Source organism: Oncorhynchus keta, chromosome 12, assembly GCF_023373465.1.
Source record: "Oncorhynchus keta strain PuntledgeMale-10-30-2019 chromosome 12, Oket_V2, whole genome shotgun sequence".
Taxonomy (NCBI): domain Eukaryota; kingdom Metazoa; phylum Chordata; class Actinopteri; order Salmoniformes; family Salmonidae; genus Oncorhynchus; species Oncorhynchus keta.
In genome coordinates, this window is record NC_068432.1 from 28944954 (window position 1) to 29089132 (window position 144179).

The window sequence follows — 144179 nt, forward strand, 5'->3', positions numbered from 1 at the left end:
CTCTTGTCTCAGCCTCCAGTATTCATGCTGCAGTAGTTTATGTGTCGGGGGACTAGGCTGTTATATCTGGAGTATTTCTCCTGTCTTATCTGGTGTCCTGTGTGAATTTAAGTATGCTCTCTCTAATTCTTTCTCTCTCTCGGAGGACCTGAGCCCTAGGACCATGCCTCAGGACTACCTCAGGACTACCTGTCCTGATGACTCCTTGCTGTCCCCAGTCCACCTGGCCGTGCTGCTGCTCCAGTTTAAACTGTTCTTCCTGCTGCCATGGAACCCTGACCTGTTCACCGGAAGTGCTACCTGTCCCAGACCTGCTGTTTTCAACTCTCTAGAGACAGCAGGAGCGGTAAAGATACTCTGAATGATCGGCTATGAAAAGCCAACTGACATTTACTCCTGAGGTGCTGACCTGTTGCACCCTCGACAACCACTGTGATTATTATTATTTGACCCTGCTGGTCATCTATGAACATTTGAACATCTTGGCCATGTTCTATTATAATTCCCACCTGGCACAGCCAGAAGAGGACTGGCCACCCCTCATAGCCTGGTTCCTCTCTAGGTTTCTTCCTAGGTTTTGGCCTTTCTACAGAGTTTTTCCTAGCCACTGTGCTTCTACACCTGCATTGCTTGCTGTTTGGGGTTTTAGGCTGGGTTTCTGCACAGCACCTTGATATATCAGCTGATGTAAGATATACATTTGATTTGATTTGATTTGGTGGGTTTGGCATCGAAAGAAGGATGTGAGAAGCAGAAAATAACCCAAAACCTACTGTAAAATATGGTGGTGGATCTTTTGGACCAGACTGTAGGTTGTGTCCTTCAGAGTTGTAATCAGTGAGGGGAAGGAAGGTTACTGTTGTGGTTTATTTAATTGGTAAATGCTCTTCCGCACCCGGCACAGCCAGAAGAGGACCCTCAGAGCCTGGTTCTTCCCTACGTGTCTTCCGAGGTTCCTGCCTTTCTAGGGAGTTTTTCCCTAGCCAATGTGTTTCTACATCTGCATTACTTGCTGTTTGGGGTTTTTAGGCTTGGTTTCTGTACAGCACTTTGTGACATCTGCTGATGTAATAAGGCCTTTATAAATACATTTGATTGATTTGATTGATATAATGTGAGGCCATTGATATTTCTGTTTTTATTTTCATTGTTTTTTTCCTGTGAAGCGCATTGCAATGCATTCATGTCTGAAATGTTCTATATAAATCAAGCTTATTTTTTATTTGATACTGATGGAATGCCACGATAGTGTGAAGAGTTCCCTTTTACTTATCACAAACTATGCTTTATAACTATTTAATGTATGATGAACATTCATGTTTTTGATGAATGAACTGTTTTACTGTTTTGAGTAGGATGTCTGCTCACGGTACAGTTGTTTGTATATCCTTTTCAAACCAATATTAAAGCATTATATGTCATCCCCCTGGGGTTATTTTCCCAGTATGTGACAGCAACATTGGCAGTGGGAGTTAGTGCTTTTCATGGCATTCTGGTGATAAGAGAAACTTATATTCCATTCACCTGTCCTTTACTTTCATGTGGCGTCAACCTTTCTTGTCAAATTGACTGACATGATTGAATTGTATGAATGCTTATTGTATGGAAAAAGGTGGCGACCGAATTTCAAGAATGTGGGAGGTATTGTTCATGGCATGAGATTATTGTGTGATAAATCTGTAGAGCGCCTTGCCAAAGTAGAGGGCCAAATGAAAATTGACGACAGACCATTAACACCATAGAATGTGCCCAAGGCTCCTATGGCCCCAATCAGGCAGTAGCTCCTAAACGATTAACACTATACTGCATGTGTGTGAAAAGCCTGTGAATAGACCTGTGCTCTGTTTCAATGAAAGGCCTTCGTTTGGCCGACAATCACAAACACAACATATTCCTAAACCATTTTCTTTCACCTTTTCACCGTCCCATTTTAATTTTAATTTAGTTGAACGTATTTTTAAAGATATCAATTAAAGTCTCGATCTATGGTTCGTCTTAAGCAGGGTGTATACATGTAATGAGAAAGGGAGCGAATGAGAGAGATAACAAGCATGTTTTTGTGTAAGGGAATGAAAACTATCCCCCTCTGCTTTATTGATTTCTATTCAAGAGGTGATCAGCATGGTGCCTGCCATGTTTTGATCTGCAGGCAGTGAAGGGCCAGTACCAGATGTCATGTTGAAATACATTGGATTGGCACCAAGTCACCAAAACCCCATTGCTCATGACAACCTCTCCCCTGGCTGGCTGCATGACTGGGGGGCCAGCTTAGCTTAGTTGTCCCTTGGCAGAGGCTGGTTCCAGTCAAAAAGGTTTCTGAATGTTACGCAACAATTGGTTTCTTCCAGAAAAGTCATTTTAATGTTGCTCTTATTTCTGCCCCTTTCCTGTCACTTAATATAGCATGGGTCTGGCTTGCCAATTGTTCACCTACCTGTTAATGTGCTTAATTGTGACTGCAGGGTTGTTTGGTTTCAAAGCCAAATGTACCCGTCAACAAGGGAAAATAAGTGGCTTTGGCTTTTTATATACAATCCAATTCTCTTTTCTTGTTGTTTTGGTTAGAGATGTACAGTGGATTTGGAAAGTATTCAGACAGCTTGACTTTTTCCACATTTTGTTACGTTACAGCCTTATTCTAAAAAAGATTAAATTGTTTTTTGTCCCCCATTAATCTACACGCAATACCCCATAATGACAACATAAAACAGGTTTTTAGAAATGTTAGCAAATTTCACATTTACATAAGTATTCAGACCCTTTACTCAGTACTTTGTTGAAGCACCTTCGGCAGCGATTACAGCCTCAAGTCTTATTGAGTATGACACTAAAAGCTTGTCACACCTGTATTTAGGGAGTGTCTCCCATTCTTCTCTGCAGATCCTCTTAAGCTCTGTCAGATTGGATGGGGAGAGTCGCTGCACAGCTATTTTCAGGTTTCCAGATATGTTCAAGTTCGGGCTCTGGCTGGGCCACTCAAGGACAGGACATTCAGAGACTTTTCCCGAAGCCACTCCTGCGTTGTTTTGGCTGTGTGCTTAGGGTTGTTGTCCTGTTGGAAGGTGAACTTTTGCCCCAGTCCGAGGTCCAGAGCGCTCTAGAGCAGGTTTTCATCATGGATCTCTCTGTAATTTGTTCCGTTCATCTTTCCCTCGATCCAGACTAGTCTCCCAGTGCCTGCTGCTGAAAACCATCCCTACAGCATGATGCTGCCACCACCATGCTTCATCGTAGGGATGATTCCAGGTTTCCTCCAGACGTGACTCTTGGCATTCAGGCCAAAGAGTACAATTTTGGTTTCATCAGACCAGATAATCTTGTTTCTCATGGTCTGAGTCCTTTAGGTGCCATTTGCCAAACTCCAAGCGGGCTGTCATGAGCCTTCTAGTGTCTTCCGTCTGGTCACTCTACCATAAAGGCGAGATTAGTGGAGTGCTAGTTGCTCAGTTTTGCCGGGCGGCCAGCTATAGGAAGAATCTTGGTGGTTCCAAACTTATTCCATTTAAGAATGACAGAGGCCACTGGGTTCTTGGGGACCTTCAATGATGCATACATGTGTTGATACCCTTCCCCATATCTGTACCTCGACACAATCCTGTCTTGGAGCTCTATGGACAATTACTTCAACCTCATGGCTTGGTTTTTGCTCTCTGACATGCACATGTGGGACCTTATATAGACAGATGTGTGCCTTACCAAATCATGTCCAATCAAGTTGTACAAACATCTCAAGGATGATCAATGGAAATAGGATGTACCTGAGCTCAATTTCGAGTCTTAAAGCAAAGGGTCTGAATACTTATGTAAATAAGGTATTTATGTTTTTATTTGTAATACATTTGCAAAAATATCTGAACCTGTTTTCGCTTTTTCATTATGGTGTATTTTGTCTAGATTGAATGTTATCAATTGCAGAATAAGGCTGTAACGTAACAAAATGTGGGAAAAGTAAAGGGGCCTGAATACTTTCAAATGCACTGTATATTTGATTTGGATGGCAATATACATGGAGGTCAATTTTTTTATTTTACTAGGCAAGTCAGTTAAGAACAAATTCTTATTTTCAATGACGGCCTAGTGGGTGAACTGCCTGTTCAGGGGCAGAACGACAGATTTGTACCTTGTCAGCACGGGGATTTGAACTTGCAACCTTTCGGTTACTAGTCCAACGCTCTAACCACTAGGATACCCTGCCGCCCCGTCAATAAAGACACCCACTGTGCATGCATTCAATAAATTCTGTAACATTTAAATTAATAGTATTCTGTTAATTTCAAATAGCATAAATTCATTCTAAACGGCATCTATCGACAGCAGCGTTTCTTGATGTATAAGTCAGTCTTTTGTAGAATAACATGCAGCACAGCAGCCTCACTTTCAATCTCTGCCTCTGCTGAATATTTTAATGAAACCGTTTTAAGTCTTGTTCATGGAACTCTGTGGAGATTAATTGGTTCTGTGAAAAGGGAGGAATGGCTCTTGCTGGAAACAAAGGCAAAACATTTTTTTAATTTATTTTTTACATATGACAGAAAGCTTGGCTCCTCAAATAGAATTCATGTAAGCAGCTTATTTGAAATGCTTCCAAATCACCTCAGCATCTGAGTGGAATTGTGCTGCTGACTTTTCTGTTCTTTAATGACAGTAAACAGGAGAGTTTATTTTGTCAGATTATGTCAGCATGCTGTGTGTTTCATGTCTGAATATGTTACATTTGTGCAATAAAACACTGGGCACAGTAATCCATACAACGTATGAAATCTCATCACACACTGGTCCTGTAGAAACTTGTGGGTTTTCAGATTTCCATAAACCATCAACACTGAAAGCAAAAAGAGATGCAAAAATCCGGGCTGGCTTCAATGGGACCAGGTCTGAGTAACCATGTCTGGCAAGGCAGTCCCAGTCAGCAGAGAACACACTTACAGTATTCCAACAGCCAATCCTACATAATAGGACAGCTTCAGTGCCCTTACATCAAGGTTATTATGGTTTTGTGATTTAATATTTGTTTTTTCAAATTAGTTTTGAAATGTATTTTAAATTCAGTTTAGTTTCAATTTGTTTTCAAAGTTGATTTACTAGTTTTTATTTAGTTTCAGTTTGATTAAAAACAAGTATTTTTTTTATATGATTTGTTTTCAGTTTTACAGAAAATATAGTATAATATTCTATGTGTGGGAGGCTATGAACCATTTATGTGTTGTTGGCCTATAGTTTGGGGATGTCACTTCTTGCCACCGGGGGACTGTAATACATAAGGTGATGGGCCAGGACCATAGACTTAGATAGACATAGCATCTCTGTATCTGTGTCATGATGGGGTGAGAGCATGGGTAGCACCGTGTCATGGAATATTATTTCTACAAACGCTTGAGATGCAGGTGCAGAATCCAGATCCAGTGCCATAGGGTACAGCTTTGGATAAATAGCCATTATTGCCTGCCAGACCTGGAGAGGTGACTCTGTAAACATGCACCCTTTACCTATACCAGTTATTTTCGCAGTTCACACTTAATCCACTGTCAGGTTGACCGTCCAGCTGCACAGTGACCTCAGACACAATCTTTGATGCGAGGAAGCTGTATTTATGAAGCACTGTGGTCGAGATGATTGCTGGATTCATTGTGCTGGCATCTTCCTTGGTTCCTGCTTCTCCGCGGCTGTACTCTCTGATTTGCTAAAGTACATACAAAAGACTGCTTCCCTCATCAGTGGCTCCATCTCTGTTGAGTGAAGTGCCAGAGACACACTTGGGTCCGTCAGACAAGCTGCTGCATCGGTTGGCTCGAAATTGGCTGCCAGAGGATTCAGTATGCATGTGAAGCCCTCATGCAGTGACTTCAGTAGGACCTGTGCCCACTGTTTTGCAGCAGTAGTTGACTGCAAGTGTGCCTCCAAGGTTGAGAAGGTACTGTACCACATCAGACAGCGACTGGCTGTCAGTTTGAAGTTGGTCGGTGTGGATTGTGAACGACTCCAGCAACTTCACAAGCTGTTTTAGTTTGTCCCAGTCACCCTATGCTCGCCTTCAGATTTCTTTTCTGTTAGTGTCGTGGATAATTGTTTCAGAAATATAATACTCTCAGAAGAACTTTGTGAATTCAATGTAGACTTTAATACAAGTTATTAAGAGCCGTGCTGGTCCGCGGAACAGCCGCCGCTTCTTAGCACTGGCTCTGCTTTTATACATACATAGTATTTGTGTACATCACATATGTAAATAAAGTTACTCCCCCTTAGTATCTGCTTTTGGTTACAACGATGGCAGAACTCTTTCCATGTTCTAAAAATAATGTATGTACTGCATGCTTATGTTTTACGTGTTAGTCATCAGTTATCTTGCCTACATCTTTCTTCCTGTATCCTGCTGACCATAGCACGTTCAGCTGTCATGAATGCACGTATGGTCTTGGTTAATGTATTCTTTCAAAAATAGAGTATGGTCTGGGTGTCATGTGGCCTGGATATCATCTTCTCTTAATGTGCATGTCCTTGCTACTTCAGCCTAGCAGCCAAACCTATCTACATGCAATGCTGAGCTTTCCTCAATGGTTCGCTCCAACATTAGCTAGTTATAGCTAGTGATAGTTTTGCACAAGCTAGAGCTATTTGAAACATCAGCATTTACTGGCAGCATTTACCCGCCAGATTCAGAAGCTGCAAAACCCATTCGATTTTTGCCCAATGTTGCGAAAATAAATCAAATTTATGATGTTTTTGTTTATTTTAGTTAGTTTTGCAGTCAAAAATAATAGTTTCAGTACAGTTTTAGTTTTTCAAATGTTTTTTGTTTGCTTTTTATTTATTTTAGTTTAAGTTTTTGTTTACTATAGTAACCTTGCCTTACATCCCACGTTAGTTGACTGTGAATTAAGCCTTATAAATTACATGTTGAAAATGGCAAAAGAAATTGAATGAAAAATCTGCATTAAATTGACCTTTGTAGACAATGATATTGACAACAGGAGCCTTGTCTAGAAACAGCCCCTGCATGGACACTGTGTACAGACAACATCCAGGGTCAGAGGTCACCTGAGTCCCACCTCCTGTAACAGCTGCTGCTGCTCCAGTCATAACGAGCTTCACCAGTGTCACCTGACTGACTGCTGTAGCTCTCACTGTCTGTCTGTGCACTGGGTTTCTAAGAAATCTGATGTGGATGGATTAACCCTCATTATTAAGAAATAACCCCTCGGAATGGGGTATAGAACTCTGCATCTCCAACCTAACTCTGCAGCTCCAACTACAAAATGAGTATAATAGACAGAAAAACTCCCTGGCTCATATTTTATACCTGGGCTTATTAACTTCCACCATGAAAAATAAATAAGATACCTGCACACTCTTCTTCTTCTCTGATATAATGGCGTTTGCACTCATTTAATGTGCATGCCGCCACCAAATGTACAGGTAGTGAACTGGAGAAATCCATTGCGCAAAGGAAAAATAAAACAACATCACACAAAAGACAAAAATAAATTAAAAATAAATAAATAAACATCCTAGTCCAATCCAAATCACACCCCTACAGAGACTCAGGATAATCTTCAGTCAGTATTCCCTGCAATGTTTCAGCTGTTAATTCTTGAATACCCCTAAACCTTGCAGCCGCAAATACAATCATGTCCAGCTTCTTGGACTTCTTGCTCATTTGGGCAGTACAATTAATCCCTTGCACAATAAATGCCACAAAATCCACCTTCTTCACTATCAATGTATATGTATCCTTCAACTGATGAACAACATTCTGAATCTCAACTGGCTGCTGAGCATCCACTTTCATAACTTCCTCAGCTCTACTCACTCCTTCAACAATTTGCTGTACAGCCGGATCCGTGCTACTTCAAACTCCTTCACCCTAGCAGGGCAGTCCGTGAATTCGGCAATGGGATTTCCACCACAATTGCAATACCTTAGATCATCACCTACTTCACCAAGATATTGCTTCCAAAGGCACACACATGATACATGAGTCATGACCATACCTTTTGCAATTTCGACACTGTAAAGGTTTATTCACAAATGCTCTCACTGCGTATCTTATGTATCCCAGCTTCATATGAGTAGGCAGATACTCTTCTTCAAACATCAGTAACACTGATTGACTTTCTCTTTCTATTCATCTACTACATGGTTTAGATGATGTGTTCCAATCACTCCTGGAATCTGTTTAGTCCGATAACTAGTCACAATGTCCAACGAGACTGCAGATATAACACCTTTTATCTGTGATCAAAACTCCTGATAATTTATGGAGACACAATGCCTTCTGCACTTTTGAGACCCAGGAAATCAAACAAAACCACTCCTGGTCACTCTGACTGACTCTACCTTTCCTAGTGCCTCCTTGACCATCTTTGTGACCTCAAATGGATCACCCAGAAATACATCATTGTTGATGAATCGCACTCCTACAAGAAACTGATGTTCGTTTCCAACTTTTGCTCTTTTTGCTCCATTTTCCATTGCCACTGTCTGCCATTCAATCTCACCGACTTCACTCAACCGCACACCATCAACCAGCACTTCGGCTTCCGCCATCTCTCCCATTTCCCTGCACGCTGTTGAATGCATTCTTTGTTTTTGTTGTAAAGGCTCATCGTACCCCTACAGGACTACAGTTGCTTCCAATTACCATAGACCACGCCCCTTTCCTCCACACCTGTTTCCACTTCCAAATCACCTCTCCTCTGCCCTTTTTACCTTAGCCTTCCGCCTTCGATTGTGCATGATATGCTGAAGTAAGTGACTTATATTGTAGGATTACTTATGTTGTATTCTTTATATCCATGCTATACTAATGCCACTTTTATGTTTAGTTCTGGCATCCTCCTTGGTTTGTAATAATGTTAAGCCCTTTCCCTGTAAGTCACCTGGCACTACGTTGTCATGTCTGCACCTTTATGTTGATGTGTTCCTCATGTTTCTCTTTTGTATCACCCTTCCAGACCACCACATCCAATCCTATCTCCAAGGCCTTACAAGCCACATCCTAAAGCATATCCTTCCTACCGGCCTTACAAGCCATACCTCTGTTCCAAACCCTCCCCATGTGCCTCTGTTCGTTCCTATGTAATGAATACATTCTGACTGATGCACCATGGTGGCAGAAACAGTCCTGAACCTACCTTACAGTCCAGTCCGTCCTAGTCCTTTACTTCTGTTTTATTGAGTGCATCGTTTTAACCAGGTCTTTGTTAGGCTTTAGTAACTCTCTTCTACAAAGGACACGGGCATAAACTAACTGCATGTGGTTACTGGTATTTGAACATCATAAGTATATGCTATTTACAATGGCAGTTTAATGAGTAAGTTGCCGTTATACGTCTAAGCCTTTGGGGAAAACTCTGCATTAATGTCTATGGAAAGTTTAGGATTAGGAACATGGTAACCAGAGGGTAGCCTGTTGTGAGCCAAGTTATTAGTGAAATCGCTGTGTCGCCTTGAGGGGGAGCTTACATGTATAGTTTAACAAATGTATTTCAAGGTCCAATGCAGCAGTTTTTATCTCAATATTAAATCATTTCTGGATAACAATTGAGTACATACTGTGATTGTTTTTATTGAAAACAATCAAAAATAAACAATAGTTTCCTATCGAAGATCAATCTCTAAAGAAATAATTTTAATAGGACTGTCTGGGAGTGGTCTGAGTGGGGAGGGGGAAACTTAAAACTAACTGTTATTGGCAAAGAGGTTTGGAATCCGCCTTATTTGTCTAACTAATTTACCAATAAAAATCATGAGCTGGCGCACACCCAGAGAAAAGTATTTGGTGTTGAGGTTGTCAGGACCCGGTTACAAACCCGGGTCTCCGGAGTGAGAAACAGTCACTTAACCAACTGAGCCACGAATAGTCGGCAGAACCCAGAAGATGAGACAGACACAGCAGTACTTGAGACGGTGTATTTAATGAAGTAAAAAATGAAGTTCCTCAGGAAAACATGTAACTCCACAACCTCAAAAGGAATCCTACAAGAACAAAGGTAATCCTCCAAGACAAAAAAGGTAAATCCACAAGGTGGAAGGTAAAGCACAAAAAGCCTCAAAAGATACAAAAAAAACAAAAAACAAACAAACAAGAACAAAAAACAGAATTCCACAAGAGAGTCCACCAGGATCAACAAGAGTTCTCAGAGTACTAGGGCTGGGTGCTAACATACAAACACAGAGCAAAGAACAGAGGAAAACAAAGGGTTTAAATACAATCAGGGGAAACGAGGCACAGGTGCAAATAATAATGGGGATCAAGGGAAAACAAAAGGTCAAAAGGCACAATGGGGGCATCTAGTGACCAAAAACCGGAACAACCCTGGCCAAATCCTGACAGAGGTGCTGACTAATGGGGAATAAACTTGAAGCTATAAAAACAAAGAGACACACACTCAGTATGTATAAACTCCCAGTCATTTATTGGGGAAACCACCAACATTTCTGCATAACTGTGCCTTCTTCAGGATCTTCAGAGTTTATACATAGAGTTTGTGACTCTCTTGGTTTTTATATCTAACTTATGGGCAGGCCAAAACTCCATCCTACCAAAACAGGCAGAAATTTCAGACGGTCTTTAAAAAAATATCTTACACTAAAAAGGCATGTTCACAGCTTCACAGTATTGTTCCAACCTCAGTATGGAAATGTGTATAAAACACAGGGAAATCTAGTTTTGACTGCACTGGGCCTTTGACAATATGTACATGTTTTTATGAGTTTACACAAGAAACACTGGACCAGAATTCGGGGGGCATTTGTAACTTGATAGAGTTTATAAGCCATGTGCTGTTATGATATATAACATTATTGTTGTCAATTATATGAATCGATAGACAGACAATCAGAAATATGTAATTACACTGTAGATACAGGGATACATCAATTTTTACTTGCTCAATCATTCCTTTCTCCCACTCTGCATCTGTGATCTCAGAAGCAACTGTTCCCTCAGTGAAGGCTTTGTTTTGCCCCCATCCAAGTGCTGAGCAGGTTTAAAGACCCAGTTTAAAGCTGCCACTGTAAAGGGCCAGCCGCCCACTCACAGTCTGTGTAACTCTGTGGGGTAATGAGGAAGGGAGAACCAACACTTAGTTGGGCAGAAAAGTATCGTAACAGTATGAACACTTCTAGTTTGGCAGAGCAGTATAAGAACAACAACAACAGTATGGCAGTATTAAATAAAGTTCCCAAAAGAGACAGGCCACTACTCAGGGCATGGTATGAAGAGAGCACCTGCAGCATCTGTGGTACAGAATATAGCAGATGTTTGAGTGGTTCTTTTCAGTAAATTAAATATGGAGAAGGTTAGGGGGCAGGTTGACTGTAACCCCAAACTCCTAGTCTGCCAGCATGGCTTGCTTCTGTTCCGCAGGACCTTCTCTCTCATAAGATATCTCATAAGGATAATCTTACTCAGACAAAATAGACTGATTATGTCTGTGTAGGCTTTGCAGCATACAACTAAATTGAGTTATGACATTGTGGTTCTGTAGCTCAGTTGGTAGAGCATGGCGCTTGTAACGCCAGGGTAGTGGGTTCGATTCCCGGGACCACCCATACGTAGAATGTATGCACACATGACTGTATGTCGCTTTGGATAAAAGCGTCTGCGAAATGGCATATATTATTATATTTTATATTATTAATAACATTTTAGCGATTTCAAACTGAAATTCAGTTGTCTTTCTCAGTCAACAGTCAGAATTGAGCCTTTATTAAGCTCTATTAAGTCCATTTAATTGTCCCCCTTACATATAAAAACACATCAGATAAATGGAAAATAATGGGGAGAGGGTGGGATTGATGGTTTAGATTGACAGTTTATAACCTGAGCAGCATGGTGAAAGTCACAGCTAAAGGGCCTATGAAATCATACCCGGTAAATGGATTTCTGTGAAGTCAGACATAGCATACCTCCGGCATGTGAGAAAACACATGATCACTTTCACAAAAAAGTAACATAAAAATGTGACCACTTTAAGAAAGATATGAATGTAGTATATTTCAACCATTCTTTCAATAAATCATCAGAACTACTGTTGTTTTCTGATAACAATGCACCGATATTCAGTATGGAACATTTCTATAAGGACTCTAAAGACAAGATTCATTTATTGGCTGTGAGTAGGAGAAGAAGCATTCTTGATCAGAATGAGAGATAAATAGATTCAAGGTCACTTATTGAACCTGCAGGCATCTGTCTCCTACTCACATGATTCCAAAGAGAAGGCTGAGCTATTCTTCCTATAGTTCTGCATATGCTAGGGTCAGGGGTTATGCATGCATTGCTCTATAGCAGCTTCATCATAAGCAATAGCCTTGTTCCTTCTGTCAATTTTCTTCAGTTAGAACACCACAAGGCCTCGTGTCAGTCAGGTCATGTCGACACTTGACAATTGACACGTATTCTGCTATCAGAATACGAAGATCGCATTGAAAAGACCGATCTGACTGACCACTTCAGGAGGTGGTCAGGGATGCATCATGTACAGATTTCTCCTCCGTAATCAGGATACCAAAAGCTCATACAGTGGCGGATGTCATCAGCACTCCTCCCAAAAGTCTCCAGAAAACCTGTGTTTTGTTATGCTAACCCGTTTGCAATCTCTTTAACATTGCTTGCTAGCTACAGAGGTTAGCTGGCTAGTAAGCAACAGTAGTTAGCAACTGCCATCAGTTGTTTTTGTGTTATTATCATATTTTGTAGAATGCATACTGGCATTTGAATATAGTGTGGGAAAAGGTCATCCGGACACACTGTGGACACGGTAGACACATTTAAATGTAGGTGTAGATGCCCGTTCGGAATTCCACGATCATATAGTTCTGAATACTAAAGCTGCATGAACCACCAAGTCTAGACAAGGCCTCAGTGAACATGATATTGAGTGGACAGACTGCATGTTTGCCAATGAGGACAGGGCAATAATTTCCCTCTCCAGCCTCTCCACAGGGAGGTGAGAACTGAGCAGCCAGCTTTGTTTACTGAGCTTGGAGACTTGCCCAGCCAGTTTGGCAAATGTATACCATGGTATTGAAACTAATGGAGGTCACATGATGGCTCCCCGCTGTGCCCCGCATGGGTTCCTGAATGACAGCTTCCTACTTTGAACCCAAATGGGAGTGCGCTGCTAGAAACAGGAGTGTTAATATATAGAAAGTACATGGAGACATAGTGTGGTAAAGCTGTGGGACTGCTTGTAAGGGAGGTCGCCACTAAATCATGAACTAATTGCTCGCACCTGTGCCTGCTTGTAAGACTGCCTTGGACTCTGGGAAACTGATATAAGGCAGAGAGTTTAGGTTGGTCTTGGCGGGGGAGCTGTGCTTTGATGAATGTTGGGCTTGTAGCCTTTGCAAGTATCCACATTGCATTCACCTTAACGGGGAGGTTGTCGTTCACTGCTGGGTAGGGTGGCAGGTGATGAAGACAGGTAGTGAGGGGCAATTTTGGAAACCAGATAAGCTAGTGGGGTTGCTAAGAGTGTGAGCCATCACCCGGCTTTTGGGATGAGACTGCGCTGCGCATTGTAGCGTGTCCTTGGACATTCAAATTAATTAGCTAGGCTTTATCAGTGTTTGTAAACAGAGCGTGCTGCGAATGTAGTGCGCTCCACTATTATACCTATGGTGATTAGCCTGAATCCGAGTATAGCCTAGTTGTTGTTCCTGTCCAGTTTGTAGCCTATTCAGTACACCATATTCACTGCCAGTCTGCCACTAGCCAAGTTGATCAACCCAGAGGTGGTGCACACACCCAGACCCCATGGGGGAGGGGGGGGCTGGATTGTGAGTAGGATATTATGCACCTGTGTGCAGTGAATTTACATGTGTGTACAATTGTGTTTCATTGGGCTAGGCTCAGTTTGGAGTGAAGTGGTAGTAGAACCTTGGATGTTCAGGTCTATTTAACAGTATACCTCACTAGTGTGTGGAGTGCCATGTTTAAGTGTGTTATCACATTTAATAGCCTGAGTGCTTTATACCTTCTTCAGATTGGGTTACAGAGACTGCAGATATTTAGTAGGTTGCCTAGTGTTGCAAGCACTCTGTCTTATGAAATTGTGTAGTTAATAAAGATCATTGTTTGCTATATCTATGTTGAGTTTTAATGTCCTATCCTTTGTCACCGGACCATACTGGTCAAACAAAGAGGGTGGCAGCATCACGCTGGTGGTCTAGCGAGAGTTATCACAATAACAACAGTTTAGAGATATTATGCAACGCTGAATCATCGATTTCATGGTGATTCCTATTTATGAAAAGATTGCTGGCAAGTCAATGTGTTGGAGTATACACAAAGCTGATGTATTAACCAAAACGAGGAGGATTGCAATGCTACTGAATCAGTTGGTGATTGATATTGAAATCCGAAGCTTTTGAGCACCAATATCATCAACCAGTTGCTTTTCTTTGCTCCGCTCATTGATCCAAGACCCTTTCATTTCTTTCAAATGTCATTTGAATTAGTCTTTAAAAAAAACATTTGCCTTGAATGTGCTATAGAAATGGGGGGACCCCTAAGATGATCATTCAGCAGGACTAATATATTAATGTATTGTCATCATAAAATTGAATACAACGAATCTGCACAATATATCTGTTTTTCTCTTCAAACTGTCACTGGAGGTTATCAGAACTGCCAGTTCAGTTCTCTTGGTGTTATTTCTATAAAATATGTATCATGTGGTTATAGTGAGTGAGGCATCATTGATGAGGAGAGCTCAGTTGCCTTGTACATTCATGTGATCTCTCAAGGATACCTGGGAAAAGGGCTGCTCAAAGGAAAGAAAGGTTGTTAGCTAGAGGAAAGGTTAGTATAGATTAGTATGGAGTGTTATTACGCGACATATAAAATACATTTATTGTTCACTTAATTCAAGCGGATCCTGCAGCCTCTCCTAACATAATCCTAATTGCAGGTGTAGTTGTTCGACAATTATCATTGTCTGAGTTGAGGGTGCCAAGTCCAGGGGTCTATTTTCTCTTCTTTCCAGAAGAGGAAGAACTTATCCCAGCCATAAAAGCTGGCAGAGCACGTGGGGACATTGCTTGCATCCGCTATGACAGGCTCATTGTCCACCCTGCCTCCAAAAAGCCTGGAAGGGATGAGAGAGTCAAGCTTGTGGGTTCGTAATGTCAACACCACAACACACAAACACTTACACACCAACTGGTTGTTGCTTTGTTTGTTCTTTTCCATATGTCTATCTCTGATAAGCTACCCAGGAAAGGGCTAAAAATAACATATTTTAACATATGTCGCATTAGAAATAGTGGTGGTCGGTGACGTTTAAGATGAGGGAGGACAATCTTCTTTTTTTTACAAGCATGGCCTTTTTTCTATTACACTATATTGGATGACTGTCATTCATATTCCATTCCCCCAACTCAATGTAACATCAATCGGTTTATGCTACTACATGATACATTTTATCCAATACCCATCATGAAGTTGCTACAACCTAGCCTATGAAATAAGGTTTACAACGGGCTAAACACTGTATGCAGGAAAAACACCTGGTTTGTTAGTTTTGATTAAAACGAAACCGCTATTAATGAAATACAAATACCAAGCGTGATTTGTGTGGATTCCGCGAGTGCTAGCTGGCAGTACTACAGACACCTGTCGTCTTCGTGGGTAAGACTCATTGTTATCTGCAACAACTGGTTGCAGTAAAGAGCCGACCAGGATACTAAGGAGATCCTGAGGGAAATCGACAAGTACCAACAGCTTTACTCTACGGAGGAACAACATACTCCATCATGGAAAGATCCGACTACCTCACAAAATAACTTTAACCTGACAAAAAAAATTAAAACAGATTAATCTACAGACACGGATGATTTACTTACCATTGAAGTAGAGGCTAGTGCTCTGGCTGGAATCCATGCAACACTCGAAAAGTTGTGTGAGGAGGTAGCAGGGCTGAGGGGGAGTTTGGAGTTTAGCCAGAGTGAAATTCTCACGCTCCAAGGAGAGAACAAGGCACACACAGCCAAGGTTAAAATCCACGATTCCAACATGGATTGTCTACTCAAGAAAACAGGGTGATGAAGGAGTAGCTACTAGACATATAAAGTTGTAGCATGTGTGAATTTTTTTTTTCTGGGATTCTTGAGAACGCATCCAATAATCCAGAGGGCGCGATCAGAGAATTCATGCAATCCGCCTTGAAACTTACTGTAGAGACTGTAAACAAGGTGGCTTTCCGCCGAGTACACAGACTTGGAGCGACAAGACCAAGGGTCACCGACCGATCATCGCAAAATTTGAACATTAACAACAAAAGGAGCTGATCAAAAGCAGGGGAAGGGAGCTTAAAGGGATCAAATTCGGTCTCAATGACCAATTTCCAAGGGAGATAAACAAACGTCCTAAGAGACTGTATTCGGTACAGAGACAACAGAGGGAGAAGGTTAAGCGTGCCTTTCTCATTGTGGACAAACTCTTTATAGATGGACAGCTATTCCAAGAGAGTTCCATAACACCATGGCTGCACTAAATTCTACCAGGACTTCAGGCTACAAAAAAAAGATGTTTGGGAACTGTAAAAATATCTGAACACTATGAAGTGGATATGAACACACACGTACTCAATTACATGCTCGCTTACTCGTACGGACTTATACATACACACACACACACCTAATCTCGCTCTCTTCTCTCACTCTCTCTTTCTCTCTTTTCTCTTCTCTCTCTCTCCCTCTTTCACCTCTCTCTCTATTGTTGAGAACTGTTTAATAATTTAATATGTTTCTTGTTTGTCTATCTTTTTCATATATTTTTCTCCAAGTTTATATATGTTTACAACAAGCAAGGGGAAGATATCAGAATAGGGGCATTGGGGAATAATAACATATTGTACGGAATACATTTGTACTGTAATGAAGGCATCTCTATAGTAATGCAAGATCTCTTTCATGATCATGTGAAACATCAATTGCTATGGAAATGCTGGGATGTGTTTTTCAATGATGTTAAAGGTAATTATGATGCAACTATGACGGTGATACAATATGGATTACAATTATCATCATGAATATTAAGGCTATACTACATGTTACACACATAGACACTCAACCATGCAAAGCAAATTTGCAGATTTATTTTTATTTGGACAGCAAACATTATAGTCTTACTCTTATACAGACATCGTACACTCTCACTAAATCACATCCAATATCATACACATCAACCTAATCAGATTTATTACACACATAATATCTTGTCTCAATTTTCTATCATCTGTGGCATTGGCTCACAGGCAAACAGGCAAGAGAATAAAACAAATATAGCTAGAACCTATTTCTTGAATTCTAAATATCAGACATTTGAAAGCTCTACTTTTGACTGTCATAATACCTCTGATGGCAGTAACTTTACAAGCACTAATTATGGTCAGTTTAGACTGAGAATAGTATCTAGTTATGGTAAGGGGTGAAATAAGTATAGCCAGTTATAATTGTAACGGTTTAACAGATTATAAAAAAAGAAGATCAGTGATTGTGGCTAAAAGAAAAGGAATATAACATATACTGTTTACAGGAAACTCACTCTACATCCTTAGGTGAAGTTGTGTGGAAAAAGGAATGGGGTGGTGAAAGAATTTTCTGTCATGGACAAAGGAACTCAAAAGGTGTGATGATATTAATTAACAAAAATGTTGATCTGAATGTGCAAACAATCAGGAATGATTCGCAAGGAAAGTGGATCTTTTTGAATATGAAAGTGGATGAAAAAGAGATTTGGCTCATTAATCTAAATGGTCCAAATCAGGATTTATCCATACTTATGGTAGGAGACTATAACACAGTGTTAAGTACCTCAATAGACTGTAAAGGAAATCACAAATATTATGGACCCTTTAGAAATAGTTGATATTTGAAGACTAAGAAACCCCGACCTAGTGAGATATACATGGAGAAGACTTAATCAAGCTCGTCATCTTGACTACTTTCTTGTCTCTTTCTCTCTTGAATCAAAGGTTAAATTTTTTTTTTTATAGGAGACAGAGTACGATCGGATCATCATCTAATTGGGCTTCACATAACTGTTATAGAATTTCCATGTGGTCGGGGATATTGGAAATTTAATAAAAGTTTACTGGAGGACAACTTATTTTTTAACTAAAACAAAATAATTTACAACTGAATTTTTCCAGTATAATATAGGTTCAGCAAATCCCCTTATTGTTTGAGATATGTTTAAATGTACCTTCAGAGGTCAATCAATTCAATTCAATATTCATCAATGAATGAACTAATAGTGAACTAATAGTACAGGTAGATAGCAATAAAATGATACTACAGAGATACAACATAAGTTAGAGGCAAAACAAAAAGAACTTGAGGAACTTATTCAAGAACAATCTAATGTAATATATTACAAAGATAAAGCAAACTGGATGGAATATGGAGAAAAATGCACCAAATTCTTCCTGAATCTCCAATACAGGAACGCTAACAAAAATAATGATTCTCCAAATGATATTTTATTTTAAGAGGAAGGTAAATATTGTAGGCAGATGTTCTCTTTTCTGTGTGGTGACTTGAGGAGAGTTACAAACTTCACACACCAGTCAGTTATACTTAAACTATATTTTTAATAATAATAAGAGCTTTGCAATAGCCTTTTGACTTTCAATGATGTGCTATCGTTAATAAACCATTGAAAGTACCAACAGAAAAGTACAAATATGTTTTATAGCCAAGATACACCCCTCTAAACTTATATGGCGAACAACAGATACATAGAATGGCACAAGGTTAAGATTTGTATGAAATATATCTATAAAATATAGCAGACAGCAACTGCTGTGTCAACAGTTTCCATTGTAAAGACCAGTGTCTGGCCCTCCTACTCCAAACTGGAACCTGTCTCACCCTTGTACGGCATAGCACAAAAACATTACCTCATGTTATCTGGAATGCTCTTTAGGCTTTATTACCCAAAGACATCGTAAATCTCCTCTGTCAGTGCTATCTCATAGAGGCCCATCCTCAGTGGAACACATACACACAATAGTTAACATAATACTATATTCTGTCGAATAAAACAACCATTATAATGCAATACAAGCATTATGACATAATCTTGCAATTTTCCACGACATCTATCTCATCCTCTCCCACTGAATGAAGATTACGGTAAGGAATTCTTTCCAAATAATATAAAAAATGGAAAATTAACAAATGTCCAGAAATATCAGTGAGAAGGCCAAATTGCAGAGGAAAAGGCATTTCATAAAGTAAGACTGGATTTTATTTATAAATGCCTGGATTTTTTCAATTTCAGTGTATAGGGGGGCCTCCCGGGTGGCGCAGTGGTTAAGGGTGTGGTTCTATGTGCCACCAGAGACTCTGGGTTCACGCCCAGGCTCTGTCGTAACCGGCCACAACCGGGAGGTCCGTGGGTCGACGCACAATTGGCCTAGCGTCGTCCGGGTTAGGGAGAGCTTGGCCGGTAGGGATATCCTTGTCTCATCGCGCACCAGCGACTCCTGTGGCAGGCCGGGCGCAGTGTGCGCTAACCAAGTGCACGGTGTTTCCTCCGACACATTGGTGCGGCTGGCTTCTGGGTTGGATGCACGCTGTGTTAAGAAGCAGTTGGGTTGTGTATCGGAGGACGCATGACTTTCAACCTTCGTCTCTTCCGAGCCCGTACGGGAGTTGTAGCGATGAGAGTAGTAAAAAAAACAAAAAAACAATTGGATATCACGAAATTGGGGAGAAAAAAAGAGTCAAATTCATAAAATAATAACAATAATATATAGGTGTAAAATAGTAAACTTCTCAGAGAGTTTTGAATTGTTTTGAATCTATTCGTTATGGCAGTTTACCTATTAAAATCAGATCCAATAACAACATTAGAAATCCAAGGCTTAAAAACAAAGGTTTTTTTATGCCAATGACTCAAGTGTTATATTAAGCCCAAGCTAGTCTAATTGAAGATCTAGACAACTTTTCTGTATTCTCTGGACTTAAACACAATATTACATAAAAAATACAACTTTTTTTTGATTTGTTAAAAAAGTTTGAAATATCCAATAAATGTCGTTCCACTTCATGATTGTGTCCAACTTGTTGTTGATTCTTCACAAAAAAATACAGTTTTATATCTTTATGTTTGAAGCCTGAAATGTAGCAAAAGGTCGCAAAGTTCAAGGGGGCCGAATACTTTCGCAAGGCACTGTAAAAACTACTGTAAATACAAAAACATGTAAACAAATAAAATGTTTACAATGCAGGTGCACAGGTCGAGAGAAAATTTTGAGTAATCGAGGTGACAGACAGTAACACATTCAATACCTCCTTGCACACTCTTGCCTGCATCTACAGTTGAAGTCGGATGTTTACATCCCCTCAGCCAATACATTTAAACTCAGTTTTTCACAATTCCAGACATTTAATCCTCGTGAAAAATCCCTGTCTTAGGTCAGTTAGGATCACCACATTCATTTTAAGAATGTGAAATGTCAGATTGATAGTAGAGAGAATGATTTATTTCCGCTTTTATTTCTTCCATCACATTCCCAGTGGGTCAGAAGTTTACATACACTCCATTAGTATTTGGTAGCTTTGCCTTAAAATTGTTTAACTTGGGTCAAACATTTTGGGTAGCCTTCCACAAGCTTCCCACAATAAGTTGGGTGAATTTTGGCCCATTCCTCCTGACAGAGCTGGTGTAACTGAGTCAGGTTTGTAGGCCTCCTTGCTCGCACGTGCATTTTCAGTTCAGCCAAACACATTTTCTATGGGATTGAGGTCAGGGATTTGTGATGGCTACTCCAATACCTTGATTTTGTTGTCCTTAAGCCATTTTGCCACAACTTTGGAAGTATGCTTGGGGTCATTGTCCATTTGGAAGACCCATTTGCGACCAAGCTTTAACTTCCTGACTTATGTCTTGAGATGTTGCTTCAATATATCCACATAATTTTCCTTCCTCATGATGCCATCTATTTTCTGAAGTGCACCAGTCCCTCCTGCAGCAAAGCACCCCCACAACATGATGCTGCCACCCCCGTGCTTCGCATTTGGATGGTGTTCTTCGGCTTGCAAGCCTCCCCTTTTTCCTCCAAACATAACGATGGTCATTATGGCCAAACAGTTCTATTTTTGTTTCATCAGACCAGAGGACATTTCTCCAAAAAGTATGATACTTGTCCCCATGTGCAGTTGCAAACCGTAGTCTGGCTTTTCTATGGCGGTTTTGGAGCAGTGGTTTATTCTTGGCAGAGCGACCTTTCAGGTTATGTCGATATAGGACTTGTTTTACTGTGGATATAGATACTTTTGAATCTGTTTCCTCCAGAATCTTCACAAGGTCCTTTGCTGTTGTTCTGGAATTGATTTGCACTTTTCGCACCAAAGTACGTTCATCTCTACGTGCTCTCTTCTCACCTTTTACTTAGCTTGTGGAATTCAGTGCACAACACATCAGCTGTCAGTGACCAGGCGGAAAAACATTTCTAAGCCAAACCTTCATATCATAACCGCTAACCGCTAAACACAGCCTACATCGTTGTCACCATATTAGCTAACATTAGTAACGTCATAGTCGACATAGCTACTAGTACTTATGCCTTAGTAAACCCGCTACAATCTTGCAGTACAGTGTATGGTCAGCAAGCAGTTTAGCAGTTACACCGGCGGGCCCCGGTGGCAATAAATAAAACCAAACGCTAACCTTGACTTGGAAGAGTTCCAGTGTTGGATAGCCATAGCCAGCTAGCAACATAGCATCCCTCTCTGAGGCAGATGTTTGAGTAGTCTAAAGTAACTAGGTGCATTTGCTAGCTAAGTCAAAGTGAAAATAAGAAAATACAACTAAATATAGCGATCTCTCTCTCTCTCTCTCTCTCTCTTGCTTACCCTTCATTTTTAAAGAAGTTATTTTGTTTTAAAGCTGTTTTTCAACTATAGTATTTATCTCTTTGCTAGCTAGCTGAAGCTTATGCTTTCAGTACTAAATACATTTTCTTTGATTGGGTGGACAACATGCCATTTCATGCTGCAAGAGCCCTGATAGGTTGGAGGACGTCATCCGTAAGTTGTCATAATTACTGTGTAAGTCTATGGAATGGGGTGAGAACCAGGAGCCTCCTAGGTTTTGTATTGAAGTCAATGTACCCATAGGAGGATGGAAACTAGATGTCCTTCGGCTACACCCCGAAGTGCTGTTGAGGCTACTGTAGACCTTCATTGCAAAACAGTGTGTTTTAATCAATTATTTGGTGACGTGAATATATTTAGTATAGTTTTATTTAAAATTCACTGAAGAGCATGGTACTCCCCTTCCTCCTCTCAGGAGCCTCCACTGCTTAGAGATGAGGTTAATGAAATCAATAACTTGCTAACGTCAGATAACATTCATATACAGTGCCTTCAGAAGGTATTCACAACCCTTGACTTTTTCCACATTTGTTTTGTTACAGCATTAATTTAAAATGGATTAAATCTAGATTTTGTCACTGGTTTACACACAATAACCCATAATGTCAAAGTGGAATTATGTTTTTAGAAATGTTTTCTAATGAATTAAAAATGAAAAGCTGAAATGTCTTGAGTCAATAAGTATTCAACACCTTTCTTATGGAAAGCCTACATGCACTGTACACAAGTATAAATGCAACATGCAACAATTTATAAGATTTGAATGACTGTCTCATCAAATTTGCAGATGCCACAATAGTAGTAGGCCTGATTACAAAAAACGACGAGACAGCCTACTGGAAGGAAGTGAGGGCCCTGGGAGTGTGGTGTCAGGAAAATAACCTCTCACTCATTGTCAACAAAACAAAGGAGATGATCGTGGTCTTCAGGAAACAGCAGAGGGAGCACCCCCCTATCCACATCAACGGGACCACAGTGGAGAATGTGGAAAGCTTCAAGTTCCTTGGCGTTCACATCACTGACAAACTGGAATGGTCCCCCCACGCATACAGTGTATTCAACATCAGGAGGCTGAAAAAAATTGTTTTGGCACCTAAAACCCTCACAAACTTTTACAGATGGACAATTGAGAGCATCCTGTCAGGCTGTATCACCGCCTGGCACGGCAACTGCACTGCCCACAACCGCAGGGCTCTCCAGAGGGTGGTGCGGTCTGCCCAATGCATCACCGGGGGCAAACTGCCTGCCCTCCAGGACACCTACAGCACCCAATGTCACAGGAAGGCCAAAAAGATCATCAAGGACAACAACCACCCAAGCCACTGCCTGTTCACTACGCTATCATGGGACGGAGAGACAGCTTCTATCTCAAGGCCATCAGACTGTTAAATAGCCATCACTAGCACCTTAAGAGGCTGCTGGCCTATATACATAGACTTGAAATCACTGGCCACTTTAATAATGGAACACTAGTCACTTTAATAATGTTTACATATTTTGCATTACTCATCTCATATGTACAGTGCCTTGCGAAAGTATTCGGCCCCCTTGAACTTTGCGACCTTTTGCCACATTTCAGGGTTCAAACATAAAGATATAAAACTGTATTTTTTTGTGAAGAATCAACAACAAGTGGGACACAATCATGAAGTGGAACGACATTTATTGGATATTTCTAACTTTTTTAACAAATCAAAAACTGAAAAATTGGGCGTGCAAAATTATTCAGCCCCTTTACTTTCAGTGCAGCAAACTCTCTCCAGAAGTTCAGTGAGGATCTCTGAATGATCCAATTTTGACCTAAATGACTAATGATGATAAATACAATCCACCTGTGTGTAATCAAGTCTCCGTATAAATGCACCTGCACTGTGATAGTCTCAGAGGTCCGTTAAAAGCACAGAGAGCATCATGAAGAACAAGGAACACACCAGGCAGGTCCGAGATACTGTTGTGAAGAAGTTTAAAGCCGGATTTGGATACAAAAAGATTTCCCAAGCTTTAAACATCCCAAGGAGCACTGCATGCCAATTGCACGCTCCCTCAAAACTTGTGACATCTGTGGCATTGTGTTGTGTGACAAAACTGCACATTTTAGACTGGCCTTTTATTGTCCCTAGCACAAGGTGCACCTGTGTAATGATCATGCATATCAAGAAGCTGATTAAACAGCCACACCTGTCAGGTGGATGGATTATCTTTGCAAATGAGAAATGTTCACTAACGGATGTAAACAAATTTGTACACAACATTTTAGAGAAATACGCTTTTTGTGTGTATGGAAAATTACTGGGATCTTTTATTTCAGCTAATAACACATGGGACCAACACTTTGCATGTTGCATTTATATTTATGTTCAGTATAAGTTGAGGAGTAAAAATGAAGTTAAAAAGTCACATAATAAGTTACAAGTTACCTCATCTCTGGACACCACATATACAATTATCTGTAAGGTATCTCAATCGAGCAGTAAATTTCAAACACAAATTCAACCATAAAGACCAGGGAGGTTTTCGTTAGTTGCTAACCAGTCAATGTTCAGGTCACCGAAAAATTAGACCTCTTAACATCGCACACTCTTAACATCACATACACAAGCATTTTACACACATTATCTAGATACTGACTGTTAGCACTTGACAGCCTATATAAACACACTAAAATCATAGGCTAAAGATGAGGCAGGTAGACTTGCAACACTTGAACACTTGACATGAGATCATCTCTAAGTATTATAGGGATATGGCTCTGAACATATACAGCAACAGTGATGAGTTGTGTTGGATTTTCCCCAAACATAACGTTTGTATTCAGGACATAAAGTTAATTTCTTTGCTACATTCTTTGCAGTTTTACTTTAGTGACTTATTGCAAACAGGATGCATGTTTTGGAATATTTTCATTCTGAAACAGGCTTCCTTCTTTTCACTCTGTCATTTACGTTAGTATAGTAGAGTAACTACAATGTTGTTGATCCATCCTCAGTTTTCTCCTATCACTGTCATTAAACTCTGTAACTGTTTTAATGTCACCATTGGACTCATTGTGAAATCCCTGAGCGGTTTCCTTTCTCTCTGGCATCTGAGTAAGGAAGGACACCTGTATCTTTGTAGTCACTGGGTGTATTGATACACCTTCCAAAGTGTAACTAATAACATCATGCTCAAAAGGATATTCAATGTCTGCTTTTTTATTTTTACCCATCTACAAATAAGTGCGCTTCTTTGTGAGGCATTAGAAAACATTAACTGTCCTAACTGTCCTCTCATGTCGCAAGGGGGCAGTGTTGCAATCTACTGCAAAGATCGCCTGCAGAGTTCTGTCCTACTATCCAGGTCTGTACCCAAACATTTTGAACTTCTACTTTTCAAAATCCACCTCTCTAAAAACAAGTCTCTCACAGTTGCCGCCTGCTATAGACCACCTCTGCCCCCAGCTGTGCTCTGGACACCATATGTGAACTGATTGCCCCCCATCTATCTTCAGAGCTCGTGCTGCTAGGCGACCTAAACTGGAACATGCTTAACACCCCAGCCATCCTACAATCTAAGCTTGATGCCCTCAATCTCACACAAATTATCAATGAACCTACCAGGTACCACCCCAAAGCCGTAAACACGGGCACCCTCTTAGATATCATCCTGACCAACTTGCCATCTAAATACACCTCTGCTGTTTTCAACCAAGATCTCAGCAATCACTGCCTCATTGCCTGCATCCGTAATGGGTCAGCAGTCAAACGACCTCCACTCATCACTGTCAAACGCTCCCTGAAACACTTCAGCGAGCAGGTCTTTCTAATCGACCTGGCCGGGGTATCCTGGAAGGATATTGATCTCATCCCGTCAGTAGAAGATACCTGGTTATTCTTTTCAAATGCCTTCCTCACCATCTTAAATAAGCATGCCCCATTCAAGAAATTTAGAACCAGGAACAAATATAGCCCTTGGTTCTCTCCAGACCTGACTGCCCTTAACCAACACAAAAACATCCTATGGCGCTCTGCATTAGCATCGAACAGCCCCTGTGTTATGCAACTTTTCAGGGAAGCTAGAAACCAATATACACAGGAAGTTAGAAAAGCCAAGGTTAGCTTTTTCAAGCAGAAATTTGCTTCCTGCAACACAAACTCAAAACAGTTCTGGGACACTGTAAAGTCCATGGAGAATAAGAACACCTCCTCCCAGCTGCCCACTGCACTGAAGATAGGAAACACTGTCACCACAGATAAATCCACTATAATTGAGAATTTCAATAATCATTTTTCTACGGCTGGCCATGCTTTCCACCTGGCTACCCCTACCCCGGTCAACAGCACTGCACCCCCCACAGCAACTCGCCCAAGCCGTCCCCATTTCTCCTTCTCCCAAATCCAGTCAGCTGATGTTCTGAAAGAGCTGCACAATCTGGACCACTACAAATCAGCCGGGCTTGACAATCTGGACCCTTTCTTTCTAAAATGATCTGCCGAAATTGTTCCCACCCCCTGTTCAACCTCTCTTTCATGTTGTCTGAGATTCCCAAAGATTGGAAAGCAGCTGCAGTCATCCCCCTCTTCAAAGGGGGGGACACTCTTGACCCAAACTGCTACAGACCTGTATCTATCATACCCTGCCTTTCTAAGGTCTTCGAAAGCCAAGTCAACAATCAGATTATCGAGTATTTCGAATCGACAGCCTTGGTTTCTCAAATGATTGCCTCGCCTGGTTCACCAACTACTTCTCTGATAGAGTTCAGTGTGTCAAATCGGAGGGCCTGTTGTCCGGGACTCTTGCAGTCTCTATGGGGGTGCCACAGGGTTCAATTCTTGGACCGACTCTCTTCTCTGTATACATCAATGATGTCGCTCTTGCTGATGGTGAGTCTCTGATCCACCTCTATGCAGACGACACCATTCTGTATACTTCTGGCCCTTCTTTGGACACTGTGTTAACAACCCTCCAGGTGAGCTTCAATGCCTCCAATTGCTCTTAAATATAAGTAAAACTAAATGCATGCTCTTCAACCGATCGCTGCCTGCACCTGCCCGCCTGTCCAACATCACTACCCTGGACGGCTCTGACTTAGAATATGTGGACAACTACAAATACCTAGGTGTCTGGTTAGACTGTAAACTCTCCTTCCAGACTCAGATCAAACATATCCAATCCAGAGTTAAATCTAGAATTGGCTTCCTATTTCGCACAAAAGCATCCTTCACGCATGCTGCCAAACATACCCTTGTAAAACTGACCATCCTACCAATCCTCGACTTCGGCAATGTCATTTACAAAATAGCCTCCAATACCCTACTCAATAAATTGGATGCAGTCTTGTCAGGATTTGGCCAGGGTTGTTCCGGTTTTTGGTCACTAGAGGCCCCCATTGTGCCTTTTGACCTTTTGTTTTCCCTTGATCCCCATTATTATTTGCACCTGTGCCTCGTTTCCCCTGATTGTATTTAAACCCTTTTTGTTTTCCTCAGTTCTGTGCTCTGTGTTTGTATGTTAGCACCCAGCCCTAGTACTCTGTGTACGCTTGTTGATCCCGGTGGACTCTCTTGAGGAATTCTGTTTTTTTGTTCTTGTTTGTTTGTTTTTTTGAGTATCTTTTGAGGCTTTTTGTGCTATTCCTTCCACCTTGTGGATTTACCTTTTTGTCTTGGAGGATTACCTTTGTTCTTATGGAATTCCTTTTGAGGTTGTGGAGTTACATGTTTTCCTGAAGAACTTCACTTTTTACTTCATTAAATACACCGTCTCAAGTACTGCTGTGTCTGCCTCATCTTCTGGGTTCTGCCGACTATTCGTGGCTCAGTTGGTTAAGTGACTGTTTCTCACTCCGGAGACCCGGGTTCGTAACTGGGTCCTGACAAGTCTATCACAGAATCTCAATTCAACGGCTCAGACAGTCAGTCCTTCACTGCAGCCGAGGTGAGTAAAACATTTTAAACGTGTTAACCCTCGCAAGGCCCAGACGGCATCCCCAGCCGCGCCTTCAGAGCATGCGCAAACCAGCTGGCAGGTGTGTTTACGGACATATTCAATCAATCCCTATACCATTCTGCTGTTCCCACATGCTTCAAGAGGGCCACCATTGTTCCTGTTCCCAAGAAAGCTAAGGTAACTGAGCTTAACGACTACCGCCTTGTAGCACTCACTTCCGTCATCATGAAGTGCTTTGAGAGACTAGTCAAGGACCATATCACCTCCACCCTACCTGACACCCTAGACCCACTCCAATTTGCTTACCGCCCAAATAGGTCCACAGACGATGCAATCTCAACCACACTGCACACTGCCCTAACCCATCTGGACAAGAGGAATACATATGTGAGAATGCTGTTCATCGGCTCCAGCTCGGCATTCAACACCATAGTACCCTCCAAGCTCGTCATCAAGCTCGAGACCCTGGGTCTCGACCCCGCCCTGTGCAACTAGGTACTGGACTTCCTGACGGGCCGCCCCCAGGTGGTGAGGGTAGGCAACAACATCTCCACCCTGCTGATCCTCAACACTGGGGCCCCACAAGGGTGCGTTCTGAGCCCTCTCCTGTACTCCCTGTTCACCCACGACTGCGTGGCCACGCACGCCTCCAACTCAATCATCAAGTTTGCGGACGACACAACACTGGGAGGCTTGATTACCAACAACGACGAGACGGCCTACAGTTAGGAGGTGAGGGCCCTCGGAGTGTGGTGTCAGGAAAATAACCTCACACTCAACGTCAACAAAACTAAGGAGATGATTGTGGACTTCAGGAAACAGCAGAGGGAACACCCCCCTATCCACATCTATGGAACAGTAGTGGAGAGGGTAGTAAGTTTTAAGTTCCTCGGCATACACATCACAGACAAACTGAATTGGTCCACTCACACAGACAGCATCGTGAAGAAGGCGCAGCAGCACCTCTTCAACCTCAGGAGGCTGAAGAAATTCGGCTTGTCACCAAAAGCACTCACAAACTTCTACAGATGCACAATTGAGAGCATCCTGGTGGGCTGTATCACCGCCTGGTACGGCAACTGCTCCGCCCACAACCGTAAGGCTCTCCAGAGGGTAGTGAGGTCTGCACAACGCATCACCGGGGGCAAACTACCTGCCCTCCAGGACACCTACACCACCCGATGTTACAGGAAGGCCATAAAGATCATCAAGGACAACAACCACCCGAGCCACTGCCTGTTCACCCCGCTATCATCCAGAAGGCGATTTCAGTACAGGTGCATCAAAGCTGGGACCGAGAGACTGAAAAACAGCTTCTATCTCAAGGCCATCAGACTGTTAAACAGCCAACACTAACATTGAGTGGCTGCTGCCAACACACTGACACTGACTCAACTCCAGCCACTTTAATAATGGGAATTGATGGGAAATGATGTAAAATATATCACTAGCCACTTTAAACAATGCTACCTAATATAATGTTTACATACCCTACATTATTCATCTCATATGCATACGTATATACTGTACTCTATATCATCTACTGCATCCTTATGTAATACATGTATCACTAGCCACTTTAACTATGCCACTTTGTTTACATACTCATCCCATATGTATATACTGTACTCGATACCATCTACTGTAGAGCCTATGCTGCTCTGTACCATCACTCATTCATATATCTTTATGTAAATTCTTTATCCCTTACACTGTGTATAAGACAGTAGTTTTGGAATTGTTAGTTAGATTACTTGTTGGTTATTACTGCATTGTCGGAACTAGAAGCACAAGCATTTCGCTACACTCGCATTAACATCTGCTAACCATGTGTATGTGACAAATAAAATTAGATTTGATTTGATTCGATTTGACAGTGCCATCCGTTTTGTCACCAAAGCCCCATATACTAGCCACTATTGCGACCTGTACGCTCTCGTTGGCTGGCCCTCGCTTCATACTCGTCGCCAAACCCACTGGCTCCAGGTCTTCTACAAGACCCTGCTAGGTAAAGTCCCCCCTTATCTCAGCTCACGCTCCAGCAGGTATATCTCTCTGGTCACCCCCAAAACCAATTCTTCCTTTGGCCGCCTCTCCTTCCAGTTCTCTGCTGCCAATGACTGGAACGAACTACAAAAATCTCTGAAACTGGAAACACTTATCTCCCTCACTAGCTTTAAGCACCACCTGTCAGAGCAGCTCACAGATTACTGCACCTGTAGATAGCCCATCTATAATTTAGCCCAAACAACTACCTCTTTTCCTACTTTATTTATTTATTTAGATCCTTTGCACCCCATTATTTCTATCTCTACTTTTCACATTCTTCCACTGCAAATCAACCATTCCAGTGTTTTACTTGCTATATTGTTTTTACTTTGCCACCATGGCCTTTTTTTGCCTTTACCTCCCTTATCTCACCTCACTTATTTTTCTACTGTATTATTGACTGTATGTTTGTTTTACGGCCTGCATATTCACCAGACATGTCACCCATTGAGCATTTTGGGATGCTCTGGATCGACAGCGTGTTCCAGTTCCCACTATCTAGCAACTTTGCAAAGTGATTGAAGAGGAGTGGGACAACATTCCACAGGCCACAATCAACAGCCTGATCAACTCTATGCGAACGACATGTCGCGTTGCATGAGGCAAGTGGTGGTCACACCAGAAACTGACTGGTTTGCTGATCCGTGCCCCTACCTTTTTTAAGGTATCTGTGGCCAACAGATGCATATCTGTATTCCCAGTCATGTGAAATACATAGATTAGGGCCTACTGAATGTATTTATATTGACTGATTTCCTTATATGAACTGTAACTCAGTAAAATATTTTAAATTGTTGCATGTTGTGTTTATATTTTTGTTCAGTATATAATCCATCCAATTTAGAAAGCCCCAAAACTAGGCTCCGATTTAGCTAAATATAAATTGTAAGAGAAGAGACCTCTGCTTGTCAATTAAAGTGTCAACTCGAGTGATGGTATTGTAATAGCTAATTTCCTTGAGAACCAAACTGCACCTGTTAAACTGGGCATGGAGAAGCGCGGTCCCGAGTGAAATTTGTGGGCGCGCTCTTTATGGCACGTCGCAAAAGAGGGGGAGCAAACTGGCACGAGCCTACCGTCGTTGTCAGGGACGGGGTGCATCTGTGGAAAAAAGGCTAGGACATAACAATAGCATCATCCAGTTTCGGTGTACATTGATCCAGGGTGCGTCATAGGAAACGAACACGAACATGGCGCCCCTTTATATAACATAATGTACACGACACATGGAATGGCCAATATATTTTTTTGTTTGCTGGATTACGAAGAAGATTGTACAATAAAATGGAGTGGTAGGGGGGCAAAGGCGCGCTGTCTCCATCATAGGGAGGCGCGTCCACCTGCTGATACAAGGAGTCCGGGCTTGGGAAAAACATGGTGAGGTCGCACTCGCTGCATTGAGGAGAAGATACAGTTTCCATCTGTCAAATAAATAACTGTAAATGGAATGATGACGACGGGAAAAGCGCAGCCCGTGTGAAAAGAGAGGTAAGTTAAATGTTGTACAATGACGAATATGGTTCTCAGTTCAGGGCAACACACTTGCATAAAGAATATGCAACGTCAAATAGCCTACAATTTCTTCGGCTGCATTCGAGAGAAAAGGGGGGAGGGTATTTCATGTATCACGTTAAATCAACATTCATCTGTTGTGTTTGTATATTTAAGAATGTATTTAATTGTATACAGTTACTTCACTTTTAAACTGTGCAGAAAAGCAATTGTCATAAAATGCATTGAAAGACAACATTCCTTATTAAGAAAAAAAGTGATACCCTACATTGGAGCATTAGAGGTACCAGCAAACTGCACCCCATATCCCATCCCCCAAAACACACAGACACACAACACACAGGCAATATGAGAATTGTCAGTCCAGGTCCTGGACAACCTTTGCAGTATTTGGCAGTGCTTAGTTCAATAAACAAATGCTTAAACTTGAACATTTCACTGAATAATGTGCTCCCCTTGGCATGAAATCGACCATTGCTCTGTGCTCCCAGATTCATTTATTTTCAGCATGGAGTTCCCAGCTTTTCTTCTTTCCCTGTGGTTAGATGCTGTGTTCAATTTCTGTTCATATTTGTATGTGACATAAGGTCAGACCTGTCGCACTCGCATAAATGCACTCTTAGTGTTTACAAAAAGGACAAGCAAATAAAAATGGTCTCAACATTATTTTTATTACAGTATTATTATCATTGTAAGATTAGATCTCGATCCTAATTCTCACATGGATGGCAATAACATATATGGAGCTCTCTGCCAAATTGCAGGGATAGCACAACTAAATGATTCACCATCTTTCCAGAATAATGCCTGGTTAAAGCTATCCTTCACAGGTGGTTGTCCCTAAGAGGCAGAGTTTAACTCAACAACATTCCTTTGTGAAAGGGCTGGGGAATTGTTTATCAGGCTTAATTATGCACAAGTGTTCATTTGAAATTGAAGGTAATTTTTTTTTGGTTTCATGTTTTTGAAAATACAGTAGATAAGAGGACGAAATACACCCTCTTAATTTAGCCCAGAGTGTCCCCAATAATAGGCACTGAAAATCCTTTAATTTGATCAGGTCTGTATATCAACTCAAGCAGGATTCCTGCTAAGAGCTACCCATCCCAGTGCCATACCTAGTATGTTTCCTTTACTGTCCCAATGTGTTGTTTGGTTGTCCAGCCCCAGGTCGCTCCATTGATGTTATAAGGTACTAAAGTAGTTTTGAAGAAACATGCTGTTTTTTCTCCATCCCATTTTGCCTATTATGTTTGAAAGTGAATAGGATTAGGCATGTTCAGGGTGAGGCAACAACAATCCACTTAATGTAGTCCTCTGTGCCTCCGTTCTATGGGTTTTTGTCTTCCTTACTTCAGCAGCCCAATGTTCTCAGAGAGAACAGAGAGAGCAGGTCCTTGAAGGCTGGGCTGCACACAGCACTGCATTGTGTTTATCTGAAAGTAGTGCCAGAGGGGGAGGAGCGAGGCTGCCTGGGAGGTTGGGTGAAAGGTTGTACCAATACCTGGGTAGACGTCACACTGATTAACACATTTCAGTCTTCTATATAGGAGCCGGTATGTATGGTATCAACCGGTATTTCCCACCAGTTAAAATGACAATACAGAACATGAACAGACATGTTTTCATATGATTTAACCTGTTGAATAGTGGGCAAATGTTTTTTTGCCTGGTTGTCAGTCATTCATTAATTCACTCATAGATAACCCCCTCGGCTCAGTACTGCATTGTTGCGGTGACTGTGGCGCTGCTCGGCATCGGAGGGAGTTGAGGTAGCATGCTGTAATTAACAGAAAGGTAACGACCCCGTGAGATGGGTGGCTCAGCCCTTTTTGATTACTTTCATGACCGCAGGGAAAAAGTCTGAACTGAGCTTCCTCTCTAGTGGGACAGACAGACAGACATTAGAGCAGAGCAGAGTGCTGAGATCTTTAGCTGCCCATGCTGGGCCTGTAACATTCACAATGATTCTAACCTCTATCCTCCTCACTGGCAGGCAGATACAAACACCAACCACACTGCTGTGGTCCTGGATGACTCTGGTTTGTCTCTCTATGTCACATTATGAAGGAATCACTTGCTGTATTTCTTTATTGAAAAATATCCTCTGTGAGACTTTTGCATATGGTATTATACACTGAGTATACAAAACATTAAGAGCACCTGCTCTTTCCATGACATAGATTGACCAGGTGAATCCAGATAAAAGCTATGAGCCCTTATTTATGTCACTTGTTAAATCCACTTCAATCAGTAGATGAAGGGGAGGAGACAGGTTAAATAATAATTTTTAAGCCTTGAGACATGGATGTGTATGTGTGCCATTCAGAGGGTGAATGGGAAAGACACAAGATTTAAGTGCCTTTGAACAATGTATGCTAGTAGGTGCCAGGCATAGCAGTTTGTGTCAAGAACTGCAACGGGTTTTTGTCACAGTTTCCTGTGTGTATCAAGAATGGTCCACCACCCAAAGAACATCTAGCAAACTTAACACAACTGTGGGAAGCATTGGAGTTAACCAATGGCGATTGTAGCACATCAATCTTGGTGGAGCAAACAAATTATAATGTGGGATGCATGCCAGCAAAGCCACTACACAACACAACACTAAACAATACATTAATTGCACTATAACGGTGACAAACAGTGGCCCACAAACTGTTAGGGCCTACCTAAAGCTGTCCCAACAGCAGAGTCCCAACAGCAGTCCCAACACCTTACCACTGCTACACCTGGCTATCAGCAGAGCCTTGTCTGGCAGCGAAACAGTTAATTCAGCCTCATTTACTGCCTTTCAGCCTCATTTACTGCCTTGCTTAAACAAATGTGGTTTCTACTGACAATTGAGATGTACAAAATACGGAATAAGGGCGGATAAGATGCAATCCGTAATTTTGATTAAGACATTAATGAGCAAGCTTGGACGTACGTAGTCAGTATAACTATTTGTTCAGCACTTTTGAAATGTACAGCGACAGAATTCAGAACGTGGGCCGTTCTTACAGTGTTCTCCCTGTACACCAAGTTAGAACCATAGGATAAATAAAGGGGGCATATAAGCAGACAATTAAAGTTATTACAGTATGTGATGATTACATTTCTCAAAAACAGGTTATAGGCTACGTGTGCACCACCAAGTCAGAACAGTAGGCGAAATTAAGAGGTGAAAATAGACCAAATTATTAGGGTGAGGCACATGGGCTACTAACAGCTTACTACACAACATACACTTAGTATTACTTTCTTAACTACAGTATACATATCTCCTTGGCATAGAACATAATTTATGCAGCAGCATACCGAACATTTTTGGACTCACCTTGTTGTGCTGTGCTCACTTGAACAGGAAGGTGGAGCAGCGGTCCTTCGTGGGCAAATTTTGTCATCAAACTTTGTCATCAAAGTCTGGCATTCTCTGGATTTATGGTTCATTCAAGACAACTGGGAACTCCAAAAAAAGTTGAATCATGATGACGTCATTGATCTTCAGGTCGTAGCTCTAGAAAGAGGCCTGAGATCCCGATTTACAATTCTGAGTTGGATGAAAGTTCAAAACTTATCTTCCCAGTTGTAGCTCGTTTTTCCCAAGTTCCCAGTTGTCTTGAACTCACTAAAGTCAGATTTTGAGTTAACAATTGTTTTGAGCGAGGCACAAATCATGCTTCATTGACAGCAAGGCCAATGTTGAATGTATATCATTTTAAACTAAGAAAAGAGACCATTAAACTTAGACTTGGAACCACACAGCCACTCCACTGAATAGCAGGCTAATGATTGCTTTGCAATGCTTGCAGTTATCCACTGATTCCTTCCAAACCACTCATTGTTGAATTTGCGATTTCCAACTTGTTGTGTAATGTTTATGTCCAATGGCCGATGAGCACTGATACGTTTTATCTATAATTATTTATCTTCATATGACAAGGATTTAAAAGGATTTGCCAGTAGATTGTCAAATTGATTCATGATGACTGCTAGCTAAGATTTTGAAAGTATGATGTTCATAGTCCAATCAAAGCTACTGTAGATATAACGTGTTTTGACTTAATTTTGTCTGTGGCAAATGACTTTGAGCCTTCTTGGATGAGCACTTCTAATGTAACTCTATGGCAGCACCCAAGGGGCTTGAATTTTCGATCTCTACCGTTAGACTTGGCGTTGACGTAGTGTTCCCATGAGTGACAGAACACTGAGCCAATCACGGGTATATATGTTAATTAATGGAAATATATGCAAAGTAATATTAATAACATTTAAATGTAGATGTTTTTTGCATAGCATATATTTACCATATCATATGGAGACAGAAACATAAACCTTTTACATTATCATAAGTAGACACAATTAAAAAATGATTAAATCCTTCCAATATACATTTTTTAAAACAATTTTGTTTTTAATTTTAATGAAATGAGTTGACTCTTTGCATGGGATGATTTCACTGAACAACAAAGAAAGGGAATATTGAATGATCCCCAATGATTCATTGCATCTCCCAAAAACGTTTTCAACATACATCTGTGAATGATAGTCTAGAAACTAAAGCTTTGTTTGTCTTCCTCTCAGGCTTCCATGTCTTCTCCCTGGACCTCCTCAATGTCCACCTCTTGAACATCAGACTCTGAGGCCTCATCTTCACTGTCACTTTCCAACCTAGTTGAGGATGGTTCGTTGTCATCCTCAACGAGTACCCGCAAAACAGGAGACTCTGGGATGCTGACCTTCTAGGCAGAGTTGCAAATAAAAAGCCATATCTCAGACTGGCCAATAAAATGAAAAGATTAAGATGGGCAAAAGAACACAGACACTGGACAGAGTAACTCTGCCTTGAAGGCCAGCATCCTGGATTTGCCTGTTCACTGTTGACGTTGAGACTGGTGTTTTGCGGGTACTATTTATTAATGAAGCTGCCAGTTGAGGACTTGTGAGGTGTCTGTTTCTCAAACTAGACACTCTAATGTACCTGTCCTCTTGCTCAGTTGTGCACCGGGGTCTCCCATTCCTCTTTCTACTCTGCTTATAGCCAGTTTGCTCTGTTCTGTGAAGGGGCTAGTACACAGCATTGTAAGAGATCTTCAGTTTCCTGGCAATTTCTTGCATGGAATAGCCTTCATTTCTCAGAACAAGAATAGACTGATGAGTTTCAGAAGAAAGTGCTTTGTTTCTGGTCATTTTGAGCCTGTACTCGAACCCACAAATGCTGATGCTTCAGATATTCAACTAATCTAAATAAGGCCAGTTTGATTGCTTCTTTAATTAGGACAACAGTTTTCAGCTGTGCTAACATAATTGCAAAATAGTTTTCTAATGATCAATTAGCCTTTTAAAATTATGAACTTGGAGTAGCTAACACAACGTGCCATTGCAATACAGGAGTGATGGTTGATAATAATGTTTCCATCTACAATAGTCACTTACAACATTGACAATGTCTACACTGTATTTCTGATCAATCTTATGTTATTTTAATGGACAAAAAATGTGCTTTTCTTTCAAAAACAAGAACATTTATAAGTGACCCCAAACTTTTGAACGGTAGTGTATATATATTTTTTACATTGTTTGCAAACTGATATGTAGCACGTATTAATGCAAAATAACATGCAAAACAGGCAAGTCCTCCCCCCCAAAAAATGAAATGCGGGTCTCAAAACAGGGTGACAGAATGCCAAGAGTGCAAAGCTGTCATCAAGGCAAAGGGTGGCTACTTTGAAGAATCTCAAATATCTCAAAACACGTTTTGGTTGCTACATGATTTCGTACGTGTTATTTCATAGTTTTGATGTCTTCACGATTATTCTTCAATGTAGAAAATAGTACAAATAAAGAAAAAACGTTTAATGAGTGGGCGTGTCCAAGCTCTTGACTGGTACAGTATATAAATATATTTTTCCTTTATTATTTTCCCCTAACCCTGCCACCCCTCCCCTAATTGGAGTAAACGAATGGACAACAACACTTCTACTTCCGGCTTATACATATTATATGTACTTGTTTGTGCATGTGACATTAAAACTTGAAACTCTATACATTTTACGGACACAGTATATTTTACATGAGTTATCTTTTGTTTGTTTTTAGTCCTTCAGCTACGCTCAACCCCTCCCATCTATCTATGAAGACCATCCAGTTTCTATTTGCCATATATTTTACAACTTGCTGCTGGGACTTGCTTCCATTCAGCCACAAGAGCATTAGTGAGGTCGGGCACTGATGTTGGGCGATTAGGACTGGCTCGCAATTGGCTTCCCAATTTATTCCAAAGGTGTTTGATGGGATTGAGGTCAGGGCTCTGTGCAGGCCAGTCAAGTTCTTCCACACCGATCTCGACAAACCATTTTTGTATGGACCTCGCTTTTTATATGGGAGCATTGTTATGCTGAAACCGGAAAGGGCCTTCCCCAAACTGTTGCCACAAAGTTGGAAGCACAGAATAGCCTGGAATGTCATTGTAAGCTGTAGCATTAAGATTTTCCTTCACTGGAACTAAGACCATTTTTTCTCCTCCACCAAACTTTACAGTTGGCACTATGCATTGGGGCAGGTAGTGTTCTCCAATAACAACAATTTCACAACAATACACACTAAGGTAAAGGAATGGAATTAAGATTATATAAATATTTGGATAAGCAATGTCAGAGCGGCATAGACTAAGATATAGTAGAATAAAATAGAATACAGCATATACATATGAGATGAGTAATGCAAAATATGTAAACATTATTAAAGTGACTAGTGTTCCATTATTAAAGTGGCCAGTGATTTCAAGTCTATGTATATAGGCCAGCAGCCTCTTAAGGTGCTAGTGATGGCTATTTAACAGTCTGATGGCCTTGAGATAGAAGCTGTCTCTCCGTCCCATGATAGCGTAGTGAACAGGCAGTGGCTTGGGTGGTTTTTTATTTTTTATTTTTTATTTCACCTTTATTTAACCAGGTAGGCTAGTTGAGAACAAGTTCTCATTTGCAACTGCGACCTGGCCAAGATAAAGCATAGCAGTGTGAACAGACAACACAGAGTTACACATGGAGTAAACAATTAGCAAGTCAATAACACAGTAGAAAAAAATGGGCAGTCTATATACAATGTGTGCAAAAGGCATGAGGAGGTAGGCGAATAATACAATTTTGCAGATTAACACTGGAGTGATAAATGATCAGATGGGCATGTACAGGTAGAGATATTGGTGTGCAAAAGAGCAGAAAAGTAAATAAATAAAAACAGTATAAAAACAGTATGGGAATGAGGTAGGTGAAAAAGGGTGAGCTATTTACCTATAGACTATGTACAGCTGCAGCGATCGGTTAGCTGCTCGGATAGCTGATGTTTGAAGTTGGAGAGGGAGATAAAAGTCTCCAACTTCAGCGATTTTTACAATTCGTTCCAGTCACAGGCAGCAGAGTACTGGAACGAAAGGCGGCCAAATGAGGTGTTGGCTTTAGGGATGATCAGTGAGATACACCTGCTGGAGCGCGTGCTACGGATGGGTGTTGCCATCGTGACCAGTGAACTGAGATAAGGCGGAGCTTTACCTAGCATGGACTTGTAGATAACCTGGAGCCAGTGGGTCTGGCGACGAATATGTAGTGAGGGCCAGCCGACTAGAGCATACAAGTCGCAGTGGTGGGTGGTATAAGGTGCTTTAGTGACAAAACGGATGGCACTGTGATAGACTGCATCCAGTTTGCTGAGTAGAGTGTTGGAAGCCATTTTGTAGATGACATCGCCGAAGTCGAGGATCGGTAGGATAGTCAGTTTTACTAGGGTAAGCTTGGCAGCGTGAGTGAAGGAGGCTTTGTTGCGGAATAGAAAGCCGACTCTGGATTTGATTTTTGATTGGAGATGTTTGATGTGAGTCTGGAAGGAGAGTTTGCAGTCTAGCCAGACACCTAGGTACTTATAGATGTCCACATATTCAAGGTTGGAACCATCCAGGGTGGTGATGCTAGTCGGGCATGCGGGTGCAGGCAGCGATCGGTTGAAAAGCATGCATTTGGTTTTACTCGCGTTTAAGAGCAGTTGGAGGCCACGGAAGGAGTGCTGTATGGCATTGAAGCTCATTTGGAGGTTGGATAGCACAGTGTCCAATGACGGGCCGAAAGTATATAGAATGGTGTCGTCTGCGTAGAGGTGGATCAGGGAATCGCCCGCAGCAAGAGCAACATCATTGATATATACAGAGAAAAGAGTCGGCCCGAGAATTGAACCCTGTGGCACCCCCATAGAGACTGCCAGAGGACCGGACAGCATGCCCTCTGATTTGACACACTGAACTCTGTCTGCAAAGTAATTGGTGAACCAGGCAAGGCAGTCATCCGAAAAACCGAGGCTGTTGAGTCTGCCGATAAGAATTTGGTGATTGATCCTTGATGATCTTTTTGGCCTTCCTGTGACATTGGGTGCTGTAGGTGTCCTGGAGGGCAGGCAGTTTGCCCCCGGTGATGCATTGGGCAGACCGCACCACCCTCTGGAGAGCCCTGCGGTTGCGGGCAGTGCAGTTGCCATGCCAGGCGGTGATACAGCCTGACAGGATGCTCTCAATTGTGCATCTGGAAAAGTTTGTGAGGGTTTTAGGTGCCAAAACAATTTTTTTTCAGCCTCCTGATGTTGAATACACTGTATGCGTGGGGGGACCATTCCAGTTTGTCAGTGATGTGAACGCCAAGGAACTTGAAGCTTTCCACATTCTCCACTGTGGTCCCGTTGATGTGGATAGGGGGGTGCTCCCTCTGCTGTTTCCTGAAGACCACGATCATCTCCTTTGTTTTGTTGACATTGAGTGACAGGTTATTTTCCTGACACCACACTCCCAGGGCCCTCACTTCCTCCCAGTAGGCTGTCTCGTCGTTGTTTGTAATCAGGCCTACTACTATTGTGGCATCTGCAAATTTGATGATTGAGTTGGAGGCATGCGTGGCCACACAGCCATGGGTGAACAGGGAGTACAGGAGGGGGCTGAGCATGCACCCTTGTGGGGCCACTGTGTTGAGGATCATCGAAGAGAAGGTGTTGTTTTCTACATTCATCACCTGGGGCGGCCCGTCAGGAAGTCCAGGACCTAGTTGCACAGTGCGAGGTTCAGACACTAGTGCCCTGGGCTTAATTATGAGCTTGGAGGGTACTATGGTGTTGAATGCTGAGCTAAAGTCAATGAACAGCATTCCTACATAGGTATTCCTGGCAGTGTGCAGTGTGATGGCGATTGCATCATCTGTATTGGGGCGGTAAGCAAATTGACTGTGAGCTTGTGTGGCCCACTACTTCGCGACTGAGCCGTTGTTGCTCCTAGACGTTTCCACTTCACAATAACAGCACTTACAGTGGACCAGGGCAGAAATTTGACGGACTGACTTATTGGAAAGATGGCATCCTATGACGGTGACACTTTGAAAGTCACTGAGCTCTTCAATAAGGCCATTCTACTGCCAATGGTTGTCTATGACGATTGCATGGCTGTGTGCACGATTTCATACACCTGTCAGCCATGGGTTTGGCTGAAATAGCCAAATCCACTAATTTTGTACATATAGCGGGAACTCAAATCATGACGTTGGTGATATTCAGTTTGAAAAGTCTGCCCTCTAGAAAGATGCCTGAGTGTCCGACTTGGAATTCCGAGTTGGATGAGTTCAAATCTATTATTCCCAGTTGGATCTCGTTTTTATTTCCGATTTCCCAGTTGCCTTGAATGCACTGAGGTTTGAAGTTGGATATATAGGAGTTCCCAGTTGTTTTGAACACAGCAGTAGTCTCAGTGGAGGGAGGAAGAGAGCAGCAGAGGGTCTGCCTCTCACAGTCCCTGTTCTCTCCTTCTTTTCCTCCTGTGAGACTGACCTGTTTTTGCACCTACTGTTGGCCCCTTTATCTTTGGCTTTTCTCCAGAAATGTTTGGTGATCGACTAGGAATGCCTGGAAGATCGACCAGTCAATCGACCAGTTGGCGACCACTGACTTGGAAGTTAAATCATAGGGATTTATTTTACCCACTGGCAGAACGTAGGCTTTCACCAAATCAACTGGAGTTTCATGATTTTTATTTCTGGGGGTGGATTATCCCTTTTAATGTTTTGTATACTCAGTGTATTATTAATAAGGCATAAATATGGCACACACACTCTAAAAAGAACTAACATTTTGTAGATTCCCTAAGGCATTAGAGAGTTAGAAACAGTGAAGACAGTTGTTATATCTGTACCTTTAGATTGTTCTCTCAGCTCCATCCTTATTTGCTAAATAACCTATTACAATGTCTCTTAGCTGAGGACTCTTTCTATTATTAACAAATATGTGACTATTGGCTTTGATTCACAATGATATTTAGGGAGAAGGTGTTGCTATTGTAGTCTGAGTGCATGTTGGCATTCTGGGCTGTTGCAGAATGTCAGGCTGTCCGTCAGAGGTCTTTCTGTAAAGAGGCCCTAGTGCTGTTGTTGTAGGGGCATGCATTCAGAGAGGATTGGCAGGAGGTTTTTGTGTCGTCGTCGTCCCCCGGCTTGAAAATGGAGCCTCCAGTTTAATGCACTAGAGCTGTGAAGGGGGAGGAGTCGTTCTGCCAGTCATTAATGACTTGTGTCATCAGAAAAGTTCCTCCTTGCATTCAAACAAAAAAAAACAGCAATGTTTTACGTTTCTATTTTGATAGGGCCCAAGTTTTCAAAGGTACGGCTGTTGTTATGTCCTGTCTCTCACAATCAGACACCTCACCATTTTGGTTAACCTCTCAGGTCAACCTCTCAGTAAATTACCATACTCTCCAGTCTCTCAGAGTCAGTGTTTGCTCAATTACATGTTGTATTGATACAGTGCATTCGGAAAGTATTCAGACCCCTTGACTTTTTCCACATTTTGTTCACATAAGTATTCACACCACTGAGTCAATAAATGTTAGAATCACCTTTGGCAGCGATTACAGCTGTGAGTCTTTCTGGGTAAATCTCTAAGAGCTTTGCACACCTGGATTGTACAATATTTGCACATTATTCTTAAAAAATATATATTTCAAGACAATTTAAGTCAAAACTGTAACTAAGCCACTCAGGAACATTCAATTTCATCTTGGTAAGCAACTCCAGTGTATATTTGGCCTTGTGTTTTAAGTTATTGTCATGCTGACTGGTGAATTTGTCTCCCAGTGTCTGTTGGAAAACATACTGCACCAGCTTTACCTCTAGGTTTTTGCCTGTGCTTAGATGTATTCCATTTCTTTTTATCCTAACAAACTCCCCATCCTTGCTGATGACAAGTATACCCATAACATGATGCAGCCACCACCATGCTTGAAAATATCAAGAGGGGTACTCAGTGATGTGTTGTGTTGGATTTGCCTCAAACATAACGCATTGTATTCAGGACATAAAGGTATTTTCTTTGCCACATGTTTGCAGTTTTAATTTAGTGCCTTATTGCAAAATGTTTATTCTGTCCAGGTTTCCTTATTTTCACTCTGTCTATTAGGTTAGTATTGTGGAGGAACTACACAATCCGTCCTCAGGTTTCTCCTATCACAGCCATTAACCAGTTAAATGTAACAAAATGTAACCAGAAATGTAATCTACTTAATCCTCCAAAGTAATGATTTATTATGAGAGGGCCATAAACAATAACTAGTAATGCTGCATACTCCAAGAAAGGTTAAAATCTCACCTTTCTGGTAGAAAAAGTTATAAATTGCTGTAGTCAATTTTGAGGACACAAGCTCAAGTATCCAGTACAAATATGATAAAAATATGAAAATATGAAATATTTTATGATGTATTTCCTATTCTACAAAACTGTATGACTAAGGCTTGAAATGACATATATGCTTTCTAAATATAGTATAATCAAATTATAAATTGAATAACTATGAGATTTCATCTTCCTTATAACTGTAAAATACATATTTGTATGTCTAGAGTTAGAGAAAATGTGCATATTTTCTAAAGGTCTCTCTTGTTCAAACTGTCTGCCCCCACCGCTGTGAACTTCTCACAGAGCTCTAGTGTGGCTTCATGAACTCATTAGGAACTCACCTTTCATCTCATATTAATCGTGGCTCATATTAGACTACTGGCTCTAAATCGATCTCTGACGGTGCTACAGCGACAAAACCACGCTGCGCTACGATGTAATGAGTCAAGGCTTATGCATTGTTTGTGGCTGTGACGTAGGGTTCAGTCAGGAGTTGATGGAAAGTCTGAAGAGCCAATGAAATGGTAGGAGGGACATTCCAGATTCTAGTGGTGACAGATTTCACATCCTGCTTCACACAGGCAAGAGAGACATATTCCTGCGTCTGTGAGAATCAGGGCTAACGCTCAATGCAAGCCGTTTTGATCTATGGTGTCCACAGATCGATTTAAAAGTGAAAATGTTGGTCGGAACCAGTACCAGAACCAAGCAGTTCCCCAAAACAGGGGACATTAAAACCTCTTAGTTGTGGACTCTGTAACTGTTTTAAATTCACCATTGGCCTCATGGTGAAATCCCTGAGTGATTTCCTTCCTCTCCGACAACTGAGTTAGGAAGGACGTCTGTATCTTTGTAGCGACTGGGTGTATTGATACACCATCCAAAGTGTAGTTAATAACTTCACCATGCTCAAAGGTATATTCAATGTCTGCTTTTTTTTTACCCATCTAACAATACAGTAGGTGCCCTGCTTTGCGAGGCATTAGAAAAGCTCCCTGGTCTTTGTGGTTGAATCTGAATTTGAAATTCACTGTTCAACTCAGGGACCTTACAGACATGTGTGGGGCCGATAGATGAGGTAGTCTAGTGGTTAGAGCGTTGGACTAGTAACCGGAAGGTTGCAAGTTCAAATCCCCAAGCTGACAAGGTACAAATCTGTCATTCTGCCCCTGAACAGGCACTTAACCCACTGTTCCTAGGCCATCATTGAAAATAAGAGTTTGTACGGAACTGTCTTGCCTAGTTAAATAAAGGTAAAATTAAAAATGATTGCACACAGAGTGAGTCTATGTGACTTATTAAGCAAATGTTTACTCCTATTTAGGCTTACCATAACAAATGAATTGAATACGTATTGACTCAAGACATTTCAGCTTTTCATTTTTAATGAATTTGTAAAATTTTATAAAATCATAATTGCACTTTGACATGATGGCATGTTGTGTGTAGGCCAGTGACACAAAATATTAATTGAATCCATTAAATTCAGGCCGTAACACAACAAAATATGGAAAAAGTCAAGGAGTTTGAATACTTTCTGAAAGCGCTATAGGTCAAAGTTCAGTGGTGCATAGGTCAGAGGTTGGATTAACCTTTAAGCGGTGTAGGGATAAAAAGTTGTACTCAATGCTGTTCTGCTACTACTTTTTTATTTTATTTAACTAGGCAAGTCAAATTCTTATTTACAATGACAGCCTACCCCGGCCAAATCCTCCCCTAACCCGGATGATGCTTTGCCAGTTGTGCGCTGCCCTATGGGACTCCCGATCACAGCTGGTTGTGATACAGCCCGGGATTGAACCAGGGTCTGTAGTGACGCCTTTAGCACTGAGATGGTAGCACTGAGATGCAGTGCGTTAGACAGCTGTGCCACTCGGGAGAAAAATTGTTAGAAACGTATAATCTTTTCAACCCTACATCGAACATATGATAAACAAAATGCAAATACTACCTCCTACAAAGAAATTGACGGCATAGACATTTACCTTTATGTACTGTAATTCTGTCAGGACTTTGCATAACGCTTTTATTGAGGATGAACTAATATTCCTAAAATTCCTTTCTCCAGCCTTGTGATTCCAATAAATCTTCAAGGCTTGAAAAAGAATAATGACTTTCAGCTGGTTTCCCTTCTTCCATAACTCCTTGACTGGGGGGGACTGTCTAGTTTGTCTAGTTTCAGTCTTAAGGATGGCTCTAATGCTGGATAAATATTAATCACATTTTTTATAAAAGGAGTTTGCTGAAGGAGCTGCTGTCAGGCCCGTCCATCAGTAGAAGCGCAGGCACCTCCTCGGAGAGAGGACCGGCCCTGGCCCTGCTCAAATCAATGGCTGTTTACTAGGCTTTGTACTGCCCTGTCTTTGGGCTGCTCAGCGTTATTTATATTGCCCACTCTTTATTCGGCTCCTTCATTTTTGTTTGGGGCGAAGATGAAAGAAATCAAACAAAGACCTTCCACAAAACAGTGCGGAGGGAATTAGAGGAGCTATAATATTGAACAACAGTTATTGTTGTCCCCAGTCTGAGCCTCAGGTACAGTACTATTATGAGAGTCTTTACCAATCCAATGTACCGATGATTCTGTAGATGCCAAATGCTTGTCATCTTCTCCTCTCACTATGCTACTGACTAATTATGTCATCACGTCATCACACCAAATATAAGTTAAAAAAAGGTTCTGTAGCAGTTTGAGCCTCTTTGTTCATCAGAATTTTGTTCTCTAGCACTGTCAAGTAATAGATTACAGATGGCAAACCTAAAGCTCTAGCTTCACACATTCTGTTCCCTCCTCTCTGCATCCTCTGAGCTTTTGACCCACAGCATCTCTCTCTCTCTCTCTCTCTCTCTCTCTCTCTCTCTCTCTCTCTCTCTCTCTCTCTCTCTCTCTCTCTCTCTCTCTCTCTCTCTCTCTCTCTCTCTCTCTCTCTCTCTCTCTCTCTCTCTCTCTCTCTCTCTCTCTCTCTCTCTCTCTCTCTCTCTCTCTCTCTCTCTCTCTCTCTCTCTCTCTCTCTCTCTCTCTCTCTCTCTCTCTCTCTCACTGGCATTTGGGCTGAGTGACAGAGCAGCCCATCGGTACAGTAATTGGTATTCAGAAGGGCAGCTGGGATGCACGCCTCGCAGACAGAGGGGGAATTTAGTCAATACACTGCTTCATTAGAGCTGTGAGTCACCACGCCATGCTTCATTTGTTTGTATTTGTCCAGTACTCTATCAGGAGAAATCAACACCTCCTCCCATGCAACATGCCTAACCCCATGCTAACCTCTGATTGGTGGTTAACTTGTCCCCTGCTCATTATTTACCCAGGAAGATATTTACTGTGGTACAGTGATTGAGAGGTGGCGTCAATATGCTCACAGTTACACATCCACACCAGAGCTGTACTGTATGTCCTTTGAACCGTATTGGCCAGAAGGACAGTTTATCTCAGAATACATCTCATCCTGAGGCAGAGGCCTTAAACCCTTGAGTCTAGGATTTTATTTAATCTCTTACAACAAATATGTTTAATTCATCACAATATTTTCATATTTTAACATAATCCAGGCTACTGGATGCTGAATATGTTACAATATGATTATATCAGAAGATAAAGTGGGAGTAGTCGGCTCCAGGAAAGAAATTGAAATGTATGAATGAAGGGGGACCTGACCACTTTGTTGTGTGTTTTTGTCAGCAACAATGAAAGTCAAACCAAAGTACTGTCAATGGGTTATGGTATAGGCAAACATGATTTACGGACAACGAACACAATTGCATTTGATCAATGTCAATTTGAATGCACAGAGATACCGTGAAAAGATCCTGAGGCCCATTCTCGTGCCATTCATCTGCTGCCATCACCTCATGTTTCAGCATGATAATGCACAGCCCCATGTCGCAAGAATCTGTTAACAATTCCTGGAAGCTGAAAATGTCATAGCTCTTCCATGGCCTGCAGACTCACCAGACATGTCACATATTGAGCATGTTTGGGATGCTCTGGATCAACGTGTACGACAGCGAGTTCCAGTTCCCGCCAAATATCCAGCAACTTCCCACATCCATGGAAGAGGAGTGGGACATTCCACAGGCCACAATCAATGGCCTGATCAACTCTATGCGAAGGAGATTTGCCATGCTGTATGAGGAAAATGGTGGTCACACCAAATACTGACTGGTTTTCTGATCCACACCACTACCTTTTTTTAAGCTATCTGTGACCAACAGATGCATATCTGTTTTCCCAGTCATGTGAAATCCATAGATTAGGGCCTAATGAGTTTTATTTGAATTGACTGATCTCTTTAATATGAACTGTAACTCAGTAAAATCTTTGAAATTGTTTCATGTTGTGTTTATATTTTTGTTCAGTATATTAGTCCTTTTCACAATCCCCTCCTGAAAACATGTTTTGAAAACTCTAGATACTAAAGATACTAGAGGTCGACCGATTAATTGGAATGGCCGATTAATTAGGGCCGATTTCAAGTTTTCATAACAATCGGGAATCTGTATTTTTGGGCGCTGATTATTTTTTTTATTGAAATTTTTTACAATATTTTTTTAATACCTTTTATTTAACTAGGCAAGTCAGTTAAGAACACATTCTTATCCTCAATGACTGCTTAGGAACTGTGGGTTAGCTTGTCAGCTCAGGGGTTCCAATCTTGCAACCGCACAGTTAACAAGTCCAACGCTCTAACCATTACACTCCACGAGTAATCTGCCTGTTATGCGAATGCAGATGAAGCCAAGGTAAATTGCTAGCGAGCATTAAACTTATCTTATAAAAAACAATCAATAATAATCACTAGTTATAACTACTAATCCAGTTTAGCAGGCAATATTAACCAGGTGAAATTGTGTAATTTCTCTTGTGTTCATTGCACGCAGAGTCAGGGTATATGCAAGTTTGGGCTGCCTGGCTCATTGCAAACTAATTTGCCAGAATTTTACGTAATTATGACATACATTGAAGGTTGTGCAATGTAACAAGAATATTTAGACTTAGGGATGCCACCCGTTAGATAAAATACCGAACGGTTCCGTATTTCACTGAAATAATAAACTTTTTGTTTTAGAAATGATAGTTTCCGGATTCGATCATATTAATGACCAAAGGCTCGTATTTCTATGTGTTAATATGTTATAATTAAGTCTGATTTGATAGAGCAGTCTGACTGAGCAACAGCAGGCCCGTAATCATTCATTCAAACAGCACTTTAGTGCGTTTTGCCAGCAGCTCTTCGCAAGCACAGCGCTGTTTATGACTTCAAGCCTATCAGCCTAATGGCTGGTGTAACCAATGTGAAATGGCTAGCTAGTTAGCTGGGTGTGCGCTAATATCAAACGTCACTCGCTTTTAGATTTGGAGTAGTTATTCCTTCTTGCGTTGCAAGGGCCGCGGCTTTTGTGGGGCGATGGGTAACGGAAGCTATACTGTTACACTGGCAATACTATAGTGCCTATAAGAACATCCAAAAGTCAAAGGTATATGAAATACAAATGGTATAGAGAGAAATAGTCCTATAAATACTATATTAACTACAACCTAAAACCTCTTACCTTGGAATATTGAAGTCTCATGTTAAAAGGAACCACCAACTTTCATATGTTCTCATGTTCTGAGCAAGGAACTTAAACGTTAGCATTTTTACATGGCACATATTTTACATGGCACATATTTTACATGGCACATATTTTACATGGCACATATTTTTACATATGACTTTCTTCTCCAACACTTTGTTTTTGCATTATTTAAACCAAATTGAACATGTTTCATTATTTATTTGAGGCTAAATTGAGTTTATTGATGTTTTATATTAAGTTAAAATAAGTGTTAATTCAGTATTGTTGTAATTGTCATTATTTCAACAACAAAAAAACAAAAGAAATGGGCCGATTAATCTGTATCATCTTTTTTTGGGGGGTCCACCAATAATCGGTATCGGCGCTGAAAAATCATAATCGGTCGACCTCTAAAGGATACACTCTAAACTGGATGAAGTGGCGAGTTAATTTGTGATAGACATGTCTCACTCTCTGGAGTTGTTTTTATTTCCTGTCATTTGTGGCATCAGGCACCCTAGAATGAAGTCTTTGTGCTTTATAATGGAAAAGTTATCACATTTGTGACTGTAAAAGGAAAAACTAATTTCAAAAGCCCTGGGATGAGGGCCGTTTGCATGTTAATGAGCATATTGAGCTTTTGCTCCTTTGTTACAGTCACCATGTTTTTCCTCCTTGTGTCCTCTGGTTGGATCTGAAATAAAATGATAATCATACGCATGATGACAAATAAGTTGTGACAACGGAGGACAAAGGGATATGCAGTCACCAGCAATTCTGTTTTTGCTTGTTTTTTTTCTTGCACTGGAAATGTGGGAAGAATATAATTCATTTCTTCAATGATGTACAAAATGTACACAATACACGAAGGCCTAAATTATATACTCTATTAGATTATACTCTAATAAGCATTGTATACAGTATGTTTCATAAGAGGTTAACCTAATTGCTCATTCATCTTTTAATTTTGACATGCTGTCTAATGATTTGGAGTGAAACATAAGAGGAGGCTGATGTATGGGAGAATGAAAGGGCAGGTCAGCCAGCAATGTTGACAGCTGTCTTCAATACAAAATCTAACACTCGAAACTGGTCAGAGTGATAACGAATGGCACCCTTCCACTATGTGTGTATTAGGTTTGTTTGTGTGCTGGAGGTGTTATTGACTGTATTAAGGAAGAGCTCCTCCTGTTTACTGCAGAGGCTCCTCTTATCAGGTAGCTGTACTCCTTCCCAGTTCCCACCTGAAGGAAGAGGGAGAAAACATGCTCAACCATCACGTCTCCAGTTCTACCCAGGACATCTCCTATATGGGCTGTATCGTGCAATCGGCATTCAACCCCTCTACTTCTCTGTTCTTTTGCCCCCTTTCCTTCCTTAGCCCCACTCCACCCACCTCCTTACCCGCCCCACTCTGTTTGAGATGTGGCCTGTCTGTGTAACTGGAGGGGGTTAGTGGAGGGGGTTGTATGGGTACAGAGATGAGAGGCTGAATCTCAATTAGCTTGAGTTTTTGCCTCTCAATACAGCAGCACAAATGGGCCAAAGAGTCTTGAGCTACAAGAGACGTCAGACAGGAAAAACAGGACCAGAAAATGTCACATTGTAGATTCGTTGTTTGAACGTATTTGCTATTTCATCTCAAATAAAAATCTATTTAGCATCCTTGAATAACCTTTATTGCTCCATTTGTTTTATCTCTAAATTAATATCAAAAAGGCAGAAATAATATAGATATGAGAGAAATCCAGAATCATGATTCATGCCTTAAACTGTAGCCATTATAATTGGTTATTGAACCAGATGAGAGCCGAGGCTTCTAAAGTCTTGACTTTACAGCAAAGTTAAATATGTCACCTTAGCTTCGTTATGTTTTATGGAGAAAAATGAATGGCTGAAAACAAAACTGTCTAATTTACAATGTTGTTGCTATAATATTTGGCCCCTCTTTTGGGTTCTGTCAAGGCCTACATCACATTGACATTCTGTTGGCTCTCTTTCTGGTTAAACTTTCCATGCGTTCTTCAGCAGAAATCCTTTCTCAATACTTGAATGAATTATCCTCTTATGGGTGAACACCCTGTATAGAGTCATTTTCAAGGTTTATACAAATATCTCCATTCAATAGAACATTCAGTCAGAAAAGCAATAGTACAAACCCCATGTCTCTACCATATAAGGTTCAAAAGTTACATACAATGTCTTCACAGGCAGGATCAAAAAGTGGTCACTGCTCATAGAACTCTGTGGTGCTGCTCTGCGGCAGAACGTCGCTAACTTTGAATGTCAACTGACAACTGCAGGTTCGTGAGTGAAAACATCAGCTTTTTCTAAATGAAATCCGCTGAATACAAAACTAAATAGGGACTAAATACACTGCTCAAAAAAATAAAGGGAACACTTAAACAACCCAATGTAACTCCAAGTCAATCACACTTCTGTGAAATCAAACTGTCCACTTAGGAAGCAACACTGATTGACAATACATTTCACATGCTGTTGTGCAAATGGAATAGACAACAGGTGGAAATTATAGGCAATTAGCAAGACACCCCCAATTAAGGATTGGTTCTGCAGGTAGGGATCACAGACCACTTCTCAGTTCCTATGCTTCCTGGCTGATGTTTTGGTCACTTTTGAATGCTGGCGGTGCTTTCACTCTAGTGGTAGCATGAGACGGAGTCTACAACCCACACAAGTGGCTCAGGTAGTGCAGCTCATCCAGGATGGCACATCAATGCGAGCTGTGGCAAGAAGGTTTGCTGTGTCTGTCAGCGTAGTGTCCAGAGCATGGAGGTGCTACCAGGAGACAGGCCAGTACATCAGGAGACGTGGAGGAGGCCGTAGGAGGGCAACAACCCAGCAGCAGGACCACTACCTCCGCCTTTGTGCAAGGAGGAGCAGGAGGAGCACTGCCAGAGCCCTGCAAAATGACCTCCAGCAGGCCACAAATGTGCATGTGTCTGCTCAAACAGTCAGAAACAGACTCCGTGAGGGTGGTATGAGGGCCAGACTTCCACAGGTGGGGCTTGTGCTTACAGCCCAACACCGTGCAGGACATTTGGCATTTGCCAGAGAACACCAAGATTGGCAAATTCACCACTGGCGCCCTGTGCTCTTCACAGATGAAAGCAGTGTCACACTGAGCACATGTGAGAGATGTGACAGTCTGGAGACGCCGTGGAGAACGTTCTACTGCCTGCAACATCCTCCAGCATGACCGGTTTGGCGGTGGGTCAGTCATGGTGTGGGGTGGCATTTCTTTGGGGGGCCGCACAGCCCCCCCATGTGCTCACCAGAGGTAGCCTGACTGCCATTAGGTACCGAGATCAGATCCTCAGACCCCTTGTGAGACCATATGCTGGTGCGGTTGGCCCTGGGTTCCTCCTAATGCAAGACAATGCTAGACCTCATGTGGCTGGAGTGTGACAGCAGTTCCTGCAAGAGAGGAAGGCATCGATGCTATGGACTGGCCCGCCCGTTCCCCAGACCTGAATCCAATTGAGCACATCTGGGACATCATGTCTCGCTCATCCACCACAGACTGTCCAGGAGATGCTTTAGTCCAGGTCTGGGAGGAGATCCCTCAGGAGACCATCCGCCACCTCATCAGGTGCATGCCCAGGCGTTGTAGGGAGGTCATACAGGCACGTGGAGGCCACACCCACTACTGAGCCTCATTTTGACTTGTTTTAAGAACATTACATCAAAGTTGGATCAGCCTGTAGTGTGGTTTTCCACTTTAATTTTGAGTGTGACTCCAAATCCAGACCTCCATGGGTTGATAAATTTGATTTCCATTGATAATTTTTGTGTGATTTTGTTGTCAGCACATTCAACTATGTAAAGAAAAAAGTATTTAATAAGAATATTTCATTCATTCAGATCTAGGATGTGTTATTTAGTGTTCCCTTTATTTTTTTGAGCAGTGTATATATTTACAAAGCAAACAGACTGAATTTCAATATCCACCCACCGCGAAGACTAGCAGTTACAGTTTTCATTGTGAATTTCTGATTATTTCCCTTTAAGTCGGCGTAGAAACAGCCCCTCTCAAGGTAGATGATTGCCAATATAGGCAATGAAAGCCAAGGATCTGTGCCCAGATTCACAAAACATTTCTTACGCAAAAACGTTAGAAGCTTATTAAAAAAAAGAATAAGTGCAATTCCTCAACAATCTTAAGATTTTATGATTTTCTTCAAAAATGTCTTACATGAATTAAACATGTTGGTTCTTCCTTTATAAGTGGTGTCATACTGCAGCACAGCTTGCGGGCAGCCGCACAATTCTATGGCACGCTATTTAAGTGTCAGCCATTTTTACCATTAATGGTAGCTAATGCTAGTTTGCCCACCAGAGACATATAGCTGTAGGCCTAAGAGTCAAAGGGAGCCTTGAATAGAACAGGCTATATGGGATTGATATTTTTAGAAATGTAGCTTAATTAATTTGATGAATATTATAGTTTTTCTCTTCCAAGAAAAACGAAAATGCATGTCTTACTGTAGCTGATGTACTGTAGGCTAATGGGGTTCAGTTAGGAAAATATGGCACTGTACAACGTGTTTCTATTCCAAGAAAACAAATATGCATTTGTTACTATAGCTGTTTTAGCATAACTTACTTATTGGCATGAAGGCCCACTTAAATATAGAGTACTTCAATCAATCACTCATTAATTTGTGTATGTCATCACACATCATACAAGTTATCCATGTCTTTAAATATAGTCAAGCATTTTAGTTATAAAACTAAATAACAATGGGAGCCTTCATTAATTTTACTATCACGGCTAAAGCGATTTAACTAAGGGTTTCAGTTAGGAACATATGGCGCTGTACAACATGACCGGTCAGGAGTAGGCCTAAGCTACTAAGTGACTGCGAGTGTAGGGCAAAATAATACTTACATTTCCACATAAACATCTGATTCATTTATAAAGACCAGTCCCCATGCTCTGTCATTCAGCGATATTTATTCCTATAGTAATTCGTTATGGATCCATCTAGATTTGGTAAGAAAACAGTGCATTTGGTGGGCTATGCAAAATATATGGGAGAAGTGACATGCCTCGCAAACATCCATTAACCTCTCTTCTCAAGTATTACTAGCATTTTCCAACCAAGCATTAGCGTCATGAAAGTCAGAAATAACAATAAAATAAATTGCTTACCATTGAAGATATTATCTGGTGGCAATGCCAAGTGTCCTATCTACACAGTGAATGTTCGTTTTGTTTGATAAAATCCATATTTATAGCCTAACATGAAACATTTGTAAACCGCTTGCATCATGATTTCCGTCTCATTCAACTTTGGAAGATGCGTTCGTGGTAATTACACACACTAAACAAATGTTTATCCAGCCATGGTTGGTTTCATTGCAATCCTCTGGTTGTTACTAACACAACCATACTTGATGGTTCTTTTCCCGGGACATATTGACCGAAACAAACCGATTTGAAGGCACCAATCAATGACATCATTGTGCACCAATGGTAGGACTGGTCTATCGTTGATTGACAGTATTTTGGCCCAATGACCACTGATAATCTTGAAATCTAGCTTGGAAGATAGCCAATGAGCTGAGGTAAACGGCAATATGTCATCGTTATACATTTGAAGACCAGCCTTTGTCGTAAACTCTGGCGTAAAACAGGTTCATTCGCCATTGCAAATCCTACTTGACGGAGCCACGGGTGTTATGCATAGCAGTACATATAACAATAGCATTTTCAACAAGTTTATATATTTAAAATATGGCGAATAAATCAGGAAAAGCTAAAACAAAGTCTATATACAGATTTAGAGGAAATAGATAGATAAATACGTCGTCAGGCGTGTGAAGGACGGTGCCGGGGCATGGACCACAAAAAATGTCCCCATTCCAGCTGCTGTGAAGGACTACAACAAGAGCATGGGAGGTGTGGACCTGTCAGATGCGCTGCTAGGATACTACAATGTTCTCCACAAGACCATGAAATGGTACAAGACATTTTTCTATCATTTCATTGACATTGCTGTGGTGAATGCCTTCATCCTCCAGAAGGAAATGGCTAAGAGCTGTGGACAGTCCCCCATCTCACAGCTAGCCTTCAGGGAGCTGCTCATCCAGGAGCTTGCTAGCTACAGCAAGTCCACTGTATATTTTGTAAATATATATATATATTTTTTTTTTGGGGGGGGGGGGTGTGTTAGAATAGCATTTATGTATTTTGTATATAGTTCTTTCCTTCAAAATGTATCACTTGGGTACATTTGGGTACATTTGGGTACATTTGTGTGGGACACCTGGGTGACTTCATGCACAATGTCATGTACCTCGCTCAATTTTGAAGTTATCTGTCCAAAACTTTGCTCAGCAATTGTTGCCATCTTTTGTTCTTCATTCAAATCATCTTATCTGTATGTTTGGCTGTTCTTGGTCATTTGAAAGATGATGCAGCAACAATAAAAAACAGAAAACGTATGTTTATTTCCTTGTATTTTCTTCTACCAGATCTATTGTGTTATATTCTCCCACATTCAATTCACATTTCCACAGAAGCCACAGTGTTTCCCTTCAAATGATCCCAAGAATATGCATATCCTTGCCTCTGGGCCTGAGCTACAGGTAGTTAGATTAGGGTATGTCTTTAGGCGGAAATTGAGAAGAAGGGGGGGGGGGACCCCAAAGAAGTTAATACTGTACATTTAAAGTCCCTAAACTCGGCAAGAGTCTATTGTCCTGCTGATAGCCCATCAACGGTGGATCGATTCTAGCCCATCAAGGACATGTTGTTTGCAGAGTCCACAAACAGGAGGTGGAGATCCAGAGCTCACAGGTGTGCCTGGCATGGATTGTGACATTCCCTGTCTGACTCTCCGCCAATGACGAGTGACTCTCTGCCAATACCACCTGGCTCTGGAGAAATGCATCAGCTGATTAATTTTACAATCACAGCTAAAGCGATTTAATTAAGGGTTTCAGTTAGGAAAATATGTCACTGTACAACGGGACCAGTCGCGAGTAGGCCTAAGCTACTAAATGACTGCAAGTGAAGAGCCAAATAATCCTAACATTTCCAAATAAAAATCTGATTGATTTGTCAATCAATTTTTCCTATTGTCCTGCTGATAGTTGAAAGAAACATCTGCATTTTGAAATAGTATTTTTATCATAATTTTATTAACGAAAGCATAAATACTGTACAGTATATCCTTGATCTGACATGTTGTGGTTGCATGAGGTTTGGAGTTAGAAATGTAAACCTTTAGAGTACTTTTTTTTGGTAAAGGCTGTCCTGCTAATAGCCCATCCTGGAAACGTTGTTTGCAGAATTCACAGCCCGCTACGCTTGTGAAAAACGAAATGACTCAAGCTGTCCATCACTACTGTAAATAAAAACAGAATAACTAAGGGGATTTTATATAATTATAATGCAGGGTTAATAATAATAATAAGCATTGGATAATAGATCGGATCTCGGAACTCATTATACATTTTTATCACAATTTTCTTTAACCTATTTTGGTCTTTAATGCTGGCCCGGCAGACAAGTTCATTTTCAAATAACCGAAAGTGAGCGGTTGTAATCTGAATAAAAGCCGTTCTTGAACATGGGGTGAGACATTCTTACTCATTTGTAAATAAAGCCAGTTTGTTCTTTACAATTTTGTTTTTAGAGGGAGAGAAATCAAAAGCCCACCGTGCCCATTTTTCAAAAATCGTCAATCCACATGTCAAGTGTAATTCCCCCAAGTTCTCCTAATATGTAAATAAATTATCAAATTTAAGATGGCGAATAGTATATTCATTACCGGAGATAAATAACAAAGTGTGCGCCCTTACCGGAACATGCTACAAACACTACAGCCAAAATGGGAGCCACTTACAAAAACTACAAATTCTAGCTCATTTTTCAAAAAACAAGCTGAAACTCTTGAGAGACTGTTGACATCTAGTGGAAGCCCTAGGAACTGCAATCTGGGAGGTATTCCTTTTATATTCCCATTGCCGGCCATTATGATCAGTGGTAAGCTGGGGAAAAACATTCTGGATGGATTGTCCTCAGGTTTATGCCTGCCATATCAGTTATGTTATACTCAGACATTATTTTAACAGTTTTGGAACATTTGGAGTGTTTTCTATCCAGTACAACCAATGATATGCATATTCTAGCTTCTGGGCCAGAGTAACAGTCAGTTTACTTTGGGCACCTCATTCATCTAAACTTCCGAATACTGCCTCCTATCCCGAAGAAGCTAACTCCAGGACTACCAACAGTTTGTTGTTGCCTGATACAGGACTCTAGTGCCAGAGACTGACTGAAAACACCTCCATTAATTTACAATAATATAGTCAATTTGTGCCACAGTTTAGACTACTGATAGATCAGCGGTCTAACTTCTCCCTTGTGATAGTGCAGTGCAATGACAGAATGCCCCCCATCTATCACTAATGGCATAAGCTCGTAACTTTTATAGGAAGAACCACTGTAGACGCTGGAAGTTGAGAAGCAGGTGATAAGTTTAATATAAGAAATAACATGGAACGATACAACATAGGAGTAGCATCTTGACATGAACAGAAACAATACTGCCTGGGGAAGGAACCTAAGGGAGTGCCAGATAAGGGGGGGTAATTGAGTCCAGGTGTGCTTAATGATGGAGTGCAGGTGCACGTAAGGACTGGTGATTAGTAAACTGCCAATGTTGAATGCCGGAAGGGGGAGGAGTAAACGTGACAGTACTGAGGGAGGGAGAGAAGTGATGAGTACCGACGCTTCCAAAGAAGGTTTTCCAGATGGATGGCCATAGTGATGAGTGCAGCCAAGGAGAGGTTGTCGTCTCGACAGACCAGTTCCGTCTGAACCTCCTCAAGCAGTTCCTCTTCTGAATAGCGTACGAAGCGCCATCTCATTCCAACCGCTGGATGCTGCCATTGTCCGGAAGGTTAGCGTGTACTCGGCAGCCGCCTGGTCCTCCTTCCCTAGTTGGAGTAGGCGCTCACCCCCCCTCTCTGCTCTCCGGTGGAGGATCGAAGATACCTCTGAACCGAGCCATGAACCCATCATACGAATCCAGCTCCTCTCGCCCATTGGCCCATTCCAACGCCCGCCCAGTCAGCAGAGAAATAACTGTGGCAGCCTTGGACCTCTCAGTGGTAGGAGCTCCCAACTGGTTCGCAAGATAGAGGGAGCACTGTAGTAGAAAGCCAGTGCATTTAGATGGGGTGCCATCATTTATCTGGGAGGGACAAATGGGCATCGCTGGCCTGGGCAGGTTACTGAATGGGCTGGTGTGCTGGCTCGACTGGTGGTAGAGTATCCTCCGCTAGGTGAAGGCAACGCCTCTCGGGTATGTTTGAGGCATTGAACACTGAAGAACCTCTTCCATACCCATCCCCAGTTTTGCCAGCTGGTCATGGTGTTGCTGAAGTAGGTATCCCTGCTCATCGACCGTCAAATGTTCTGATTTCCTGCTGCTTCCATTTTGTGAGGCAGTATTCTGTCATGTAGACCCTGGGAGCTGAGAAGCAGGTGGTAACTTTAATATAACAAATAACGATACACTGTAGGCATCTAGACATGAACAACAGAAACAATACTGCCTGGAGAAGGAACCTAAGGGAGTGCCAGATAAAGGGAAGGTAATGAGTGAGGTAATGGAGTCCAGGTGTGCTTAATGATGAAGCACAGGTGCGCATAATGATGAAAGCCAGGTGAGCGTAATGATGGTTCCCAGGACCTGTGATTAGTAAACCGGCAATATCGAACGCCCGGAGTGGAGGAGCATTAGTAGACATGACAAAGGGTTTAGCCATCTTGGAATTAAGAACATTTCCAAGAACTTTATTTTCAATAATCTAATTTCTTCTTAACTTTTTGCTTAAGGAGAAACATAAGAAATAGCTAAATAAAATGTCCAAGAACCTTTTTGAGGAATAGCAACTTTGCTTAACTTTCTTCTTAAGTCTTTAAGGAAAATTGGCAGTTAAGAAGACATTTCTTCTTAAGAAGGTTTTGTTAATCGCAGATTAATCGCAGATGGAGGTGAAAATTGTGAAGGAATCAAGTTGATTTGGATTTTGATCATTTAACTTGTATTCTTTAATTCTGTACATGGAAATTGAACCACAAAAGTTGTATTCATATGCACTAAGTCATCACGCACTGCCTTTTATCCGCAACAGGTCAATTTGATGGAAACACATCTCTGGTGGCAAAATGCGCAAATTGTTTTTATTCGGATTTGGATGGAAACCTAGCTACTGACAGTGTTAAATTTAACACTGTCCCAGTGTCTATACGGATCCACACTTTTCACTGTTAAATTAATACACTGCTTAGTGTAAAGGCTTATTTTTCAAATTTCCCACAGTACCTTGCCTTTCTGGTGAATTGTAGAGTTACCCCCCATGACTGTATTTGTTAGTGACAGAGGCATGGTCGTTGCAGTCTCTTTTTTTCGTCCTTTTGCTTTCACCAAGTGAGATCCTAAGCAAATATGTCATTAAAATGTAAATGATTCGACACAAAATGATTTAATAAGGCATTATTTTGAGGGCCTGAATCTGCTGGTTTTCAGGCCTGCAAGTCACATTATACTGGCTTGCAAAGCGAAGTGTAATTCCTCTTGGATTCCATCCAGAGTGGGGAAGTGTTAAGACATGATACTACCTAAACCTTCTTAACTGGAACAATTTGTTTAGAAAAATGTATGGTTTCAAAAAATATATTTGAGTAGCATAAAATTAATGAATCCAGGGTTTCTCAAACTCGGTCCTTGGGCCCCGCCCCCCCCCAGGTGCACATTTTATTTTTTGCTCTAGCACTACACAGCTGATTCAAATAATCAAAGCTTGATGATAAGTTGTTTATTTGAATCAGCCGTGTAGTGCTAAGACAAAAATCAAAACGTGCACCCAAATTAACACCAGCACTTGGGTTATTTTACACCAATGGGTGTTTATTTGACACTTACAGAGTTAATTTAACACTTGAATCAACACTAGAAATGTTACACTGAAAAATCTAAACTGGGTAACACTGGCCAACTTGCTGTGTGGCTTTAATAAAATGATAGTTACAGATTTCAATATTTTAACATGTGTAGGGCCCTATAAAATCTGTTGTATTTTTTGCCTGATTCTGTTTAGTTTTTCCCAAATTCTGTTTCCATTTTCCCACCAGTTTTTAAGGTGTTCGCTTTCAAAATCACACTTTTTTAAGAGAAAAACAACAGTATTGGATGCTGTAAGTCCACAACAATGATTAAACCGCATCAGGAGACCACTTTTGAGGTCTGGGAAAAATAGAAGAAATTTGGAATTTGGGTATAGTTACCCTTTAATGCAAGTGCAAACAAGAAAGAGACCGTTGTTTGGTTTGCAATTTTTCTGTAGCACTCATGTGAATGCAGAGTTTGCAAAACAAATGGCCACTGGATTGCTGCAAATAATCATGATATCATTCTGCCAGGTACGCATAGGCTACTAGGCTACTTTATAACATTTAATTTAGACCGTTTTTGGGAAAGCCTTTCCATCTCTACCAGAAGGAGGTTATAATTAGCATCATCGTAGCCATACTGTATGTGTGCACCACACACACAGACAAGGGCATTCCTGTGCCTTTTCAGAAAGTTGCAAGAAAACAAGAATCACTGATTCATTTTGTTCATGTCTTATGACCAACTTGGGAAAATGAATGTATTTTCGAATAAGTTCAAAACAATATTTGATTTCCTACTAAGTTTAACACATGTTCTAATATTGTTAAATCCCGTTTTAATGTCTGGATTCTGTGATTCCGTCCACGTTTTCTGCGATGCGTATTTTATGGGGACCTACATGTCGGCCCTACATTTATCTTATCTTGGCCAATCCATCCAATCATCATTGCACATGCTTCTATGCTTTTAGCCAAACCTATGTTCGCTAGTTAATTTGGCTTGCTTTGTCATGCGCAAATGCCTTGTGTTCATTCTCCTAAAGTGAGATGCATGTGGACCACCAATCAAGTGCTTTCTAGCTGATCTACTGAGATGTTTTTAGATGCGGTCCCTCTCTTTTGTTCTCTCTGACTGTGCTCTGTTCTGGACCAGTCGACCAACCATGTGGATTTCCCGATCTGTCACTTAGGGTCCCATATGCAGTGAGTCTGAGGACTCACTTTTAGATGGAGGAACGTTTTGGATGGATGCAGTGCTATCTGGTCATAGAGAGGATGGGTAGTTGAAATAGCCTATGTAGGTGTCGGATCATAATTTGACCCATTTTTTCGCTGGTGTAAAATAATCCTGCAGCAGGAGGATTTTATTTTTAAAAAAATGTACGTAAATATAATTTCTAATGGGAAATTAGTTTTGATAGGGTGCACTGTAGGCTATAGTTTACGTGTGAGATGTAGTGAGATAAGAATAACTGCGGGTTTTCAGTTCATTTAAATCGCAAGGATCATTTAAATTTCCTGTTGCACAGTACAATTCTCTGTGACAACAGAGTGATCAAATTAGGATACAACATCTGTACATGAGGTATTCCTGGATCTAGAATTGAGACTAAAAGTCCAACCGTATTGTGATGAGTATAACTTTGGAGTATAACTTCAGCAAGTGTTTTCTCTGTGCTGTGTTTTCCTTCCAAAAGTCAGTTGGTGAATTGACAGTTGAGGGTGGATGCATTTGACTGCGCTGTTAAGACCTGATTTCTTTTTTTGTGTTGCTTTGTTTATGCAGGGCAGGCAATTGGCAGGCGTTCCAAGTCTAGTACACCATGCTTGTAGGGGGCGGGGGTGTCTATTGGAGCGCCAACTATTTGCTTCCAACAAAAGACACTGGGCAAAATATAGTCTGTCAGGATTTACATGTGCTTCAATCGTCACCAAAACATATCGACTAGCCTACAACCTTTTTTTCTCTGCTTTATTTTCTGACGTCTTTCAGGATATTTTATCCAGTATTTATTTGAAGGCTCTAAAAGTATTTAATGTCTCGGAATTAGCTCTTCAATTATATGAAGTTTGAATCCAGCAACTCTCTCAGTCAGTCTTATTCAATGACAACATGGTTGGCGTCAGAAGGCTAAGTAGCCAGTGCATTTACTATACTATTTCAGCTAGCCTGCATGCATAAACAGCCCCACACCAGGAAGGGAAAGCAGTTGCAGCTTTGGTATTTCCCCAGGAGGATACATAAGTGTAATTTTATATTTTTCACTCTCCAGCCATATCCCCATCCCCATGAATAGGATCACAAAGAAAATATGCTGTGTATGTATGAGTACAACAGCAATTTTATCTCTCCCTCTGTCTTTTGGCCGCTCTCTGGGCAAGATCATTTTGCAATTAGAGGCAGTTCAAAATGTACTGGGGGTGGGGGGGGGGGGGGAATAGGAAGTGTTATAAAACATTTTTTTGCCTTGGGGTTTTTGTGGTTCACATTCCCAATTTTACATATTTTACTACATCATTGCTTTCATATAGCCAAATTGCCTCTTGTACTTGCATGTGCCTCTCTTATCTAAGTGTTTTGGGACTTCCCTTATGCACTAAGCTTTTCTGCAAACTATACAGTCAACTCTATCTTGACCTCTATCCACAGTGACAATAGTGGTAAGTGGATCGTTTGTCCAGATCTGCAATAGGTTAACTAGCAATCATACCCAGGGCAGTTGCGGTGACCATATTACCGCCACACCGGCGGTCCCCGTTCATGAATGCAGTCAAATTCCACGTGACGTTTAGTCACGGTAATTAGGCTTCTCCAAACTCTGATGCTGCTGATGGTCATTAGTAGCCTACCTAACTTGCTAACTGCCTGGTACTCAGCACTATATTGTCCCTCTAATCACTCTGACATCAATGCAAATGTTATTGAAAATCTAATCAAAATTTTGTGACCACCGCAGCCCTAAACATACCACACATAAAATTGGAGAAAATATCATTTATATTTTATTCAGCTGTGTTCAATTGATTCAAATCTGCACCAATTGTCTATATAAATCCATAAGAACACAGAGGTAGCTGATAGGCAGCGGAGAGGCCAGGTGCGTCATTGGGCATGAAAGAGCAGTCAAGACATGAGACACACAGCTCAAAAAGCTCCCCTATTTATTTGATTTAGGCCATACAAATTTGATTTACTATATAACGCATGCCCCTCTTTACATTTCTCAAAATAGTAAAAACTAATGAATAAATAGTGACTAATTTAATTCATATGAAAATATTTTTTAACTATTATTTTTGACAAATTGAATGATGCGCTTCAGGGTCCGGTTAAATCACGGTGAATTGAATCATGGGAATCTAAATAATAATTTGTGAATTGTAAACAGTTGTAACGGATCTTGTCCTCCTCTTCTGAGGAGGAGTAGAGAGAAGGATCGGAGGACCAATTTGCAGCGTGGTAAGTGTTCATTATGTAATATTTAATTAATCAAAACTGAACACTGAAATACAAAAAACAATAAAGTGAAAGAACGAAAACCGAAACAGTCCTGTCTGGCGACATACACAAAGACAGAAAATAAACACCCACAAAACACATGTGGAAAAAGGCTACCTAAGTATGATTCTCAATCAGAGACAACTAACGACACCTGCTTCTGATTGAGAACCATACTTGGCCGAACACAGAAACCAACATAGAGAAACAAACAGACTGCCCACCCCAACTCACGCCCTGACCATACTAAAATAAAGACAAAACAAAGGAACTAAGGTGCGGACTCCGGCCGCAAAACCTGAACCTATAGGGGAGAGTCTGGGTAGGCGTCTGTCTGCGGTGGCGGCTCTGGCGCGAGACGTGGACCCCACCATAGTTTTTCTCCACCTCCGTGGCCTCTTAAAAACGGCGACCCTCGCCGCCGACCTCAGACTGGAGACCCAAGCCACGGGTCCCGAATGGACGGGAGATTCCAGCAGCGCTGGACAGGCTGGGAGACTCCGGCAGCGCCGGACAGGCGGGAGCACCTGTAGGGAGGAGACAGAGAGACAGCCTGGTGCGTGGGGCTCCCACAGGGCCCACCAGGCTGGGGAGACCTACAGGAGGCCTGGTGCATGGAGAAGGCACCGGATGGACCGGGCTGTGGGGGAGCACTGGAGCTCTGGTGCGCAGCCTTGGCACCACTCCTCCAGGCTGGATGCCCACTTTAGCCCGGACCCTCCCGAGTGCAGGCACAGGTTGAACTGGGCTGTTGGTAAGCACTGGAGCTCTGGTGCATACCACTCACACCTCTCCCTTCGGCTCAATACCCACATTCACCCGGCACGGGCGGAGCGCAGGCATAGAACGCACTGCACCCTCCCAGCGCCTTGGAGACACAGCACGCAGCCCCGGCGTAGGATACCCTGGACCAAAACGGCGTACTGGAGACCAAACACGCTGGGCTGGCACAACACGCTCTGGCTGGATGCCTACTCTCGCATGGCACTTGCGGGGGGCTGGCTTATAGCCCACCAGGCTATGAGCACGTACTGGCGACACCGTGCGTTTGACCGCATAATACGGTGCCTGACCGTAAGCACGAGGAGTGGGCTCAGGTCTCCAACCTGACTCTGCCCCACTCCCCCCCCCCAAAACAAATTTGGGGGCTGCCTCTCGTGCCTGTCGCGTTGCCGTGCTGCCTCCTCATATCGGCGCCGCTCAGCTTTCGCTGCCTCCAGCTCTGCCTTGGGGCGGCGATATTCCCCAGCCTGTGCCCAGGGTCCCTTGCCGTAAAGTATCTCCTCCCATATCCAGGATTCCGGAGATCGCTGCTGCCCGATACCACGCTGCTTGGTCCTTGGTTGGTGGGTGTTTCTGTAACGGATCTCGTCCTCCTCTTCTGAGGAGGAGTAAGGAGTAGTGAGAAGGATCGGAGGACCAATTTGCAGGAGGACCAACTCACGCCCTGGCCATACTAAAATAAAGACAAAACAAAGGAACTAAGGTCAGAACGTGACAACAGTAAAATTAAAATAAAGTAGCTGTAGCCTTCCATTGGAGTTGTTTTGCTGCAAAACTCATTTTGTAAATACAGTTGGCATTCGGAAATTATTCTGAGTTTTTTTCCACCTCATCAACCTACACACAATATCCCATAATGACAAAGCAAAAACAGGTTTGTGTAATGCAGAATCGGGCTGTAATGTAACACAATTTGGAAAAAGTAAAGGTGTCTGAAAACTTCCCGAATACACTACTTTAAGTAGATTTGGACATAACATTTATGGGACTTTGCAACGGCTCTATCGGCTCTATAAAATCTGTGGTGCATGCTGAAACAGTATTTTCAATGTTTTACCTCCAAACCCTACCCAATTAAATGTTGATTGCAAAGTAGGCCTACCTGACATAATGATATCATCATGATTTCTATCAATCAGGTGTACATTTGTTTTGCATACTCTACCATCACATGTGCAGTACAGAAACCTGACAGAATCACTGCTAGCCTAACACCTGACACCAATATAGTGGATTAGGTGGGTACTATGACTGGGACTCAAACCGTAGACCCTGTCACTGTCATTCCTGAAAATTACTTTGTCACAATCCTCACAATGAGGGTGTCAGGTAGCCTAGCAGTTAAGAGCGTTGGGCCAGTAACTGAAGGTTCTCCCAAATGACAAATTTAAAATGTAATGATACTATTCCTACTAAATGGGTTAACCCTATTGCCACGATGCATAGGGTGTTTGCTTTTCACGCCAACGACCCGGTTTCACTTCCCCGTCCTCCCATTTGCTACATTGGTCTCAGAAGTAGGATGGCGGCCGTGCAGCCTTCAGAACGCACGGCTCAGACCTCACCAAACTCTCTTGGTGAGGTCGCTAGGTGTTTTACAAAGGTTGTTTAGTATTATTACAAGGGGTACAACTTGTCTTTTTTTTTTAAATAACTTTTTACTTTTTCTGGCTCGCTTCCCTTTTCAACAATTTAAATCTGTTACACAGTTAAATACATTTGTATGGCCTTGGGGACAATAGCACTATCCTACCTAGACTAGCCTACAACACCACAATGCAATGAATATTTGCATTATTGTTTTCAAGTGAGTACAATTCTACTCTCGGCTGTAAACTTCAGTGAAAATGTCATTTGAATAATGGCGCAAAAGCCCTATTATTTGAATGTTTCATTGCATTTGGACCAATTGAGGGTCTAATCTCAACAGATCATAGAAAGGCAGAGTACAGGACAGTCTGGCTGTATTTTTACTTCTGATACTGATCGCTTTCTGTTGCAGATCATCATTATCCCAAGTCGTCCTGTAGTCACATAGGCCTATGCTCTCAGCAGGCCCAGTTATTCAGGAAAGCTTAACTCGCATTCTGCCTCCTTTCCAATCCGAGCTGCTATTCCTTGACCTGTAACCTTGAACACTTCAGTATAGGCTAAATATGTCATTTAACTTTTAAAATGTATTACCTTTTATGTGTGGCATAAACACAACCAGTCACAATGTTTTAATCAAATTAGGCTACTTCAAAAGTCTTCAAAAGACATATCAGTGTGGATGACGGATCACCACCTCAAGCTGAACCTCAGCAAGACGGAGCTCCTCTTCCTCCCGGGAAAGGACTGCCCGTTCCATGATCTCGCCATCACGGTTGACAACTCCATTGTGTCCTCCTCCCAGAGCGCTAAGATCCTTGGCGTGATCCTGGACAACACCCTGACGTTCTCAACTAACATCAAGGCGGTGTCCCGTTCCTGTAGGTTCATGCTCTACAACATCCGCAGAGTACGACCCTGCCTCACACAGGAAGCGGCGCAGGTCCTAATCCAGGCACTTGTCATCTCCCGTCTTGATTACTGCAACTCGCTGTTGGCTGGGCTCCCTGCCTGTGCCATTAAACCCCTACAACTCATCCAGAACGCCGCAGCCCGTCTGGTGTTCAACCTTCCCAAGTTCTCTCACGTCACCCCGCTCCTCCGCTCTCTCCACTGGCTTCCAGTTGAAGCTCGTATCCGCTACAAGACCATGGTGCTTGCCTACGGAGCTGTGAGGGGAACGGCACCTCAGTACCTCCAGGCTCTGATCAGGCCCTACACCCAAACAAGGGCACTGCGTTCATCCACCTCTGGCCTGCTCGCCTCCCTACCAGTGAGGAAGTACAGTTCCCGCTCAGCCCAGTCAAAACTGTTCGCTGCTCTGGCCCCCAATGGTGGAACAAACTCCCTCACGACGCCAGGACAGCGGAGCCAATCACCACCTTCCGGAGACACCTGAAACCCCACCTCTTCAAGGAATACCTAGGATAGGGTAAGTAAGGGTAAGTAATCCTTCTCACCCCCCTTCTCCCCCAAAAAAAAAAAAAAAAAAGATTTAGATGCAAGTGGCTGTTCCACTGGATGTCATAAGGTGTATGCACCAATTTGTAAGTCGCTCTGGATAAGAGCGTCTGCTAAATGACTTAAATGTAATGTAAATGTAAACTACCTGCGCACATTCATCCATGCCACTCTTAACATAATTCCAGCATCCAAACTGCGCACCGGCCATTCGATGAATGGAAATTAGACATCTGTTAAAAAACACAAGTTTAATGACATTTGGATATTGTCAAGCCAAGCCTTCAATACTGAGTAGGGAGGGATGTATTTTCTGTTTGTCGAGATTGACATACTCTATTTGATGGTGGCGTTTAAAACGCAAACAATGATGAAGCACTCATCGCTTTGCAGTGGTCCGACAGACGATTACGTGAAACCCAGAATGCATTGTATATCAACAAACATGGCTCCACACATAGCCGGAATTAGCTTAGCTCATCATAATCAGTACAAGCTTCAAAAAAGTATTTTACAAACATAATATGTGCCCATTACAATCTTTGCAAGAATCGGAATGCATGATTTATCACTGGTACTTGAAAAACGTGAATAAACAGTAAATATATCAATAATTACCACACAAAATATTTTCTGTTAGTGATTTATTGATACAAATGGCGCATGCAGGCAGTCAATCACATAACCTCTCATCCCCACTCTGAGCCATTCGGTGTTGTTGTTTATGCATGTAGCTAGTGAGCTAAGCTGTAGCATTAGCAATGTCTTTCAAAAGGAGACAACTCACAAATGCAGAAATTCTGGAGATTTAAAAAAATTCTGACAATGAGTCTGAAAGTCAGGAATCAGATTCTGACAGTGACAGTGAGGAGCTGCCCCCCAGCCAATGAGAACCCTGAATCTGAGGACCCCTTGTCCACTGACAAAGTCCCAGTTCCCTTTGAAGTTGCTGGTGGTGATGGAGGCAGACCGACAGTGGATGAAGTACAGGAGTTCTGTGGTAGCTGGAATGCTGCCAGCCATTTCACCCCTCCTGGCCCTGCTGTTTGCTTTGATTCCCAGTCTGGAGAGCAACGCCCCTTGCCATTTCCATCTGAGGCAAAGTGCTTCAAGTTGTTTCTGACAGAGGAGCTGGTGGGAGACATAGCAGAGACCAATCGCTATGCCTTGGAGCTACAGGAGAAGAGAGAGTCAGGAGTGGGGGGACAACCACAATTAGTGAAATGTATACCTTCCTGGTGACAGTCCTTCTCATGGGGAGAGTAAAGAAGAACTCCCTAAGAGAATACTGGAGCACAGATTCTATGTTTGCAACTCCCTTCTTTGCCACCCTCTTTTCCCAAGACTGCTTCCTAGTTCTGCTGCGGTGAGTGCATTTCATCAACAATGCTACTGACATCCTAAATGACATGTTAAACAAAATAAGAAATGTCAACAGCTGGCAGTAAAGTGGCATGACAAACGAGACATCCATGTCCTCTCCACTGTCCATACAGCAACCATGTCGGCCTCAATCCCATAGAACATTTGTGGACAGAACTGAAAAAGCGTGTGTGAGAAAGGAGGCCTACAAACCTGACCCAGTTACACCAGCTCTGTCAGGAGGAATGGGCCAAAATTCACCCAACTTATTGTGGGAAGCTTGTGGACGGCTACCAGAAATGTTTGACCCAAGTTAAATAATTTAAAGGCAATCCTACCAAATACTAATTGAGTCTATGTAAACTTCTGATCCACTGGGGATTTATTTTTTATTTATTTTATTTCACCTTATTTAACCATGTAGGCTAGTTGAAAACAAGTTCTCATTTACAACTGCGACCTGGCCAAGATAAAGCATAGCAGTGTGAACAGACAACACAGAGTTACACATGGAGTAAACAATTAACAAGTCAATAACACAGTAGAAAAAAAAGAAAAAAACGAGAGTCTATATACATTGTGTGCAAAAGGCATGAGGAGGTAGGCGAATAATTACAATTTTGCAGATTAACACTGGAGTGATAAATTATCAGATGGTCATGTACAGGTAGAGATACTGGTGTGCAAAAGAGCAGAAAAGTAAATAAATATAAACAGTATGGGGATGAGGTAGGTAAATTGGGTGGGCTATTTACCGATAGACTATGTACAGCTGCAGCGATCGGTTAGCTGCTCAGATAGCAGATGTTTGAAGTTGGTGAGGGAGATAAAAGTCTCCAACTTCAGCGATTTTTGCAATTCGTTCCAGTCACAGGCAGCAGAGAACTGTAACGAAAGGCGGCCAAATGAGGTGTTGGCTTTAGGGATGATCACCTGCTGGAGCGCATGCTACGGGTTGCCATCGTGACCAGTGAACTGAGATAAGGCGGAGCTTTACCTAGCATGGACTTGTAGATGACCTGGAGCCAGTAGGTCTGGCGACGAATATGTAGCGAGGGCCAGCCAACTAGAGCATACAGGTCGCAGTGGTGGGTGGTATAAGGTGCTTTAGTAACAAAACGGATGGCACTGTGATAAACTGCATCCAGTTTGCTGAGTAGAGTATTGGAAGCTATTTTGTAGATGACATCGCCAAAGTCGAGGATCGGTAGGATAGTCAGTTTTACTAGGGTAAGTTTGGCGGCGTGAGTGAAAGAGGCTTTGTTGCGGAATAGAAAGCCGACTCTAGATTTGATTAGATTGGAGATGTTTGATATGAGTCTGGAAGGAGAATTTACAGTCTAGCCAGACACCTAGGTACTTATAGATGTCCACATATTCTAGGTCAGAACCATCCAAGGTGGTGATGCTAGTCGGGCGTGCGGGTGCAGGCAGCAAACGGTTGAAAAGCATGCATTTGGTTTTACTAGCGTTTAAGAGCAGTTGGAGGCCACGGAAGGAGTGTTGTATGGCGGTGAAGCTCGTTTAGAGGTTAGATAGCACAGTGTCCAAGAAAGGGCCGGAAGTATACAGAATGGTGTCGTCTGCGTAGAGGTGGATCAGGGAATCGCCCGCAGCAAGAGCAACATCATTGATATATACAGAGAAAATAGTCAGCCCGAGAATTGAACCCTGTGGCACCCCCATAGAGACTGCCAGAGGACCGGACAACATGCCCTCCGATTTGACACACTGAACTCTTTCTGCACAGTAGTTGGTGAACCAGGCAAGGCAGTCATTAGAAAAACCGAGGCTATTGAGTCTGCCGATAAGAATATGGTGATTGACAGAGTTGAAAGCCTTGGCCAGGTCGATGAAGACGGCTGCACAGTACTGTCTTTTATCGATGGCGGTTATGATATCGTTTAGTACCTTGAGCGTGGCTGAGGTGCACCCGTGACCGGCTCGGAAACCAGATTGCATAGCGGAGAAGGCTCGGTGGGATTCGAGATGGTCAGTGACCTGTTTGTTGACTTGGCTTTCGAAGACCTTAGATAGGCAGGGCAGGATGGATATAGGTCTGTAACAGTTTGGGTCCAGGTTGTCTCCCCCTTTGAAGAGGGTGATGACTGCGGCAGCTTTCCAATCCTTGGGGATGGAAGAGAGGTTGAACAGGCTGGTAATAGGGGTTGCGACAATGGCGGCGGATAGTTTCAGAAATAGAGGGTCCAGATTGTCAAGCCCAGCTGATTTGTACGGGTCCAGGTTTTGCAGCTCTTTCAGAACATCTGCTATCTGGATTTGGGTAAAGGAGAACCTGGAGAGGCTTGGGCGAGTATCTGCGGGGGGTGGGCTGTTGGGCGAGGTTAGAGTAGCCAGGAGGAAGGCATGGCAGCCGTTGAGAAATGCTTGTTGAAGTTTTTGATAATCATGGATTTATCGGTGGTGACCGTGTTACCTAGCCTCAGTGCAGTGGGCAGCTGGGAGGAGGTGCTCTTGTTCTCCATGGACTTTACAGTGTCCCAGAACATTTTGGAGTTAGAGCTACAGGATGCAAATTTCTGCCTGAAGAAGCTGGCCTTGGCTTTCCTGACTGACTGTGTGTATTGGTTCCTGACTTCCCTGAATAGTTGCATATCGCGGGGACTATTCAATGCTATTGCAGTCTGCCACAGGATGTTTTTGTGCTGGTCGAGAGCAGTCAGGTCTGGAGTGAACCAAGGGCTATATCTGTTCATAGTTCTGCATTTTTTTGAACGGAGCATGCTTATCTAAAATGGTGAGGAAGTTACTTTTAAGGAATGACCAGGCATCCTCAACTGACGGGAGGAGGTCAATATCCTTCCAGGATACCCGGGCCAGGTCGATTAGAAAGGCCTGCTCGCAGAAGTGTTTTAGGGAGCGTTTGACAGTGATGAGGGGTGGTTGTTTGACTGCGGATCCGTAGCGGATATAGGCAATGAGGCAGTGATCGCTGAGATCCTGGTTGAAGACAGCGGAGGTGTATTTGGAGGGCCAGTTGGTCAGGATGACGTCTATGAGGGTGCCCTTGTTTACAGATTTAGGGTTGTACCTGGTGGGTTCCTTGATGATTTGTGTGAGATTGAGGGCATCTAGCTTAGATTGTAGGACTGCCGGGGTGTTAAGCATATCCCAGTTTAGGTCACCTAACAGAACAAACTCTGAAGCTAGATGGGGGGCGATCAATTCACAAATGGTGTCCAGGGCACAGCTGGGAGCTGAGGGGGGTCGGTAGCAGGCGGCAACAGTGAGAGACTTATTTCTGGAGAGAGTAATGGTGATGAAAGAAATAAAAGCTGAAATAAATAATTATCTCTTCTATTATTCTGACATTTCATTCTTAAAACAAAGTGGTGATCCTATTTAGACAGGGAATTTTTACTCGGATTAAATATCAGGAATTGTGAAAATCTGAGCCTAAATGTATTTGACTAAATTGTATGTAAACTTACGACTTCAACTGTATACATCAGTATGTGGACACAGCTTCAAATTAATGGATTCAGCTATTTCAGCCACAGCAGTTGCTGACAAGTATATAAAATCGAGCACACCGCCATGCAATCTCCATAGACAAACATTGGCAGTAGAATATCCTTACTGAAGAGCTCAGTGACTTTAGACGTGGCATCTTCATAGGATGCCACCTTTCCAACAAGTCAGTTCATCTAATTTCTGCCCAGCTCGTGCTGCCCTGGTCAACTATAAGTGCTGTTATTGTAAGGTGGAAGCGTCTAGGAGCAATAACGCCTAGCCTCAAAGTGGTAGGCCACACAAACTCACAGAACGGGACAGCCGAGTGCTGAAGCGCATAGCGCTTCTGTCCTCGGCTACAACACTCTACTGAGTTCGAAAATGCCTCCGGAAGCAACGTCAGCACAAGAACTGTTCCTCAAGAGCTTCATGAAATAGGTTTCCATGGCCAAGCTGCCGCACAAAAGCCTAAATTCACCATGCACAATGCCAAGCATCTGCTGGAGTGGTGTTAATCTCGTCTCCATTGGACTCTAGAGCAGTGGAAATGCGTTCTCTGGAGTGATGAATCACGCTTCACTTCTGGCAGTCCGGCGGACGAATCTAGGTTTGGCGGATTCCAGGAGAACGCTACCTGCCCCAATTTGTAGTGCCAACTGTAAAGTTTGGTGGAGGAGGAATAATGATCTGGGGCTGTTTTTCATGATTCGGGCTGGGCCCCTTAGTTCCAGTGAAGGGAAATCTTAACGCTACAGAATACAATTACATTCTACACAATTCTGTGCTTCCATATTTGTGGCAACAGTTTGAGGAAGGCCCTTTCCTGTTTCAGCATGACAATGCCCCCGTGCACAAAGCGAGATCCATACAAAAATGGGTTGTCGAGATCGCTGTGGAAGAACTTGACTGACCTGCATAGAGCCCTGACCTCAACCACATTGGTTTTAAATATATTTAAGTATCAAAAGTAAATGGAATTGCTCAAATATACTTAAGTATCAAAAGTAAAAGTATTAATTATTTAAAATTCCTTATATTATGCAAATCAGATGGGAAAATGTGTATATATTTTTTTATTTCCAGATAGCCAGGGGCACACTCCAACACCCAGACATTAATTTATAAATGAAGCATTTGTGTTTAGGTATATTCTCTTGTGAATTTGACTATTTTCCTGTCAAAATGTAACAAGTATTTTTGGGTGTCAGGAAAATGTATGGTTGTAACAGCTTTCCTCCTCTTCTGAGGAGGAGTAACGAAAAGGATCGGAGGACCAATGTGCAGCGTGTTAAGTGTCCATAATGTTTATTTACAGACATAAACTGAACACTACAAAACAATAAACGTGAAAACGACCGAAACCAAAACAGTACCATGTGGCAACAAACACTCACACGGAAACAAACACCCACAACTCAAAAGTGAAACCCAGGCTACCTAAGTATGATTCTCAATCAGAGACAACTAACGACACCTGCCTCTGATTGAGAACCATACTAGGCTGAACTCAAAACCCCAACATAGAAAAAAACACATAGACTGCCCACCCCAACTCACACCCTGGCCATACTAAATAAAGACAAAACAAAGGAAATAAAGGTCAGAACGTGACAATGGTACATTGTACAAAGTACATTGTTTTCTTTAGGAATGTAGTAAAGTAGAAGTTAATATAAATAGTAAAGTACAGATACCCCAAAAAACTATTTAAGTAGTATTTAAGTAGTACTTTAGTACACCATAATTTGCAAATACATTCATTAAAAATCCTACTGTGATTTTCTGGATTTTTTTCTTCTCATTTTGTCTGCCATAGTTGAAGTGTACCTATGATGAAAATTACAGGCCTCTCTCATCTTTTTAAGTGGGAGAACTTGCACAATTGGTGGCTGACTAAATACTTTTTTGCCCCACTGTATATTCATGACAAGATATAAAAACAGTAATTTGTTGATTGTATCAGCCACTATGTTGTGTCCTTTTCCGCGTCCCTATATGCATGAATCAATATCGTCTTCTCTTTATGCTTCGGCTCCACAGTCGGCATACAGCTTCTGGGCTTTATGTGAGCCAGCCCCACAAACAAATCGGTTGCCCTGCACACAGTTTTCATGGGCCTTGTTTCATGTGCAACTGCCGCAGGTGTCTCATAATCTCTGAAGCAGTTGCGTGGCATGGACTCTCGGAAAGAGTCCACCCCGTACCATTCAGACCAAAAAGACTCCACTTCCATGCTCTTTCTGCTGTATGCCCCACAGATATACAAGAGTGCAATAAATGCTTTGAGTTCATCCATAGACATGTCCTAGGTCCTAATATCTGATGTGCTGCAACATCTGCATGTCACATAACCTCTCCACTCTTTTCTACCCAAACCATGCCTCCCTCCCAGACTCCTGTCTCATCGTGGCAGTTGGGATCACCTTCTCAGTTGGCTCTGTTCTGTGTTTTCTGCGGCGATGCTCAGGCATTGGAGGCGGAGGCTCAAAGTCAACATCAGAATCAGATGAAGACACTTCATCATCAACGTTGATTTTAAGCTCAATATCTTATCCGACTAAAACTCATCTAAATTCTGCAGCATTTGCAATGCTGTCAGTGCATCCATTTGTTTGATTTGGCTTGTCATTGTGAACTACACACATTGAATGTTGTATCTCCGAGGGGTAATTATATACCATTTCCAGCCTTTCATAATAAAATAATTAGACTGCCCACAATTCTTAATCATCATTACACTATTGTTCTAAATTCAATCACCCTCATCACCCTCCTCATCATTCAGTTCATGCAACACCTCACATGCACCTTTATCAGTTTCTAGCTGGATCTATTGCCCATTCATACAATGACGACAGAATAGCATTGTTTAATTTTAAGTTTATTATGTTACTAGTTTTTGCTTAGTTGTCAGAGCAATGCTGCTTCGCGAATGGTCATGTGCTGAATGCATGGACAGCACGGATATTCTTGGGATAAGTGATTTTTTTTGTTATTTGACAAACGTAAGTGTCATAGAAACTGCAGAATCTGCTCTTTCTGATAATATACTGAAGCAAAATATAAACGCAATATGTAGTGTTGGTCTCATGTTTCATTAGCAGAAATAAAATATGTAAAACTTTCATCAATGCAAATGGGTAGCTACTACTAGCTACTTTGAAGAATCTAAAATTGTATTTTAAATTTGTTTAACACTTTTTTGGTTACTACATGATTCCATATGTGTTATTCTGCAATGTAGAAAATAGTAAAAAATAAAGAAAACTCTTAAATGAGTAGCTGTGTCCAAACCTTTGACTGGTACTGTAGAAATCAACATGTTTCACGTGCATGTGACACTGAAGGAGGATTTGATAAAGTGATGGTCCTTTCCATGCATCTGTCAATTACATGATGCGTCCTTCACTTCATGTACAATTTGACAACAGATAAGCCTAATATTGTCACTCATCAGATTATTGTCAATTGAATCTTGTCTATAGCAGTAGCGGTCAGTGCCGTTTATGATGATTGAGGACAATTTTATTTTCCATGAGCATGGCCTTATTTCTATTACAGCATGTTGGATGATTGTCATTCATATTCCATTCACCCAGTTCAATGTAACACCGTAGTTTAGGCTACTACATGGTACATGCATTTTCCCTATACCCATCATGTGGTTGCTACAACCTAGCCTATGAATGAAAGTTCACAACGTAGGTGCACACAGGTCGAGAGAAAAATTTGAGATAACAGACAGTGACACATTCAATACCAGCTGGCACAATCTTGCCTGCATCCAGCTTATCTAGGATGTAATCATTAGTCCAACAGTCCCTGATTCATTTGCTTCCATTTAAGTAACGTTTTTCAACAGAATCGTCGGAATGAATACACACCTGATCATAGCAGCCACGTTATATTCATTCTAGCTTCTATGCACTCTCCTCCTCTCACCTTTGCCCTTCATTTGTGGACTTCAATGAACAACACATCAGCTGTATGTGACCAGGCGAAAAAACTTTTCCAAGCATAACCATATCATAACCGCTACACACAGTCTAGATCATTTCCCCAAATTAGCTAAAGTAACATCCTAGTCAACATACAGTTGAAGTCGGATGTTTACATACACCTTAGCCAACTACATTTAAACTCAGTTTTTCACAATTCCTGACATTTAATCCTGGTAAAAATTCCCTTTTTTTGGGTCAGTTAGGATCACCACTTTATTTTAAGAATGTGAAATGTCAGAATAATAGAAGAGAGAATTATTTATTTCAGCTTCTTTCATCATATTCCCAGTGGGTCAGAAGTTTACATACACTCAATTAGTATTTGGTTGCATTGCCTTTAAATTGTTGAACTTGAGTCAAACATTTTGGGTAGCCTTCCACAAGCTTTCCACATTAACCTGTTACTCCTATCCCCTACTTTTTCGAACATTCTGTAAAAAATTGCGCAACATTTCAGCGCCCTGCTGCTCATGCCAGGAATATAGTATATGCATATGATTAGTATGTGTGGATAGAAAACACTCAGACGTTTATAAAACTGGTTAAATCACGGCTGTGACTATAACAGAATGTGCTTTTCATCGAAAAGCGCAGGAAAATCTGATCACTGAAAATTGGAAAATATATCATTGCGCCACTTGCATGAATTGTCTATGGGAAAGCAAATTACCTGGAGCCGAGATTGCAATTCCTACAGCTTCCACACGATGTCAACAGTCTTGTCATTTGCCTAGGCTTTGTTTCTTGGTCAAACGAAGAAGAGACAGCCGATTTCTTCAGGTCTCGGACAGGATATTTTGGTTGAGATTTACCCGGACATTATTTCCAGACGTACCCCTATAGAATATACTTCGCCTCGTGATCAATTTGATCGCTTATTAACGTTTACTAATACCTAAAGTTGCATTACAAAAGTATTTCGAAGTGTTTTGTGAAAGTTTATCGTCAACTTTTTTAATTTAAGAAAATGACGTTACGTTATAAGACGCTATTTTTTTCGTTTATCACACAGTCTTCATAGATCGATATCTAGGCTATATATGGACCGATTTAATCGAAAAAAAGACCCAATAGTGATTATGGGACATCTAGGAGTGCCAACAAAGAAGATGGTCAAAGGTAATGAATGTTTTATATTTTATTTGTGCGGTTTGTGTAGCGCCGACTATGCTAATTATTTTGTTTACGTCCCCTGCGGGTCTTTTGGGGTGTTACATGCTATCAGATAATAGCTTCTCATGCTTTCGCCGAAAAGCATTTTAAAAATCTGACTTGTTGCCTGGATTCACAACGAGTGTAGCTTTAATTCAATACCCTGCATGTGTATTTTAATGAACGTTTGAGTTTTAACTAGTAATATTAGCATTTAGCGTAGCGCATTTGCATTTCCAGATGTCTAGATGGGACGCCTGCGTGTCAGGTAGGAGCAAGAGGTTAAGTTGGGTGAATGTTGGCCCATTCCTCCTGACAGAGCTGGTGCCTCCTTGATCGCACATGCTTTTTTAGTTCTGCCCACACATTCTATGGGATTGAGGTCAGGGCTTTGTGATGGCCACTCCAATACCTTGACTTTGTTGTCCTTAAGCCATTTTGCCACAACTTTGGAAGTACTCCTGGGGTCATTGTCCATTTGAAAGACCCATTTGCGACCAAGCTTTAACTTCCTGACTGATGTCTTGAGATGTTGCTTCAATATATCGACATAATTTTCCTCCCTCCTGATGCCATCTATTTTGTGAAGTGCACCCTCCTGCAGCAAAGCACCCCCACAACATGATGCTACCACCCCCGTGCTTCACTGTTGGGATGGTGTTCTTCGGCTTACAAGCCTCCCCTTTTTTTGCTCCAAACATAACGATGGTCATTATGGCCAAACAGTTCTATTTTTGTTTCATCAGACCAGAGGACATTTCTTCAAAAAGTATGATCACTATCTGGATAGTGAAGATAGCAATGTACAGTATACAGTGCTGTTTAAACACCACTGTTCTCAGTTATGGGCATTGATATGACTTTTTACTGTGGATATAGATACTTTTGAACCTGTTTCCTCCAGCATCTTCACAAGGTCCTTTGCTGTTGTTCTGGGATTGATTTGCACTTTTCACACCAAAGTACGTTCATCTCTAGCAGACAGAACTTGTCTCCTTCCTGAGCTGTATGACGGATGCATGGTCCCATGGTGTTTATACTTGCATACTATTGTTTGTACAGATGAACGTGGTACCTTCAAACGTTTGGAAATTGCTCCCAAGGATGAACCAGACTTGTGGAGGTCTACCATTTTTTTCTGAGGTCTTGGCTGATTTCTTTTGATTTTCCCATGATGTCAAGCAAAGAGGCACTGTGTTTGAAGGTATGCCTTGAAATACATCCACATGTACACCTCCAATTGACTCAAATGATGTCAATTAGCCTATCAGAAGCTTCTAAAGCCACATCGTTTTCTGGAATTTTCCAAGCTGTTTAAAGGCACAGTCAACTTAGTGTATGTAAACTTCTGACCCACTGGAGTTGTGAATCAGTGAATTATAAGTGAAATAATCTGGCTTTAAACAATTGTTGGAAAAATGACTTGTGTCATCTGTAACAGTATAGACTTTACGTCCGTCCCCTCGCCCCGACCTGGGCGCGAACCAAGGACGCTCTGCACATGTCAACAGTCACCCTCGAAGCATCGTTACCCATCGCTCCACAAAAGCCACGATCCTTGAAGAGCAAGGGGAACCACTACTTCAAGGTCTCAGAGCAAGTGACATCACCGATTGAAACGCCACTAGCGCGCACCACCGCTAACTAGCTAGCCATTTCACATTGGCTACACTCACCCACATTTTGACCTCCTCCTCTTTCCGCAGTAACCAGTGATCCGGGTCAACAGCATCAATGTAACAGTATAACTTTACGTCTGTCTCCTCACCCCGACCTGGGCGCGAACCAGGGACACTCTGCACATGTCAACAGTCACCCTCGAAGCATTGTTACCCATCGCTCCACAAAAGCCATGGCCCTTGCAGAGCAAAAACATGAATATATTTGTTAGAGTTTTATTTAAGAAGTTGAACTTTTTCAACGTTTTACCATTTTTATTTTTATGAAATTCACTGAGTAGGATGGTCCTCCACTTCCTCCTCTGATTAGCCTCCACTGGTTTATAGGATCTTTCTTATTATGTGTGAAATTCGATTTGGGATATAGTTTAGGTGTAGTTTCGATGCTCATCAACTTTTGTTTTGCATTATTCTAAAGGCCTACTGCAACACGTAGCATGTTTTAGTTTCCCTTACAATACATTTGATTAGTAATATAGTTACATTAAATAAAACAGTCATGTAACAGCTTATTTTTAGAACTTAAAATGTAAAAGAGAATGATATCAATCCTCAAGGCGTGCACTCAAATTACAATATTAACATGAGTGCCAACACTGATAAATAGGCATAACTCAAACTCATCATTAAACTATTGTTGTTTTAAGATAAATCAACCTCATCATTCAGTTAGGCACAATTTAAATTTGATTGTGAAGTAACTTACACCATAATTGTCCATTCCATCCATTTGTCATTCATTCAGTGGGCTGGCATCGTTTGCTTCGCTGGACAGAGTCAAGGATATGTGTGGCATTATTCTAAAGGCCTACTGCATTATTCTAAAGGCCTACTGCATTATTCTAAAGGTCTACTGCATTATTCTAAAGGCCTACTGCATTATTCTAAAGGTCTACTGCATTATTCTAAAGGTCTACTGCATTATTCTAAAGGTCTACTGCATTATTCTAAAGGCCTACTGCATTATTCTAAAGGCCTACTGCATTATTCTAAAGGCCTACTGCATTATTCTAAAGGTCTACTGCATTATTCTAAAGGCCTACTGCATTATTCTAAAGGCCTACTGCATTATTCTAAAGGTCTACTGCATTATTCTAAAGGCCTACTGCATTATTCTAAAGGCCTACTGCATTATTCTAAAGGCCTACTGCAACATGTAGCATGTTTTCATTTCCCTTACAATACATTTAATTAGTAATAGAGTTATAGTCAATACAACAGTCCCATAACAGCCTCTTTTTTACAAAGTTAAATGTAAAAGAGAATGGTATCAACCCGCAAGGCTTACATTCAAATTATTTGCAAATTCATCATTACACTATTGTCTTTCTAAATTAAATCAACCTCTTCACCCTCCTTATCATTCAGTTAGGTCAGCTAGGTCTTCCAACATTATAACGACTCTTAGCACACAACCAAGACAACGCAGGAGTGGCTTCGGGACAAGGCTCTGAATGTCCCAGCCAGAGTCAGGACTTGAACCCAATCTAATATGTCTGGAGAGACCTGAAAAAAAATAGCTGTGCTATGCTTCCTTTCTTGAGCACACTGAGGGGCTGTCAACAGTTTAGTGAAATATGTTTAGTTGTGCTGAACATGTTAATGTCGATGTTCCTGAACAGATTTCACTTGGTTTCCAAAATTACCTGAAAATGGCGCCGGAAGAAATGGCAGCTGTTTTACGGGCACCCAACCAATTGTGCTATTATGTGTTTTTTTTCACGTTATTTGTAACTTATTTTGTACATAATGTTTCTACAACTGTATCTTACGGCAAAAAAGAGCTTCTGGATATCAGGACAGCGATCATTCACCTCGGATTAGACAAAGATTTTTTCTACAACAGGAGGACGCACAGGACATTCTCCAAACACCCGACAGGTCCGACATCCCCGTTATTTGCAAGAGGAAGCGACACAGGTACAGAGGACAACGAGCCGGATGCCTGGTCAGGACCCGAAGAAGGCGAGTGGGAAAGCGTCCGTTACCGTCAATACTACTCGCCAACGTGCAATCATTGGACAATCAACTTAGACGTGGTACAATCACGAATATCCTACCAACAGGACATCAAAAACTGTAATGTCCTATGTTTCACGGAATCGTGGCTGAATGACGACATGGATATTCAGCTAGCGGGATACACGCTGCAACGGCAAGATAGAACAGCACACTCCGGTAAGACAAGAGGGGGCGGTCTGTGCATATTTGTAAACAACAGCTGGTGCATGAAATCTAAGGAAGTCTCTAGATTTTGCTCGCCTGAAGTAGAGTATATTGTGATAAAATTGCAGACCTAGAGAGTTTTCAGCTATACTTTTCGTGGCTGTTTGTTTACCACCACAGACAGATTCTGGTACTAAGACCGCACTCAGTCAGCTATATTAGGAAATAAGCAAACCGGAAACCATTCACCCAGAGGCGCCGCTCCTAGTGGCCGGAGATTTTAATGCAGGGAAACAGTTCAAATCAGTTCTACCAAATTTCTATCAACACGTTAAACGTGCAACCAGAGGGAAAAAAATTCTAGATCACCTGTACTCCACACACAGAGATGCGTACAAAGTTCTCCCTCTCCCTCTTTTGGTAAATCCGACCACAACTCTATCCTCCTGATTCCTGCTTACAAGCAAAAATTAAAGCAGGAAGCACCAGTGTTTTGGTCTATAAAAAAAGTGGTCAGATGAAGCAGATGCTAAACTACAGGACTGTTTTGCTATCACAGACTGGAACATGTTCCTGGATTCTTCCAATGGCATTGAGGAGTACACCATATCAGTCACTGGCTTTATCAATAAGTGCATCGAAGACGTGATCCCCACAGTGACTGTACGTACATACCCCAACCAGAAGCAAAGGATTACAGGCAACATTCGCACTGAGCTAAAGGGTAGAGCTGCAGCTTTCAAGGTGTGGGACTCTAACCCGGAAGCTTACAAGAAATAATGCTATGCCCTGCGATGAACCATCAAACAGGCAAAGCGTCAATACATGGCTAGGATTGAATCATACTACACCGGCTCTGTCGCTCGTCTTACGTGGCAGGGCTTGTAAACTATTACAAACTACAAAGGGAAGCACAGCCGCGAGCTTCCCAGTGACACGAGCCTACCAGATGAGCTAAATCACTTCTATGCTCGCATCGAGGCAAGCAACACTGAGGCATGCATGAGAACATCAGCTGTTCCGGATGACTGTGTGATCACACTCTCCATAGCCGATGTGAGTAAGACCTTTAAACAGGTCAACATACACAAGGCTGCGGAGCCAGACGGATTACCAGGGCGTGTGCTCCGGGCATGTGCTGACCAACTGGCAGGTGTCTTCACTGACATTTTCAACATGTCCCTGATTGAGTCTGTAATACCAACATGTTTCAAGCAGACCACCATAGTCCCTGTGCCCAAAAACACAAAGGCAACCTGCCTAAATGATTATAGACCCGTAGGTAGCACTGACGTCCGCAGCCATGAAGTGCTTTGAAATGTTGGTAATGGCTCACATCATCACCATTATCCCAGAAACCCAAGACCCACTCCAATTTGCATACCGCCCAAACAGATCCACAGATGATGCCATCTCCATTGCACTCCACACTGCTCTTTCCCACTTGGACAAAAGGAACACTAATGTGAGAATGCTATTCATTGACTACAGCTCAGCATTCAACACCATATTACCCTCAAAGCTCATCACCAAGCTAAGGATCCTGGGACTAAACACCTCCCTCTGCAACTGGATCCTGGACTTCCTGATGAGCCACCCCCAGGTGGTGAGGGAAGGTAGCAACACATATGCCATGCATATGCCATTCAGGACCTCTACACCAGGCGGTGTCAGAGGAAGGCCCAGAAAATTGTCAAAGACCCCAGTCACCCCAGTCATAGACTGTTCTCTCTGCTACCGCATGGCAAGCGGTACCAGAGTGCCAAGTCTAGGACAAAAAGGCTTCTCAACAGTTTTCACCCCCAAGCCATAAGATTCCTGAACAGGTAATCAAATGGCTATTTGCATTGTGCCCCCCCCCCCAGCCCATCTTTTATGCTGATGCTACTCTCTGTTTATCATATATGCATAGTCACTTTAACTATACATTCATGTACATACTACCTCAGTTGAGCCGACCAACCAGTGCTCCCGCACATTGGCTAAACAGGCTATCTGCATTGTGTCCCGCCACCCATCACCCGCCAACCCCTCTTTACGCTACTGCTACTCTCTGTTCACCATATATGCATAGTCACTTTAACCATATCTACATGTACATACTACCTCAATCAGCCTGACTAACCAGAGTCTGTATGTAGCCTCGCTACTTTTATAGCCTCGCTACTGTATATAGCCTGTCTTTTTACTGTTGTTTATTTCTTTACTTACCTATTGTTCACCTAATACCTTTTTTTGCACTATTGGTTAGAGCCTGTAAGTAAGCATTTCACTGTTAGGTTGTTGTATTCGGCGCACGTGACAAATAAACTTTGATTTGATTTGATTAAGCGATGGGTAGCTGTAGGAACAGGGTTGGAGAGCCCATTGTATACAGACTTTGGGCGGAATATCTCCTGTCGTGCAGTGAGAGCCTGCTCCTCAAACAGTGTTTGATGCATGGAGTGAATTAAGTGTTCTTATATTTATTTCTCAGCTGCTCATATTAAGTACATGCTCTGCTTTGAAACCGAAGTAGCCTACCCAGCATCATTGAAAAACGGACTGTCTGGAAACCGCAAGGCCTCCATTCACTATTCGAGTGCATACAGATTACGTCTTTTTCCCCCTGCCCCTGTTCCTGCCCATTTGATAATGGATTTCTAAATCGAAACTATTTGTACATATTAGTAAACACAAGATTACATTGAGAATAGACTGGTGGGTGAAAATATGATCATTTGATGAGAAATCAGCTGGGCAGCCTGAGGTCAGGAACAGAGCGCAAGTTTTTTTACGACTAAAATCATCAATAGCCTATAGTCACATCATGCAGACCATATACGTTTTGATTTCTACGACATTCTAAAGTTCGTATCATTCACAACTAAAGTTAACAAATAACTCTAAATCTAGTGTATAGGACTTACTTCAAATGATCACTTTTACACTCAATATAGTCAATTCATATGCGCAATCATTCCCGGAATGGGGAAAATATCCTTTCTATTTTATTCAGCTAAGTTCAATTATATTCTTCTTGCTATAAAATTATATAATATAACATAATGGCACAGGATTTATAAGCATATCTTGTCTGCTAAATGACCAAGCATGCCTATGGCATGGCGCATAGCCAGAGAACATACAGTAGGCCAACTCATATTCTGTTCTTCTGAAATACATTTTCTTCATATCATGTTTCTTTAGACCTGACTAAAATAAATAATGGATTTACTGTGAAGGTCTATATTAAATTGATTTATTCAACTTTTTTAAACGTAGATGTTCCAAAAGCACGTATCAGACTTGCAGCTTGTACGTGTGGAGGCCTGGAAATGCTAAACATGTTTATGTTAATTAGCAGTAAATTACAGTGAGACCGGTAGTCTTTTGCATGACAATAACCGCCTGACAAAATGTCATGACCACAACATCCCTATAATCTGAGTGAGACTGACTAACAAAATCAATGGGGGCCCCCTGGCCAGTAATTCGACCATGATTACTACGTTTAGATAGCTGGCCCTAGACTAACTTACCAATCAAAAGATCTGAGCTGACATTGGCTAATTGAGGGACTATCAGTGACTGACATAACAAGATAAAATTGCAGATCGTGTATTCAACTATTCTAACTTGCAATAGTAAATTGAGACCCTGACTGAGTTTAAAAATAATAAAACATATTTTAAATTGATCTGACGGCTACATGAGTCGCAGGTTGCCAATCCCTGATCTAAAAAAAGTGAACAGGCTATGTTGTTCAAACAGTTGGAGACAGACAGGAGGGTGTATTCATAACAGTTCAACTGTTCTACATGTTAGTTAACCATTAAACAAACAGTCAGGTCCATAAATATTTGGACATTGACATTATTATTATTTTAGTTGTCTACATATTGTCAGCATATTGGATTTGAAATTAAATAATGAATATGAGTGCAGACTTTCAGTTTTAATTTGAGGGTATTTACATCCATATCGGGTGAACAGTGTAGGAATTACAGCACTTTATATATGTGGTCCCCCCCCCCTTTTTAAGGGACCAAAAGTAATTGGACAATTGGCTGCTCAGCTGTTCCATGGCCAGGTGTGTGTTGTTTCCTCATTAGCTCATTTAAACATAAGCAGATAAAAGAGTCTAGAGTTGATTTGAAGTGTGGAATTTGCATTTGGAATCTGTTGCTGTTAACCCACAATATGAAGTCCAATGAGCTGTCACTGCCAGTGTAGCAAGCCGTGATTAGGCTGAAAAATCAAAACAAACCCATCAGAGAGATAGCAAAAACATTAGGTGTGGCCAAATTAACTATTTGGTACATTCTTAAAAAGAAAGAACGCACTGTTGCAATCAGGAACACCAAAAAGCATCGGAAGACCACCGAAAACAACTGTAGTGGATGACAGAAGAATTCTTTCCCTGGTGAAGAAAACCCCTTCACAACTGTTGGCCAGATCAATAACACCCTCCAGGAGGTAGGCATATCTGTGTCAAAGTCAACAATCAAGAGAAGATTTCACCAGAGTAAATACAGAGAGTTTACCAATGGTTTACACCACAAGATGTAAACCATTGGTAAACCTCAAAAACAGAGTTTGCCACAAAAACATCTTTAAAAAAAGCCTGTACAGTTCTGGAACAACATCCTATGGACAGATGAGACAAAGATCAACTTGTACCAGAATGATGGGAAGAGAAGAGTATGGAGAAGGGAAGGAACTGCTCATGATCCGAAGCATACTACCTCATCTGTGAAGCATGGCGTGGGCATGTATGGCTCCCAATGGAACTGGTTCCCTTGTATTTATTGATGATGTGACTGCTGACAAAAGCAGCAGGATGAATTCTGAACCCCAGCATCTGGTGATGTCTATGGGTTCCAGACCTCCGGCAGTCATTGACTGCAAAGGATTTGCAACCAAGTATTAAAACTCACAATTTAATTTATGATTATGTTAGTTTGTCGAATTACCTTTGAGCTGCTAAAAATGGGGGGCTATGTACAGTGGGGAGAACAAGTATTTGATACACTGCCGATTTTGCAGGTTTTCCTACTTACAAAGCATGTAGAGGTCTGTCATTTTTATCATAGGTACACTTCAACTGTGAGAGACAGAATCTAAAACAAAAATCCAGAAAATCATTGTATGATTTTTAAGTAATTCATTAGCATTTTATTGCAAATTACAGACCTTTATATGCTTTGTAAGTAGGAAAACCTGCAAAATCGGCAGTGTATTAAATATATATATTTTTTAATGTATATCGTGAATCGTCCAAAAGTTTTATAAAATTGAGATGCAATTTTTAGACCAACCCTATTTGCAATGCTAATGTGATGTCCAACTGTGCATACATTAGCTGGCAGACAGAGAAAGTATGTTCATTTACTAAGTGCCCCCGGATTTAAAATGTGGTTTTGCGTGAAATCTAACAGCTAGAAATTGGTTGTATATTATCTAGCTACTGTTCCTTAGTAATTCACACAAATTGGAAGGGAAGGTAAGGGCAATGATTATTCTGAACACTGGAAATTCTTTCTCTGTACAATATGTATCAAAATGATCCGTTGTCAGCTCCTATATTGAGAGGCTGGTGTTTCAGGATATGACAGATACAAAACAATGGTTGTGTCCCAGTGTTTCTAGTCAGCAAAAAGAGGTATCAATGGAGTCATACTAGACGGTAATAAAGTAGCTGAAATGTTGTGTTTGTAGTACTCAAGTGTATTCAGCCAGAAAAGTCTTGGTCGCTCGTTATGTGGGTGGTATGGATGAAATATATATTTTTTAAATCGACCAAGTTTCAATACCGGTAATAATTCATATTTATCCAGAGAGTCCCAGGAAATACCGCAAAAATCAGAAGTGCCCATTTATGGTGTTTAAAACGAACATATGGTCACCATGCCAGGGTTCTCCCTAAATAAGAGGGGCACTGCACCACCTTGTCGTCTTGGCAATAATCAAATTAAACTGATATTTAGTAATGATAGAGTAACTATCTTTGTTCACCAGTGCAGTAGGCTATCTCGACACAGAGTGTGCTCAGGAGCTCACTTTGTGCGTTGTCGAATCATTCTAACTTTGTAAAGGCAGTCAAACTTAAGTCAAATGACCTAAGTTGCTAAGCTTGCTAGATAACCTCCTTCAATGAATGACAGAATATCTCCTATATTTAGAAAAATCTATTTTTTCTAGGCAAGTCAGTTAAGAACAATTTCTTTATTTACCCTGCCAAACCCATCCCTAACCCAGATGACGCTGGACCAATTGTGCACCACCCTATGGGACTCTGGATCATGATACAGCCCGGGATTGAACCCAGGTCTGTAGTGACACCTCTAGCACTGCAATGCAGTACCTTAGACTGCTGCGCCACTCAGGATCCCTTAGTGATTATAGAGATAGCAGATCAGCTTACGAATAACGGGGAGATGAATATGGAGATAGCAGATCAGCTCAAGAATAACGGGGAGATGAATATATAACGGGGAGATGAATATGGAGATAGCAGATCAGTTTAAGAATAACGGGGAGATGAATATGGAGATAACAGATCAGTTTAAGAATAACAGGGAGATGAATACCGTTTGTTGATCACACATTCTCTTCCGAAGGTCTCATATGGGCAGCACGTGCGAGACAGCGCAGAGAAGCTGGGGAAATGTTATAGCGGTATTTTTTAAATGCATAGGAGAGAGACGTGCTTTGATAATGCAACCTATGGATTACAGAATAAAGTTAGGAGTTTTCATGGGACACAGGAGTCAGGATTTTGAGTATCAGTGGGATTAGGACTGGACAGAAAAATAGCCTAGGCTATAGGACAGGAGATATAATTTTCCCTCATGCCTCTGATTTGTTAACAGACTTCATGACTGTGACAGAGATGCCTATGTAGTGAATTGTTCATAGGCCTATGAAATGTGTGACTAAAGACTCACAATTACAGCTCAAAGAGGCACGTGTTATTTTCCAGACTATACTGTAGAGCTTTCCTGTAGGGTTTATCAACTGCCTTCAGTTTACGTGTGTCAATTATGCATGCGCTTTGAATTTATGGCGATTTTGTGTGAAGTAAATATGCTAGGCCAAAGGCTTCCATGCAACAACCTGTTTGGATAATGTGCTATATATATATATTTTTGATCATCTGATACTGCGCATGTTGTGTATTTGTGGAATTGCATTAGCGCCGACATTGGGGAAACTATTAGTAATTTCCTGGGTATTGCCCTTTCTTTTTTTCTGGAAATATGAAGTGTTCCCGAGGATCCCGGTTACCCATGCTAATCCCTAGTGGGCGGTGCTTCCTCCCCTCCAGCCCTCTGTGGAGTTTTGTTTCATTCTATTTTGTATTATTTTTTCCTGTGTTTATGCCTCAGTAGTGGAATCACTTGGGAAGTCTTTCATATCCCCACTCTGTGCTGTCCTGATGGCTGTCAGTGTAATAGTATGTGAGGTGGATTGTGGAGTTATTTCCCTGGAGTGAAAATACGATTGTTGCATCAATCAGTCAGTCAGTGCCTTCCCGGCCTGCATCTTAACACTTTGGAGTTAAACTTAGTCAGGATGCCCTCCTGCACCGGAATTATGAATCACTTCTACCTCCCACCTACAGCTATTGTTTATGTGCTATACAGCAGCGATTCCCAAACCTTTCCAAACCTGAGACCACCAAATCACAGCCAAAAGCTCTTGAAGACCACCATTCACGAATTCGCAGATAGTTTTTTACATAAAATATATTGGTGGTCAAATTTGGAGTCAGTGTAACGTTTTTTTTGAGTCGAAGGAGAGGCGGACCAAAACGCAGCGTGGTTATTATTCATGGTTCTTTAATAAAGAAACTATACATGAATAGCCTAACAAAACAAGAAATGTGAAAAACCAAAACAGCCCTATCTGGTGCAAACACAGAGACAGGAACAATCACCCACAAAACCCAACACCAAACATGCTACCTAAATATGGTTCCCAATCAGAGACAATGACAAACACCTGCCTCTGATTGAGAACCATATCAGGCCAAACACAGAAACAGACAAACTAGACACACAACATAGAATGCCCACTCAGATCACACCCTGACCAAACAACACATAGAAACATACAAAGCAAACTAACTATGGTCAGGGTGTGACAGTACCCCCCCAAGGTGCGGACTCCGGCCGCAAAACCTGAACCCATTGGGGAGGGTCTGGGTGGGCATCTGTCCGCGGTGGCGGCTCTGGTGCTGGACGTGGCCCCCACTTCCCCATAGTCTTAGTCCGCCCCATTGTCCGCTTCCGTGGCCTCCTAACCACGGCGACCCTTCTAAATGACCCCACTGGACTGAGGGGCAGCTCGGGGCAGAGGGGCAGCTCGGGACAGAGGGGCGGCAGCTCGGGACAGAGGGGCGGAAGCTCTGGGCTGAGGGGCTCTGGTGCCTCTGGGCTGAGGGGCTCTGGCGCCTCTGGACTGAAGGGCTCTGGCGCCTCTGGGCTGAGGGGCTCTGCCGCCTCTGGGCTGAGGGGCTCTGGCGCCTCTGGGCTGAGGGGCTCTGACGCCTCTGGGCTGACTGGCGGCACTGGCAGATCCTGGCTGACTGGCGGCACTGGCGGATCCTGGCTGACTGGCGGCACTGGCGGATCCTGGCTGACTGGCGGCACTGGCGGCTCCTGGCTGACTGGCGGCTCCTGGCTGACTGGCCGCACTGGCGGGAGACTCCGGCAGCGCTGGAGAGGAGGAAGGCTCTGGCAGCGCTGGACAGGCTGGAGACTCTGGCAGCGCTGGAGAGGAGGAAGGCTCTGGCAGCGCTGGACAGGCGGGAGACTCCGGCAGCGCTGGAGAGGAGGAAGGCTCCGGCAGCGCTGGAGAGGCGGGGCGCACTGTAGGCCTGATGCGTGGTGCTGGCACTGGTGGTACTGGGCAGACGACACGCACAGGAAGCCTGGTGCGGGGAGCTGCCACCGGAGGGCTGGTGCGTGGAGGTGGTACTGGATAGACCAGACCGTGCAGGCGCACTGGAGCTCTTGAGCACCGAGCCTGCCCAACCTTACCTGGTTGAATGCTCCCGGTCGCCCTGCCAGTGCGGCGAGGTGGAATAGCCCGCACTGGGCTATGCAGGCGAACCGGGGACACCGTGCGCAAGGCTGGTGCCATGTAAGCCGGCCCAAGGAGACGCACTGAAGACCAGATGCGTAGAGCCGGCTTCATGGCACTTGGCTCGATGCTCACTCTAGCCCGGCCGATACGCGGAGCTGGTATGTACCGCACCGGGCTATGCACCCGCACTGGGGACACCGTGCGCTCCACCGCATAACACGGTGCCTGCCCAGTCTCTCTCACCCCCCGGTAAGCACAGGAAGTTGGCGCAGGTCTCCTACCTGGCTTCGCCACACTTCCTGTGTGCCCCCTACAAGACATTTTTGGGGCTGACTCTCGGGCTTCCTGCCGCGTCGCCGTGCTTGTCTCTCCAACTCCATTCTCCTATACCCCTCTTCGCACTGCTCCAGCGAATCCCAGGCGGGCTCCGGCACTCTTCCTGGGTCGACCGCCCACCTGTCTATTTCCTCCCAAGTCGTATAATCCAGACTTTGTTGCTCCTGCTGCCGCTGCCCGTTACCACGCCGCTTGGTCCTGTTGTGGTGGGTGATTCTATGTTGTGTGTCTAGTTTGTCTGTTTCTGTGTTTGGCCTGATATGGTTCTCAATCAGAGGCAGGTGTTAGTCATTGTCTCTGATTGGGAACCATATTTAGGTAGTCTGTTTGGTGTTGGGTTTTGTGGGTGATTGTTCCTGTCTTTGTGTTTGTTACACCAGATAGGGCTGTTTTCGGTTTTTCACGGTTCTTGTTTTTGTATAGTGTTCTATTTTCATCTTTATTAAAGATGTATCTAAATAACCACGCTGCATTTTGGTCCGCCTCTCCTTCAACTCAAGAAAACCGTTACAGTCAGTTTTATCAGTGAATGCAACAATAATTTTGTTATTATTATTTTAAACCATTTGCATTGTGAAAATTAATGTAAAATTGCTTATTTATTTATTTGGATTTAACCGTTATTTAACTAGGCAAGTCAGTTAAAAACTAATTCTTATTTACAATGATGGTCTACCAAAAGGCAAAAGGCCTCGTGCGGGGAGGGGGCTGGGATTAACAATTTAAACAAATATATATAAACTGAGAGATGGTTGAGATCCAACACACTGGAGAGACAGAAACACAGAGGAGACTGGGGGGGGCACAGAGAGATGGTTGAGATCCAACACACTGGAGAGACAGAAACACAGAGGAGACTGGGGGGGGGCACAGAGAGATGGTTGAGATCAACACACTGGAGGACAGAATCATAGAGGAGACTGGGGGGGTCACAGAGAGATGGTTGAGATCCAACACACTGGAGAGACAGAAACATAGAGGAGACTGGGGGAGGGGGGTCACAGAGAGATGGTTGAGATCCAGATCCAACACACTGGAGAGACAGAAACATAGAGGAGACTGGGGGGGGGGTCACAGAGAGATGGTTGAGATCCAACACACTGGAGAGACAGAAACATAGAGGGGGAGACTGGGGAGGGGACAGAAACATAGAGGAGACTCACAGAGAGATGGTTGAGATCCAACACACTGGAGCGACAGAAACACAGAGGAGACTGGGGGAGGGGGGCACAGAGAGATGGTTGAGATCCAACACACTGGAGGGACAGAAACATAGAGGAGACTGGGGGGGTCACAGAGAGATGGTTGAGATCCAACACACTGGAGAGACAGAAACATAGAGGAGACTGGGGGAGGGGGGTCACAGAGAGATGGTTGAGATCCAACACACTGGAGAGACAGAAACATAGAGGAGACTGGGGGAGGGGGGGTCACAGAGAGATGGTTGAGATCCAACAAACTTTATATATATATATATATAAATATAGGACAAAACACACATCATGACAAGAAAGACAACACTACATAAAGAGAGACCTAAGACAACAACATAGCAAGGCAGAAACACATGACAACACAGCATGGTAGCAACACAACATGACAACAACATGGTAGCAACACATGGTAGCAGCACAAAATATGTTACAAACATTATTGGGCACTCATTGAGAGAGGTAGTTAGCAAACCAGGCCAAATACCCTATATATATACTATATATACTATAATACTATAGACATCAAGAAAGCCAGTCAGTTGGTTATTGACAGGTTTTTCCAACACTTTTGATAAAGAGGGCAAAATAGAAATAGGCATGTAACAGTTAGGATCAGCTTGATCTCCCCTTTAAACAAAGGATGAACCGTGGCTGCCTTGCAAGCAATGGGAACCTCCCCAGAAAGGAGAGACAGGTTAAAAAGGTTGGAGATAGGCTTGGTGATGATAGGGGCAGCAACCTTAAAGAAGAAAGGTTCTAAACCATCTGACCCAGATGTTTTTTTAGGGTCAAGTTTCAGGAGCTGCTTTAGCACCTCGGACTCAATGACTGCCTGCAGGGAAAAACTTTGAAGCGGGGCCGTGGAAAAAGAGGGAGAAGCATCGGGGATAGTCGCATTAGAAGGGGTGGGAGATGAGGAAATGTTGGACGGGCAAGGAGGCATGGCTGAGTCAAATAGGAATCCTGACTTAATGAAGTGGTGATTAAAGAGTTTAGTCATGTGCTTCTTGTCAATAACAACCACATCATCAACTTTAAGGGACATGGGCAGCTGTGAGGAGGAGGGTTTACTCTCCAGGTCTTTAACAGTTTTCCAGAACTTTTTGGGGTTAGACCCACAGAGAGAGAACTGCTCCTTAAAGTAACTAACTTTGGCCTTTCCGGATAACCTGAGTGCACTTATTTATCATTCTCAGCCCGATTATGCGTGTGCTGAGCATTTTGCCAAATGCAATTCTTGTGGTGGAGTAACTCTGCAAGATCACAGTCAAACCACTGAAAATATCAAAAAAGAAGGTTCAAGCATCTTCGACAGAGGGGGATCAAGCTGATTCTCGTTAAAGTTCATTCAAGTTTTTTACCAAGCGTCTATGACGAATCAGGACAGGTCGTTTCACTGAGCAGCCATTACGAACACAGGCTGTAAAACAGTGATCACTAAGGTCATTACAGAAAACACCAGACTGATAGCTATCACACATATTTGTGAGGATAACATCAAGAAGAGTAGCCTTTTCTGGGTATTTGGAGTCTTACCTTGTGGGATTGGCAATAATCTGAGAAAAATGTAGGGAGTCCCATGCTTTAGGACTTGGTCAGGTGATTTAAGCATGTCCCAGTTTGTCACCTGCCAGGACAAATTCAGACTTAGTGTAAGGGGCCAGGAGAGAGCTTAGGGTACAGGCTGGTGCTGATGGTGGACGATAGCACCCAGCAACAGTCAACAAAGAGCTATTTGAAAGTTTAATACTTAAAACCATCAAATCAAATTGTTTGGGGACAGACTTGGTGGAGACAACCGAGCACTGAAGGTGATCCTTGGTAAAGATTGCCACTCCCCCACCTTTGAAGATCTTTTTCGTAAGAAGCATTTCAAGGTCCTGGAGTGGCCTAGCCAGTCTCCAGATCTCAACCCCATAGAAAATCTTTGAAAGTCCGTGTTGCCCAGCAACAAGCCCCAAAACATCACTGCTCTAGAGGAGATCTGCATAGAGGAATGGGCCAAAATACCAGCAACAGTGTGTGAAAACCTTGTGAAGACTTACAGAAAACGTTTGACCTCTGTCATTGCCAACAAAGGGTATATAACAAAGTATTGAGATAGATACACTTTTGTTATTGACCAAATACTTATTTTCCACCATAATTTGCAAATACATTCATTAAAAATCCTACAATGTGATTTTCTGGATTTTTTTTCTTCTCATTTTGTCTGTCATAGTTGAAGTGTACCTATGATGAAAATTACAGGCCTCTCTCATCTTTTTAAGTGGGAGAACTTGCACAATTGGTGGCTGACTAAATACTTTTTTGCCCCACTGTATATCATTGTAGAGTATTTTTCTTCATGGCTTTTGAAAGTAAGAAATTGCTTCAGGCTAAGCATTACTCACTCAGCTCCAGGTTGGATGGTGTTTTCAGGTTTCTGTTTGTTTGCCAGAGCATTTGCTGTATAACTATTGCTGTATAAGCATCCCAGGTAATTCCGTCCAAAATCTCTCTCTCTCTCTCTCTCTCTCTCTCTCTCTCTCTCTCTCTCTCTCTCTCTCTCTGCTTATAATACTGGTAATACTCCCAACTGTTATTATTTTTTGAAGAAAACATTATAAAAAAACAAAAACAAGGCTAGACCACCTGCAGTACCCCAGGTTGAAAACCAGACACACTCTCGCACACAAAATGTGTATGTACAGTTAGTACTCTAAGTGTGACTGTCAATTTGAGCCTGTGCGAGTAGTCCATCCATCACGCAAGTAGATTAAATGAATCATGATATGATGCAAGACAGAAGGGACACGCCAGATATAGTCGTCTGTATGCTCAAAGTAATGGTATAGGTCGGGGTAATAAATAACCAATAAAAAGCATAAAACATATTCTCCTCCTCAGTACCTCCAGTTTTCCAATGCAGGTTTTCCACCTCTGCAACCTACCTGTCTACTCTGTATTTCCAGTACAAGGTTGCCCCTCGCCCAGATGGCCTTTGAAATCCTGTAGTACACCTGTTCAATAAAAATGTATGCTGCCCTTCTAAGCTGTTTGTGGAAGTCACAATAAAGTGCTATTATGGATTTACGGATTAGAGCTTCTGTTATCAGAATTTATATTAGCTGCTTTGATATGAAAAAAAGCAGCTCCTCCTTGGCCTTGACAATCCTCCTGATATGTATGGAAGGTTTGATTATCACGGGTTTAAAACACTGCACTATTGGAATGGCTTCTAAATTCAAGTAATGCACAGCAATGGTATCATTGGTGCTGCTGGTTGTTTTATTTGTGTTGAATTTCAAGTGTTTACATTTACATCTTATCCAGAGTGACTTACAGTTAGTGTATTCATCTTAAGAGAGCTAGGTGGGACAACCACATATCACAGTCATTGTAAGTACATTTTTTTGTCAATAAGGTAGCTATCAGCAAAGTCAGATCTAGTAAGGGGGTGGGGGCAAGCCACAACTACAGTGCCTTCGGAAAGTACTCTAGACTTTTTCCACATTTTGTTACGTTACAGCCTTATTCTAAAATGGATGACCTCAGCAATCTACACACAATAAATGCAAATGCAAATGTATAAAAAAAAACTGAAATACCTTATTTACATAAGTATTCAGACCCATTGCTAATAGACTCAAAATTGAACTCAGGTGCATCCTGTTTCCATTGATCATCCTTGAGATGTTTCTGCAACTCGATTGGAATCCACCTGTGGTAAATTCAATTGATTGGACATGATTTGGAAAGGCATACACCTGAAAATATAAGGTCCCACAGTCGACAGTGCATGTCAGAGCAAAAACCAAGCCATGAAGTCGAAGGAATTGTCCGTAGAGGTCCGAGACAGGATTGTGTTGAGGCGCAGATCTGGGGAAGGGTACCAAAACATTTCTGAAACATTGAAGGTCCCCAAGAACACATTGGCCTCCATCATTCTTAAATGGAAGAAGTTTGGAACCACCAAGACTCTTCCTTGAGCTGGCCGCGTGGCCAAACTTAGCAATCGGGGGAGAAGGGCCTTGGTCAGGGAGGTGACGAAGAACCCGATGGTCACTCTGACAGAACTCTAGAGTTCCTCTGTGGAAATGGGAGAACCTTCCAGAAGACAACCATCTCTGCAGCACTCCACCAATCAGGCCTTTATGGTAGAGTGGCCAGACTGAAGCAACTCCTCAGTAAAAGTTTGCTAAAAAGCACCAATAGACTCTCTAACCATGATAAACAAGATTCTCTGGTCTGATGAAACCAAGATTGAACTATTTGGCCTCAATACCAAGTGTTACGTCTGGAGGAAACCTGGCACCATCTCTACAGTGAAGCATGGTGTTGGCAGCATTGTGCTGTGGGGATGTTTTAAAACGACAGGGACTGTGAGAGTAGTCAGCATCGAGGAAAAGATGAACGGAGCAAAGTACATTGAGATCCTTGATGAAACCTGCTCCAGAGCGCTCCGGACCTTAGACTGGGGCGAAGGTTCACATTCCAACAGGCCACCGACCTTAAGCACACAGCCAAAACAACACAGGAGTGCCCAGCTAGAGCCCAGACTTGAACCTGATCGAACATCTCTGGAGAGACCTGAAAATAGCTGTGCAGCAATGCTCCCCATCCAACCTGGCAGAGCTTGAGAGGATCTGCAGAGAAGAATACCCTAGAAGACTCGATGCTGTAATCGCTGCCGAAGGTGCTTCAACAAAGTACCGAAGTGGTCTGAATACTTTCCGAAGGTACTGTAGGTAACATTGATGTCCTGGGAGATGAACATTCTGTTGTTATTTTACCTGACATGCATATGGTCCTCTTTTTAGCTGGTTCTTTGTAGAATTTTATCTGGAGTTTTACATAATCTTGTTTCTCTTCTCGGACAAATAATCCACAGATAAAAAGGTAAACCTATATAGTTTTTAGTTAGTTATATTTGATTAATCTATCCTCGTGGGTTTGTATCTTCGTGATATCCAGCAAAGAGGGGACTTGCAGCACGTGAAGTGCCTCTACTAGAACCAAGTTCTATTTTAGCGCCTGGCTACGCAGACGCTCGTTAACGCGCGCAAGCAGTTTGGATGAAATTATTGAATAACATGTATGTGTACATTTATTTTGCTACGCTTGTGCACGCAATGTGGCCGGTCTAGTAAGGGTGTTACTGTACTGAACGCGGACTCAAGCAAATTATCCAATAATCAACATTTCAGGAGATTATTTTTTATTCACTTGCTTAGCAGCTAAGTAAGAGCACGGTTTTTACTAATATTTCTCAATATGGCTTCAAGCAAAGGAATGTGTGTATCTAACCTCCAAACGAGTTTCAACGCCATACAACACTCCTTCCGTGGCCTCTAACTGCTCTTAAACGCTAGTATAACCAAATGCATGCTTTTCAACCGTTCACTGCTTGCACCCGCACGCCCGACTAGCATCACCACCCTGGATGGTTCCGACCTAGAATATGTGGACATCTATAAGTACCTAGGTGTCTGGCTAGACTGTAAACTCTCCTTCCAGACTCATATCAAACATCTCCAATCGAAAATCAAATCTAGAGTCTGCTTTCTATTCCGCAACAAAGCCTCTTTCACTCACGCCGCCAGACTTACCCTAGTAAAACTGACTATCCTACCGATCCTCGACTTCGGCGATGTCATCTACAAAATAGCTTCCAATACTCTACTCAGCAAACTGGATGCAGTTTATCACAGTGCCATCCGTTTTGTTACTAAAGCACCTTATACCACCCACCACTGCGACCTGTATGCTCTAGTCGGCTGGCCCTCGCTACATATTCGTCGCCAGACCCACTGGCTCCAGGTCATCTACAAGTCCATGCTAGGTAAAGCTCCGCCTTATCTCAGTTCACTGGTCACGATGGCAACACCCACCCGTAGCTCCAGCAGGTGTATCTCACTGATCATCCCGAAAGCCAACACCTCATTTGGCTGCCTTTCGTTCCAGTTCTCTGCTGCCTGTGACTGGAACGAATTGCAAAAATCTCTGAAGTTGGAGACTTTTATCTCCCTCACCAACTTCAAACATCTGCTATCTGAGCAGCTAACCGATCGCTGCAGCTGTACATAGTCTATCGGTAAATAGCCCACCCAATTTACCTACCTCATCCCCATACTGTTTATATTTATTTACTTTTCTGCTCTTTTGCACACCAGTATCTCTACCTGTACATGACCATTTGATCATTTATCACTCCAGTGTTAATCTGCAAAATTGTAATTATTCGCCTACCTCCTCATGCCTTTTGCACACAATGTATATAGACTCTCTTTTTTTTCCTACTGTATTATTAACTTGTTAATTCTTTACTCCATGTGTTGTCTGTTCACACTGCTATGCTTTATCTTGGCCAGGTCGCAGTTGTAAATGAGAACTTGTTCTCAACTAGCCTACCTGGTTAAATAAAGGTGAAAAAAATAAAAAAAAGGGTGCAGTATAATGTTCATTACTGTTCAAAAGTTTGGGGTCACTTAGAAATGTCCTTGTTTTTGAAAGAAAATTTCAAATTGATCAGAAATACAGTGTAGACATTGTTAATGTTGTAAATGACTATTGTAGCTGGAAACGGCTGATTTGGGAGGTGGCAGGGTAGCCTAGTGGTTAGAGCTTTGGACTAGTAACTGCAAGGTTGTAAGTTCAAACCCCCGAGCTGACAAGGTACAAATCTGTTGTTCTGCTCCTGAATTTGTTCTTATTTGTTAAATAACGATAAAATAAATAAACAATGGAATATCTACATAGGCGTACAAAGGCCCATTATCAGCAATCCATCACTCCTTTGAGAAACAGACGCCTCACAAGTCCTCAACTGGCAGCTTCATTAAATAGTACCCGCAAAACACCAGTCTCAACGTCGACAGTGAAGAGGCGACTCCGGGATGCTGGCCTTCTAGGCAGAGTTCCCCTGTCCAGTGTCTGTGTTCTTTTGCCCATCTTAATCTTTTCAATTTTTATTGACCAGTTTGAAATATGGCATTTTCTTAGCAACTCTGCCTAGAAGGCCAGCATCCCGGAGTCGCCTCTTTACTGTTGACGTTGAGGCTGGTGTTTTGCGGGTACTATTTAATGAAGCTGCCAGTTGAAGACGTGTGAGGCGTCTGTTTATCAAAGTAGACACTCTAATGTACTTGTCCTCTTGCTCAGTTGTGCAACGGGGCCTCCCACTCCTCTTTCTATTCTGGTTAGAGCCAGTTTGCTCTGTTCTGCAAAGGGAGTAGTACACAGTGATCTTCAGTTTCTTGACAATATCTCGCATGGAATAGCCTTCATTTCTCAGAACAAGAATAGACTGACGAGTTTCAGAAGAAAGTTATTTGTTTCTGGCCATTTTGATCCTTTAATCGAACCCACAAATGCTGATGCTCCAGATACTCAACTTGTCTAAAGATGGCCGGTTTTATTGCTTCTTTAATCAGGACGACAGTTGTATCTTGCAAACAGAACTTTTTATCATTTTGAAAGTTGACTGTTGAAGACTTACAATTTGCTATAACATCAACATACTCCTGTAATGGGATACTGCTATGCCCTACTACAAATCCATAGCATTTCATTATTTTAAGTGGAACAGATCAACCAGGTTGGCTATGTTGTAGTCTAGCACCACCATATAGCATGTCTTTCAGAAAGTCTTCTGTAGTTAAAACATAGTACAAAGAGTAACCATTTCAAATTTCAAGAAAAACACATCTGGTTCATATTAAATTCCGTGTTTTATCTGGGATGTCAGTTGTTCCTAGTGAGAAGAAAGGCACAGAGCAGTGTCAGTGTGTGTCACAGATCCTCCCATTTAGAGCCCTAACTGCAGCAGGTGGATCAGGTGATGTGGACGTAATTGTGGACTTGTACAAGTGAAGTTGATTCTCCTGCATCAGCAGTGATCCTTTCTGTTTAACAGTGACCCCTTCTGAGTAGAGAGAGAGCTATGATAACCTGGGCATTCATTTCAGATGATAGGACCTGTTTTCCTTTTCTCTGCATACATACATTAAAAAATACATTGAATGTGCCTCACAAGGGTTTGATAACCACAGATGCTACTCCATACCAGTAATGGATTCAAGTCTGGCAGTTATACTTTCACGCATTTGTCATCTTGGGCCCACCAGGTGTTGTTTTCAATTGTAAAAAGATGCTGAGCATCTCCCGCTGAAGATAATGTTTCATATCTCTGCAAACTCTTTCCCTGTACTACTCTGTTTCCAGTGGTCTCTCTCTACGCAGTGCTGAGAAGACAATTCTGCAATTAAGATTTTAACTCCACTTCCCAATGACTCATAGTGATAACTTAAGAGTAGACCAGAGTCTTTTCAGTAAAATTAGTGCACAGTGGTAGACAGAGTGGCCAGGGTAAAACAGAGACTCATTGCCATGATAAAACAGACAGAGAACCATGGCCAGGATAACACAGAGGCCCTTGGCCAGGTTAACCTCTACAGGATCAGAAACGGTCCGATCCTGTTAATGGGGTTGGTTATGTTTCCACTTGACACTGCAGAAATATGTATTCGATGTTTCTGTATTCCTATTGGTTGGTTGAATTTGCATATCAATAAGATGTTATGCCATTAGTCATGCTTGCAGATAGGGAGAGATCGCAAAAATACATTCTTCCCAGTCTGATATTGACATGCAAGCATGTAGGTCACGTTCTGAAGTAACGTATTCTACAATGTGTACAAGTCCACTGCGTATATGTCCTGATGTGTATACAGTGCCTTCAGAAATGATTCACGCCCCTTGACTTTTTCCACATTTTCTTGTGTTGCAGATGGAATTTAAAATTGTCGCTGGCCTACACACAATAATGCCCCATAATGTCAAAGTGGAATTATGTTGTTCGAGAAGGAAGCCTGGACAAAAAAAATAAAATTCCAAAACATGCATCCTGTTTGCTAAAAGGCACTAAAGTAATACTTCAAAAGATGTGGCAAAGCAGTTAAGTTTTTGTCCTGAAAGCAAAGTGTTTATGTTTGGGGCAAATCCAATACAACACATTACTGAGTGCCACTCTCCATATTTTTATTCATAGTGTTGGCTGCATCATGTTATGGGTATGCTTGTAATTGTTAAGGACTGGGACGTTTTTCAGGATAGAAAATGTACAGAATGGAGCTAAGCACAGGCAAAATCCCAGAGGAAAACCTGGTTCAGTCTGCTTTCTACTAGACCCTGGGAGATGAATTCATCTTTCAGCAGGACAATAACCTAAAACACAAGGCCAAATATACACTGGAATTGCTTACCAAGAGGACAGTGAATGTTCCTGAGTGGCTGAGTTACAGTTTTGACTTAAGTCTGCTTGAAAATCTATGGCAAGACCTGAAAATGGTTGTCTAGCAACGATCAACAACCAATTTGACAGAGGTGGAATGTTGCACAATCCAGGTGTGGAAATCTCTTATAGACTTATCCAGAAAGACTCACAGCTGTAATCACTGCCAAAGGTGATTCTAACATGTATTGACTTAAGGGGTTGAATACTTATCTAATCAAAATATATTAGTGTTTTATACTTCATAAATGTTTTACAAATGTTAGAATTTTTCTTCCACATTTTTCTCCCACATTCTTCCACAGTTTCTTCCACATTAGAATATTTTGTGAGGATTGTTGACAAAGAATGACAATTAAATCAATTTTAATCCCACTTTGTAAGGCAACAAAATTTGGAAAAAGTCAAGCAGTGTGAATACTTTATGAAGGAATATGTGTACAGTACCTGTTAGATATTGGGAGCATCTTGGGATGTGCTTTTGCATGTTATTTCTGTAAGAGTGAGTTAGCTAGCATGCTCAAGATGGTAATGGTCACACTAGTCCCTGCTAAATCATTGTTATTTCCATGCTACCAGACAAACCATGAAACTACAGCCATCAACATACTATTGTCCTGCACATCTAATGTGATTCCTTGTGTCTATCATCAGGTACTTACATTTATTGTATTTTGTACTCTTTTTGTCATGGTTATGTTTGATTACAAAATACCCATTCTGATATTGACATGGAAGCGATGGATCGCAAATCTACAGCCATCAACATACTGTTGTCTTGCACATCTAATGGGCAACCCTTGTGTCTATCCTCAGAACAAACACCAATCAACTTGGCCCGCTGGTTGGGTATTCCTTTCTTTAAAATCACAACACAAGAGAGTTACGATAAACGATAACATATATTACACTTTTGCCGAGACCAGTCTTCTTGTCTACGCTGGACATCTGTTACACCCGTGGTCAGGTTAACACAGAGACCCGTGGTCAGGTTAACACAGAGACCCGTGATCAGGTTAACACAGAGACCCGTGGTCAGGTTAACACAGAGACCCGTGGTCAGGTTAACACAGAGACCCGTGGTCAGGTTAACACAGAGACCCGTGGTCAGGTTAACACAGAGACCCGTGGTCAGGTTAACACAGAGACCCGTGGTCAGGTTAACACAGAGACCCGTGATCAGGTTAACACAGAGACCCGTGGTCAGGTTAACACAGAGACCCGTGATCAGGTTAACACAGAGACCCGTGGTCAGGTTAACACAGAGACCCGTGATCAGGTTAACACAGAGACCCGTGGTCAGGTTAACACAGAGACCCGTGGTCAGGTTAACACAGAGACCCGTGATCAGGTTAACACAGAGACCCGTGGTCAGGTTAACACAGAGACCCGTGGTCATGTTAACACAGAGACCCGTGGTCATGTTAACACAGAGACCCGTGGTCAGGTTAACACAGAGACCCGTGGTCAGGTTAACACAGAGACCCGTGGTCATGTTAACACAGAGACCCGTGGTCATGTTAACACAGAGACCCGTGGTCATGTTAACACAGAGACCCGTGGTCATGTTAACACAGAGACCCGTGGTCAGGTTAACACAGAGACCCGTGGTCAGGTTAACACAGAGACCCGTGGTCAGGTTAACACAGAGACCCGTGGTCATGTTAACACAGAGACCCGTGGTCAGGTTAACACAGAGACCCGTGGTCAGGTTAACACAGAGACCCGTGGTCAGTTTAACACAGACATGATCAGGTTAACACTGAGACCCGTGGCCAGCCCGCTGGCATAGACGTTAGTTCACCGTCTTTTTTTGTTGCCAACTAACGTGAAATCACATTGACATTGGATTTAGGTTGGGTAAAAATAGATACAATTCCCTTACACTGATGACATTTTGCAAATCCAATCAGTTTTCTACATTGATTCAATATCATCACGTTACATTTTTTGGGTTTAAATTATGTGGAAACAACATTGATTCAAACAGTTTTTGGGAGGTTAACACAGAGACCCATGGCCAGGTTAACACAGAGAGAGAACCATGGTCAGTTTAACATAGAGACCCATAGCTGGTCAGTTTAACATAGAGACGCATGGCTGGTCAGGTTAACACAGAGACCATGGCTGGTCAGGTTAACACAGAGACCATGGCTGGTCAGGTTAAAACAGAGACCATGGCTGGTCAGGTTAAAACAGAGACCATGGCTGGTCAGGTTAACACAAAGACCATAGCTGGTCAGGTTAACACAAAGACCATGGCTGGTCAGGTTAACACAAAGACCATGGCTGGTCAGGTTAACACAAAGACCATGGCTGGTCAGGTTAAAACAGAGACCATGGCTGGTCAGGTTAACACAGAGACCATGGCTGGTCAGGTTAACACAGAGACCATGGCTGGTCAGGTTAACACAGAGACCATGGCTGGTCAGGTTAACACAAAGACCATGGCTGGTCAGGTTAACACAGAGACCATGGCTGGTCAGGTTAACACAAAGACCATGGCTGGTCAGGTTAACACAAAGACCATGGCTGGTCAGGTTAACACAAAGACCATGGCTGGTCAGGTTAACACAAAGACCATGGCTGGTCAGGTTAACACAAAGACCATGGCTGGTCAGGTTAACACAAAGACCATGGCTGGTCAGGTTAACACAAAGACCATAGCTGGTCAGTTTAACATAGAGACCATGGCTGGTCAGGTTAACACAAAGATCATGGCTGGTCAGGTTAACACAAAGACCATGGCTGGTCAGGTTAACATAGAGACCATGGCTGGTCAGGTTAACACAAAGACCATGGCTGGTCAGGTTAACACAAACACCATGGCTGGTCAGGTTAACACAGAGAATAATGGCCAGGTTAAAACAGAGAATAATGGCCAGGTTAAAACAGAGAATAATGGCCAGGTTAAAACAGAGAATAATGGCCAGGTTAAAACAGAGAACAATAGCCAGGTTAACACAGAGTACTCAGGCCAGGTTAACACAAAGACCCATGGTTGGCCAGGTTAACACAGAGACCCAGGTTAATTACACAGAGACAGAGACCCAGTCCAGGTTACCAGCATCATTCCAGCTGGCAGTGAGTCAGCACTGCACTGGCAGAAAGTCTTGTTTCATGCGGCTCACAAACCTTTGTTGCAAATGGCCTCCAGGAGATGAAACAACATGGCTTAATAAGGTGTTAAATTGGACATGATCGTTAGACAGAAGGCTAATTTTATGCAACCTCTTATTGCTTCTTCTCCATCTTCATTAATCTGGCCATTTGTTTTTGCTCCTTGGTTGCAAGAAAATGGATGGTTGGAGGAGGACGGGGAGTGGGGAAGAGTGAACAGGAGAGTTAGAGAGCTAAGAATATTGAATATGGTACAGAAATTGGATCTTGTTGGTGTGATTTTATACTATTGTTACTTCTGACATTTGCTTAGAGCAATTCTCATAAAGCAAGCAAGTTATTGAGGAGTTGTCAGAGCTGAGAAATGCTTGATTAAAGCAATATACAAAAGGCCAGGAGGATTTGCCTACAATTTGCATACAGCCTGAGGCTCAGGTGTTGAAAAGTCTACTAGATACAATATACAATATATGTCAGTCTCCTATATTGGTGCCCAATATCCCTTAATAGCCCGTAGATTGGGACACATATTTTAGGGGAACAAAGAATAGAATCATTGGCAAAAAACCATGTTATTGAGAAGAAATATCGTTTTTTTTTAAAAACATTTTCATACACAAAATCTCCATTCCCTAGGCACTTTTGAAGCCTTTCATACATTGTAGTTGACAAAGACGAGGGTCAATAGAGATGTACGTGACAGTGTATATTGTTATGATGACATAATAAGCCTTCTCCTTTTGTCAGCTCCAGTGTTTTTATTTTTTCATGTGTCTCTTTCTCTGTGTTTTTGCAGGTTGGATAGTGGCAAAAGTGTAAGGGACAACTACAACCAAGCTAAATTGATGGATGTTTTTCAAGAACCCAACTTTTCTGTGCTGGCTCCAAACCTGGAACAGATCAACAAAGAGGATGAGAATGGTAAACACATTTCATACTTGAATTTAAAAAATGATGGACACACCAAGATGTAATTCCTCACCTCAGGTGTATATCAACACTTCATACTGTATGTTTTAGCATTTTAACATGTTTCTATTAAGGAATAGAGGGAATGCTGTCACATGACCACAGTACATGATGTCCTGCTGGTTACAAGGAGGCACAGAGTTCTTATGCTATGCATTGTTTTCACCTCCTCTGCTATTGAGTTTGCCTGTTACCTTCACAGAACTGAAAGGCAAGAAGCCCCAGCCTTGATATTTAGTGACCTTAACCTTTGCTGCATCTGAATGGATGAGCAATGTTTCAGTGCTCAGAAATGTTCCAATGTGTGGAATGTTTTCCTCCATTTTTTACTTCTGATAGTACTTATCATCCTTTCCCACCCCTAATGATCCTGAATGTCAAAGGGGGAAGACCACTCACAAAGAGCAGGGGAAAGGTTATTACGTTTCTCATTCCTTCCATGTATCCTTTAAATACATGAACCAGAGTAATAGAAGAGGCCGTGCAGAGGCCTTATTTAAGAGTGAAAAATAGGCTAATGGTATATTTCCACTATAATTGTCCCATTACTTTCTATTGGGTATTTTATTCTCAATGTATTCTTATCACAAATTATAAAGCACAAGAAACACAATGATGAGAAAATTATGAGCATTTCATTTTCCTCGTTAAAAAGCAGAATTCACCTTTTCAGCTTGAATTAGCTATATTATTCCTTGTCTTTGTACAAAATGATTACTTTGTGCAGCCTGTTTTTAAAAAAAACGACCTGTACATTTTATCAACTGTAAGAGAGGCTAGGAACATACATTGAGCTGAAAATGAAAAATTATTAAAGATAGGAAATAGTAGAGTATATTAAAATGTCCTCTCATATAGGACAGTATATTAATGTACTCTCACATTGTCCATCAGTGAGTTCACTGGTGAATTAGTTATTATCTGATATCATCTCTCTGTTCTGCTCTACAGAATCACACATCCAGGACAGTAATCTGCAGCCAGACAGCACCGCCATCTCACCTACAGCCAATCAACCAAAAGGAGGCCATGAGAGTGAGAGGACCTCACTGAACCCATTCTCACCCCTCAGCCCAACAGAGACCTCTGAGCCCAGCATCACCACCACTACCACTGATGACTCCTCTTCTATCCATGCCATCTCCCACACCTCCTCTTGCACAACAAAAGAGGTGAGTCCCTGGGCTCTTCCAGAGGACTGTAGTAACAAAGCAGCTTTCACAATAATGGAGGTAGGGAGTGTATCAGCCCTGTCTGGAGGGGACTGCCTCATGCCACAAAGCCGCACATGCCTGGGCTGTTTCATCGAGACCAAGGACGCTACAGAGCCTGAGCCAGGGCTGGACCTGGGCCGGGACTATGACCCCTGTCCTGTCTCCTGTCCTGACATGGCCATGCAGTGCATGAGTTCTGGGGATGGTATCCGCTACGGGGATCAGCTGCTCTCAGACCAGCTACTCAGCTACCCAGAGCACAAGATCAGGGCAGAGGAGAAGACAGATGATGAGAAGTCAGCGGAGGACAGCGACTCGGAGGACGCCACGTCAAAGAGTATCTACGAAGGCCTGCTCCTGGACAAGTGCAATGGTGAGGAGGCTCTACTGGCCAACTCCAGCCAGGACTGGGGCTGCTTTGAGTCCTTTATCAGCGAGAGTAAGATCGAGCTGCTGGACCTCTGCTCTAAGAATGAGCTCTCTGTCAACCTCTTCTCAGAAGAGGACGTAGACAACTACATGTTTGATGATGAGGACGAGGACTCCACCCTGGGCAGTGACGTGTGCTCGCTGAAGATCCGCTACGAGTCCTTCCAGGACAACGTCCGAGAAAAGACCAACCCCATTCAGGAGGAAACCCAGTTCAACTTCTTCCCAAGTGTCGTGGCCAAAAAGGAGGGTGAGGGAACAGTGAAGAAGGGAGCTGAAGGGGCACAGGTGAAGGGAGAGATAGTTGAAGTCTGGGCGGCTGGAGAAAAGGTTGACAAAAACAACAGCAGCAGCTCTGCTGAGGTGACACCGAATGTCAGTCCAGAGAGCAGCTACCTGTTTGACTTCAACAATTCCACAGTGGACTCTGGAGAGTACAGCGATGACAGCTCCTGTACTGGATCCTCCCTTGACACCTGCCAGACCAAACAGAAACACTGCTTCCTCTCCAGGGAGAACTCCAGCTCCTCCAGCCAGCTGAGCTATGGGCTGAGGTCCAAGAGGAAAGTCAGATACAGCGACGACTATCTGTACGACGTGGATTCTATCGAGAGCGAGAGGAACACAGAGAAAAAAGACAAGCAGACGGTGGGTACAAAAAAAGAGGAGGATGACGACTGGTGTCCAAAGAAGAGGAGAAAATCCTCACGAAAAGAGCCTCCGGTGATAATCAAATACATCATCATAAACCGATTTAAAGGGGAGAAGCACATGTTATTAAAGCTTGGCAAAATTGACACATCAGAGACAACAGTAAGCTTAAGTAAGGACTTAGTTCATAAGTACCAGAGAATGGCTCCTCTGAAAGACTACTGGCAAAAGAGGCGCCAGGAAATGCAGGAGCAGCGCATGCTGGCTGCTGGTGATAAAAACACATTTCCAAATGGCTGCAGGCGTTCCCTTAATTCGAGCCTGACAAAAAGAAAATACAGGATTGCAAATAGAGTCCGGATTCAAAGAATTCACGCTGTAAAGCTCTCGCCAAACCTCACCGATCACAAGCAAGAGGTGGGCGCAGCTGAGGATGAAGCTGCCTGTACAGATATGGAATCTATAACAACAACGACCTCTGACTGTGCTGCTAGATTAGACCAAGGCAGTGTGACAGGAAAAAGCAGATCTCTAGAGAGGGAGGGGAAAAGACATGGGAATAAGACTGTGCAAATAAGGAAATTTAAAAGCGAGGCCAGACTGAGGTTGAAAAAAATGAACGAGGCTCAGCGGGAGGATGGTAAAACTGTGATACAGCCACAAGAGGTTGGCCCACTATCCCCAAATCAGCACCCTGACATAGTTTACTCCACTGCAGGCAGCCCCCAGCTTTGTGATGACTCCACTGTCAGTGTCGACCCCAATGAAAAGTCCCCTTTTACACCAGCCCCCTGCTCCCCTTCCAGTACAATGACCCATCCTGTAAATGTGAATAGTGGTCTACATGTCATCCCTGGAGGCTACCTGCAGACATTACTAGAGGCCTCTGACTCATCCAGTAACACTGGGCTGACATATTACTCACAGCAGCATCAGCAGCATCCCCGTCAGCAGTTTCCTCATGGCCTCTCCCAGGAGGAGAATCCATTCACTAACCTACAGCTGGCCCAGAGCTGTGTTCTATCCCCACCCTCAGAGTCTGAGCTCCAACAATCTCCCTCTAACTGCTCCAATCAAATGGAGCCAAACTTCACTCACACATCATGGCAGTCTGAAGGTAAACATTTATCATTTACACCTGATATTAAACCTGAACCTTCTGGCTTTTCCAGCACCATTTCTTTGCCAATGACAAACAACTTGCCGTTGTCAGGATATAGTCAAGTCAATGTAGATGGCAACAGACTGCTGTATGATAAGGCATATTTACCTGAGGAGCCACCAGGACTAGACTCAGGCCTACAAGTCAGCCGGTCAGCTGAAGAGGAACAGGTGCAGTTCCATAGAGTCACTCTAAACACAGAGAACGGCAGGCTGGCCAGCTATGACTCTATGAGTTCACTGTCTGCCTCCTCTAGCAACTACAGCTCTATGAGTCTCAAGTCCTGTGAAAAGGAGAGTGAAGAGGATGTGAACGAGAACTTCTTGGCCCACTGCAGTCCCAAACTGGTGATCCAGCAAAGTACCGATGAAATCACTCCCCTCAGGGAGTCTACAGACCTACTGGACATCTCCAACTTCACCCCCGATAAGTTCAGGCACTCGCCGTTGTCAGAGATGTCGCCACCCGACACACCAAATCTCTCCCCACAGGTGATGGGGACAGAAATGAGGGAAAGCCTAGGAAAGGCCAGGGAGTTTCAGGGAGAGACAGGAGACATGACTCTCTCAGCTCCACCTGATGGGACTAAGTGGGACTGTAATGTCCTGCCAACACAAAACCATGATGGCAGAGCGATAAACAATCATCAGTTCCAGTTCCATACTTTCAATGATAATGACGGCACATGTAAGGTTGATGGCCCCAACGTCTTTGATGAGCAACCCGAATCCATCGGAGGTCGAATTAAAGGTCCCAAGTCAAAAAGGAAAACAACCAGTAAACAGAAAACCAAGGCTCCAAGGGCCCTCAAGACAGAGAAGAACAAAGCCCCTAGACAGAATTCTAGTTCATCCAAAAAGCTAAAAGCCCTGCTTGATGCAAAGGCAAATGCAAAAGGTGAAGAAAGTGAAGGCCTTGCTGGACTGTCAGAAGACTGGCCTTTACTGGAGGAGCATGGTGGGGGCTGGGCAGACGGCAACAACAACAGTCCTGTGGATGACGACCAGCGAGAGTTTGAAGAGCCCTCCAACATCCTGTCCAACATAGCCTCTGGGATGGCAGAGGTCCAGAGGTTTATGAAGGTGTCAATTGAGCCACTGTGGGACCCCATGTCTGGACTCTGTCAGCCTCCAGATGCCAACAGCCTTAAAACTAAGACACTTAAAATCCTGGCGGGAACAACAGCTAATGTCAGGAAAAAGGGTGGTTATACCACCTCCCCTGTGGCAGGAAGGGGCAGGAAGGCAACGGGCATGGGAGCCAAAAACCAAGCCAAGTTAATTCCTTCAAACCCCTTCTTCCCCCCTCTCATGCTGGACTGCAACATGTTTAACAAGTCCAGCCTCGGTATACCTGGCATCTGTGGGCCCGCACACAAGAAAATGTACCGTCACAAAACCGGTGCAAAATTTGCTCGAGACGAAAACAATACAGGGAAGCGGGACTCGAGCAAGAACGTAGCTCTGATGGCCTCTTATGAGAAACTGAGGTAATATTTTGTACCGGTGGCTGCAAAATATGTCCCACTCACTCTATTTCCTCCTGCCCCTTGCTCAGTTCCCTTACTGCTCTCCCTTTTTGACTTAAATCCAAGTGTTGCATGGCAAAGACATTAACCTTGACTACCCCACCTGCTTATTTTACCCTAAATAGAGCCGAAATAACTTGCATGTAAGATTTGATTTGTTCCTGAGAAGCTACCTATTGAGTGATTGATTGTCTTCAGCTTGACTGGGTTTTCAAACTACCGTGGCTCCATTTTGTTTCTGACTGCTGCTTGATTCACCTTTCTTGGTCTTTAGATTGTTTTGTTTTTTGTTACTTTAGGTTTGACTTTTGTATAATAAGAAAGATTGCCTTGAAACTGCTTTGAAACTGCTTTGAAAATATTTTTTTGTGATACTTAGTGGTTTGCTTTGTGTTTTTATTTCTCCATTTCAGCAGAACAGCTTGCCCCATCTTAATAATGTCAAAATTCTGTATGTGGCTCTCCACAAAATAAAATCCCAGTGCAAAGGTTGTCCGTCCTTACATTCAGACAGTGGTTTTCTTCAGTGTAAGAAGAGAGTGGAGTGAGTCATAAGTGAACAGTTACAGTAGGCCTATCCTATCATTACTGATATCACCCTGCCATTCCAGTTGTGGATGTTTCGCTGGTGTTGGAGAACTGTATCACTGTTCTGCTGGGAAACAGACTTTTCAGAATTAAAAAAGGGACTCTTTTTGTATTAACAATAAGACAAATTTATCAAACTGTCCTAATTGTATTAATATCTTTAAATGGTATTATTTGTCATTGGCTTATTGCCATGGTTTGGGGAGAGTTGGTGGGAGGGTAAGTGGAGTAAGTACCCAAAATTGCAATTTGTTAATGCTATTGTACAGAGACATATGCACTATTTGCAGAATATGACAATAATTATAATGTTGAAAATGGAATTAATGTGCCAAACGTTGATCAAGTACCTGTATAAACATTTTCTATCTGTATGTATATTGGCTGTTTCATGTTCTTTTTGTTACGGTTGTGCGGTGGGGGTTCTGGACTATGGTGGCCGGTCGACATTCCAGAGATCTTACACTTGGGATCTATTCCGTTTGCCAAGCACCTGCAGCTGACAGTGATACACATTTTACCAAAATGCAAATGACTGTCTTTTCTTTCATACATTCTTCTGAAATGATTGCCATCTGAACTCAAAATCAACAGCCAGCATGGAGATACAGAGAAGGGGATTAAATATGCTCTAACAGGTTAATTAAATCGAGATCATCGGACTACAAGGTTCTATCTGCATTTTTGTCAAAATGTAGTTATTGGCATAGCCTTGATCTGTTCAATGTTCTCTACCTATATAGTACTGTAAATACACCAATTCATGTTGTTAACTTCAAAAGAATAGAAGATAAACATTGCTGACACCATTGAAACCAATGAGGGTTCGGAAATTTAAAGCCAATTATCTCAGAATCATATTTTTGCAGATAGAACCTTATAGTCCCAAGCGCTCAAAAGGTTTGCATTTGTACTATACTCAAGATCAGCACACAGATTAATGTAATCTCATGCATTCACCTACCACTGCACCAACATGGAGCTCTATATTAGATTTCTACAATTTATTTCAATTGACATATATTGATATTATCCATCAGAGCTCATTATTTATTGTGAAGACCTTTGTCTCTCGCAACCCCCCTTCCCTCCATCTTCTCCAGGTTGCCAGGCTAGTCATTTAGATGTGGGATCACGACAAGTGTCACCACCAGGTGATGTGGAGTAGACTGCCTTATATCATCCCTGCCCATTGTCAATTGAATGTACTGTACTTCCTCTCCAACAAGAGTTGTATATGATGTACCACTGTTGAGCTGCCTCGGAAAGGTGCTTGAAAGCAAATTCATTTACAGGTAATTGAAAAAAGGATGAAGAAATCCTCTGTGCCCTATTTATGAATGTATTAGATACTGTTATGTTTGATGTAGCCTAATTCTGCCATGATTTTGACATTAATTGAAATTATGTTTTGCCTTTTTTTTGTTGAAAAGAATATTGAGCTTTATAAATATCGTCAGAGTTGTTGTCAGAGGGATTCCAGAAGAACTCTTGACGTCCTCGATGAATCTTGTATATTTTTCAGTGTGCCGATTTGTAAAATATTTTCTAAGTGTATATTTTTCTTAGAAAGTGCTGTGAAGTATTTGTGAGTGTGGATACTCTTTTTTCACCTTTACAGGCAGTGAAAGGGATGCATAATGACATGCCTCTGGTTTTAAAAACCAAAATAACAAACATGACAACAAAAAAACTCCAAAAAAGAAGAGGGTAAAACACTGGGAAAAAAGAAGAGGGTAAAACACTGGGAAAAAAGAAGAGGGTAAAACACTGGGAAAAAAGAAGAGGGTAAAACACTGGGAAAAAAGAAGAGGGTAAAACACTGGGAAAAAAGAAGAGGGTAAAACACTGGGAAAAAAGTTGTAACATTTTGTTGGAAGTTTTGTAATCAGACCAATCTTGTTGTGGGAGTGTAGTGCTACTGTGTAAAAAGTATGATAAAACAAAAAGAAAAACTGAAATAAAGACATGTTTGTGATTTTATTGCTGTTTTATAGATTTTCATGTAAATCATTCTAGTATTATTTTGTTTTGTTGTAACTGTTGCAACGGTTTAAATATTTGTGGACAAGCCTGTATGGTGACAATGTAATATTGGTAACTTGCTGAGTTTTGTAATAATGTTTATGGAATAAATATAAAATAAAAATTAGCTTTTGATTGCTGCTTTCAGATGAGGTCTCCATTTTCTTCAATGTAGGGACTGTATTGACCTCTTCCTGAAAATGTATACAGTCCTTATGTTGCATGCATCTTGAAGATTTCAAGAAATGTTACAATATTTATTGTAGTCTGTGCATGTGTTTGCATGTCTGAAAATAGATTCCTTCCCAGGACTCCACAAAATGCAAAACATGTTACTTCATATAATTTTTATTTTCAGATATTTGCTTTGATGAATAGGCATATGTTTAGAGAGACTAGAATCTATCTACTCCAGTGGCATATATTCATGGATGGCTTCCCCAAAAATTTACAAAAACCCCCCAAAAACATAAAATATTTTCTCTCTCTTGTGTTTCATTATTTTCCTTCAATTCACAAGAGGTTGAATGTGTCTCACCGGAGAAAGCATCTGAGCGTGCAAAACAGCTCCCCTCTGTTTCTGTATGTGTAGCCCATCTAGCTGATGATGTCTGGTCATTGAAGGCAAGGGAAGCAAGTGAGAATTTGGCCTCCCTTGATAGAAAAATGTATAAAATAATAGCCAATCAACGAACTGAGTGAACTCAACTGTGAATGGTCCTAGTGCACCAAAAAAAAGTGTCACGGGAAGTCAGTTTGGATTTTGCTTCACACCAATTGCATCACATTAATAGCCAAAAGTCATAGACAGAAATGTTGTTGTGTTGTTGTCCTCTGGTGACTAGCTAGCTAGCTAAAATTGACCCTGTCCTAAATTAGCCATGGATGGAGATAAGAATTTGAACTTGTGGTTTTACTTCATTCTCCGTACTGGATGATTACAATGGCGATTCTGATCCATGAAAGAGAGGAGGATGGCAATGGCATTAGGGTGAGTCAACATGTTTTTTCTACTTACATACATAAACACACACACACACACACACAGAAATCAGTACCATGGAAAGCCACATGATATTTAGTTTACATTGATTGGACTACAATGTTGTTTTTGGAATCTTTTATTTGTCACTGAATTAGATTAAGCAGAGGTCATTTGATGATGTTGACATGTTTAAGTTGAAATGATCCTGGAATAGTGGAGGCAGCTCCTGATTTATTGGCAACTTGCAGCAACTCCAGTGTTCTAAATAAATAGTTGTTTAGTAGTGCTGGAAACATCAACTTCATTGACCAACTGTTTATTACATGCAATATGCTTTGTGGACTCCACCGGACAGAGGTTGATCTCTGGTTTTGTGACAAAACAAAGGTGTGGTTGAATTTGTTCTGCCACTGAGTCTTCTTATTGTCTCGGCCTTAGGCCTATATATCACGGTGGCAACGAGGTATAAGAATTTACAGGTTATAGAGCAAACAACACAATTATCACAACACTTATGTTGTAATATGGCTTTTTTCCCTGGCTTGGCTTCCCTAGTGATTTTACCCACGCACCAATCTACTCTAGATTCTAGAAGTCTCGCATGGACCGGTCAAACTAGTGGCCTAATTATCATCAAGTTTTAGTGAAAACGGTTTAGTCTGAATTATCTAGATAAATTAGTAGGCCAGACAATTTTTAAATCCTTTATGGCGTAAACTATTCCTATGTTATGTTTAGTGGTTTGGTACAAGGAAGTGCAACTGATAGAGCTCTTAGTCCAGCAGATGGCACCATTCAATCGTTTTCTCTTTATGAGAATTAGTTCAGACTATCCTGGTGTATTGTCTTGTAACACATGGTTTGCATGGATTATACGTTGCACAATAGGTATGTTCATATACTTTTCTTATCAACTGCTGCACACATTTTAAATAAATAACAGATAAATAGGAATGTGTGTGAATGTTGCATGTAACAACAATATTCCAACCAAATTAAAAAATATTATGTTGTGTATCTATTGTTTATGGTAACGCATAACCCAAGGTCAGCATACTCAGTAATTGAATGAGAGGAGTAAGAATGTCTACCACTGAGGGGAAGACAACTGAATATTTATGAAATGTAACCTGGGGAGGAGGTGAAACAAAACACAGCTATGGAAATACACAGGGTGCATTCTACAACTAGTTGTATCCTTCCTTTTCCCTCAAGGTAAGGGGGGGTGGACAAGTCACAAAGGAAAAGAGAGACTTACACATAGAGAATGTTTCCACTAGGAGGCATGAATGGAGGAGATATAATATGTGCAAACAAGGGTTTTCAAATCAAATTGTATTTTTCACATGCGCCGAATACAACAGGTGCAGACCTTACAGTGAAAAGCCCTTAACCAACAATGCAGTTAAGAAAATACCTTAAAAAGTATGAGATAAGAATAACAAATTATTAAAGAGCAACAGTAAATAACAATAGCGGGGCTTTATATTGGGGGTACAGGTGTTGATGTAATTGAGGTAATATGTACATGTAGGTAGAGCTTTTAAAGTGACTATGCAGAGATAATAATAATAGATCATTTCACTTGTAATCTAGTGATGAGACAGCTTCTGGCGAAAGCATTTTGGCCTATGCAGATCAATACACTTCTACGCCAAGGGCTTCACATTGAGAGGGGTTTTCTATCTCCTTATCTTCCATGGAATGAGTTTGACACATGGTCTAGTTGCATGCCAGCTGCTCCAGTAGCGTGGATTCTGCGAGTGCTAGCTGGCTGTATTACAGAAACCTGTCTTTGTCGTGGGAAAGACTCATTGTTATCTTTTCGTAAAAAACTGGTTGCAGTAAAGAGCCGACCAGGATACTAAGGAGATCCTGAGGGAAATCGACAAGTACCAACAGCTTTACTCTACGGAGGAACAACATACTCCATCATGGAAAGATCCGACTACCTCACAAAATAACTTTAACCTGACAAAAAAAATTAAAACAGATTCATCTACAGACACGGATTATTTACTTACCATTGAAGTAGAGGCTAGTGCTCTGGCTGGAATCCATGCAACACTGGAAAAGTTGTGTGAGGAGGTAGCAGGGCTGAGGGGGAGTTTGGAGTTTAGCCAGAGTGAAATTCTCACTCTCCAAGAAGAGAACAAGGCACTCACAGCAAAGGTTAAACTCCATGATTCTACTCAGGGAAAACAGGGTGATGAAGAAGTCGCTACTAGACATACAAGGTCGTAGCATGTGTGAAAATCTATATTTTTCTGGGATTACTGAAGATGCATTCAATAATCCAAATGGTGCAATCAGAGAATTCATGCAATCCGCCTTGAAACTTCCTATTGAGACTGTAAACAAGGTGGCTTCCACCGAGTACACAGACTTGGAGATCGGCGTGACAAGACCAAGGGTCCCCAACCGATCATCGCAAAATTTGAACACTAACATCAAAAGGAGCTGATCAAAAGCAGGGGAAAGGAGCTTAAAGGGATCAAATTTGGTCTCAATGACCAATTTCCAAGGGAGATAAACAAACGTCCTAAGAGACTGTATCCGGTACAGAGGCAACAGAGGGAGAAGGGTAAGCGTGCCTTTCTCATTGTGGACAAACTCTTTATAGATGGACAGCTATTCCAAGAGAGTTCCATAACACCATGGCTGTACTAAATTCTACCGGGACATCAGGTTACAAAAAAAAGATGTTTGGGAACTGTAAAAATATCTGAACACTATGAAGTGGATATGAACACACACGTACTCAATTACATGCTCGCATACACATACGGACTTATACATACACACACACACACACCTAATCTCGCTCTCTTCTCTCACTCTCCATTCTCTTCTCTCCCTCTCTCACCACTCTCTATTGCTGAGAACTGTTTAATAATTTAATATGTTTCTTGTTTGTCTATCTTTGTTGTGTATTTGTCTACAAGTTTAGATATGTTTACAACAAGCAAGGGGAAGATATCAGAATAGGGGCATTGGGGAATAATAACATATTGTAGCGACCCGCACAGACAGCTGTGTGTTATGTGTTAGGCTAGGAGGTGGTTGTGTTGTACTGACCAGTACCCGGTGTTCGCGGGGTCCGACATGTCAATCAACCTGCTATCTGCCAATCACAGGAATGCCTGGAATGTTCTGATGCCGGGCATCCTGGTGGTTGGCGGAGTGGCGTGGAGGGGGGTTGGGCAGGGGGGTGGAGCATTGGAAGTTAAGACCAGGTTCAGCCTTTGTTCTCTTTCTCTTACGTCTGGGCTTCACAAGAGAAGGTCACGATTGGCTTGTGGGTTATCTGTCATCTATTTGGTGTGTGCTACGGCCCAAACAGTAGCCTGTGTAAAGTTGGTTTAATAAACCGTCAATTCGCAAACTCAAGCCTCTGTCTGGACAATTGTTCATTTATGATCTAGTCAGGTCATTACATTGGTGTCAGAAGTCAAAACGTTGATACAAGTTAGCCAGCTAGATAGCTGACTTATGTGGCTAGCTACCGTAGGTGAGAACGGGGATTGAAAATGCTTCGAGGGAATCCGAAAGTGAAGGTGGATGTAGGGGACGATTATGGCCAAGGAGGTGCGTGTGAATGGACGTCGGGGGCTCTGTCTGAGGAGATCGCCAGGGCGTCGGAGCGCAGAGGCCGCTTGAGGGAGGACGTTAGAGCGATGGCGGCTGAAGCGGGCATGAGTGCTTCGTCGACTGTATTTCGCGCGGATTCTGGTGGGCGGACCGAAGTGGTGACGTCGACGCGGCGTGACGAGGAATCTGGGGCTCAGGATGTAAACAAACATGGCGGCGCCCAGTTCCCGGCTGCGTCCGTATCTGTTAAGACCCCGAAGTATTCCGGTAAGGCGGATTGGGAAGCTTTTCATGCTCAGTTTGAACTGTTAGCTCATTTTAGGGGTGGTCGGATGAAGAAGGGGCACTGCAGTTGGCTTTATGCCTCACGGATGAAGCTCTGGCCTGTTTGATATTGATTAGCCCCGAGGACAGGCATGATTATGGTGCTTTAGTGGGAGCACTGAGGAGGCGCTATGGACAGTGTGTACAGCCCGGGCTACTGCGCTCCGAACTGAGTAATAGACGCAGGCAGCCTGGAGAGCCTCTACGGGTGCTAGCTAATGACATTGAGAGCCTCTCTCGGCGGGCATATGCTCACATGCCCCCCTCCGTGCAGAGCGAGCTAGCACGGGACCAGTTCATACAGGCGCTCTCTCCTACGGAGCTGCGCATACAGACCCAGCTGGCTCATCCTGAGTCATTGCAGACAGCCTTGGAGATGGCTTTGGAGAGGGAGCTGGTGTGGGCTGGGGCTTCAGCTGGGGCTTTGGTGGGGGTGCAGGGAGACACACCCTCTGTGCGAGCTGGGGGGCAGAGCAGCCCGGAGCCGGAAAAGCCTGCTTGGGTGGCCGAAATGACAAAACTCATTCGTGCTGTGTCGCTACAGGCGGAACGAAACACACGCCCTGGTCCCAGGGTCTGCTGGGGTTGTGGCCAGCCAGGCCATCTGCGCCGAGATTGCCCCATGTCCCCCAGAGCTCAGGGAAACGGCTCGGGGTCCGCATAGACCGGGTAGTGCGGACCCCTGGCTTTCTATCCCAACCACCATCATCTTCAGGAGGAGCCCACCGGCACAGACGGGGAAGCAAGGCTCCACTTCCCCCAGAAGCAGACGAGGGCAAGCGGATGGAGCCTGTTGTTGTGGTGGGCCGGACCTGTGTTGGGGACTTTTGTCATGTCCCTGTCACTGTGGAGGGGGTGCCCTGCTCCGCCCTGGTGGACACTGGGTCCACAGTAACCCTGGTGAGGCCAGATATTGTGCCAGGTTGGACTCAGTGTGAGCCTACAACTGTGCAGCTCCGCACAGTCACAGGTGAGCTGGCACCCATGAAAGGGAAGGGAATAATGACTCTGACAGTAGGGGCAGGACTGTGCGTCATCCTGTGTGGGTGGCGGCTGTGCAGGACCCTTGTATCCTGGGGTTGGACTTTCTTAGGAGCACAGGCTGCCAGTTAGACCTAAATAGGGGCACACTGAGCTTCCAGGGAGGGACGGAAGTCACCATGGCCCCCCTAATGTCACATTCACTCAACCCAACAAACCCTTTACTCCAACAGTTAAAGCAGCAGAGACTCATGGCTGCGCCCTCCCCCACAGCTGTGTGTGACTTTTCCCCAGTCCCCCTGTCACCTACGGCGGTGTGTTACATTCCCCAGCTAACTCCATGACACAGCCCTCTGTGAGCCCGGGCCGCACCCCCAGCCCAGCTACCCCAGATGGGAGAGGAGAGGACACTGTCTGCAGTGAGGGAGATATGGGGAGGAACTGTGTTGGTCTTGACCCTGAGCAGCAGGAACGGTTGTGGCAGTTGCTGTTTGAATTCAGAGACAGCTTTGCGTTGAGTGAGGAAGAGGTGGGTCAGACTCATCTGGTGCAGCATGAGATCGACACAGGTGATGCTCGACCCATCAAGATGCGTCCCCGCCGTATCCCGCTGGCACGCCAGGAGGCGGCAGACAAGGCTGTGTTGGAGATGCAGTGGGCAGACTTCATTGAGCCCTCAGACAGCCCCTGGGCGGCGCCAGTCGTCATGGTTCCGAAGAAGGGGGGCAAGCTGAGGTTCTGTGCGGACTACAGGCGGCTGAATGAGGTAACCAGGAAGGACTCATACCCCATACCACGTATCGATGAGTCGCTGGACCTGGTTAGGGGGTCCTCCTGGTTCTCCTCACTAGACCTCCGCAGTGGCTACTGGCAGGTGCCCCTCTCCCCAGAGGCCAGAGCCAAAACTGCGTTCTCCACTAACAGAGGACACTGGCAGTTCAAGGTCCTGTGCTTTGGCCTGTGCAACGCTCCAGCTACTTTTGAGCGTTTGATGGACAGGGTGCTGGATGGCATCCCCCGACAGCAGTGTCTGGTATACCTCGATGACATCCTGGCCCATGGCAGCTCCTTCCAGTCAGCCCTGGGGGCGCTACGGCGTGTGCTGGAGAGGGTGGCTGCCGCAGGTCTGAAGCTCCACCCCGAGAAGTGCCACTTCATGAGGAGAGAGGTGTCCTTCTTGGGCCACCGAGTGGGGAAGGAGGGGATCAGCACCATGGAGGACAAGGTAGGGGCTGTCAGAGACTGGCCCACCCCCACCGACCAGCGTCAGCTGAAGAGCTTCCTGGGCCTGGCCTCGTACTACAGGAGGTTTGTACGGGGCTTCTCAAGCGTTGCTGCTCCACTGAACCGCCTGCTGCCGAAGGACAAGGCTTTCACTTGGACAGTGGAGTGTGAGGAGGCGTTCAACACCCTCAAACGTGCACTGATCGAGGCCCCCGTGCTCGCCCCCCCTGACCTCACCTTGCCCTTTATCCTGGACACAGGAAAATAACCTCACACTCAACGTCAACAAAACTAAGGAGATGATTGTGGACTTCAGGAAACAGCAGAGGGAACACCCCCCTATCCACATCGATGGAACAGTAGTGGAGAGGGTAGCTAGTTTTAAGTTCCTCGGCATACACATCACAGACAAACTGAATTGGTCCACTCACACTGACAGCGTCGTGAAGAAGGCGCAGCAGCGCCTATTCAACCTCAGGAGGCTGAAGAAATTCGGCTTGTCACCAAAAGCACTCACAAACTTCTACAGATGCACAATCGAGAGCATCCTGGCGGGCTGTATCACCGCCTGGTACGGCAACTGCTCCGCCCTCAACCGTAAGGCTCTCCAGAGGGTAGTGAGGACTGCACAACGCATCACCGGGGCAAACTACCTGCCCTCCAGGACACCTACACCACCCGTTGTTACAGGAAGGCCATAAAGATCATCAAGGACATCAACCACCCGAACCACTGCCTGTTCACCCCGCTATCATCCAGAAGGCGAGGTCAGTACAGGTGCATCAAAGCTGGGACCGAGAGACTGAAAAACAGCTTCTATCTCAAGGCCATCAGACTGTTAAACAGCCACCACTAACAGTGTGAGTGGCTGCTGCCAACACACTGTCATTGACACTGACCCAACTCCAGCCATTTTAATAATGGGAATTGATGGGAATTATGTAAATATATCACTAGCCACTTTAAACAATGCTACCTTATATAATGTTACTTACCCTACATTATTCATCTCATATGCATATGTATATACTGTACTCTACATCATCGACTGCATCCTTATGTAACACATGTATCACTAGCCACTTTAACTATGCCACTTTGTTTACTTTGTCTACACACTCATCTCATATGTATATACTGTACTCGATACCATCTACTGTATGCTGCTCTGTACCATCACTCATTCATATATCCTTATGTACATATTCCTTATCCCCTTACACTGTGTATAAGACAGTAGTTTTGGAATTGTTAGTTAGATTACTTGTTGGTTATCACTGCATTGTCGGAACTAGAAGCACAAGCATTTCGCTACACTCGCATTTAACATCCGCTAACCATGTGTATGTGACAAATAAAATTTGATTTGATTTGATTTGAAGCAATGTGGGCATGGGTGGGGTGCTGGCCCAGGTGGGGCCAGAGGGGGAGAGAGTGGTGGCGTACTTCAGCAAAACATTTGACAAACATGAGAGCCGCTACTGTGTCACCCGGCGGGAGCTCTTGGCTGTTGTGGCTTCCGTCAAACACTTCAAGTACTACCTGGGTGGTCTGCCCTTTACTGTAAGGACTGATCACTCTGCTCTCCAGTGGCTCATGTCTTTCAGAGAGCCAGAGGGGCAGGTGGCACGCTGGTTGGAGGAGCTTCAGCCGTATGACTTCACGGTGGTGCACAGGGCAGGGGCACGCCACTCCAACGCCGACGCCATGTCCCGTCGGCCCTGTACTGCAGACGGCTGCCGCCACTGTGAACGGAGAGAGGGACGGGAGAGAGAGCTGCGGGCAGAGGAGGGTGTCTGTGCCACAGTGTGTCGGGCGAGCGGGCCTGTCTGCTGTGAGCTGCAGACTGTCGACGTGGCTGAATGGCGGCAGCAGCAGGGACGGGACACAGACCTACAGCCAGTGCTACAGTGGGTAGAGGCGCAGGTGAGGCCACCATGGGAAGAGGTGACAGCGCTCTCACTCGCGACCAAAGGGTTGTGGTCGAAGTTTGAGAGACTGCGGCTGGCTGATGGCGTGCTACAGCGGGCATGGAAGGAGTCAGCTACGGGAGAGGAGAGGTGGCAGGTGGTGGTCCCAAAAGCATTGCGGGAGGCTGTGCTCCAGAGTACTCATGGGGGGGTGGGGACTGGACACTTTGGGGTCACAAAAACACTGCGTCGTCTCCGTCAGGGCTTCTACTGGGGGCAGCACAAGAGGGATGTGGAGGACTTTTGTCGCCGCTGTGACAACTGCACAGCGAGAAAGGGCCCCCCAGGCCGCTCTCATGCTCAGCTCCAACAGTTCCCAGTGGGGGCTCCCATGAAGAGGGTGGGAATGGATGTAGTTGGGCCGTTCCCCACCACAGACAGTGGAAACCGCTGGGTGCTCACGGCCATGGACTATTTCACAAAATGGCCCGAGGCCTATGCTCTGCCTGACCAGGAGGCAGAGACCATCGTCGACGCCCCCTGACAGCGGGGATGTTCAGCAGGTTTGGAGCTGCAGAGTCCATCCACAGCGACCAAGGCAGAAACTTTGAGTCCTGTGTGTTCGCCACCATGTGTGAGAGGCTGGGTATGCACAAGACCCGCACTACTCCTCTCCATCCTCAAAGTGATGGCCTTGTGGAGCGCTTCAACAAAACGCTTGGACAGCAGCTGGCCATCGTCTCTTCCAAACACCAGCGTGACTGGGACAAGCACCTGCCTATGGTCCTCATGGCATGCCGCTCCGCTGTCCAAGACTCCACTTCCTGCACGCCTGCCCTCCTCATGCTGGGGAGAGAGATCCGCACCCCTGCGGAGATGGCGTTTGGTCGGCCCCTGGATAGCCCTCATGTTCCTCCGGGGCCGGAGTATGCCCGGAGACTCCAGGACCGCCTGGAGACAGCCCACACCTTCGCCAGAGAGCAGCTGGTGAATGCAGGTGTGAGGCAGAAAAGGAACTATGACGTGCACACCCGGGGAAGGCACTTTGTGGCTGGGGAGCTGGTCTGGGTCTACAGCCCCTAAGGAAAAAAAGGCAGATGCCCCAAGTTGGACAGTCACTGGGTGGGACCCTGCAGTGTCCTGGAGAGGGTAGGGGAGGTTGTGTACCGGGTGCAGCTTCCTCCCAGGGGGAGAAAGGTGGCACTGCACCGGGACAGGTTAGCCCCATACAGAGGGGCCTCTTCTCCCCAAACCCCAGGAACCCCCACAATTCCCCTCTCTGGCAATGACATTCTCCAGGCACCCACCCTCAGGTGCCGCAGACAAGGCTCCAGACAGCCCACTCCCCCTGTCTCCCCCCCCCTGTGTCACCGCGTGGTTCCCCAGAGCCACGGACTGTATTACCCGTTCCCGCTTCCTTGTCACCCATATCCCTGCCTTCATCCCCTGGGTCCCAGAGGGGCACTCTGCGACCATCACGGCCACGCAGGCAAAGGAGACCTCCGGGTCGCTTCAGAGACTTTGTTTGTTCCCTCGGGGACGAGGGACTTTGTGGTGGGGGGGCTGTGTAGCGACCCGCACAGACAGCTGTGTGTTATGTGTTAGGCTAGGAGGTGGTTGTGTTGTACTGACCAGTACCCGGTGTTCGCGGGGTCCGACATGTCAATCAACCTGCTATCTGCCAATCACGGGAATGCCTGGAATGTTCTGATGCCGGGCATCCTGGTGGTTGGCGGAGTGGCGTGGAGGAGGGTTGGGCAGGGGGGTGGAGCATTGGAAGTTAAGACCAGGTTCAGCCTTTGTTCTCTCTCTCTTACGTCTGGGCTTCACAAGAGAAGGTCACGATTGGCTTGTGGGTTATCTGTCATCTATTTGGCGTGTGCTACGGCCCAAACAGTAGCCTGTGTAAAGTTGGTTTAATAAACCGTCAATTCGCAAACTCAAGCCTCTGTCTGGACAATTGTTCATTTATGATCTAGTCAGGTCATTACAATATTGTACGGAATACATTTGTACTGTAGTGAAGCCGTCTCTATAGTAATGCAAGATCTCTTTCATGATCATGTGAAACGTTAATTGCTATGGAAATGCTGGGATGTGTTTTTCAATGATGTTAAAGGTAATTATGATGCAACTATGACGGCGATACGTTATGGATTACAATTATCATCATGAATATTAAGGCTATACTCACTACATGTTACACACATAGACACTCAGCCATGCAAATTGGCAGAGTTATTATTTATTTGGACAGCAAACATTATAGTCTTACTCTTATACAGACATCGTACACTCTCACTAAATCACATCCAATATCATACACATCAACCTAATCAGATTTATTACACATATAATATCTTGACTCAATTTTCTAACATCTGTGACATTGGCTCACAGGCGAACAGGAAAGGGAATAAAACAAATATTGCTAGAAACTGTTTCTTGAATTTTAAATATCAGACATTTGAAAGCTCTACTTTTGACCGAGAATAGTATCTAGTTATGGTAAGGGGTGAAATAAGTATAGCCAGTTATAACAGATTATTAAAAAAAGAAGATCAGTGATTATGTGACTAAAAGAAAAGGAATATAACATATACTGTTTACAGGAAACTCACTCTACATCCTTAGGTGAAGTTGTGTGGAAAATGAAATAGGGTGGTGAAAATGTTTTATGTCATGGACACAGGAACTCAAAAGATATGATGATAATAATTAACAAAAATGTCAATGTGCAAATAGTCAGGAATCGCAAGGAACGTGGATATTTTTGAATATGAAATTGGACGAAAAAGAGATTTGGCTCATTCATCTATATGGTCCAAATCAGGATGATCTATACTTCTTCTAAAATATTTATACCCATTTATTGAACTTACAGGCAAGAATTGGTCAAATCATTATGGTAGGAGACTATAACACAGTGTTAAGTACCTCAATGGACCGTAAAGGAAATTACTCTCCATACTATCATCACCGAGAATTCAAATATATTATGGACATTAGAAATAGTGAATATTTGGAGACGAAAAAACCCTGACCTAGTGGGATATACATGGAGAAGACTTAATCAAGCTAGTCGTCTTGACTACTTTCTTGTCTCGTTCCCCCTTCGTATTGGTCTCAAATATACTAGCATAACTAGTCTTACACAGAACCACCGCGGACCCATAGCAAAATTACAGGCTATAAAACGTGTCCCGGTGCAACATGCTTAGCTCTGTCCACTGGGGCGTGGTTTACGGAGCGCTCTCTGAAGTAAACGCTCCTATCGTATTTCAACCGATCGAGTTGTCACTACACAAGCATTCCCCGTCATCAATTTGGGCACCGTATAGTAAGAGTAACCCAGCCAACCTATAGACAAAAAAGAATCATTCACCATCCCAAGCGCTCCTTCTTGGCTGTTGGTGGGTTAGCTAAAGAGAATCTAGCTAGCATTTATGTATGTTTTTTCTTGTTAGCCGTGTATTTTGGAATTACGGGTGTTTGGCTACTTCAATCGTATCCCTCGTAGGTCCAAAATGCCTAACATAAAGATATTCAGCGGCAGCTCTCATCCGGACCTTGGCCAGAAAATTGCGGACCGCCTGGGACTTGAACTGGGGAAGGTTGTGACTAAAAAATTCAGTAATCAGGAGACATGGTAGGTTTTGTTTAAGCAATTGAGATCTGACCGAATACCAGTTATATTGCAAGCAAACGTTAGTTATTTTTGACAAATGTGTGAATTGTAGTAATTGTTTGCCAACGTTAGATAACGGTGAGTTTAAAGTTAGCCCACATGGCCAATTGAAAGTGCGAGTGAGTGGTCGTTGTTGCTAGCTATAGTAGCTAAGATTAGTTTACCACAAACCGGGCATTGGAGTTTAACGGCGGTTGGCTTCTAATACTGGTACATGTTTGTATCTAGTTAACTAGTTGTTGGCAATTTTAGATTTACCATCAAATGAGACCGGGTAAGGGAAGGAGGCCTCGAACTTCAACTCCCAAAAACCGTTTGGATTGTAGTCGTGGGATGTCATTTCAATGACCTTTCATGGGATCGTCACTTGTTGCCACAATGTCAAACCCCGCCTATTTCTAAAATACAGAATCAAATGTGATTTCAAATCTCTACTTAACGTTATGCCTAACCTTACAGTAAGACCAAACAGCAAATGTTAACATTTTACGATGTCATTTTTACGATATAGCCGATTTTGACGTTGTGGCTGCTATCTAGTGGAAACCCCTTCGTGGCCCTTTACGTGTATAAATGGCTAGCAAGCAGAGCGGGCGCGTTAACCTTCTCCCGTTAAACCATTCACAGTGATTCACATACCATTAATTGTCCCTCACGTGTGAATAGTATGTGCTACTTCTGCATGGATGCCGCGTTCAAGTGCTATTCGGAACTCAGAAATGTATGGTTTGTTAACTTGCAGCACGTGTATAACTACAGCCAGTTAGCACGTCTGACATTTCCGAGTTTTTAAAAAGTTCCGACTACTACTTGAACGCTGCACGAGATCATGGCATCATCACCATTATTCAGGTTGACTGTTGGTGTTTCAAGACAACTGTGAACTCGTACTTCAGGGCGGAAAGTAGGAACTCTAGAAAGATGCCACGTTCAAAACAACTGGAAACTCGGACAAAATACGAGGTCAAATCATGACGTCAGAGATCTTCATGTCGGAAATGCAGAGCTCTGTAAATTGTTTCCGAGTTGGATGAACGTTAAAATCGTTTTTTTTCCGAGTTCCCAGTTTTGAACGCACTGAAGTCTGAGATATCAGAGTTCCCAGTTTTGAACACGGCAAGAGGCCAGAGTTTCCGATTTGAATTACCTTTAAACGACCCCCCCCCAGTTTTCCGAGTTCCAGTTGTCTTGAATGCTCTGAAGTCGTAGATTTCCGAGGTCCCAGTTGTTTTGAAAGCGACATTTGGCTAGCGAATTTTACATCCTCCAAGTAGTGGGAATATTTTTTTGCTTAATTGACTTCTGGCCAATTTGTCAGGCTAAAAGCTTATAATTGTATTACTCTACTTCCTTTTGATGCTAGCACCCACACTGACCCTCTAGCAGTAGGTGAAGTTGGTAGGCGATGTACTCTGTTGCAACAAATTATTTTCCATCCATCACAGGAGTTCAGTCTTATCAAACCAATTTAAATTATTTTCATATAACCATATTAGTACTTCTGAGTTGTACTGTGTTGTAAAATGGTCCTGTTTGACAGTAGACATTGGACTTTGCTTGCTTGTTGCAGGGTATAAGTAGCAGGTGCCTTTGACATGTGAAAAGCTTAAGAATATTGTTTACCTGGAGGTTTGTAATAATAGCCCTCATCCTGAGTGTTGACATCCATAGGGTTCTTCAATATCCTCTGTTTCTTTTTCAAGTTATATTGTTGGTATAATGTTAGATCACAGAATAGTTGGTAGAGCAGAAATGTATGACTGTGAATATACAGAACATTAATTCGTTGAGTTCTATGAGTTCCATGATTCTATGATCTTATTGTTTCTCTACCTGTTATGGGCCTGTCACCATGTATAGTCTACTGTCTGACACCACATGATTTACTCCTGCAGCGTGGAGATTGGGGAGAGTGTCAGAGGAGAGGATGTCTACATTGTCCAGAGTGGTTGTGGTGAGATTAACGATAACTTAATGGAGCTCCTCATCATGATCAATGCCTGTAAGATTGCCTCTGCCTCACGAGTCACGGCTGTCATCCCCTGTTTCCCATATGCAAGACAAGACAAGAAGGACAAGGTGGGGGTGAGGGAAACTTAAATCGTTTGTTCTTTATTCACAGCACCAACACCCTACAGGGGTTCCCAAACTTTTCTGGGCCACGACCCCATTCTCACATCCCCAATCATGTTGGCATTTTTGTTGTTGTAATTAACTGCCAATGTTAACTTTTTATTTTTGACTCCAATGGCAGTCAATTGAAAAACATTCTAATACTATTTCTGATTGTCTTCTCAACTTATCACATACTTTTAATGTGGGGCTATGAAAGTCATTTGCAAATTAGTCTGATATGTCTCTTCTCACTGCCACTAATGTGATGGGTGTGCTTGATGCATGTCGCGTCAGGGGGTGTGGTCGAAGTGCGCACCTAATCTCTGCTGTCACATCCAACCTGGATCTATATTTGGTTTTAATGCAGACAAGATCACTGAATGCAGCTTCACACAGATATGAGCTGGCGAAGGGTACCATGAGTTGTAATGCTTAGAGGGAGACTGCAGGTTATTCCCTTTGAGTCGGGAACAAAAACGCCTATGTTGTCTGCAGCATTCGGTCACATGACTGCTTGATCAGATGTTTGATTTCACTTACCGGCATGTCGACTGAGTCAGGATTGGGAAGTAGGTCAGAAAGTGCTCTTCCAAGTGTTGGAGGTGAGCAGCCATCACTCGTGTGGGACACTTACTGATTCTGTTTTCTGTTAGAAACATGCACAGCTGAGGAATGGACTCTCCAATAAGAATTCTATCCACCGATTCACTCATCTGTAAAATGTTTTTGTATTTCCCCTCTGCTTGCGTTCAGTTTCCCAAATATGTCTGTTACATGACAACAGTTCATCTCTCAATGCGAAAAAATCTTTCCAACACTCCCTCTCGATAACTGCCACGCCTTGGTGTGAAATTGAACATCGTCATGCTCTGATCCCATATCTCCACAAAGTTTTGCGAACGGGTGTGTGCAGTGGATGTAGTTTACAATCAAAGTTACCTGCTGCAATTTATCTCAGTGTTCTGTGCTCAGCTCTTTTGCCGCCAGTTGCTCTCAGTATATCCATATGGGAGAGGGAGACATTCATAACTAGAGTGCAGAGGCTTGCCCTGCCCCGCCTTAGATTGAGCCCCATCTGTGCAAAAGTCCACCGTTTGAGCCCATTGACTATGTTTTTCGTCAATATGGCCACGCAGCACACTGAACATCTCCTCTGACGTTTTATGCTCTTGAATCGTGAGACCGAGCAATCGGTCCTGGTAAATAGCATTCCCTGACGTGTGTAGCGAACAAAAGTCAGTGCATGGGCATCTCGGCCCTCACAGCTAATGTCCATTTGGAGAGTATAAACTGGGGAGTTTGTCATTCAGTCAGTTTTCTTTTGATTGCTAGCAATAGCATTAATTCTTAGTTTAACAGTGTTATCTGACAAAGGTATTGATGTGAGTTCCTGCACCTCTGCCTCCCAACACATTGTTTTCACTATATCAATTGCGTTCTGTGACATGAACGTCTCTGCAATAGTGTGTGGTTTCATAGCGTAGCGGGCCTAGCAATTCACAGTGGGAATGAAATTCTCCCGCGACCCCATTTTTAATATCAGGAGACTGCAAATGGGGCTCGTAACCCCTAGTTTGGGAACCGCTGCTCTGCACTATCAATATCAATCAGTGAGTGATTTGATTTGATTGATCTCAGCAAATATTTGACTGCTTTTCAAAAATGCCCTGTTGGACGAATCACTTTGGTTGAATGGACTAACTAGGGTTGCACATTTTGGGCAATATTGAGGTGGAAACTTTCTATGGGAATTAATGCAAATATATGCAAATTATTAATACCATTTAGGTGTTTTTTGAATTGCATATATTTACCATTATTATATGGAAACAGAAACGTAAGGTAAAAGGTTTATAAATATAATAATAATAATATATGCCATTTAGCTGACGCTTTTATCCAAAGCGACTTACAGTCATGTGTGCATACATTCTACGTATGGGTGGTCCCGGGAATCGAACCCACTACCCTGGCGTTACAAGCGCCATGCTCTACCAACTGAGCCACAGAAGGACCACATAAGTAGACATAATTGCAAATGATTAAATCCTTCCAATAGAAAAAAAATTATATGAATTGAACTTTAATTGAGTTGACTCTTCACATGGGATGATTTCACTGAACATCAAAAGAAAGGGAATATTGAATGATCTCAATGATTCATCGCATCTCCCAAAAACATTTTCAATGTGCATCTGTAAAATGAAAACCAAAGCTTTAGTTTTTACTGTCTTCCTCTCAGGCTTCCATGTCTTCTCCCTGGACCTCCTCAATGTCCACCTCTTGAACATCAGACTCTGAGGTCTCATCTTAACTGTCACTTTCCAACCTTTTTGAGAATGGCTCATTATCTGGCTCAAATTTGCCTGGATGGCCACCAATTTTTCTATCCTTGTATTGGTCAGCCAGGTGCGTGCTTTGGTGTGTGTGTGTGTGTTCCCAAACAAGAACCAGTTGTGCTCTGAGGCGGCTGATGTTGGTGTGATTTGGAGGATGATGGAGGCAACGGGAAGAGCCTCCGATCCACAAAGTCCCTTCCACCAGGTGGCTGATGAAATATGTTGGCACAACTGCTATATTGCATCTCCATCCAAAAGTCCTTGCTTGGAAGTGTACTTCGCCAGACTGCCAAGAACCTTGCCCTCATCCAGGCCAAGGTGGAGAGACACAGTAATGATGACACCATAGGCCTTGTTGATCTCTGCACCAGATAGGGTGCTCTTGCCAGCATACTTGGGGTCCAACATGTACGTTGTGGCGTGTATGGGCTTCAGGCAGAAGTCTTTGCTTTTTGATGTATCGCAGAACTGCAGTTTCCTCTGCTTGGAGCAACAGTGAAGTGGGCAGGGCAGTACAGATTTCTTCTCTTACATCTGCAACATCAGACAGTATGGCATTGTCTCCCTCAATCTGTTCAATGGCTAACTGCTATAGGTTTCAGGTTGCTTACCACTCTCTCCCAAAATACATCATCCAGGAGGGTCCTCTTGATGGCAGACTGTGATATGGCCATTTCTTGGAGAGACTCCTTCCCCTCCAGGAGACTGTCAAACATTTTAATTATTGTTGTTAATTATTCCTTCCCCACAAACATTTGACCACCCATCAGAGATGATTGCAAAACAGTCTGCTTTCTCTATGATTTGCTTGACCTTCACTTGAACTCTGCATCCAGAAAATGAGTACATAAAGCATGTCTGGTTGGAGGGGTGTATGCTGGGCGAAGAACCTTCAGAAATCTCTTCCAATACACATTGCCTGTGAGCATCAGAGGTGAACCAGTTACATACACGGCTCGAACAAGACATTCATCAGCATTTCTGACTACGTTCCTCCATTGAGTCCAAAAAACTTCTGATTCCAGGAGGACCATGAGCTGTTATCGATACGGTGTCTGATTTATAATTTTCACCTCGAATAGAAGTAGAGGGACTCTTGTCAGAGGTTGCTTGTTGTGAGTGCTGAGGGAACTTTATGCACTTGGCCAGATGATTCTGCATCGTTGTTGCATTCTTCACATATGATTTGGCACAGTATTTGCAAATGTACACAGCTTTTCCTTCTACATTAGCTGCAGTGAAAAGTCTCCACACATCAGATAGTGCCCGTGGCATTTTCCTGTAAAGATTAGAAAAAAATGAGCAAAAAAGTAATAATATAACTCTGTACGGAAATAGTTTAGCAGTTAGATTAAACAACTCCTTTCTAAGATATATTTTTTTGAATGAAGCATGTATGGAAACAGGTGAATTAACACTTCAGTTAGCAGGCTCAAGCAAGCTAAAACCATGGTAGAAAAAACTAACTAGCAGAAATTAGCAAGTTAAATATGATTTTAACACACTTTGCTGTAGGCTACTATTAACTTGTTAACAAAAAATAATGTGATCTAAAATATATTCACCCCACCCAGTATTGTAATGAAAACTGACCAGAAAGCATGTAGTCATTGGCTCAGACAGTGTAGTAGTGTGGGCTAAATAGCATCTCATTAGTGTGCAAGATCTTGAGAATCAGCTGTACATGTGATGGAAGAGTGCACTGTGCATGCAGAGGGTTATAATTCCATTGAATTGGGGATAGTTTAACCAAAATATGCCACACGACCTATAATTAACTTATGCATGCTGCACAAAAAAATGGTTCACTGTTAGCTCATTCTTTTGATGAATTTAAGCAACATTTCCAAAATTCCCGGGCTTAACTTCCTCATAAAAAAATTCTGGAAAGTTTCCGACCCTTTACAACCCTACTGACAAAGCTAATTCAGAAAGGAGATGGGTATTCCTCCTTTTTAATATTTAAAAAATATATAATTACAGCGGCTCAATGGTCCTTCAGGCATTGTATATGCATAGAGGTTAATAATGTTCTTCTTCACAGAGTCGGGCACCCATCTCTGCAAAGCTGGTGGCAAACATGTTGTCAGTGTCAGGAGCCAATCACATTATCACCATGGACCTGCATGCCTCGCAGATACAGGTGAGCAATCTGGCACATTAGTTGTCTCATTCCATCAGTATATTGCAGTCACTGGTGTAGGATTCACAAGTAACATGTACAAACTATTCATTAGACTATACTTGTGTTACATACTATAATGAGCCACATTACATTTTCTCCAAAAAGCTGTTGCAAGTAAGGAAGTTTGAGGACACTGACTAATGATCCTGTATCTTATCATGGTTTTGCTCTCTGTACGCCTCTGTAGGGGTTCTTTGATATCCCTGTGGACAATCTATACGCTGAGCCAGCTGTGCTGAAATGGATAAAAGAGAACATCAATGAGTGGAAGAATTGCACCATTGTGTCTCCTGATGCCGGAGGAGCAAAAAGGTAAAGCAGGTACCAATGGGCCTACAGATGCTACATCAATTCAAAGGGACAGATTTTAGTTGTTAGAAATATCAGCATGTTGAAAGGATGATTGTGGATCAATTCATTAACGTGTTTATTACTTTCACCTCGTTCATTATTACAACCATTTAGTTGTAATAGGCAATAATCTTTTTGATACTGTCATCAGTGCATGTGCTTGTAATTTGCGATTTATCATTATAGTAAGAAACCGGTTTATAATTCCATGTTAATTGTAATGTGATGTAACTTTGGAATAATTGACATCATCTGTAGTACCATAACCTCACCAATCTGTGGATTCCCCTTGCAGGGTCACCTCTATAGCAGACAGGCTGAATGTGGACTTCGCTCTCATCCACAAAGAGCGAAAGAAGGCTAACGAGGTGGACCGCATGGTCCTGGTGGGGGACGTGAAGGACAGAGTGGCCATCTTAGTTGATGACATGGCAGACACCTGCGGCACCATCTGCCATGCTGCAGATAAGTGAGTCACTACTGTGTTTTAGCTGCATAGATCTTTACAGAGCAGAGACTGAATATTCAATCTTTAAATGTACAACCGATACTGACGAACTATTACATTTGTTTAGGGAACAGTCTCTGAAAATATAAATTGGATAGCAAGGTTGTTTACAAACAAAATGGGGTGAATTCGACCTATTTTAATTTTAGTTTACTTTTTAGTTTGTCTTTTTTTCCTTCTGGACATCCAGGCTCGTCTCTGCTGGAGCTACAAAGGTCTACGCTATCCTGACCCATGGGATCTTTTCAGGCCCTGCCATCACCCGCATTAACAATGCCTGTTTTGAGGCTGTGGTTGTCACGAATACCATCCCACAGGAGGACAAGATGAAACACTGTTCAAAAATACAGGTCAGAATAGGGCTGGGCGATATGGAGATTCGCAATATATCTTTTTGTACAATTAAAGGTAAAATACACTGCATGTGAAACAGTCAGCAATAATGTAATGAATTCAGGGCTTGTGAAATTATACCTAGGCTAAAATATAAGCCTTCCATAACCATAAGACCCACTAATAATTAGTGCTCAGCGACTAAATGAAATGTAGATTATTTTTTGTTTGTTTTTTAAACAACTGACAGAAGTTTTTTTTTTTTCCCCTTCTGAGCTCAAGGCGCACGTTGCACAGTTTCTCTACAGATAATTCAGATCCCATCCTGAACTGTGATGTAGTAGGGAGTTGTAATTTCCAACAGGCCAATATTCTACATACAGTACCAGTCAAAAGTTTGGACACGCCTGATTCAAAGGTTTTTCTCTATTTGGACTATTTTCTACATTGTAGAATGATAGTGAAGACATCAAAACTATGAAATAACACATGGAATCAAGTAGTAACCAAAAAGTGTTTAAATATTTTAGACTCTTCAAAATAACCACCCGTTGCCTTGATGAAAGCTTTGCACACTCTTGGTATTCTCTCAACCAGCTTCACCTGGAATGCTTTTCCAACAGTCTTGAAGGAGTTCCCACATATGCTGAGCACTTGTTGGCTGCTTTTCCTTTACTCTGCGGTACAACTCATTCCAAACCATCTCAATTGGGTTGAGGTTGGGGGGTTGTTGAGGCCAGGTCATCTGATGCAGCACTCATCACTCTCCTTCTTGGTCAGATAGCCCTTACACTGCCTGGAGATGTGTTGGGTTGTTGTTTTGTTGAAAAACAAATGATAGTCCCACTAAGTGCAAACCAGATGGGGTGGCGTATCGCTGTGGTAGCCATGCTGGTTAAGTGTGCTTTGAATTCTAAATAAATCAATGACCGTGTCAACTGGAGGTCGACCGATTAATCGGAATGGCCGGTTTTAATTCGGGCCGATTTCAAGTTTTCATAACAATCGGTAATCAGCGTTTTGGGGTGCCGATTATGGCCAATTATATTGCAATCCACGAGGAGACTGCGTGGCAGGCTGACCACCTGTTATGCAAGTGCAGGCAGCAAGGGGCCGTGGTAAGTTGCTAGCTTGCATTTAAACTTATCTTATATAAAAAAATATTTAAAAATCGATCTTAACATAATCGCTAGTTAATTACACATGGTTAATATTACTAGTTTAACTAGCTTGTCCTGTGTTGCATATAATCAATGCGGTGCCTGAAATTGTGTCACTTCTCTTGCGTTCATTGTAAGCAGAGTCCGGGTATATGCAGCAGTTTGGTTTGTTGCGAACTGCGTGAAGACCATTTCTTCCTAACAAAGACTAATTCATTTGCCAGAATTTTACATAATTATGACATAACATTGAAGGTTGTGCAATGTAACAGCAATATTTAGACTTAGGGTTGCCACCCGTTCAGTAAAATACGTAACGGTTCCGTATTTCACTGCATGAATGAACGTTTTGTTTTCGAAATGATAGTTTACGGATTTGACCATATTAATGACCCAAGGCTCGTGTTTCTATGTGTTTATTATATTATAATTAAGTCTATGATTTGATAGAGCAGTCTGACTGAGGTGGTGGTAGGCAGCGGCAAGGCTCATATGCATTCATTCAAACCGCACTTTCCTCCGTTTGCCAGCAGCTTTTTGCAATGCTTGAAGCACAGTGTTGTTTATCACTTCAAGCCTATCATCTCCCGAGATTAGGCTGGCAATACTATAGTGCCTATAAAAACATTGAATAGTCAAAGGTCTATGAAACACAAATGGCATAGAGAGAAATTGTCCTATAATAACTACAACTTTTAACTTCTTAACGGGGAATATTGAAGACTCGTGAAAAAGCTTTCATATGTTCTGAGCAAGGAACTTAAACGTTAGCTTTTTCAAATGGCACATATTGCACTTTTACTTTTTGCAATATTATATTACTTTTTGCACTTTTTTGTTTTTGCATTATTTAAACCAAATTGAACGTTTCATTATATGAGACTAAATGGATTTTATGTATTAAGTTCAAATAAGTGTTCATTAAGTTTTGTTTTAATTGTCATTATTACAAATATACACAGTTGAAGTCAACGTTTACATACACCTTAGCCAAATACATTTAACTCCGTTTTTCACAATTCCTGACATTTGATCCGAGTAAAAATTCCCTGTTTTAGGTCAGTTAGGATCACCACTTTATTTTAAGAATGTGAAATGTCAGAATAATAGTAGAGAATTATTTCTTTCATCACATTCCCAGTGGGTCAGAAGTTTACATGCTACCAAATACTAGTTGAGTGTATTGCCTTTTAAATTGTTTAGCCTTCCACAAGCTTCCCACAATAAGTTGGGTACATTTTGGCCCGTTCCTCCTGACAGAGCTGGTGTAACTCAGTCAGGTTTGTAGGCCTCCTTGCTCGCACACGCTTTTTCAGTTCTGCCCACACATTTTCTATAGGATTGAGGTCAGGGCTTTGTGATGGCCACTCTAATACCTTGATTTTGTTGTCCTTAAGCCATTTTGCCACATCTTTGGATGTATGCTTGGGGTCATTGTCCATTTGGAAGACCCATTTGCAAACAAGCTTTAACTGATGTCTTGAGATGTTGCTTCAATATACCCACATCATTTTCCTACCTCATGATGCCATCTATTTTGTGAAGTGTGCCAGTCCCTCCTGCAGCAGAGCAACCCCACAACATGATCCTGCCACCCCCGTGCTTCACGGTTGGGTTGCAAGCTTCCCCCTTTTCCCTCCAAACATAATGATGGTCATTATGGCCAAACAGTTCTATTTGTTTCATCAGACCAGAGGACATTTCTCCAAAATGTATGATCTTTGTACCCATGTGCAGTTGCAAACCGTAGTGTGGCTTTTTTTTATGCCGGTTTTGGAGTAGTGGCTTCTTCCTTGCTGAGCGGCCTTTCAGGTTATGTTGATATAGGACTTGTTTTACTGTGGATATAGAAACCTTTGTACCCGTTTCCTCCAGCATCTTCACAAGGTCCTTTACTGTTACTCCGGGACTCATTTGCACATTTCGCACCAAAGTACGTTCATCTCTAGGAGACAGAATGCTGAGCAATATGACGGCTGCGTGGTCCCATGGTGTTTATACTTGCGTACTATTGTTTGTACAGATGAACGTGGTACCTTCAGGCGTTTGGAAATTGCTCCCAAGGATGAACCAGACATGTGGAGGTCTACAATGTTTTTTTCTGAGGTCTTGGCTGATTTCTTTTGATTAATCGGTCAACCTCTAATGTGGTTTCCAGTTTGCATAGTATCCAGTGTAGTTATTTGAGGGCCATCGTGGTATCGGCTTGAGGGGGAATATACACGGCTGTGACTATAACCGAAGAGAATTCTTTTGGCAGTAGGTCTATAGAGATGAGATGACTCAGAATGGGGAAAACGTCATCAAATAAAACATAATTTACATAACTGAAATATTTTATTAAAGTAATGTGATTCAATTAAGTGACAGGCAATCACTACCATCATGGGACTTTAATTGTTTTTTAGTCTTGTGTTACAGCATTCAATCAAACTGATTATTTACATAATCGTACCGACCTCAAAGCACTAATAGCTCAGCAGTACCACTAATAATTTAATTATTTTATCAAAATAGGTTAACTTGCTTTTTAAAATTTTTATAATCACTGCTCTGGCATTCAAGTCTGAAAATGGCTAATAATGATCAACTTAGCAGGCAGTATAGAAAATGAACACGGGCCTCATAAACATCTCTCAAGCACAAGCCCATGTGCTAAGAAGTAGCCAGCTAATCTTTATATTTAAAGTCTAGCTAATTTGGATCAATTTGCTTGCTAACAAGGTAGACAGTTGAATAATTAACACACCCTTCTGTCAGTCTCCAACTGTTTGAACAGCATGACAGACTATCCACTTTGTTCAGATGTTGAATTCAAGTGCCTACCTTATTTCTCAGAATGAGAACGAGTTGCCAATTCCTTATATAATTGTTGTTTATGCTCATTGCACATTTTAGAAAATAAGTCTGGCTAAAATACTGCTAGGGGTAACCCGCACTTGACAAACTGAGCATTCATTTTCCAGACTCAATATTCATTGATACTCCTGTTTTTTCAGTGTCTGCTCATCGAGGAGTTTGAGGAGTTGAGGGACAACCTTTCCAATGATACCCTTTTTAAGTTCTTGTCTATTACAGTAAAACAATTTCTCAATGTGTTTCGGTGTCCAAATGACCGATTCTGTTGGGCCAAACCTCAAATGCAAATTGAAACCTTCTCTGACAAGTGATTTTCTTTCATCTTTGTTGTGTGTGTGATAATAGGAATGTACACCATCGCAGAAGTGAAAGCGACAAGACCATATCGACATGAGCTGGGCTTAAGTGGGCTTATTTTTTAAATAGAGATTCTTGTGATGTAGGCGTTTGGAATATCGCGCTAAAACATAATTAATTTGATAAATCGCCCAACCCTAGGTGTGAATCCCTGCCTCAGCACCTAACGCTTTACTTGTTGTTGCAGGGTTTAGGTCACTTTGGGAATTTAAACATAATATTTTCTACAATAATTTAATTGTAGTTCATTTTCTGAACTGTAAGAAATTCACTGAAAGTGGCTGGCTGAAGTTTGGACAAATGTTTTGCTTTCACAAATAGCAGATCACATGACACCAGGTACAGAGCACACATACCAACCTCCCTCCACTCCATAGCAACCTCTTTAAACAATGTCCAATGATTGACAGCCTGCTGCTTAGATAATCTTCATTTCCTTGACTCAGCATGTTGCCTTAACTACAGGATCTGCTTGATGAATTCTTACTGTGTTTTGCATTGTCCTCGTCTCTTTACTGTGTTGAAACTATGCTACAGTGTCTTCAGAAAGTACTCCGACCCCTTGACTCTTTCCACATTTTGTTATGTTACAACCTTATTCTAAAATAGGATTTAAATAATTATCTACACACAATACCCCATAACATGTAACAACAAAATGGGGGAAAAGTCAAGTGGTCTGAATAATTTCCGAATGCACTGATATATTACACACCTACTGGTGTTTAGTTGACCAATGGCTTTATCTTTGGCGGTTTGAAGTGATCTGTGAGGCAATATTCAAGAAGTCTGAGTGAGATTCTGGTTTGTTAATGTTTTCTCATTTCAGGTTATTGACATCTCCATGATCTTGGCAGAGGCTATTCGCCGGACACACAACGGGGAGTCTGTGTCGTATCTCTTCAGCCATGTTCCCTTGTAACAAGGTGAACCTGTACCAAAGGAGGGATGTCTGGAGCACCACAATCACAGCCCATTCATTCATTTCCCGTGTCAAGAGAAGGGATGGAAGTAGTTAGTAAATACTCCTACCGTGGGGTAGGCTACTTTTTCCAATATTCTGTTATTGCACTGGCTATCTACAGGTTTGACCTTTTTGACTTGTCAAATGCAGATTTGAGTTACTTTGTGTAATAATATGCCAGGTTGTTACATTTAAGCATTGTCTATTGTAAGATTGAAAGTTGTAGTTTACATTGCTGCTGATGCCCCATTTGAGAGAAACGCTCCAAGATGGCTAGTTCTGTTTTATGAGCTTGTTTGTTTTTTGTCACTGATATTTTTTTATATTGGGGGGGACATGAAATGTGAAGCTACCCACTTGTATTTCCTAGACAGTATTTTTAATTTTACGACAAAGGTGCTTTTGGCACAGTTGTTCAAGAATAAAGCAGTGTGTATTGTTTACATCCTTGCTTTAGTTAAGCTAGTCTTCAGTTGTCTTTATACTAAATAAGCTTGTTTTTTATGCGATATTCTAGTAAGCGCTGTTCACAATCCGTTAAAGTGTCCTTAATTCTATGCCTTGGCATGTTGATACCATGATTTAAATATTTAGTTGCATGGTTTTATGTAATTGTAATCAAAGCATCACTTGCTGTGCGAACACACTGTACAAAACATTAGGAACACCTTTGCAGTCAATTTGTCTGGGTGTGGACTGTACAAGGTGTGAAGTGTTCCACAGGGATGCTGGCCCATGTGTGAAGTTTGGCTGGATGTTCTTTAGGTGGTGGACTATTCTTGATACACACGGGACGCTGCTAAGTGTGAAAAACGCAGCAGCGTTGCAGTTCTTGACTCAAACCGGTGCATCTGGCACCCATTCAAAGGCACTAAAATATTTTGGTCTTGCCCAATCACCCTCTGAATGGCACACAAGCAATGTCTCAAGGCTTTAAAATCCATGAACTTGTGTCCTCCCCTTCAGCTACACAGATTTTGACGTGGATTTAACAGGTGATCTCAAGAAGAGCTAGCTTTCACCTGGCGAGTATGTCACAGGTGTCAACTCATTCCATGAGGGCAAAGTGTCTGCTGGTTTTCGCTCGTCCCTTGTACTTGATTGATGAATTAAGGTCACTAATTGGCAAGGAACTTCTCACACCTGGTTATCTAGGGATTAATTGAAAGGAAACCGTAAACCTGCGGACACTAGGCTCTCCGTGGAATCAATTTGAAACCCCCTAGTCTGTCATGGAAAGATTTTGTACACTGTGTATACCTAATGAATGTGATTCAATGTCTCTTGCACATCTGCCATCTTTTATTCATCAAGCAATAAGGCCTTTAATGCATGGAGCTTCTAATGTTGCTGTCACATTAATTTAGCTTTACTAACCCAAGTGGTTTTGCTAGGTATTGGAAAGTTCAAATTATTAAAGGAACTTCAGCGCGGGAATCCTTCGGGCACTCGCTGCTTGGGGTAGCATGCGCCCCGTCAACTTCAGTTTAGTCTTCGTCCATTTAGAAAATGACTGCAGTTGAGCAGTTCAAAATCCTGCGTATGTGTAGGGCCTAATTTTCCCTTTTTGATTATAAAGTGTTGTCAGCCATATAACTCTCAAACACGACTATCTAACTGGTAAGCGCAATACACTGCAAGGTCGTTATACCCCAGAATCAAATCTTTATGATGTTTTTAAATTAGTCTGATTTTTGAGCTGAAACTAACTCCCTTTAAAACCCAGTCAACTCTAAGAAAGACATCTGCAGATTGATTTGAGGATCCTTGTTGCCTTATGTGGAAAATGTGCAGGATTTAACATTGCTTCCATGATATGAGAGATCCTGCCCTCCACAACATGGATACCTGAAATGGATTTATTGGGTTATGATCTTGGAACAATAAAATGATATCTGTAAGTTTGAATCGTTTTCATTATTTCTGCTTTTTATCTATGCAATTCAAAGTGAAACTATGATTGGGGAACAGCAGAGATCTGTCTAAAGTTGCTGTTTTTATATGTATGCATTATATTCCTTTGCTGTAATAAACCATTTATTTTGGGGTAGATGCATCACACAAAAACAGCGCATGCCTACCACCAAATACTGAGAGTAAAGTAAGGTGTCCACAGCAGCTGTAGTACTAGGGCAGTAGTAGCCTACCTGGCGCTGCTGACAAATTCAAAATGAATGGAACAATCTGTAAGGGGGAGGGGGGAAGGACTTTGGCGGTTGGCTGACTCCGGTTGTCTACCGTTATCAACTGGTCTTGTGTGGTGAGGAGTATCAAATAATGGCTATCAAACAAAAACACTTTTTACTAATGGTGCCATATATTTGATTGTTATACATATACTACGTGTAGCTAGCAATTTCTATTGTTAGAATAGGAGAGTGTGTGGTGTGTATGTGTATATATAATTAATTACAGTTGAAGTCCGAAGTTTACATACAGTTATGTTGGCGTCATTTAAATGTAGTTTTTCCAACCACTCCACAAATGTCTTTTTATCAAACTACGGTTTTGGCAAGTTGGTTAGGATATCTACTTTTTGCATGACCCAAGTAATTTTTCCAACAATTGTTTACGGACAGATTATTTCACAACTCCAGTGGGTCAGAAGTTTACATGCACTAAGATGACTGTACCTTTTTGTTTTTAACCGCTTGGAAAATTACAGAAAAAGGATGCTATGGCTTTAGAAGCTTCTGATAGGCTAATTGACATCATTTGAGTCAATTGGAGGTGTACCTGTGGATGTATTTCAAGGCCTACCTTCAAACTCAGTGCCTCTTTGCTTGACATCATGGGGAAATCAGCCAAGACCTCAAAATATTGGGGACATCCAAGAAGTCTGATTCATCCCTGGGAGCAATTTTCAAATGCCTGAAGGTACCACGTTCATCTGTACAAACAATAGTACGCAAGTATAAACACCATGGGACCACGCAGCCATCATACTGCTCAGGAAGGACACTCATTCTGTCTCCTAGAGATTGAACGTACTTTGGTGCTGAGAGTGCAAATCAGAACAAGAGCAAAGAACCTTGAAGATGCTGGAGGAAACGGGTACAAAAGTATCTATATCCACAGTAAAACGAGTCCTATATCGACATAACCTGAGAGGCCACTCAGCAAGGAAGAAGCCACTGCTCTAAAACTGCCATAACAAAGATCATAATTTTTGGGAGAAATGTCCTCTGGTCTGATGGAACACAAATAGAACTAGTGCTTCGAGGTCGGTACGATTATGTAAATAATCAGTTTGATTGAATGCTGTAACACAGACTAAAAAACAATTAAAGTCCCATGATGGTAGTGATTGCCTGTCACTTAATTTAATCACATTACTTTAATAAAATATTTCAGTTATGTAAATTGTTTTATTTGATGACGTTTTCCCCATTCTGAGTCATCTCATCTCTATAGACCTACTGCCAAAAGAATTCTCTTCGGTTATAGTCACAGCCGTGTATATTCCCCCTCAAGCCGATACCACGATGGCCCTCAAATAACTACACTGGATACTATGCAAACTGGAAACCACATTAGAGGTTGACCGATTAATCAAAAGAAATCAGCCAAGACCTCAGAAAAAAACATTGTAGACCTCCACATGTCTGGTTCATCCTTGGGAGCAATTTCCAAACGCCTGAAGGTACCACGTTCATCTGTACAAACAATAGTACGCAAGTATAAACACCATGGGACCACGCAGCCGTCATATTGCTCAGCATTCTGTCTCCTAGAGATGAACGTACTTTGGTGCGAAATGTGCAAATGAGTCCCGGAGTAACAGTAAAGGACCTTGTGAAGATGCTGGAGGAAACGGGTACAAAGGTTTCTATATCCACAGTAAAACAAGTCCTATATCAACATAACCTGAAAGGCCGCTCAGCAAGGAAGAAGCCACTACTCCAAAACCGGCATAAAAAAAAAGCCACACTACGGTTTGCAACTGCACATGGGTACAAAGATCATACATTTTGGAGAAATGTCCTCTGGTCTGATGAAACAAATAGAACTATTGTTTGGCCATAATGACCATTGTTATGTTTGGAGGAAAAAGGGGGACGCTTGTAAGCTGAAGAACACCATCCCAACCGTGAAGCACAGAGGTGGCAGGATGATGTTGTGGGGGTGCTTTGCTGCAAGAGAGACTGGTGCACTTCACAAAATAGATGGCATCATGAGGTAGGAAAATTACGTGGATATATTGATGCAACATCTCAAGACATCAGTCAGGAAGCTTGGTCACAAATGGGTCTTCCAAATGGACAATGACCCCAAGCATACTTCCAAAGTTGTGGCAAAATGGTTTAAGGACAACAAAGTCAAGGTATTGGAGTGGCAATCACAACGCCCTGACCACAATCCCATAGAAGATTTGTGGGCAGAAGTGAAAAAGCGTGTGCGAGCAAGGCGGCCTACAAACCTGACTCAGTTACACCAGCTCTGTCAGGAGGAATAAGCCAAAATCCACCCAATTTATTGTGGGAAGCTGTGGAAGGCTACCTAAAACCTTTGATCTAAGTTAAACAATATAAAGGCAATGCTACCAAATACTAAATGAGTGTATGTAAACCTCTGACCCACTGGGAATGTGATGAAAGAAATAAAAGCTCAAATAAAACATTCTCTCTACTATTATTATGACATTTCAGATTCTTAAAATAAAGTGGTGATCCTACCTGACCAAAGACAGGGCATTTTACTAGGAAATGTGAAAAACTGAGTTTAAATGTATTTGGCTAAGGTGTATGTAAACTTCTGTCTTCAACTGTGTTTTTCTCTGCAAAAAAGAAACGTCCCGTTTTAAGGACCCTGTCTAATTTGTAAAAAGCCAAATAACTTCACAGATTTTCATTGTAAAGGGTTTCCCATGCTTGTTCAATGAACCATAAACAATTAATGAACAGGCACCTGTGGAACGGTGACTGAGACACTAAGACACTTCTGTTGATTCTGAAAATTAATCTTGATGGTTGTACAGTCTCAAATAAAGCTGAAGGACCTCTGCGTTACTCTGGACCCAGATCTCTCTTTTGACGAACATATCAAGACTGTTTCAAGGACAGCTTTTTTCCATCTACGTAACATTGCAAAAATCTAATTTTCTGCCCAGAAATTATGCAGAACAATTAATCCATGTTTTTGTTACTTCTAGGTTAGCCTGTTAGTCCTATAGGGGCAGTATTTCATTTTTGGATAAAAAGACGTGCCCGTTTTTAGCGCAATATTTTGTCACGAAAAGATGCTCGACTATGCTTGGAATTGATGGTTTTGGAAAGAAGACACTCTGACGTTTCCAGAACTGCAAAGATTTTCACTGTGAGTGCCATAGAACAAAATCTACAGGCAAAACCAAGATGTTTGAGCGACCAGGAAATCAACAGGATTTCTGAAGGCACGTTTTCCATGATCGCCTTATATGGCTGTGAATGCGACAGGAATGAACGGACACTTCCTATCGTTTCCCCCAGGTGTCTGCAGCATTGTGACGTATTTGTAGGCATATCATTGGAAGATTGACCATAAGAGACTACAATTGCCAAGTGTCCCGCACGGTGTCTGCGTGGAAATTGGTGCGCAAAAGTCAGCTACCAGTATTTTTCCATCCGAATCAGAGAAGAATGCACGCTTCCAGGGACGGCATTTCAATGAAGAGATATATGACAAAACACCTTGAGGATTGATTCAAACAACGTTTTCCATGTTTCAGTCGATATTATGGAGTTAATTCGGAAAAAGTTTGACATTTAGGTGACTGAATTTTCGGTTAGTTTCGGTAGCCAAATGCATAGTAACAAACGGAACGTTGTGTCCTACACAAGCATCTTTCAGGAAAAACTGGACATCTGCTATGTAACTGAGAGTCTCCTCATTGAAACATCTGAAGTTCTTCAAAGGTAAATTATTTTATTTGATCCCTTTGCTGGTTTTTGTGAATATGTTGCGTGCTAAATGCTAACGCTAAATGCTAAGCTAGCTATCACCACTCTTACACAAATTATTGATTTTCTCTGGTT

General features: G+C 42.5%; 2 protein-coding genes across 4 annotated transcripts; both read left to right on the forward strand.

Annotated features, from left to right (window-relative positions):
• Positions 1–30937: 30937 nt before the first annotated feature.
• On the forward strand, positions 30938–112438 carry LOC118391248 (neurite extension and migration factor-like). Its single transcript, XM_035782433.2, has 3 exons — positions 30938–31356; positions 104522–104646; positions 105646–112438. The coding sequence occupies exons 2-3, from the start codon at positions 104571–104573 to the stop codon at positions 109641–109643; spliced, it is 4074 nt and encodes a 1357-aa protein (XP_035638326.2). The 5' UTR covers positions 30938–31356; positions 104522–104570; the 3' UTR covers positions 109644–112438.
• A 12093-nt stretch (positions 112439–124531) lies between these two features.
• Positions 124532–140073, forward strand: prps1a (phosphoribosyl pyrophosphate synthetase 1A). Of its 3 annotated transcripts, none has more exons than XM_035782435.2 (7): positions 124532–124955; positions 126890–127073; positions 131493–131591; positions 131821–131945; positions 132280–132453; positions 132683–132842; positions 138031–140073. In XM_035782435.2, exons 1-7 carry the CDS (start codon positions 124834–124836, stop codon positions 138121–138123), a joined length of 957 nt encoding a protein of 318 aa, XP_035638328.1. In that variant the 5' UTR covers positions 124532–124833; the 3' UTR covers positions 138124–140073. The 3 variants fall into 3 exon arrangements, with proteins under 3 accessions (XP_035638328.1, XP_035638327.1, XP_035638329.1); XM_035782434.2 differs by having other exon boundaries at positions 124533–124955; positions 126890–127079; XM_035782436.2 differs by lacking the exon at positions 124532–124955 and adding an exon at positions 126241–126392 and having other exon boundaries at positions 126890–127079.
• Positions 140074–144179: the final 4106 nt, after the last annotated feature.

Bases quoted from the DNA above. Each gene is read 5' to 3' on its own strand.
- prps1a (XM_035782434.2), top strand. From the start codon at position 124,834: ATGCCTAACATAAAGATATTCAGCGGCAGCTCTCATCCGGACCTTGGC. The intron at 127,080-131,492 runs GTGAGGGAAACT...TCTTCTTCACAG, and splicing joins ACAAGAAGGACAAGGTGGGG to AGTCGGGCACCCATCTCTGC. The intron at 132,454-132,682 runs GTGAGTCACTAC...CTGGACATCCAG, and splicing joins ATCTGCCATGCTGCAGATAA to GCTCGTCTCTGCTGGAGCTA.
- LOC118391248 (XM_035782433.2), top strand. From the start codon at position 104,571: ATGGATGTTTTTCAAGAACCCAACTTTTCTGTGCTGGCTCCAAACCTG. The intron at 104,647-105,645 runs GTAAACACATTT...TCTGCTCTACAG, and splicing joins CAACAAAGAGGATGAGAATG to AATCACACATCCAGGACAGT.